The following is a 103,475-nucleotide window of genomic DNA, read 5'->3' as shown; positions in this document are numbered from 1 at the left end:
TGTGGAGTTCACCCTATCGGAAGTCGCACCGAGCGGACGCCCCTGTGTCTGTTTGGACCAGTGGAGCTGCCTTTTTTCATTAGAGTCATGGCTCGGGGCCTTGTGTCTTTGCCGGATTGAAATCTGAATTGGTTTGTCCACCTTTTCTTCTGGGTCCCCTCTCTGTGCTCCACTCCTGCAGCTGCTGTTTGTCATTTAAATAACAAATGCTGGTGGTTCCCTGATTTAGTGAGGGGTGCAGGCCTCTGATGTATATTAATATTGCCTCACAGTGCACTGTACCAGGGTCCATCATTCATTTGGATAAAAGAGGTGGAATTTAAAAACAGCCAATGCTTTACTTGGATACAGATTGCATCCATTTATTGCACTGAGTGATGGAACGGCCGGCAACTCTGTCCTTCACCTCCCCAGCGCTCAACCACTTCCCCATAAAAGTAAAAAAGGATTCACCCCTGGCCCTTAAGGACCCCTCATATTCAACATGCGGAACAAAGGGCATCCCTCAGGTTCTCGACAGTTAACAGACCCACAGTCTGTTGTAAGAGGTGCAAGAGGCAGAAATATATGTGTTAACATGAAAATGAAATCAAATATATCTGTCATTTGATTAAAATGTACAAATGACTAATCGGCATTTTCCACACCTCTAAATAATTGTAACATGTTTCTTTAAGTGGAGATACTGTCATGCACTGTGAGATGTTAATGTGTGTGTTATGTAGTAGGTGACGGATTATCTTTTCCCTAAATTGCATAGAAGGAGAGTCCCTGATTGGCACATCCCCCCTCAGCCCTGTTCAGAGTGTTTTCCTGCTTCTTGAGTCTAGTGCCCCCTGTCCACCATGATTTATCATGCATCCCATACTGTCCAATGTCAGTTTCTGCAGCTGCAACTGCTCTGTATAAATCTTTACTTTGGCAGCCTGCTGCACCATGTCTGTCCTCAGTAATCTCACCGCCGCCCGGAGATGCACATTCACTCTGACAAGCTTTCACACTCTCTGTGTACAAATCTTGGTTTGTTGCCATTCTGGCATAAATGTGTACAGAGGAGGGAAAAAAAAAATCAGATTCAGTGATTTGTTGAGTGGTTGTTTTCTGGTAAACATCTTGTTTGCATGGAAAGATTGTTTACTGCATTTAGTGGAAGGAACGACGTGGCTCCCTGTGTTGCTCTTAGTGAACACGACAGCCGAGTCTTTGTTTGAGTTGGCCGGAGGAAGTGGATTGTTGTATGTGTTAGTGGTTGATTTGAAACTCTGTAATCAGGAGTGAAAATGGTCTGCGGCTGGAGGTGTCTTCCAGGGCTCCATTGGGAATTACTGAGGCGGTACCCAGCTGTTGCTTTGTCTTCTTTCTTTACCCTTTTAGCACTTCCACGGCAGTGCTGAAGCTGGTTGTGAAAAAAAAAAAAAAAGAAACACAACAACTTATCAAGCCAGGTATCTGTTTGGATTAGATGACCACTCCATTTCTCAGCCGTAAATTGGCCATTTTCTACTTTTTGCAGCACCATCAATCCAACAATCCAACTCAATCCAACAAGTCCTTACTAGATATAGAGTTTTCTGTTATGTGTTATCGGGTTTTATTAAAAATGGAGATTTAAATTGTCATTTCTACTAGATTTATTTGAGTTTTATCCATCACTTGTGCAATTTCTCCAAATATTGATATTTGTCTTCTGCAGTAAGTGAATTACAGAAGAAGAGCACCATGTTAACAGCCCAGTGGTTCAGAATGAAAATAAATACACAAATTTGGAGAGTTATTCAGAGGCAAAGATGAATCCGTAAGTGTAAAGACCCACAGACTAATTCATTATTGCAATTTCACTCCTCCCCTGCTGTCTCCTATAATTCCCTGCATCTTTATCTTCTTAAAGGGATGATGGCAATAAACCGTAACTTATTTAGTGTGCAGCGTTTCAAGAAGAGTTGGTGCAAATAGGCAGAGTTGAAGTCTGATTGACCTCATCAGACGGTTAGCGGGTTATCTCTTCATGTTGGAAAGCGCCACATGTGGGTGTCCATGTGGCGTCCAGCCCCTCGGTCAGTCCTGCCGCCTCCCCTCTGTCTTCATGTGTCTCCTTGCCCGAGCGAGACGGCTGCGTGACAGATCACCTGCGTCGGAGGCCCGCCGTGTTCCTGCCCGGCGGTCCGGCCCCCTCTCATTAATGCCCAGGCTAGTGCGAGGGCCGTATGGCAGCACAAGACAAATAACGCTACCACTCAGCCATCACTTCTGCTGACAGAAATGCAGCCCACCGCACTATTTCGCCCTCTCCGGCTCCACTCTGCACCCTGCTCGCGTCCTTCAAAAGCCCCCCCCCCCCCCCCCATCTCCTCCGTCTCCACCTGCACCTGCCTGCGTTGCTTCACCAAACTTTGGTGGTGGGTTTTGCTGTTGCTGGAGGCTGAGCTCAAACGCTGAGGCCCACACAAGTTGATGTAGTGTAACCGTGAACCTGCTGCTTTTGTAACCACTCTCACTGTTTGTGGAGACACGTTTGTTTTTAGCAGCTCAGTCTGTCAGGTGCTTCTCGACTCATTTGTGTGCAAACCTTCTCACCGGGAGGTCTCATTTGAATGTCCTATTTTGTCAATTGTGAAGAGAATGTTATGTGTGTGTGTGTGTGTGTGTGTGTGTGTGTGCATGAGAGAGAGAGAAGGAGAGCGAGCAGGGGAGAGAAACACAAAGGCTAATCATTAAAGAGCTATTCAGCCCTGTTCATTTAAGTGTGGGAATCAGCAGGCCCATTACTGTCAATGTGTAATTAGCTGATTAATAAACAGGGGAAGGGGAGTGCTCCAGGAAGGCCTGTAATTATTGTTTTTAGAGAGCATCACATGAGAGCTTATTAAGATGGTAAGATGGTTCCATTCAACCTCCCATTACCACCCACAATAAGTACATGTACTGTAATTCTCCCATCGACAGAAAACCTTTGCGTCGTAATGTCTTTATTGACCTTGATGTAAAACCAGTTGAGTGAATCTTTCATGGAAGCAGTTGAATAAAATGATAGCTCATCATTTTTAAATCCTCTTTTACTGTACACGTAATGTACAGATCATTTTAGTTAGTTATTGCGTGTGATTTCTTCATGTTATTTACCTGCAACCTGCATGCAATCAGTGGTGGAAAGTAACTGAGCTCCCATACTCAGTTTTGAGGCGCTTGTGCTGGAGTATTTCCAATATTTCACAAAAAAGCAAAGATTCAAGAAAAAAAAGGAGAAATAATAATGATTTGTGAATCAGAGCTTTCTTTTTTTTCGTGCCCTTTAGATTTATCCTGTGACCCTTTGGAGAAGGCCCGACTAAACTACTGAACTGAAAAGAAACTACATCAATCTCAACTGTTAAAACAGTAAAATGCTACTTAAGCACTGATGCATCAGTATTAGCACTCTGATAAGGTAATATATATTAAATATGTCAGCTGGAGGCCTTTTTCTGCAGAATAGACTTCTGTGGAAGTGCTTTCACTTTTAATGCTTCCATGAAGTACATTTGGTTGATAAGTCCTCTATACTTTTACTGAAATAGGATTTTGAATGCAGGACTTTTAGTCGTAGCATTTTTAAATAGTTGTATTTGTACTTTTGCAGTATTATTTGTAGTATCCAGCTGACTGACTGGAATAATGTGTCACTTTGCTTAAATGAGTCCAGCCTGGATTTGTGTTGTAATATCTAAAATGTTTAGTGTAATGAAATAAGTGTTGTCTTGATCGCAGTGTAAAAATGTGAAGAAACAGCTAATCGTCGTTGTGACCTTGACCCAGAATAGAGGCTAGTATCTGGTATGCCCTCTGCATGTTAACACACTCACAAACCTAATGTTCCCAGCCATTTCTGTGTATCTGTCAGATATGGAAAGCCCTGAATTTTGATCCAGGCCTTTGACTGTGTTTCCCCTGAGTGTTTGGGTTGAACCTCAGCAACAGTTAGTCATCATTCCCTCAAGAAATATTAATCAATTATCTTGCCCGCCGGATCAGTTTGGGGAAGAAGTCATCTGGAAAGAGGCACAAGCAGATATAATGGGACCAAGCAAAAGCACATGCCAGTGAATGCTGTAATGCCTAATCCTTTGAGACAGCCCAGAGCCACAATGTCACTTCTAGTTCCCTTGTCCTCTGCTCTGGGACTGCCTCGCAAATGTCTTGTGTGACCGCCGCTAACTTTTTTGGGTGGATCGGGAAAGATTTATTTATCAAACATGTTAGGGAGAGCAATTGTTTTAGAGTTCCTCTGCCTTCTGCAAAAATTGGCCCCGGTTCTCTTTCAGATATTTCCCTTCACTCGCAGCGACAAAAAAGCTTTAAAGGTGAGTGAGATCAAGAGAAAGAGGATCTTTAAAAAGGAAGGTAGTCAGTGGGACAGGAACGTGTGATGAATGGAGTTAAAAACATGCAGCTTCTTACACAGCATAACCGGAGGGGGGAAGTTAAGCCATAGGAGCAGCGCAGATTGGCCTTTTAATAACCATGTCCACAAGTCATATGGGGCCAAATTGGATTTGGCTCACTTGACCAAAACCTCATTAATATTTAACCTATTAGAAGAGGATTGCTTCAAAGTTTTATTCTAATATACCTAAAAGAGCGAGCGATCCAGGAGGACTAAATTAAATTTTTGAGAGACTGTCCATTTTAACAGTTATGGAAAATGTGATTTAAGAAAGTATCTTTGACTGTTTGTTCTCAGTGTTGTGTTCCATGTCCAGAATATGAGACGTGCTTTCTTTTTCTCTGCAGCTAGCAACCCATTTCACAAGGATCACCAGAGAGAGGAGGCACAGGGAGCCAGTAACACCTCAACCCTAGAGGCTGTGGGAGCAGGTGCACCAGGTCCACGGTCCTCTACATCTGCTCAGCCTGAGAGTTTATCTCTCCTCCAGGGGCGACCATGAGGACACCTGGATGGAACTGGACCAGTGCGCCTAAGTGTGGAAGAACGTGCCAACAGAAAAAAAGCTATTGTGCCAGAGAACGAAAAGGCTCAAACTCCTCTTGCTGCACTAACTCAAAGACAAAGAAAAAAAAAAAAGCAAAGCACATCATTACTCCTCAAATCAGCATGTTACTGCTAAATCCAGTCTTTCCAGGTAGTATATTAAGCATGACAAATGTTAATGCAATCAAGCCTTGTTAAGCCTTCTGCCATCTTCTACAACTTCAAGAGGCTCCTCGTTTGACTCAAGACTCGGCGGCTCCTCCCGTTTCCACACACAGCCTCCAGGCCACCTGCTACCACACAATCCGCCAATTATGTCCACTCAAGTAGCGCAGTGTTTGTCAGTGGGAACACTGGGAGGATGGTCAGGTGAGGTTGGGTGGCAGTGTGAGGGGAGAGTCTGCTCTACATTAAGACAGTGGCAACAATGGCTGTGCAGCAGCACGTAGCTATCCCACAGACAGAGAGAGAGCATCAGAATGCTTAGCTACCACATGCTGCTACAAGGTTCAGAGAGGCGACCACCGGTAGAGAGCCACACAAAGTACAGGCCTCCTATTAGCATGGATTTGAAAAGCTACAGTTTGTACAAAGGTGCTCATTAGCACAACACAGGGGGAGTGTAGCTGCGGTCCTCGGAGGGCCGCCTCTGTTCTCTCCAGCTTACCTTCCATATTCAAATGTCCCCAAATATATTTAAGTTCAAGGCCAGCTGCAAATCTGTGTGAGCAGCCTGTTTTTCAGCAGTGGTGGATTAGTTGCTGTTGGGGCTGTGCTGTTGGGTTGGTTGACAGCCAGCAGAAAGGACTCGGAGGAGCTGTTGGAGACGGGAGAGGAGAGTCACGCTGTCTTTTCACCTACCCTTGGGGTATACATTTCCCCGACTCCCTCGGCATCAGATGCATTAAAAGATCAATGGCAGCATACAGTGAGATCAAACGCAACAGTCCTCGCCAAGCTGGTAAACAAGCAGCATTTTCAGAAAAATGCATTTTTATATAGGGGTCAAATCTGATGGCCTAATCCATGCAGGTGATAGTCTAATACAACAGAAACACATACTCCTATACATCATCAAATCCTCTCTGCTGGAGAGTGTCTTAAAAAGTATTTTCTCAGTGAAATGTTGGCGTGAAGAGAAGCAGCAGAGTGAATTTGTGTGCAAAAGTTTCATTTCTTTAAGGAAAAAAAACAGGCCTATGTGAAATCTTCCAGCAGCAAAAGGTACAGGTATGCACTTTCTGTAATGATCACAAGTTACCTTTTTAGTGAAATGAACAGCATATCATCAGCTACGTACCGCATGTCTTCTCAGACACTTAAAAGCCTTTTTTAAGAGAAGAGTCGTATTTAGTAGAATGAGATTTGCCAATTAACGTGAGTTATACGTCTGCAGTAATCCGTCTGAGAAGGCTTTATGTGATCATGTTGGCCAGGGATGACATTTATAAATGCTGTGTGTGCACACTCGTCCAAATGGATGCCTCACACGAGACATCCTGCCACGGGAATCAGTCAAAGTGTTGAGACAGAGAGCACCACACCCCACCCTGCCCTCCCACCCCTGGCTATGTCCGTTGCTGCAGCTTGACCAGCGCCGTGGGCTCTTCCAACACCAGGAACACACACCTGATTGATAGGATCAGCGCAATAGTTGAGCTTTGTAATTAGACACAAAGAAGCTTTTGATAAATACATTGGTGGCCTCCTCAAGACATATGCCCCTGAACACGCTGACAGGTATTGACTGTGTAGTGTTTTAAGGGGAGCTTCTCGCCGTCGCCTTATCCGTCAGCCCGTGTTTTGGTGCCAAGGCATTGACAGGGAAGGAAGACGCATCAGTTCAGATACAGTGCCATTAGTAGCAGGAGGGGAAACACCTCACCTGTCTCTCTGGTAATTAGCAGTCACCATAATGACACCTCAGCCAGACTGTATGCCCCAAAATGATTTTCCAATGGCCAGGAAGTGGAGGAATGGCTTCCGTGCAGCCAGTCAATTGCCCTGTTACAGTTAAGGAATCCAGCAGGCTGGTACCACTCATATTTCATCCCAGGTAAAGATTACCTGTCAGGCCCATGGGAGATGTATTGATCTGTTTTCCTTTTTCCGCCAGCAATCACCTGACAAAGGCACCTAGGAGGTGAGTGAATGAGTGATGCCTGGTCTGTCTGCTCCAGCGCACTGGCTTCTAGTGTCCACTGATGGGTGGAGAGGTGATGAGGAAGAGGACGAGATAATGCAGTCATAAACTCTGTTTGAACCTCCTCTGTATGCATGCAGGGCAGCCCCCTTGGTCCCCCAGGTCACAGGTCAGTGGGGAATTTGCTTTTTTCGTGGCTCCTTTCTTGTCAGTGGCGTTTGTTCTTGCTGTGTAGTGTGTCGTGATGATAGAAACACATGCAGAATAGGCTCTCTGGTTCCTGCTGACAAATGCATGTTGCGAGTCACCGTAGTTCAACTCACTTTGGGTTTCAAAAGTGATCCGGTTTGATCTGGGCACCCTTCTCTCAGTGAAATCCAACCTTGTGTGGTCAGGGTTTCCTGTGACTGTCAGTGCGGCGATGCTGCACTCGCAATGATCAATATATTTTACATTATCTCATGTTTTTGTGGCAGCTAAAAGTATTTCTATATTTGCCTCGTTCAATGGAATGTCAGACTTGATATTATCCATGAAGCCATGCATTTAAAGTGATTGCACTGTATAAAATATGTAGTATTTATGATGTGATGCATAATTATTCGTCCATTAATTGAGGATTTAGGTCTGAGGACATTAAATACATAAATTCAATTTCATGATAGATAGTAGAGTAGATATGTCTTTTTTTACTGTCGTATTTTTTAATTTCATTTACAAGGATTTAAATATATCTCCCTGATATCAGGGCTCTTAGGCAGCTATCCACATTTGATACGTAGTACAAATAGCATCTTATCTCATAGGCTGTTATCTTTGTATTTAATGGCAGTGGAGGCATGTCTAATTGCTTTGCAAATGATCTAAAGAGGATTACTCCTCCCTTAGAAAGCGTGCACGATGTCACTAGATGTTAAAAGAGACATTACAATGGTAGAATCCAATCAAACCTGCAGTGCAGCGTTTATGCAGTTGCTGTTTTTTATCACCTAATGTCAACGTTAACTGTCAGTATGAGGTGGATACTCTGCTTTTGAATAAACTCTGTATGAACATGATTATGTATTATTGTGAATAAGACGCTGTTTTAAGAACTTTTAGTTGTATTTAGGTCATTTGAGTGTTTTCAAAATGACGCAAACTCATTTTTTTTTAATGTAATGTCTGGCTTTCATGTCATAGGTAATATTATAATCATTCCTCTGTCATGAGTATTTATAGAAAAAAGCGTGCAGTATCTATTTATTTCAAATACTGAATTTGTGTGCAATAAATGAGTGATCATGATCGTGTCCAAGACTGACTTATGTGTGCATATTTGTCTTTTATTTGGCAGTATTACAGTATAGAGAGACAGGAAACACTGGCAGAGAGATGGAGTGACGACATGCGACAAAGGTTCCTGGTGTGGTCACATGCATCGTAAACCCTAAAGCACCAGGACATCTGCAAGTATTTTTAATCTAAATCCAGTTTTTGACACATGCTGTTGCCCTGGCATAGTTATGGAATACACCATGCTGTTGGTTTGGGTCTTAGGCGCAGGGGTGCTTTGAGCTAAACGCCAACCTCAGCATGCTCCCAACGACAATGCTAAAATGATGTTGTTAAAGGTATATGATGCGCGATTTTCTTAAAAACAGCTTTCAATTATAATTTATGACCCACTAGAAGTGTGTGGCGGTGTATTTATCAGATCTGCTCTCTGTTTGCATTTCTTATTTCCTTCTTATTCTGCTGTGGTCGGGATGTTTCTGGGCTGCAACCTTTGGGCAGTGGGTGTGTAGCCCCCAGCCAATAACTGCACACAGGTGAGGTCAGGTTTGACAGCGGTCCTGTTGAATACAAATGTTGGAGTGGCAGACAGAGAAAATACTCCCTCGGCCAATGGAGATTATCAGTAGATCCCCCACTGTTAATCTTGCGGCCGAATGCTGAAGACGGTGGTAGTCACTTTGCCACGTGTTGAGAGTCGGAGCAATTCTCTCCGCTCACCGGTGGTCCACGGTTACAAATCACATCATCAGCTGTCTGAGCACCCACAGCCACCTCTTCTCCACCAGATTGATGGTGAAATGGAGGAAAAATCAATGGCTTCCTCTCGTCAGAAAGAGCCAGCTCTGTCATGTTTGCGAGTTTGATGTTACTCTCTCTCTGCTATGGGAAATTGAAAGCTGAGTTTGAACAAGCTGACAGACGTGAACAGACTGGAGTCTCTCAAGTCGATATAATGACCGATTTCAATCTGCTGCTTTACTCGTGAGGTTATCAGTTCTGCCTTTTTAAAAGAACACTGCTAAACCAGGGGAGAAGATCACCATGATCGGGTTGAGTTGGTTGAGTTTCTGCTAAATGATAGTTAGCTTTCAAATTGACTCATGAGCCCCCGTGTAGGTGACCCTGTGAATAACAGCAGTCAGATTTCTTACTAGTCGCCCCCTCAGGAGTCCCCCCCTCCATCATTTCATCCTTATCACCTCTATGACACACTGCAACTGTGAAGCAAGGTTTCTATTCACTGCCTGCTCTGAAATGAGCAAGCATCACTGAGCTTTTTCACTCTGACACATATTCCCTCCGCCTAATGGGAAATTCAAATATCACATATCAGCTGAATGCAATATTCACTTAGTGAGAGATAACACTCTGCTCGATGTGTCTCATGTATCCAGTTCAGAGTAGGCACGGTTCAGTCTCCGACACCAGATCTGACTGAAAGTTGGTGTGTAAATCTGAAGCTTGTGCGCAGCCTGATCATTCACTCTGTGCTTTATTGGCGTGCGTGTGTTGGTCCTCTTGTGTATTTGAGCGAGAGCAGATTCCAGGGCATCTGTGCTTGTCCCGCTGCTCCTCCTGTGTCTTTACACCGGCACCATCCCTTTTCATTTCTGCTGGCATTCTAATCAGAGCGTTACGAGCTTCAGCGGGTGAAGTACGCAGAAAGTTGTGTTTCCTGACAGCCAATAAAAACCGTATAATCTCCCTGATTCAAGTGGCCCATTTAAAAAAAAATACTAACTAGTGCTATCACTCAGACCACCCCCTTCCCTTTTTCTTTAATGCCCTTTTTTATTTAATATATAGCCCATGAAAAATGAGAGACTCCCGCTTTGCCGTGTAGATATTTTGTTGCTGATGATGCGAGACGAATTTCCATCACAGCTTTGTTTCCAGCGGGTGAGCGGATAATCTTTTACAGCGCAGGGAGGGAGGGCACCACTCCCATCAATCTCCAGGGCTTATAGCCGCCGCATGGTTGCCTTACCTGACCAGAACGCCTGCACGGCACCACGCCGGTGGCCCACTCTGGGCCAAAAGATCGCTTGCGGAGCTGCCACCTACCAAACCCTCCTTAACCTGCAGAACAGTGCTTCACTTCTGTTCCATTATTTCTGTCATCGTTATCATGTCATTTTTCTAACAAGGCGGTCACGTCTGAGAGAGCAGCATTGCTTTCCTGCTGACAGCCCTGTGAAACTGTGTTTGCAGCGAGGGCCTCAGCTGCTCCTTTTGTCGACACAAAGCAGCTCCAGAGGTTTCACCCCTCCATGCTCCTTAGCCATGTGCATTATGTGTTGTAAAGAAAAGGATTCAGTTTTAGTTGTGGCATCCTGCCCAGGCAGCCTCTTGAGAGGGGCCCCTGGTGGCCCCGTGCTGGTGTAGTGGCTGGCAGGCGTGCAGCTCGCTGCTCTCTGCACCCCGCTGCCCTGGCAATTGCCTGCTGCACAGCTCCTCCCGTGGAGACGATGCTGCTCTGATTGACAATAATGGGAAGTGGCAGAATCGATGGGAGACAAGAGAAGGGTGTGCGTGAAATTCTCCTGGAGCTTCCAGTCACAGACCAGGGGCTCTGGCACCACTCACCTGTCATCCCCGCAGCACCAGGATAAGAGCCTGTGACAGCAGGAGCAGCCTGAAGAGAAAGATCCTGAGGTCGTCATCGCTGCAGACTCCCTAAAAATGGTGGCTCTCCTGCACGCTCATATACGTCTTGTATCCAGCTGGACATGAGCACCATGCTGCTCCATGGGATTTCTACCAGAGCATTACGCAAAGGTGGCTAACATTTCTATCTACAGATGCGAAAAATCATCCTTATATTCAAGATAAAATTACTTGACACAAGAGCATAAGACGTAGAATATCCTGAAAGGAGTGGATGGCATGGCCACTAATGAGCCATTTAAGTGAGTGCTTTCAAAAAGTATCTCATTTCAAGGATTAAAATAGAAGTTCACCTTGTGCTTGTGCATTGGATGTGTGTTTGTATGTGTGTGTGTGTGTGTGTGTGTGTGTGTGTGTGTGTGTGTGTGTGTGTGTGTGTGTGTGTGTGTATGTGTGTGTGTGTGTGTGTGCGCTGCAGTAGCGGATGGAGGGCATGTGTCGTGACAGAAGGGGCACTCCATTCTCTAATTGATCGGCAAAAGATGCACATGAAGAAGACGTTAAAGCAAAATGAAGTCATAACAGTGGATTGAGACATTTATTAAGTCAGACGAAAGGCCCTCAGAAATGTTGAGATTGTTTATTGATTTTTGTGTTTTGGCTGGCTGCACAGGAGTAATCGCTCGTGCTGCTGCCACGGAGGCTCCGGAGCTCGAGTACAGCCAAATGTTCAGGTGGAGGTGCTGACTTCCTCCTAAAGGAGGCAACTTTAAGCAGCAGAACACAGAGCCCTCATCATGAAAGCAGTTGCTCCATGGGGGCTGACCTGAAACGCCTTCTGTCAGTTCACTGAGAATGATGTGTGTTGCTGATATGTTTGCTGCTGCTAAAAGCAGTGTATTCCCAGTATACTGGACTGATAACATTCTCTCATGAGATGCATGTACAGATCTTTTGCCACTTAAATGTTTTGTACTGCATTTTGATATGAACTCTGCATTCATGGACAGGGACAATAGCTGCCTCATCAGCCGGGGGGATTTATTCTCTCAAAGGCTTTGTAAAACACTGTAATATCTGTACAGCATATTCACATGACTGGGTTTTCACATGCACACCTTTAAAAGAGAAAGGGAGAGCATGCCACATGTGAAAGCATCTCCGCCCGCTGCTTGTCTGGCTAGAGATCAGTAAACTAGCATGTTACACAAAAGTGCTGCACAGCAGGAAATACTTTACTTTGTACACACACAACTAAACAAAAACAAAACAGAGCATTTAGGACTGGCACAACTGGTACATTTTTACCATATTTTAACTTGCTATTGGCAGAAGCACTCACATGATTTTACCTGTCCTCAGCAGGGCCTGCAGCCAAAAAGCACAAATTTACAGGAAGTAACCTCGTAATGAAAAAAAAAAAGCTGACACAGAAATAAGTACATACAAGGGAAACAATGACAAAATGTGGACAGAAATGGATTAATGGCAACATACAAAGCCAGTCTGTGAATGCATCGGATACAGTTGTGTACATGTGTTATATGTTGTGTGTGCATGTGTGTGAGCATTCGTCTGGATGTATGATAGATGTGTCATGCACCAACCTCACCAAAGCAAATTCCTCGTATGTGTAAAAATCGTACTTGGCAATAAAGCTTTTTCTGATTCTGATTCTGATTCTGATTCATTTTAAATCCTAAAAAACATTTTATAGTTATTGTTGTTTATTTCTATTAATTTATCAGTACTTGAGTACAACATCTCGCAGTGGAGTGGAGTGGAGATACAGTGGAGATGCTAGAAAATAAAAGCATGCCTTTTGTCAAATGCCTTTTGGTGTTATGTTAGTGCTGGAACCATTAGTCCAGTAAGCGATTAGTCAATCAAAAGAAAATGAATCAACAACTTAGAAAATGTAGTAACCGTTTAAGTGATTTCTGCAGAAAAATGGAAAAATCACAATTTTCCAGATTTTTTTGTAACTAACCTGTTAGAAAAACTATTTGTCATGCCCCCCCCATTTTTTAAACATTATATGGACTAAATTAATAAGCTGATTGTCTAATAATTGACACATGAATTGATAATGACAATAATTGTTAGCTTGCAGCCTTAAATTCCATATTTCAGCATAACTGTAAACCACAGCTCCTCTCATTTTTTTCTCTGCCAGGAAAGGGAATAAAAATGATTTCACTGCTTCACAACTGTCCCACTGTAAATGTGTGCCTGTACATGTGTGCCTGTGTGTGTGTGTGTGTGTGTGTGTGTGTGCTGAGCGGTGCTGGTGAGTGTTAGGTAGAGTTCAACCATACTGATGACATCAATCTGCCTGTTCTTTATTAGACGGAGCAGTGAGGTGTAACTGACTGCATTGTCCACAGATGGACTGGGGCCCATAGCACACGGGACCCTGGTCAGCCACCCTGACAATACAATCAATAACCACACACTCATTATGGGAGCCCTGCCTGCCTTGTCCTGCCTTCCTGCCCCGTGGAGCCTCCCTCCATGCTTCATCCTATCTTTAACTCTGTCCTCCCTTTTCGCTCTCATTTCAAGCTTCCTGTCTTTGCAGTCTTTCCCTGTTTTTCCTCCACGTATCACATTTAAGTGTGTACAGCATATTTTCTCTTAAATTATATAAGGCCAAAACACGATCGGGTGAGGGGACACTTAGACGTCCCAGCTACTCACACTGCGATATTCAGCAGTCAGGCTGGACAGCAGTGGATGACAGTGATCCAGCATGGAGCCTGGGGCCTATAAATGGTAATGCCCTCCACTTGCCTTCCTCATAAAGCATAATAAAAGGAGGTTATAAATCCTACCAATTAGCTGCGTCCATCAGTCGCCTTAATTGGAGTGTCGTGACTGGCTAGGGGATGACCTTGTGTGCCAGAGAGCCAAGACAGACGAGGGGGCCAGTGGAGAGATCTATGTGGATGTGGAGGACTTGGGCTTCTTTAAATCAACTGTATCTAACAGGCCATACTGTAGTTAAGGGTTGAGCCATATGGTGATAAAACGTTTATGCTGACTGGCTGCGTTGGTGTTGTCAGTGTAAATGTGTAGGGTTTTTAAACATGTATGGATACGCTTCAGGCCAGTAGTTGGTCATATTTAGAAATCTATTATGAAAGCCGTGCTGTGTGTTTAAGACTAAGTGTTCCTTCTACCTGAGGAGCAGCAAGTTTGATTTGCAATGAAGAGCGGTGATGTAAAATGTCAGTACGACACCGAACATGCCCGTTTTTGAACAGAAGTGTCTCCAAAGCACGAAGGTAAAGACGCTGAAACTCGACAAGCTGAAATCATCGTAGCTGCATGCAGAGTAATTGTAATTAAAGACGGCAAAATCAGCCTTTTCAGCGGTGAATACAGTGAAAAACTCCAACTGTTGTTACCTTATCATCACGTACATCGCTGTCTCCATTCACTCCTCCCACTGATGCTTTTTCTACGCATGGAGTTTTATTCCACTGCCTCTGGACATGTAACACTGTAGACATTATGTAAGCGGACCAGTGTTTTTAAAAACATCTTTTGCATATTTGAAGTGATTTCAGGACTCATTTTCTGCACTATCGATTGGCTGCCTCCAGCTGTGCTTTCTCGCTCTCTCTTCTCTCCAGCAGTGAGCTGACTCACACGCCGCTGCAGTGCCCACATAGCCTCACCTCCTCTCACTCACATCTCCCCACTCCCGCCTTGCTCTGGTTGAGTGTGGCCTAATACTCTTAAGCAATAGCTCACGATAGGTTGTGAATATCTCAGATTTTGTGATGGGTGTTAGCTCATTACAAACTTTAAGTGTAGAAGGAGTGCTGTTTGGAAAGGCAAAAGATACAAGCCAGCCCATATGCAACAGAGTGGTGCTAATGAAAGTGCCTGAAGGGCCACAAAAATTCTATGTCCTCAGTGTTGAACCAGTTCTTCCCTGTTGTATCAAAAAAGAATGAAATTTCAGTATTTTTGTATCAAAGCTAGAAATTCCAGTCTTGTGACAACCCTAAAGTGTACCTCTAAGACTTGTATTTGATTAGAGGTACAAACTGTGAACCTCAGGGGAGACAATGACACGAGGGTGAAAGAATTTCTTGAACTGTTTGCTTGTTCGAGCTCAGAGCCTCTTGAGTTTCGGTGATTATGGAAAACCATAGGTCTGTACCCTGCGACGCACAGCACTGCCTTTGATCAGTGACCGCAGGTGTTCTTCAATACGATCCACTCATCCTGCAGCGCAGTGGCTTGTTCTTTCTTCTCCTCGGTGCAGCAGTTAAATCTACCCTCCTGTGGGCCTGGCCACCACACCTTTCCTCTCAACACCTCGGCCAAGCGCTCTCTGTGGCCACTCAAACCTGAGACCTCAGCTTCCGCTGTTGCTACAAGCATCCACTATCTCATGACACCGCTCTCCTCCGGAGGAAACACTGAACCCGTTTGTCTGCTGAGAGCTCCGTGTGCAGACGGCGATGTGTCCTTACACTGTGCTTTCTCTGCTCCCATCCCTCCAGCTCGGGATTAGGCGGTAAAGGCCAGTTAACCAAGCAGCTGTTGGAGAAGAGTTTCTCTCCGGCTGACTGAGGGCTGCTGACAGTTGTTTCCTTTCGCTCTTACCGTCCGGAGATAATTCAGTCAACAGGCTTTGAACTGCAGATAAGGAAGGAAGAGGATGATGCCAGGGATGGGCTGGCTGTATGTGGGGCAGGGGCAAAAGAGTAGAAGGGCAGTATGGGCGGAGGTACGCAGGGGCAGGTGCATGGGAACCGGAGAGGGCCAAGTAAGACAAGACTTTTAAACAGATGCAACTGTCCAATTTACAGCACACTCTTAGGTTTTTGTGGTTTAAAATACTTTTCTCTTCATGTATTATTACATCAGATTTGCACCGTCCCTCATAGTTAATGATCACATGGCACACAACCTTATTCAAACAGACAATCAAACAATCTGAAAAATGTTCACCATCTCAGTATGAGATACTCATCTAAAACATCACATGTTTTTCTGGTGAGTTTTGATTGCCTTAGTGACGTATTACCCATATACTGTGGCATCCCCGTGACTGCTCATGTTTGCCCATGCTGCCCTGCATCAGCCTGCTCCTTTCTGACCTGCGTTTTATGAATGCAAAAAGATGAGGGAGAGGAAATTGATTTCCAATAAACGCTTGACAGAGTGGCTTTTGTTTTGTCTTGGGCACGTGGTTTTGCATACCTGCCAGGTGTTGTGTGGTGCAAACCCCCCCCCCGCCGGGCCCCATGCTCCATGGCAAGGTGCACGATGAAAGGCCTCGGGTGGCCCATCAAAGGGCCCTTTGAGATCCAGCCACGGGCAGGACAGAGGGCCACAGTGTGGAGCGGTGAAATTTGACACCCTCTGACAGAAGCTCCATACAGCCCACTCTGGGCCACGCTGACAGCCTCGCAGGCAGGAGATCAGGCGCTCTCTCATTCACTTATACTGACTCCTTGCCTGCTGACCCCAGGCTAGAGAGATCATTAGACAGACAGAGAAAGAGATGTTTACAGTTGAGAAGAGGGTGACCGAACACAACCATGGTTACACAGATGATCTTATGTCTTAAAATGCTGTTTCGTGTTTTTGAAGAGAAGATCAGAACAGACACTATGACGACCCTTTCTTTGGAAATATATCCCAAAAAATATCAGTTCTATTAGAAAAACCGAAATAATGTCAATTTCAGCTCGCTGCCAGATGTTTTCACTCATTTAAAACTCTTAAAGACTTGATGACCTTGACATATGACATTACTCTTGTGACCTAAAATTCACTGTGTATCAGCTGCGTCACATCACAGCGGTTTGCTCCTACACAAAGGAGGATATCTGATGAGAGGCGTCTGATTTATGAATGATATAGATGATGATCTCGATGATGAAGTTGGTGTGTTCAATTCTTTTATCTGTAAAGTTCATCTTGATGTCACTTGACTCACTGACTCTGCAAATCTTTCACAGAGGCCTCGCTTTCACTTCCCGACTGGAAATACAGCGGTAGCAGCTACTGACTGCATGGCTGATCTGAATCAGAGGGACACTGGGAAAAAATGGAGCTGTGTTTTGCAGTGTGTGCTATACACTAATCTCCCTTCTACTGTGCAGTTAGTAACACTAATAACAGATGCAGAATGTCCAGATATCTAAAGCACCACGCACTCATTTCAAAGTAGAGGATCTTTCAGCAGAATGATCTTATTAACCAAGCAGCTCCTGAATGTCATTCCTACCCAGATAAAAAGAAGTGTGTTTTAATGAAGTGTAATATAATTTTAACTGTGAGTCTCTCGAATTAGCAGCGGCTGGGTCACGACTGGGCTGCTGCTCTCACCGATGCCCTCAAATAAGCCTCACCTGTCGGGCAGTAAAAGAGCACACATGGCCTTCAATCACCAGCGAGTGAGCAGTGGACAGGTCCCTGTCCCCCAGCCCACAACTACAGGTATTAATAGACACAGGCAGAGGCATGACAAACAGAGACGTACACTGATGGACTAATGCAGCACCTGTATGTGCTCATTCGCTTTTTAATCTGCTCCAGAGAAAGTTGCTTCGTACAGTATTCCTGTGGATAAAATACAGCACTGCTTCAGAATATATCAGTTGTTTGCTTTCTGGTTAATCTCGATTGATTCGAAGTGAGTAAAACAAATGAATACAATTTATCAACCCCCCAGTTCTCGTAAATAACGCCAACAGCATTCAGACCCCTGGCTTGATTGCACCATCCTCGCCATTCAAGCTCATCACCTTTAAAAGACACAGCCTTAAATAATAAGAGTTGTTCGTGTTGACACCCTGGCTGATGTTTGTTGCTCAGTAATATATTGCACCGGCAGAGCAGAGCAGTTGTCTGTGCTCTGCACCTGCACCAGCCATTCAGCCTGAAGTCTATAAATCGTGGCGCTGCGAGGAGTCGCGGAGCTGAAATGTTCCCGGCCTGCTCACTGGACCCTGTGGTTGCCTCCTCTGTCACCTTACACCATGTGAACCCTCAGATATGTGTTTTTCTTAGTGCATATACGTCTGCCTGTGTACTCTGGAACCTTTGCATGCGGCGGTGCTTTGATTAGCTGCCCTCGCCACACGAGTAGATTCCACCCGTGATCCCCCCCCCCCCCCTTCTACGCCGCCCCCAACGCCACGTGCCACCGGGCTGTGCATATACAAATCACTACGGCCTTGTTAGCATAGTTTAGTGAAGATGTCAGCTTTACGAGGGCCAGGATGCTTGCTATGCGTGTCAGGGACAGCAGGGGAGGGGCTGACCCACAAGGGGAGTACAGCGGGGCACACAAGCCCCACACTGTAAATTTAGGTCTGAGGTATGGGAGCTGTGAAATGACAGGCCCGGACCTCTGAGGAACAGAGTGAACCCACGCCGCACTGTGTGATTTAACAGGGACACAGCAGAGCAGGCAGGATTGAAACTGAGAGAATGGGATTCTCACATCAAATAAAAAAAAAGCTCCCTGTTTTCTGATATATCATAAATAATAATTTGATCATATATCACTGAAGATGCCTTTTCCAGTGCTCGTAATCAAAGCTACGATAAATGGACATTTGCTCATGAGTATTGTTCTGTGTGTGTGTGTGTGTGTGTGTGTGTGTGTGTGTGTGTGTGTGTGTGTGTGTGTGTGTGTGTGGATGGGGGGGGGCATCATTAGATTGTTAATCTCATTTCCTTTCTGATGATTGAAAATGGAGAGAGGCTCTGAGTTTATCAGGCAGATAAATGGACGGCCCATCCTCTGAGAAGATCTAATCTGTCATGCGTCAAGACTTGGGTTCACCTGCCGCCGGATAATAACCGTGTCGAAGGGCACTGATGATTTAGGAGAGCGCGGCTCTTTGTTTGCCTTTGCAAACACCTGATGGTTTCATTAATTAACCGGCCACAATTAGCAGCCCACGTCACGCCAGGTAGACTCCTTCAAGAGAAATATGAGATATTAAAAAAGAGGGAGGAACTCCATTAGAGCTGACCTTTTCTGTAAAATTACTGATATTTGAGATTTAATTCAGAATTCAATGAAAACTTCATCTTTATTCTTACGGCTGAGGCCTTTTCTGTCTCCAGTCTGAAATGGGGTCTCCTGCAGCCTGCAGGTCGTTAATTATGATCTTTATAAATTAAATTAAGAGGATGTCATTGCTTGATTTTTTTTATCTTCCTCTCCTACAGGTTAAAGGGTAGATAAGATATTTATCACCTCTTGACTGATCTCTTACATATTAATTATAAAATGCAGCAAATTCCCAGTTGGCTTTGTGTTATATTCTGCGTTCATTTATCAAGCAAACATTTATTACGCCTTACCAGAATGCATAGTCAATATCTCTGAGCTCGTTTGAACAAACGACCTTTCTTCCTCTGAGGCTAAAAACAATCTCAGCTACTCACCTGATAGTTTGCTAAAATATTCAGTGACTGGAGCTGCTCGTGACGAGTGACAGATATGGACCCTGGGACAGAAAAGACAATGTAATTCTGAGGTTATCCGTCCTGATAAAAACGCCGTTGGCAAGATGGAGCGTGGTGTATTGTTACGCAGTAATGTCTTAAGATGTGTAATACTCCAGATGATTTTATACTCGCTGCAGGGGAACTGAGAGTACTGTCCTTCTTCTATCCTCTGTCGATATCACATTTCTGTGTTTGACTCTCTTCTCTCTCTCGCTGTCTTTCACGTACTTTTAAACACAAACACGCTAAAGCACAGACAACCACCTCACTCATCTCTCCAAGTCTCGCTTTCCTTTGACTTAGGGCCACTGCTGCTGCCTGCTCTCATCTCATCTTATCTCTCTTTCTCTCACACACAGTCGCATACACAAAAACACACACACACACACACACACACACACACACACACACACACACACACACAGCCGCTGCCACCCACATGCATTTATTTATTCGTTATATTTCCTAATTCAGTTTGACGAATGAGTGACAGCTTGACACTTCATTCGGCAAGATTAATAGAACGACACAATATTTACGTGGCAGAGACAGCCAATTATCCCACCATCTATCATCCAGATTATCTTTCTGATTGAAAACTACTCGTCCATGTAATCGGAATTATTTGGAATTAGAAGGGAATTTATGGCTTCTTGTGTCACTTTTCCTGGACGGTGGTAAATTAGAAATATTAGATACATAAAGAGAATATAGGAAATGGGATAAATAGAGGCCAAGAATTAATGTCACACATTTCCATTTTATTTTTTGCCAGTCTGGGCGCCCCTGCATGAACCCCAGGTTTTATTAACACATGCAGTAGGTTATATATCCTGTTGATAACGCTGGATAATTCATACTCAGAAATAAGAGTTGTCACAATATTTGTGCTTTGACAACAGCATCGTCTTCGCCAAAGGATGCAGATGTGTTTGACTGAGCGGATTGAGTTATTTTAATCAGAAAGCAGAATTAAATGTTCAACTTTGAAGACAGTAATGGATAGATCTTATCAACTGAGATAGCCTTGTGTGTATTGATCTCTGGCTATGTTTTTAAATGTCCACCTCACTCAAGGCAGAACCGACATTAGTTTACTCCTTCAACCTCTGTCCTTCAGCCTCTGTTGATTAATTCTCCTGACTCTTTCTATCTCACCCTGCAATACTTTGTATTCTGTTTTCATACATCACCTTTCTGTACCATTCTCTTCCCAAACTTTCATCACTTGATTAATTTACCTAATCTCTTAGCTCTGCTTAATGTCTTTGAGTATCTACTTTTCATAGCCAAACCACATTGTCATTGCGCTGTTAATGAAAATCAAAAGCACAGAACAAATGAAGTGCACTGACAGACTGTGCAGGTATGTGACGTGGCTGTCAGGCCGTCCTCAGATCAGTTGTGACACCGCGGATGGACGGGGCTGACAGTAAAGCTCCAGCACGTCTGCACCTCACTGCATGAATCAATACGCTCCACTTCTGCTGAATTTTGTTGAAACTTGTTTTTAAACAGCTATATCGTAAATTAAAATAGACTCATAATGTAATCTGTTGCCAAAGTGGTCAATAGCTGGACCAAAAATAAACGTAGCTAATATTTGTTATGGTACATGAATTGACTGAGCATTTTTTGCTGTAGGTCTTTGGTAATGGAATTTGGAAAGTGACGTTTCATCCATTTAGTAAATGCTGGCAGTCTAAAAGCCTTGCACTCAGTCATTTCTTGTTTTAGAAATGGTGAAAATTGCCACATATAACAGTGTTGCTGGGGTTTGATTTTATTGGCCAGAGTGCGTTCAGACTTGTAAATGGGATTATGCCATCCCAATATAGTGCTTCAACAACTAGCTTGTTTATTTTTATCCTCTTATTAGGGGAGCTGAATCCTTAAAGGGTGCCAAAATTATCCTGCAAATTGCTGACAGGGAAAAATGAAAGGTCTCTAACGGTTATTATAAGCAATCTGTCTGCATTGAAGCACAATGTGACTGCTGCGCTTGCGATACCAACGAGGTGACCTCAGTGAGATGGGGAGGAGAGACATGTTGAAAGTCAGACACACCGTCTGGATGGGACCACCAGGAATATACACACACCCACGTTTACACCACATACACCCTCAAAAGGACACCGGGAATGGAAGTATTCATATAACTGCTTCACACAGATATCCTGTAAACTTTTGTGTGGTACATTGTATGAATATTTTACAGGTGTGCAGAACATGTTAATCACTACATCGTAGTCTTTCAACATTCAGAGTGAGATTGTGAGATTAAAGATAGCAAAGAATGACAAGTATAAGATGGACATATTGATGGCAGCGGAGAGAAGAAAAGAGCTGATACTCATCAAGCAAACGTGCCAGTCATAACGTAAATGTATCTAATCATGCTTTGCTATCAGTTTCAGCAGGGTCATGTATTTACTGTGCCTCAGTAACCCAGAGAAACATGAACTTCATGTTTCAGTTTACAACAGAGTGGGAGCCGTTTTCCTGGCTTTTCTGCTTCCAATTTTTTTCATCTTTTAGAATATTTTTATATTCAACCAGACATAGAAATTTGTTGCACTTGGCACATCCCTCCACAGTCTGACTGTCCATGTCCTGAAGATGCTCTTTGTCCAATTTCTTTATCATTGATGGCTGCAGGCTGCTGGAGGAGTTGATATTTTGGATATATCTCATGAGTTAGCGGAGCTAGATCACTCTGCTGGTGGACTCCGTGGGCCCCAGGGAGCAAATTAACTGTATCGAGCTCTTAGCTTCCCTGTAACCTTTCCCCATCCTGACTGACATTTGTGTTTTCCTTTGCCTTGGGCCTGGGCGTATGGCGGCCTGTGAGAGGATGCACAGAGACGCTGCATATGTTAAAACAACTGCCCGCATGTGTTGTGTCTGTGTGTGATGTGAGAAATGTCTATACATATGTGTGTGTTTGTGTGTGAGCCAGCTGTTGTGTGGGGGCTGCCTCTGCTGTGAAACCTATACTGTGTGCATGAGGCCGCTCCAGCGGAGAGGTCGCAACCTCAGAACATGGTACAGATTCGCAACTCTGACTGGGACACATCCAGAGACTCACGAGTTGAGAAATCTTAGTGTCACATCATCATCACACTGCAGCTGGTACTGTGCATCAGGGCTGTTATGCAATAGATTTCATCTAGACTTCCTGTGCTGTGACTGGATGATAAAGCTGCACTGAGACGAGTGCAACTGAACTTTTGAGGAGTGAAGGGGACGCCGTGGATTTTAGTTCCCGGGCCAGCTGAAGTGGTGTGGGAGAAGAGGGATGGAAATACGGTTGGGTATATGAACCTTGCAGTGGAGCTGTCATGGTGCTAATGGAGGAAGTGGAGCAGAGGGTCAGGAGTCCTCAGCACCTGTGTGGAAGATTAATGACCACAGAGCCACAGGAGGGAAAGACAGACAGAAACAGAGAGAAACTCTGAAACGGGCCTCGGCCTGTCTGACTAACTCAAAGGTCAGACCTGCTTGACCTTTGCCTGGGAGCTGCGATACTAACTATATCCGTGCGTAGCTGCCTCTGGTGTTAGTCTTAAAAAATTATATAAATCTAATTCTTTTCAACAGACATCAAAACTTGCCTTGCTGCATGTAAAGTCTATGATAGAGCAGTGAGATTCATATTCAGCACAAGCTGTTGTCCCTTTAGACCATAAAAGGTGCTCTCAGGCAGTGATGACAGTAGAGACCTTTATGATTACCTCAGTAGCATGTAGCGCCACAGAAAAGAGATATCATCATTATCTCGACACAAAGGCAGCCATCACATTGTTGAAACAATTTGCTGCTTGCTAATGCAGGCTGTCAGAGCGGCGCACAGGTCTACTTCCAAGAGTTAAGTTGTAGGATCCCCCCCCCCTCCCTGACTGCCTGCCTGGGGAATCACGGCGGGTACGAGGCTCATTTCCTCATCAAACACAGGACGAGTGATTTGGAATATTTATGAGGCTCCCAATTTAAGTTAAACATTTAACAAAAAAGCATCCGATTAAAATGAGACAGCAGAAAGGGTTAAAGTCCCTGTGGGCAGCCAAGGCTAAAAATTAAACATGGGAATGCTGGAGATGAATTAAAGTAGCAGGTCTAAGACAGATTTCAGCTCAGTGGCATTACTGTATAGAAGCAGCGGTGATATGGTATATGTTGAAACAAGCTTTTCATTGACTGTGACTGGAATTCTAATTAGGTATGAAGAGGTAACGCTTTAATAAAGTGACTGCGAGATCATTTTTGAATAATCTGCATACCAATGTGAGCATTTCATATAAATGAGCCATCATGCAAAATGTAAACCAAAATGAAAGTACTTAAAAACAAAAAACCTACATTTATCTTTTTAGAAATCCCACTGTGCAGGAAACCATTATGTGATATGGTGCAGTGCTAAGATAGTTAATAATTCTCAATCATTCCAACAGAACTTTTTTCAATGGGAAAAAAAAAAAAAAAAAAACGATAAGCGCACAACATCTAATCGAATGCAGATAAATTATGACGGTTTTCAACTAACGTCCTGCCCCAATAAGGATGTCAGGGCTAGCAACCCTGCTTAGGTCAGAGGGCATGTGTAACACAATGCCATGTTGATTTTATTGATAATCTATGGCCCCCTTTCATTCTTTCCCTCCTCTCTTGTAATGTCTGTAGCAGCAGATCAGTGAGCTGAGAGAAGGAGGGGTCAGCCAGCCCCTGCTCTGCTCAGTGACTCTCTCTACTTCCTGTTTAATCACCGCTCCCTCTGGGATACTCTGCCATCCATCTATCACACCCAGAAAAAGTTCAGGTGCTCTATATTGCTAAGAGATAAAGGACTTGGGTCAGGTACAAGTGTGTATGTGCTGTGTGTGCCGGAGCACTGGTTTCTCTGAGAAACCACATGGCTAACATGGACGTAGCCATATTAGTGTTGTGACATGTCACCTTGTTTAGACACCACAGGGATTTCAAATCAGCACAGAACTTAAACATCTGGCCTGGCTCCGTCCAAAGGTAAAAAAAAAAAAAAAAAAAAAGAAAATTCTGCTAGCAGCACCTCTAAAGTCCCCCAATTAACATTATATTTTGTTTGCTCAACATACAAAAAACAAAGTGTAAGAACAACAGGCTGCAGATTTACGGAGGCATGTGGGGCTTACATACCACAGTGTTGTTTGGCATGGCAGAGTGATTTATCCGATTACGCTGGTGCAGAGTCATAAGATAAGCAACTTCTGGCTGTCCCATCACATTTACATGAAAGCAAGATAAGCTTCTTCATTGTTCAGTTTTGATGTGCACATGATGAACAGCATTGCCTGTTGTTGTATGTTTGTTGTTCCCACATAAAGTAGCCATTTAACTTCACTAACAATATTATGTATGTATGTATGTATGTATGTATGTATGTATGTATGTATGTATGTATGTATGTATGTATGTATGTATGTATGTATGTATGTATGTATGTATGTATTTACCCCCACAATGCCATTGCAAGAGTTTGATAACTACTGCACTGCAGTACACAATGCATGCTAAATCAACACCTTTCAATATAAAATGTTCATTGTGAATGTTTTATATTGAAAGAGTTTTCTTGAATGCTTCCCAGTAGAGGCGGACTGCTGTTTGTTTGTTTTCACTGGCAGCCCTGAGGGAAGTGACTCGTGCCTCAACCACTGAGACACCGCCTCAGGCCATCATATGTTGCCCTCCAAGGTTCCCCAATGCAATCTTCATCCACTAGTGTGTGTGCGTGCCTGTACCCGTGCCTGTATATGTGTGTATTCATAAAAGATTTAGCACTCTTAGAGATGAGATGCAGAGCAGCAGTACATCTATCCATCTATACATCCATCCATCCATCCAGATGTGGCTATGACTGTTTTTGCAAGTTTTTTGTACAGAGGTACACAGAGCTGCATTAATCACTGATGCAATGGTCACAAATAGTAAAATTATACAAATTACAAGACACAGTTGTCAAACATAGACCTGATATTGACTTAAAAATGCAAGACTATATTTGTTTAACATGCCTGGCTCTCGCACAAAACCAAACAAAATGTAATTAATTCAATTACCATCAATACTATATTGCTGTATGAATTGTACAAGGTGTAAGGTGATTCTGTCATTTTTATTAAAATTGGTGTCTCAATTCAAAAATGGCGCATCTCTGGAGCAGTTATGAGTGTTCACTGATTTCCATTTTCGTAACAAAATACAGAAGCCTTCTTTCGCTCTGTAGCTGCTGGTAGATGACCACAAGTGAAAGTCAGTTAACACCTGTTAGTGCCAAGCATTAAGAGAATTTATCACGGTGTCTGATTTATTATAATGTCCCCTTGGTTGATGCAAATGGTTTTCTGCTATTATCTTGTAGCCTGGAATGAAGGTCTTCCAAAGGCAGCCCCCCTATTGTGGTGGTGTGATCTCATTTTCTCAGCGGTGAAGCAAACCACTAGCCTCCCTCTGATCCACCTGGCAGGAGGGGAGTTTGGACTGAGACAGGCTGGCCAGCCTACTGACCTCTGGGTAAAATCTCTAGCTGTGCTGGGCAGGCAGCCGGTGTGGGCCAACGATGGGGCACGAATGACTGAAGCAATAGGGCTGTGATTAGCTGACATGGCGGCTGGGTTTTGCAAGCTGTCCTATTCTTGGGCGTGGGTGGGCAAAGGGGCAGAGCAGCTAAAATGGGAATGAATGTATTGATCCTACTGCTGTTATAAGAATGACACGCACAAGCTAATTTTTACAGGAGGGGGAACACATTGCTGGCGAAGGCAATCTGTGACGTAGATAAGCCCGTAAAGCCAGGGTAGATGGACCCCAGTGGGTGGGAGAGACATGCAGCCATGATTTAAAGGAATAGTTTGCCATTTTGGGAAATACACTTATTTGCTTTCTTTCCAAGAGTTAAAGGAGATCAATACCACTCTCATGTCTGTACAGTAAATATGCAGCTCGAGCCAGCAGCCATGTAACTGAGCTTCACCTGAAGACAGGAAACCGGCTAACCTGTCTCTGTCCAAAGTTCACTAATTAACACATCATCTCATTATTGTTCCATTAAAATAACAAAATATAAAAATAATAACTTGTGGTTGTATGTGGGGTTGTGTGCTGTACTGTCTTGGCCAGTCATATCCTATAGTCTCCTCTAGTACTGCAATTTTAGATCTTATAGCCAAGAAATAGGTTGGCACTCAAACCCCTGTAAAATCATCACGTGGCGTTTTTAGAGGTGTTGTTAGCCAGATTTTGTTACCATTGGACTGAGCCAGGTTAGCGGTTTCCCTCAGTCTTTGTGCTAAACTAAGCTAGCTGGCTTCAGATACTTCAGAGTGCTATCAAGAGCAGATAAGCGTATGTCCCAAAATGGCCAATTCTTCTAAGTGAATAATATTTGCCAAATTTTCTCTCTAAATAATGCAAAGCTTGGATTGTTTTCCAGGGGGGTCACCATTCAGTATGAGCACAATAACAATGAATCTGTGTAATTATGTAATAACTTTACAGCAGAGAAATATGAGTGATGGCGATGTCACAACAAGATCCCTGCTACAGTGCTACAACGCTGTCCTCTGCCACCATTCCCTCCCTCCTCGCTGCCCTTTAGTGCCCAAGGGAAGTGAGCTGGTCCTATTGGAATGCTGCAGCCTGCCAACAGCCAGAGTTCAGAGGAGGCTTATTCTCACTCACGCCACTCACTGAACTCCTCCACTCTTTTTGCATAAAGTAATTGCTGTCAGGGAGTGTGCACTGCAGAGAGTTGCTTGGGCTCCACAAGCACAGAGGGTGAGATTAGGGAATAAAAGAGCTAAGTCAGTGCTACTTAGGCACTCCCAGATCCTGCGTCTGTCATTGTGCTGCTGTGGATGAGGGCTGACAGTGATGAATATTGGCCAAAAGTTGGTATTCCACATGATGATTTTACCTAATGAGAATTGATGAATGCGGGAGGGAGGGACTCAGGATTGTGTGATGAGAGGAGGGACCACTCATTAGAAGGCAGTCATGCTAAGTTGAGCGGCTTTAAGGTGGGCAGGACTGCTGGGCTGAGCTCTGCCACTCCAGCAGTTCTCCAGAAAACATCAGCTGGTATCAGTGATCAATACTGCGTCACGCACAAAAGCGTCAAATGAGAAACATCCATAAGAGGAAAAAAAATCAATGCACAAACCTCCTCCCTGTGCACAAATAACATTTAGCAATATTGTCCACATAGCAGAGCGTTTATTAGTTGTGTGTCAGCTTCCACATATGTTATCAGAGATCTATAGCAATCTCTGCATCCATATGCATGAAGCTGTTGTAAACACCTGGGTGTGGGGCAGTCACAGGTCTCTGCTGTCCCAGCTGCAGCCACATCAGCCGGGGAAGGGGAGCAGGGCCGCTGGTCTAGCAGATGGCAGGGTGGGCTTTGAAAAGCCATGGCCCTGAACAAGCCCCAGGCAGCCCCAGAGGCCAGTGCTCAGCCAAAGCTCCACATGTGGCAAGCCAGGAAGGACATTAAGTGGATAATAGTTAATAGTGAACCAGGTCATTTACTATCATGTGCATACTTTATGGAGCAAAACCACTAGTGTGTGCAGAAGGGGCCGTGGCTGAGAGAAGGTTTAACTTTTAGATGCAGATAAAAGCGCTAAATGATCATGCAGGGCCATTTGAACACTGTCACATTCTTGGATAAACATTGTGTAATACTTCAGGTGCTTTAACAGGTTGTTGTTGGGTTGATGAGAAAGTTAGAGGAACTGTTGTTCTTTCAGTCATATGACTGACCACAGAATATGGCCTCGCTCACTTTAGCATTTTCCACCCTTGATGTTATTGCCCCTCTCCTTTACAGGGCCCTGGGCCATGTGATGTGTCACTCCACTATGGTTAAGTATAGATGAAGAGATAGCCTCTTTAATATCCAGGAGCTCATTTCACAGTGGCTGGCAGGTCACAGCATGATGACAGCTAAACAAGCCAGTCTACAGGAGGGAACATAAGCCACACAGAGCATGTGGGCCGAGGCCTGAGTGTACAGAGGATACATTTAAGATGGATTGTTATTAAGATACAGTTAGTGGTGAAAGCATACATGCATTTGTAATTCACTGTGGTAAACATGTCTGAATTTAGATGCACCAAAAGTGCTCCACCGGCCACAGTATTTTGAGTTTCTCTGTGAGTAACTTCACTGTTGAGGACAGTCTGAATGGTTTCTCTCCCTGAGCCACAGTGATGGGCTTTGTCATTGACAGATGCAAAGCAGGGATATCTAGGGACACATAATAGGATTGCCTTGTCTACATTGTACTTTCTCTCAAAAGTGAATTAGGATATCTCTTTTCGTCATATGGTGAAATAATGTATCCAATAGGTGCATTCAAAACCATTTAACCACTTTGTGCTTATTCATAATTGGATTTTAACTGCAGGTTCCTTCAAACATCAAGCCATCACCTCATCTCCAATATTGGATTTTTCAAATACTTCTATTCATGAAGCCCTCTCTTTATTTCTCTTCCTGTTGTAACAATGTGGTTTTTAATCAGCCAATGCACAACATGTCTGACTGCACTGGACTCATTAAACCTGCCTCCACACAGACACATGCACACATCCCACTGGCTGCGGAGCCCATTAAAGAGATGGAAGATTATGGCCTAAATGAAGCCATTAGTTACGCAAACCTAATGATCATCTTATTTGTATGTATAACTCTGATCCGTTTCCCTTGCGCAAGTCAAATATTTCTTCCCTCAAATGATTTCGGAGGAATTGAGTAAAAACAACAGCAGCATCAACAACAAAAACAACATCAGGAGCCATAATGAAAGGAGCGGAGGCAAAGGCACTCAGGCGATTGCATCCATTACCCCTCTCCACTATATGGACCCCTTCATAGGGATTACCCCTGGTTCCAGAGAGGTTGATTATTAGACGCTCGCAAAGGTTTCGTTTGAATCGCCCCAGTTAAACGAGAAATTGCAGGCTGAGGAGAGAGGCTAATAACAGTTATTAACCCCGTGCGGGCGGCGGTGTAAAAGAGCGCCACAATAACGAGGTGCACCACCAAGGTTTGAGGCGCAGCGCAGCTAGCACACCCCCGAGGAGAAGCTAACTTATTAAAATAATGAATTAGCCGACCAGATTACTGCAGCCTGCGGCAAAGGCAATTATCCCCCTCCAAATCCCTGGACAGGGCTCCCTAGCGCCACCATAAAACAAGTGCTCAGAAAGCAGGAGCCCTCCGCTCCACACAAATGAATAGGCTGTTAATTAGGATCTCTCCCGCTGCGAGTAGCCTTCCCACTGCCATAACAGAAACCACTTCCATGACAGGGAGAGGAGGAGGGGAAACAGTAATGGGAGGATACTGAACGAGTGTGACTGCAAAAGATAGTGAAATATGTAAAGAGTGAAATGGAAGAAAAAGTGAGACTGCGAATAGTTTCAGTAGTGTGAAAAAACACGTGGAATGACAACGCAAGAGCCGGCTTGATTAATGGAGAGACAGCAGGAGCCGTTGGTGGCCCTGTCTGAGAGCTTTGTGTGAGGCCTCTCTGGAAACAAGCAGGGATCATTCAGTCCAGCCCAGTGCTGCGCTTTTTGCTAAACACTTGATGGCTTTATTGTACAAGGTCAGGTCCAGCGAGCTGGTGCGAGAATCAAAGCTTTCCTTCAGTAACTACACGTCTGCATTAGACATGTTCTACACAACAGCCATTCTAGGGCCAAGCAGTGCACTCCTAATCCCAAACATTTGAAATAAGTGTAGAAACTTATGCAGATCCCCTACAGCAGGTATCAGTCTGTTAAAGTTAAACTGTCCCTCCTGATGTAGGGGTTACTGGCCCCGGCACAAAGAAACAGTCGGACAAGGATGGAAGTGAAGTAGGCCAGTGGCCACCCTGAAAAAGAGCCCGCTGTACTTCTTGACATATATATAGCCCCTAATGGTTATAAATACTAAAGCATCACATGCTTGACATCATGAACCAAATATGGCCAGCTTCTGCTATCACCTTCCAACTCCACATCAGTAGAAATCACAAAGTTTTGAAGGCTGGACTCACCTTGTCCTGCATAGCCATACTTACACAGAGCGGGGAGATAACTGTCAAAGTGGAAACTGTGCCAAAGGGATAACTGCTGCGCATATTGTAGTTCAACAACCCATTTACTGTAGATGTTCCAATGTGCATTTCAGTTACAAAGTCTGTGTGAAAGAGTCATTTATGATCAAAAGTCTTTTTATGTTCGCTATGGGTAAAGATTAATGTACAGACACGTGGTCTCCTACATCTGAATGCTTTAAGCAATTTATGAAGTTTACTTCCAAGCAGCTCCTACTAATGTCTTTAATTGCAGGGGTAATACTGTTGACTCCCTGCGGATTTTATACGTTTTCATGGGGAATATTACATCCTGTTTTTGCATGAAACAAAACTGACTTGTTATGGAAACATTATCTTCCATAATGTCAGGGGGAATATTATGCCATTTTTAATTAGAAGACAGTTATATTTACATTACAGTGAAGTGAATTGCATTTCCTTGACATCATACAGCGCTGTATGTACTTTATATATATGTATAGTCGTTTGAAAAATGAAACATTATGTATTAATAGTTTGTAAAGCATACTCTTTATAGTGTGATTTGCTCTCAAGAGGACGATTATATAGTCACACAGATATGCAGGGCACGAAACAAGACATTATGCCAGTGTACTGTATGAATATGCCTGCAAGGCTTGACATGAATGCAATTTCATGTAATTTGAATGCCTTTCATGAGGCAAGGACTCTTTTGAACTGTCTTAAAAAGCTCATCCACCATGGTAGCTGCCAGTGGCCCTGGGTACAGAGGAGTCATGTCGACAGGCCCAATTAATGATGGGGCGTCTGAGAGTGAATGAATGAGGAGCTTTGAGAGGATTCCTCCACCTTAAATCCCCCTGTGCTGCTGCTCCCAGACTGCCTGTGAAGAACAATCAAACGGCAGCAACCCCCTCCTATTTATCACTTTAAGACATTAGCCAGACATGGGCCTGAATATTAACCAGCTCCTTTTCCAGGAGAGTTCCACACCAAAGGCTGCGTGTGGCAACATACATTTTTAATCACAGGGGAAAACGAAGCCTCTCAATCGCTCACATCTATTACTGTGTGCTTAACTCTGTGCATTTTTTCTCCGGGGCTCTCAAAACAGGAAACAAGCTATTATTGTTGCTGCTGCTTTCTGTGTGGTTTTTGATTAAATTTTTAACATTTCATCAACACTGCAACGATCATGATTTCATACTCGATTTCATTCTGTGAAGTCTTCATCTGGTACAAATTGTTTGTTAAGCAGAATCTAAGTCTCTCAGTGACTGCCTTGACTATGCTGACAGAGTTCATTTCCCTGGGTTGACTGCGTGTCTTCCTGCATAGGACAACTGGGCTGAAGCAGTGGAGCGTGAGCCATGCAGGCCTCCACAGCTTAATTGGAGTCATGTTCTCCAGAGCCTGGAGCTGCTCCTCTCCCTGCACCGGCCTCTCTGGTGCTGGGCCTGTGGTGGGAGCAGGAAGGGTAGGGCACGGGTACCAGGCATGCAGGGAGATGATCTGTTCACCCCACCTTCTCCCCCTGGGTCCCCCCACTGTGACACATGGCACCCTGGTGACAAGGTCACTCCACTGTTGTGGCACCACAGGGGGAGCTGGTCTTATTATCAGGAGAGGAGACACTCTTTAAGAAGAATCTAAAGGAGAATCTGATCTCCAATCACATTTATTCACACAAGACAAGGTTTTTAATATCCAGGAGGTTTCTTCCTAACTTTTCAAGGGTAGGAATTTACTGGAAATGTCTATCTTGAAATCTTGATTAAAAAAAAATGTCATCATGGATAATTTTTTAAAATGTGTATTTATGTTAGAGGTATCATGCAGGGGAACACAATTACAGCAACCGGTTAATATATATATATTTTTAAAGCTTATAATGTCCTGCATTTAAGCTGTACCTCCACAAATGGTCCTCATATTTTTCTTTTTGCACTGAAATACAAGACAGAAGACTTGTATCAACACACCATGGACACACCTTGCTCACTGTGTACCAAGTATGAGCAGGAATGACTATGTTATAAGACTTTTATTTTGAAAAGTTGTCTCCGCTTTTACAGTATGCACTGTGTAAGGATGACTTATGGAACAGTTTTGGTATTAAGCAACACAGAAATGAATGACATCACATACTGTAGTGCATGCTGAGATATTTTCATCATGTATGTGTTGTGTGGTTTGCCCTGATATAATACTAATATAAGGCTTAATACTGCCAGAACTCTTCAAGGCATGAATCATTACTCTATTAAATGAGATGTTTAGAAGACAAGCAATGCACCAGACTTTTTTTTTTTTTCATTAAAAAGTTAAAAAGCTTTCTTAGCAATATTTTTCCGGTCTCCCATTTGTTTAGGTAACCATTTATTAATCACTGTTTAGTGAGGAAATTACAGAAATCAGTTAAATGAGCTACTCCATGCATGGGCTGGCAATGCACTGCCAGCATTTATCAATCTCAATCTCTCTCCCAGTGGAAGAAAGTGAAAACTAAGGAAAGTCATTTTGTGCCCAATGAAAGTTTTCCTTTGGAAATTTTGCCTTCCATTAAGAATTGAATTAAGCACTGGACCAGTGCTTTCCAGAAAGTCCACCCCCCTCAAAATACACACACTCACACACTTCTAATTTGTGATTTATTATGTTCTTGATGTGTTGGGAGCAGTGGTGTGCTGGTGAGTGAGCGGTGGTTTATCCACTCTACAGTGGGTACAGTGTGTGTGTGTGCGTGTGTGTGTGTGTGTGTGTGTGTGTGTGTGTGTGTGTGTGTGTGTGCGTGTGCGTGTGCATGCTTGTGTATTTGCACAGAGGAGGGGGTGAAGCAGAGTACGCAGCCATCACTCACTGCTGAGGGTCAGCCCTCACACGTGACAGCAGGTGACCAGTGTCAGACAGGAAAGGTCACAGGCCTGCGGTCTGCTCTCTCCCCCAGTTTACACAGCTTAAAAAATCCTGCAGACAACCAGGCAAGATTTGACTCTAAAAGACAGATTATCCTCCTCTCACGCCGTCATGGTGCCATTCTGAGGTTTGGGTCGTGATCAGATATTCACTGGCTGGAGCTGCTAAGCGTGCACACTCACTTTGCTGGATGCCTCTTTGCCTGCTGTGTTCTCTCTGTCCCGCTCTCCTCTCTCACTGTTTCACTTTCTTTATTGTCCCTTTGTCTTCAGAACTTAGACAGCACGTAGCCTTTCTTCCTGGCTCGTCTGTCTGCATGGACGCTGATGACAGTGAAGTCTGGAGGCAGTGTTTTTGAACATCTTTCAGCTTGGCTACTCTCTGTGGGAGTCCTCTGACTTGAAGGTACTACCTTATTTGTCTAATGCGTGATGCACATTTGACATTCACCTGTGCGTGTGTGTGCCTGTGTGTATGTACGTGTGTTTGTCTGGACCTTATTCTTGTGTTCACAGGCCCATTAGTTAAATAGATAAAATGCGCTGTTCCTCTTTCATCTCTGTATCGCCTGAGGGTTGTTTTTCCTTGATTGCATTACAATACACGGTGAGCTTCTCCTCATTAGTGGTAAGCATGTTTTAATTTCTTACTTTAGACAGGGAATGGCACAAAAACACATGTTCACACATGCAAATGTTTTTATTGTTGGGAGTACACGTAGCCAGATTTTTGTTTACCTTGGTAAAATGTTGGTTGTTTTGGTTTTATTTTTCAGGGAGGATAAAATCTGCCGGATGAAGATTAGCTATGAAGTTTTACGTGGGAAACCTTTGTACTGGCCCCTCCATTGTGGGAAAAGGGCATTGATAGGAAGGCAGATAGAGCTGATCAATAGGTAGTGCAGTTTTCTCCCCAGGCCTTCTTTCATATCTCTCTCTTGTTTGTGTTTTGAAGGGGTCGGGGGTAGGGTCTGGTAAAGTGGTGGCGTGGGCGGGCTTCTGCCCCTTTATCAATCAGGATTTTAATTACACACGTCTAGGGCGACAGCTAGATTAGAAACCAATCGACGCTATCGGCCACAAAATCTAATTACTGTTTATTGACAGATAAGGGCAGGCCCCCTTCACTTTTCCAAATAAGATAAACCTCCCCCCTCATACACAATGAAGAGCAGCGCATACTGTCCATGAAAGACTCTATGATAAGTAAACCCCAGAGCAGAATTCCTCTGTGCTCATGGAGAGATGGTACCTCTGTGGACTTCTCTGTCATAGATGACACAGGATCACTGCGAGGGAGCCAAATTACACCTCTCCTTTAAACTGCGTAAGCTTTGTAACAGTAGAAGCCTTTTGTTAATACACCACATGTGTGCTGAGGATTTGTTTCTCCACTCTCATTCAGGGATATTTTAAAACTTGTCTGTGCAACCTTTAACCTCACGTTTCATAAACTCCAGTTACTCCCTTTTGTCTGTTACTCATAAATCAGTGGGGTCTTAATGATGAGTAATGAGCGACCCTTAACCCTGCCGAGCACACACAGGTGAACCATCCCGTCTCCTGTACACGCACATCTCCCCAGAGGACAGTCCATCCTTGCCCCCCCCCCCCCCCCCCCGATGTCCTCCTCTCTGTGAGCTGGAAAACACCCTCCAAGCCCTCACCCTCGCCCACATCAGCCGTAGTTTTACAGCCTCCGTCACCGCGCAATGCACTTTGTCTTTAAAGCCGAGAATCTGCCTCAGGTAAATATGGAGTAAATGATTGGATTATTGTTCTTTCATTTGGCTGTGTAGTAATGGCTGGATTATAAACATTGCAGAGTATAGATTTCCTGTCAGATCCTATGAATCAGACATCCTTATCTCATTTCCAGACTGCCGCTCCAGCGAGCGCTGCCATCTCCCAGCCAGGGAGTCTGGGAGAGCATGGGGAAGCCATGGACGTGCAGACGCACACACACACACACACACACACACACACACACACACACACACACACACACACACACACACACACACACACACACACACACACACACACACACACACGTACAGACATAAACATAAACAGACATAAACATAAACAGACAGACTACCAGACAAGCACACACAGGCATATGGGTTCGAGGGAGAGAGAGACTGTTGTCACCCAGCGCAGCACAGGCACTCCAAAGTCCATTCGAAGATTTCAAAAACCACTTAGGCCCCCTGTCCATATTTGTTAAGCAAGTAAATCTAAGGGCTGCAGCGCACTGAATTCAAAGAAAGAGAAGAGACAGCGACGTAGAGAGCATGAGAGAGAGGGGGAAAGGGAGAAAGATGTCTCTTAAATGAAATTTAGGCGAGGGTGGGATGGAGGGTGGCTGACAGCAGGTGGAGGGAGAGAGGCTTTGGACCCTCTGATTTGGTTTGAATCACGCGAAGAAAAATGTTTGGGTTTGAATTATGCAGCATTTTTGAGCAGGACTGGAGATTGATGCCTGATTCATCTGATGCTTGGACATCATATCTGTCCTTATGTCTGATATGTCTCATGTTTTTCTCTCTCTGCCTGCCTCGCTGCCTCTTCGCTGAATTTCTTTTCACTGGATTACCAACAGTGTAATTGGGTTAGGGAGCTGTGTGGACCAGTAAGCACTGCACAAGCGTGCTTTTGCAGGAATCCATCAAAACTCACCGCAGAACTATGGAAAGTAAACAAAACAACACCAACTGGCAGAACAAAAACAATGCCCGACGGGTGCGTATATACCCCTACGTAAGTGTTGACATTGATTTTAAATCTAAGAACAGCAAACAAAAATGTGAATGAAGGTGTGAGCGTTCAGTGTTCATAATTAAAAGTGCTTGACGTGGCTTGTGTCGTGGATCTGTCCCAGTTTAGCCATCAACATACAAATAGCAGACAGGAGAAACTGTGAGAGAAATTAGCTCTCATAGGCCGCAGTGATAGTGAATATAATTCATTTGATGGTGACATTCAGAAAACCACGAGAAATCTGATGGGGATAATCAGTTGATTTCAACACTCAAATATATGAACATTATTTGTTGAACAATGACTTTTATCATCGGTTCATCTGCAACTTATTTTCTAACACATTTTTAACACGTTAACACATTTTTTTAAGAAAAATGTAAGAAAAGTGAAAAAATGAAAGAGGTCCGTAACCATTTCCTGAAGTTCAAGGTGACGTCTTCAAATTGCTTGTTTTGCCCGACCAACGGTCCAAACCCCAAAGACGTTCATATTAGACATAAAGCAAAGAAAAACATCAAATCCTTTCATTTCAGAAGCTGGAATACTTGATTGATGATTAAACAATTGTTAAAACAGTCGCTGATTGATTTTCAGTTGATGAGCTCTTGTTTGAACTGCATTAAGCAAAAATCTTAAAGGATAATTCTGGTATTTCTAAACCTGGGCTCTATTTTAAAATATTTGTGGGTCTAAATGAAAGCAGGTATAAAAAGTTTTGGATCGGGTCCAGTAGATCACCTCAGCCGGCAGCTGTGAAACAGGCTGCAATATAATCCTCGGTGGCAAACGCGCCCGTCAAAGTGCATCCATTAAAATGCTTGTTTTTGCCACTAACAGACTCAGATTGTTATTTGAAGTGTCTGACAACATTATGGAAACAACCTCTGCAGGCATAGATTTTTTTGTTATAGAATAAGGTTATTTTTGTTTGACCAGAAACAGCTGTTGTATCGCTTTGTTCAAAGCCACCAGACTTCTTTCAAAAAACAATCATTTTAACTCTCAGAGCACAGGAGTTGCTAGTCTACCACTGCCTTGATCGGCTGGTTTGTTTGTGGTATTGTACGCCTTTGGTGTAAAGGGTTAAGGGGTTACTTACGATCCAGACTAACATATGAAAACACCACAGCCACACATAACACAAAGAATCTAACTAATCCAGGACAGCGGTTGTCCTGCAACTCCTGTGCACTGCAAGGTAAAATTTCTGTTTTTGTGAAATGAGACTTTGAACAGAGCGACAAAAAGGATCTTAGTCTTTAACAAAACATTAAAAACATCCTTTCCATGATGCTGTCAGATGCTTAGAATATCAATCTGAGAGTGTCAAAGGCACTCAAAGGCAAAAACAAGCAATACTTTGAAGCATTTGCCCCCAAAGATTACATTGCAGCCCATTTTGCGGGTGCCACACTTGACCAATTCCAAAACTTTTTGTACCTATTGGTCATTTAGGCCCTAAAATCTGTAAAAACTGGCCCCGGGTTTAAAAACACCTTTAATTACCCTTTAAGAAACTGAACAAAGATTCTACAATTTTCATAAAAACACGCTTTTCATTGGTTGTTCTCCATTAGCGCAATATTGCAGTACATTTTTAACCCTATTCTTTTTAAGTGTCTCAATGACATTACATATTACTGCCATACATTTCATGGTTCCTACTTTTAAGACAGGATTGTTTATGTTAGCCGACAAAAAGATCACATGTGAATTCATAAATTGGGTGATATTCTCCTGCACAGTGCGGATAATCTTTCTATGGGTTGTTGAGAGCCGCTCACTGGTAGTTAATACACCTAACAGAGGGAACTGAACAGGGCCGCTGTTGTCATTCCTTAGTGCTGAAGCGCTGTGCCATTACATTTATAGATTTTCTCTTTGATGGGATAATTTGGTCTTTTATATCTCTCACAAATGAAGTGATCCTCAGTGCTCCTTGTGCAGCTCAATGTGCAGGTCCCATTTTCAAATACAGTTAATTGCATTCGAAAAGAATCAATGATACTTTCACGGTGACAATATCATTCTTTTAATGTCACTTAATTTCCTCAGTGAAATGATTACATCAATAGCCTGGAACCCATTTCTATCTTTCAGCATGAATTAATCTATTAAGGACAATAATTACACGTTTGTAATGGATAGGTTTTTGTGCTCAGAAGTAAATGCAGTCGAGGGTCTATTGTGCGCTGGATTGTTGGCACTGTCCTGACTGTCATTCATTCAGTTTATGAATCACACTATCACCCTGGGAAAATAAATAAATAAGGGTACCTCTGTTGCAGCTCCTTGGTGGCCTTGTTGTGAGATAGCCCTCCCTCTAGTGGAGATGATAGAGTTGGTTTCTGCTGTCAGCTGGCTTTATGCTCTGGTCCACAGCTGAGGCAGTCAGTCAATGATGGAGACTGTAAAATGTGTGGAGGGAAACATTTCGTGAGACGGGATGAAAGCAGAAAATATAATCTCAGTTCTTTAAATCAAATGTCTTGAACGAGAAAGGCTTCAGAAGTTGTAAGGTTAGCTGCACTGCTGTGGAAGTGTACTTTAAATTTGCTTTTACATGTTGATGTCTGTGGCACATGAAATGTTTTGCCACAGCATTGACAGTGGATCCCAAAATAGGGTCCAGGGTCCTCCAGGGGCCATGCAGAGGGATGCTACAGGGATACAACAAGTTTTAATTTCACTCTTTTAACAATTGCTTTGATCATAGTTTATTTTCATATGGTGGCCTTTGCAGTGTCTAAGTTTCAAAAAACATATACCAAACTCTATAAAAGAATATATATTCATTTAGAAAATTAAATGACATTTGTGAACTCCTGGATTATGTGAAACAGCGACTGCACAGACAACACTGCTATCGTCCTGGTTTTTATTCATCAAACCAAACGACTGCTGTGGTGTTCAGCCTTTTCACGTCTGCTGTCATCTGCCGTTTCTCGGGTGAAAATGTACAGAAGCAAAATGAACTAAATTGGAGCCTCTGACAGACTCCACACACTTCAAACGGCTGTAGAGGTTGTGACGGAGAACACGCAGTCTAAAAGGAGCGTTTCCTTACGGCTGAGGCGCTTATAGACACGCACGGAGCAGTAAAAATTCAACACTCAAAATTCAGCGGTATTCCTACAACATAAGAAAAAGTGAAACTGTCACATTTCCAACTTATTTTCCCCTTTCTGTCACATTTGACCCCGCTCAACCGGGTCCCGCCGCCGGTGGAGGTGTTCGGTTTGGTCACAGGGCGCGCGCCGGAGGCGGAGTTGCTGGTGTGGCTCCGGTGTGTGCCAGTTAAACGGCGCGCTCAGACACGCAGAGCCACACCGCCACCGCCGCTACAACCTGGAGACACCACGTCTACTGTGCGCTGTGCTCAGCCGGGGATGTGACATGACTTGTCCGAGCAAGGTACACTGTGTTCATCAACCTATCCTCCTGTTCCACGCTGCAGACACGTTGTGTAGTTTTTCCCAGTTTTGTGTACTTTTTTGGGGGGATGAATTTTAACCTTTTTATGCGATTTGAAATGTTAGCTTCGACGCACCTGTAGCTACTGTAAATGACATCAGCGTGCACGCGGGTTAGCTCTAATTGAGGCGTGTGCAGTGCACGCGGACCTGCTGCCTCGTCCTCTGGGAATGGTGACTGAATTACCTTATCGATTTGACCATTACTGTATGCATGAAAAGGTTAAATATGGCGACTTATAAGGCCTGCCCGTCAGTTTATTTCCACATATACTCTGAGGGAAAATTGTCTCTTAAAAAAAAAAAATAAAATAAAAAATGTTGATTTATTTGCTAATTCATTGCAAAAATATAGACTGGGGGGTGCTAGGTTGTTTAAGAGCTGTTTTCCCAGGTCAAAATTGTTTACATTACTAGATTACAGAGATGCTTTGCATAAAATTGACAATTAATCAATTGGAAAGTTGATTAAAGAAACATCATGAGGCTTCGCGTTGGTTATGTTTAAGTTCTGCTGTATGAAAAACAAAATTAAGGTATTATTATTATTATTATTTTATACATATAGATGTATTAATATTAGCATTTAATTCACTTTAGGTGGCCAGTCTGCTTTAAGTTTCTTGAGTGTGCTTAAATGACCTCCTGTAACACAGCTCTTTATTTCCTGTAGGATGTTTTTTATTGCAGCACCCATACATACATGCACCACATGTAAACAAACAGCTGCATATGCATGTGGGAGCTGCACAGAGTGAACAGCTGATATGCCTGATGCTTTAGAAAAAAACAGAAAACTCAATCATTTTTTTTAAAAAAAGATAACTTAGATAATCAACACAGTCCCGCCCCGGTCATCATACTCCTCTAACTTTGTCATGTCATCTGTGATCAAGTGTTTGTCTAGAGCACCTCTATTCTTCATTTGTATCAGAGCCCTTCCTGTCAAATCAACTGTCACATGCGGTGACTTTTTTCATAACAGAGCTGATAAGAAGCGACGATAGCAGCGGCAGGACTTTCATAACTCACACTGCGTGACAAAAGTCTGTGTGGTGTCAGTCGGAAATCTCAGGAGGCCGAGGGAAAATATGCAGAAATGTGATTTGTCAAGTGAAGGCAGTTATCAACATGAAAGACAGTACACAGGTTAGATACCAGGATAATGCTGCAGTCTGTCATGAGGAAGTAGCCTGCCTCCTCCTGTGGGTCTCTGTTGAGTAGAATCAAAGTCTCTTGCCTTTAACCATGCTGGATCAGCTCACCCTATGACTAGAATATGTGTTTTGTGCAGTGATTTGACTCATAATGAAGGATTTATTGACAGTTTCTTTAGCTAAGGGATTGTTCTTGAAATATTTAAGACTTTTGCACCCAAATGAGAGAGATTGGAGTGCCACAACTTGAATGAATAGCTGAAAATTTGGAATTAAAATAGAATTATGATCAATAATGATGTAAAATATACAGCACACAGTGTGTCTTGTTTGAGCCTTGTGAGGTGTACAGATATGCTTTATTGTCTTTTTTCTGTCCCGTGTTGTGTTTGGCATCTTATTGAAGTCTGAGAACTGTGTTTGATAGCGAACTCATTCCTCTTTAAGGAATTAAGCTGTCGGTTATTTGATTTGGCATCAATCTTAATTGGATTTCCATTTATTTAGGCATTTGTTTTTGTCACAAAAAGAGAGCAGATGCTGTGTGATCTGTGGCACTGTGCAGGCGCTATTGCTGCACATCAATAGGCCTGTGATGATCAATAGGGATTGCGTGATGTTTTTGCATTGATTATAGAAACGTGAGCTGATGAATGGAACTGGACTCCTCTCCAAGGGTTATACTGCTCCTGTTCGGCAGAGAAAGCTGGAGAGCAGTGGAGCGACCCAACACACCTTTTTTTTTTTTTTTTTTGCTTGAATGTGCTGGTAGATCTGGACTCCTCCTCGCTCATTCCTGTTTTTACTAAAGTGGCTGAAGACCGATGTCAGGCGCCTTGTGAGTTTTAAAGAAGTGGGCAAGCCGCTGTTTCTTTTCTGCTTGACTCAGCCAAGTGTCAGCCATTGTCGGACTGCTCATTTCTCCAATAAGATGCCATGGTAAGCTCTGTCCTTATAATGTGGGGATACAGTAACATGGAGACCCTCACTGACTGTGAAATGGTATCTGCATTCTCGGCATTCTTACTGAGCTTGATCAACAGAGAAACACAGGCGGTTCTAAAGCTGGGGTTAAAGAAGACAGAGCTGGATTTTCCGCCGCTTTAGAAGCTGATGGGCTTCCAGAATATGAGTTATGGCTCGAGATCATCTCTCACAGGTGGTGAAAGGTTTCACAATGGTACCTCACATGTAACACCGGCAAATGGAGCTCGCGACACAGCTCAATAAATACATTTACTGTCCTTAGTGGTTTGAAAGCTATTGCTTTTTGAGAGTGAAGTGCTGCAGATGCACTCGACTGCTTGCTGGAGCTTCTATAGCGTGGCTCAGGCTGCTGTCAGGTCTTACTTTGTGTTATATCACAGCACATTTTGGTGTCTTAAACACAGAAAAAGTTTTTTCTGTTGCCATCGTCAAGTTCTGAACTGCGGGCTGCTCGGTGAAGTTCTCTGTGATTGCTTTGGCTTTGTTTGCAGTGCACGTTGGTGCACGCGTGCAGAGAGAAAATGTGTTTCTTTGTAAATTCATGAAATATAGAAATGTTGCATTTTCTGCACAAAAGAAACAAATCAAGCTTTTCTGAAATATCAGCCACTGGTACAACCTCCTATTATCTTCATTTATGCTTCACTTTGAGCTCTTTTTATTCCCCTCAGGCTGAAACTTTGCGTGTTGGCTCTTCTCCTAGTCGCATCCCTGTTGTTCATGTGATAGGTTGTTTGGTCTATGTGTGTGTGAGCCGTATGAGGCGTGTATATATGTGTGTGTGTGTTGTACTTGTGCACAGTGGAGGTTGCGAGCGAGCGTTTGGATCCCTCCTCCTCGGTGCTCCGTCGGCCCCTCTGTCGCTTTAAGTCCTGCCCCTCAGAGCCAGCCAACAGCAGCTGTTCCATATTCATCAAGCCCTTGAGTCTTAAAGAGCCCTATCCCGACCATGGAAAGAGTCATTCCTCTCGCTCGCGCTCTCATGCTCTCTCCATCTTAGCGCTCATCCCGCTGCTGCCTGCGCTTCTCTCTCTCTCTCTCTCTCTCTCTCTCTCTCACCCCCCTTTACCTCTCTTGTCTATCTGTCCCTCCCCCCTTCACTCTCACCCCTCTCTCTCTCTCTCTCTCTCTCTCTCTTATACACACACATTCACTTACATACACACAGACACTTTCTCTCTCCCACACATATAGACACAAACACACACACATACACAACACACACATGCTCACACACACACGCACCCAATCAGTCCATCAGAGTCCAACATACCTGTGCAGGCTGGGGGGAGCGGTGCTGGAGGGGTTTTTTCGCCAGCGTTGTCTCTGAGGGTGCTGTGCTGTCATTTGGGGAAGAAGCGGGTCTCAATTGTTTTCTCTTTCCTCTTCCTCTCATTCCTGGAATGCTAAAACTGGACTGATGGACATTTCAGAACTTTGTCTTCCAGACCCTCTCAGCTATCATAACCAGTAGGTGCACCTCCTTTCTTTATTTCCTCCTCTCACTTTTTCCTTTTAACCCCTTTGTTGTGATGCACTTTTATTTCTGTGCTGTCTTTTTTATTTTTATCCTTGCTTGCTCTTTTAACAGTGTCTGCTGTAGTCTGCCCTCCTTGTCTAGGAACTGAACTTTTTCTTGTTTTAGCAGTGATGTACTTTCCCCTCTCACATCTGCTCACACTCTTAAACATGCACTTACTCTTGTTCATTGTTTTAAGGGCTTTTAAATCATGTAAGACTTGACAGTGCAGAGCAACAGGGCAGGTGCAACTGCGTACGTGTGTGTAGTTTTATTGTGAGAGCACGTCATGTATGCCTGTCTTTCTAAATTTCATTCAGAGCATGGCTGATTGATTTAGATTAGCCCCCTCTGCAAAGGCTGTATTTTGCTCTTGTGAAGAATTTGGGGTACCTGTCCAGTAGGGTTAGGAGGTTGTTTGCTGATGGCTTTGTTCATACGTCGGGCCGCCCAGGGAGAGCGAGAATAACATTTTAAGGAGATGAGATTAATGTGAATCCGTGGAATTGGAGGGGATAAATTACACGCTGTAATATTTGTAGCTCGGGAAAGACGAATGAAAGGACCCTGTAACCTCGGGGAGCTGGCAGGTCCGTCCCAGCCAGCGGCACACGAGGCAGGCTGCTGTCTCAACAGCTCCTGGCTGCGAGGACAGTCTGAGCTCACAGTCCACAGCTCACCTCAACTCTGTAAATCCATCAGTGACTTACATTTGATGCAGAATAAACTATCTTAAGTTGTGACAAATATTTATTTTTTTAGTGGGAACAGCTTTATGTGCAATATTAATGTGTTTATCTCAACACATCTCTGTTATGTATGAAAAAACAGACTAAAAGATTTGGATTATTTTAAAGATTTGTTCCAATTTATCGATCATTTTTACCACAGGCTTTATTATATTTGTGTACTGTGTGATATTTCATTAGATGTTATTGCTAAAGAAGTATACATGCAAAAGTGTTGATTTGTGGAGGACCAATCAGATGTTTAAAGACAGTTCAAATACTTGTCACAGTGGTCTGATGCCTCCATGCATTTCCACATTTATGCATTTATATGAATTTTTATTTTCTTGAAAAACAGTCCACTTCAGACCGTGCTTTCTTATCATTTGTCCAAACTGCGTTTTCTTGTAACTTAATGTGCTTATTTAATGATAATATTATTCAGGAGTTCATATTTTTTTTATTCATTAGATTTTAAAGCAACACATAAACTAAAAATACTGAACAGAAAATAATTCAGTGTAAAGTTGGACAGCTGAATTCCAGTATTAGTGTTTATTGCTTCACTCAAACTATTTCTGTACACACATTCTTTACTTCTGCTAAGTCTTTCCAGAAAACATAGTAATATCTTAGACACACACGCAGTCGTCTTTGTTTTTCCTCTGAAATGGACTCTAAAATTTCACCCCTCTCTCAGATACACCTCCACACAAAAGGACACAAGCAGCAGTGACAGAGTGTCTTTTTCTGTAACATGTCAGGTATTATACATTCAGGTGTATTTCTGTTTTTCATTGTAGTATTACCTGAAAGCATACTCTAAATTCTAAGGTAAAACTACAATAATTAATATTTAGTTTTTGAGCAGATCTTTACACCACCCAACCGTATACGTCTATTTAAAAATGTGAATATTTGATTATTCCTAAATCATTCATTTTCAAATTTTTTTTCCTGCAAATGCACTTTCCAACACATGTTGAACCTTGTTTGTTATTAAAACATTATTAAACGTGAAAACATTTTCAGTTATTGTTTGAAATCATTTGTTTAAAATGTCTTCAGTCGACTTTATTTGACTTTGTCTCCTCTCAGGTAATCTGACAAAATTCAGAAATGTATTTTTAATTTAGCTTTTACACTCAAATATTGAATCCAGTCCATCAAATGTAAAATAATACGTTCTTAAATGTGTCCCTGCAAAATATGTCTCCCAAATATAATGCAATTAATGTTTACTGTTGTTAATTTGTTATTTTTTCCAAAACATTGCAGCGACATATTGACAATTTGCAATATTTTTCGAGATGTAGTGATGGTGTGCACTGACGGTGGATACAGTAAAAGAAAATACTGATTAATATTTAATGCTCCTCGACACAAGAAAGCAATTGCATTTTTGTGTCCATAATATAATGTCCATAATATTATGCAAACACATTTAAAATAACAGCATTTAGTCTTTCAGAGCTGAGTTGTAAACAGGTGTTTGATGTATTAATAACTTAAGTGACTGTAAATGTGTCAAGAAATTGCTTTTGTGGATGTAATGAGGATGATGATGATGATGGTGTAAAAATCTGTCACAGTGAGATGTAGAAATAATCACGATGGTAAATTAGCCTTTTCCTGATGCCTCGTCCACCAGCAGCAGTGAGTTGTGTGTGGGATCTCTCCAGCGTTGGCCTGAGTGTGCTGTTCTTTTGGTTCAGCAGTGGCTCTCTGCTGCTAATTGTGCAGCGGCATTTGCAGCCCCTCACTGTGGGCTGGATGTGGCCGTGATGCTTGGGTGAGAGGATTAGTGGGACGTATGTGCTCCATGTAATTAGCGCAGCACTGTTGTGGAATCACTGTAGTAATACACTCTATAGATTGACCCGAGGGCATCGCCGCTGCCTGGGAATTAGATGGAAACAGAGTTTTGCCTTCAGAATAGAGAGACACGCTCCTGTTGTCTCTGCACACTGGAGATATATAGAAATGTGTGCTTATGGGAGCTATTATCAAGTGTTCTGATAACACAGCTTTTACTGAAAGTTTTATTATCTAGGATGCGTATTTGCTCAAAATTGGCATTGCCACTGGGCTGCAGTCCAATAAACTCGACCTGTTATTTACTTTTGCTTGACTTGTTTGAGTCTAAGTATCCTTTGGCTCGTGCAGCGAGACGAGCCGTTTGCTGTATGAATCTGACAGGCTTTTTGTTGAGCTTGTGTTGCGGTAACAGTTTGCGCCACTCAGAAGTCAGCCAGTGCTGAGGATTGTCAGTTTGAGTTGCGAGGAAACACACACAGCCTGAGCGGCAGTGAATTGAGATGTGACTTCTCTCTGCTTCTAAATGTTCCTTCAACACCCTCGCTCTCCTTAAGCCCTGGCAGAGCCACTGCTGTAAAGTAACTAGGCTATCCAATTTCCCTTCATGAAATAAGAGCTTTTTAATGTATTTTTTTAGAGAAGCAGAAAGAAGTTAGCACACAATGATGAATTAGATTTCAATTTATTTGACTTCATTCCCAGCTTGCTGCATTAGAGCCTGCAAACACCCATCTCCAGCAGTCCGTCCGCCTCATTCTTATTAGGTTTCAGAAAACAAGGCGAGGGAATTGCATTAGTGTATCTTAAGTTAAAAGCTCTTTGCTCTTTGACCAAGTGTTTCATTGTTATTGGGTTAATCAGATTTTTGCTGTCTTCATGGAGATGCTATCGCAGGCTAGAGGCAGTGGTGGGTAACCAAAGCAGCCGTGCACAGACACTATCCAGATGGGATCAGCTTACGGTAATTTGGTTTCAGAATACATTACCAGAAGAGGCTCCTGGCCGAGAATGGCCACCCCGCTATGAGCCAGGAGCTGGTGGCCTGTGTAGCTGCGGCGTGCATCCCAGCTGACCAGCCGTCCCACCTGTCCCACTCCCACCCTCCTCAGCTCTGAGAGTTTTTAGGAGGTGCTGGGATATGTGTCTTTGAAAGAAAACCTAATGTTTTAAAATTCAGTTTGTCACCCGATTCTAAATACTTCTTCCTTGTACCAACAGGGCTTTGTTGTCCAATTCATTAGAGAGATTCCTGAGTCCACTGGCCACGCTGGAGCCCTCTCATTTCTGGTACCTAGTATCATTACTTTCACTGTAAATATGTCACTCAGCTCAGGCTGAGCGGGGGGAGGGTGGAGCATGTTGTCCCTCTCCAGGCCAAATGGGGATGCAGGTTAAACTGACACTATCTGGATTTTCACTCTTCTGTAGCTTCAGAGGTTTTCGGCTTCATACTTGCTGGGCTTGCTTTTAAGGAGCTGCTAGATTAAACTCACCCATTTATTTGTGGTGGCGCTTTATTTCCCAGGCAATTAATTGCAAAAATAAGAGTAAGAAAAACATGGAATAACCAGACTGAAACCTGACATTCTGTTTGATATTATGCATAAAAATCAGTGTAAAAATGTCAGATTGTAAAGGAAGTTTTTTTCTTTTCACACCAACCAACATGCAAGTGTTTCATTTTATTTTAGATATTATTGGTCAAATTTGGAAATTGTCACCATGCTATTATAACACACTGTCTCTTGAGACCCCAATTGATGTTTGGCCTTTACACCTCTCACTGATTGGCTATCGTGCCTCTTTTGGCTATTTCACAACATCCACCCGCACAGAGACCACCAACCATCACCGCACGCGTCCCTCCTGATTTCTCATCCATTGTAACCTTGGACACCTCCACCGCAGTGTGAGAATCTGTTTAAAAATAACCAGATCCATTAGTCTAGAAGGATAATGCTAGCCTACGTGGGCTCTCATGCCCTTGTGGCAGCAGAGTGCTATCACTGACACAGTGCGTCAGCACTTCTTCCTGTTGCTCCAACATTGAAGGGCTCCTCCTCATTTACACACACATGCGCGCACGCATGTACGTACACACACACACACACACCATCTGGAAAACGGATGCTGAGAAAAATAACTGAGTCACGAAAAGGGCTGTTATTGCAGTAACACACTTGAAAACATACTGAAAACAGTAAAGTGGTAAATTAGTTTCATGAAGTTTTCTGTGTCTGCCAAGTTTGCCATGTTTCATACGCTTCTCTCCATTAGTATTGTGTGACATGCTTCCCTGGTCTGGAGATGAAAATGCTCACTGCGGTGCTGCTGCTTTTCCACCACTCTGTCCTAAATGTAGTGGGGGGAAAATTCTAGGTCCACTAATTCACACTTAGTGAGAAAATGTGATGTAAGGTGGGTAACTATATGGGTGTTTATCAGTGAAGGCTATTGGTATTGAGCGGCCAGTTGTTTGAAGGTTATGTTTCGGAGCAGTAATTGAAATGCAAAATAACATTAGGATCGATGCTTAGCTTTGTTTATTTATGAAATCAATATTGAATCCGTCCGTCACGGTAGCCGCTCTGATTCCCACTGACAGCTTCACCAAGTCTTCTCTCCATGACCGGGGCGAGCCTTGCCCCCATTTCAGCTTTTAGACCAAGCACTTTTTTTTGGAAAGCTGTGATTAAATGTTTGAGGCTCATATGTTTAAACACACGCTCTTTCCCTTCTGTTTGAAAGGGAACGGTGGGGCAAGGCATCACCAACTGCTGAAAACTGTTAAATTACAAAGTTTGATGCAGTTTGCGCGCTTACCAGTAACTATGTCATGGATGTGTCTCCTCCAGAGAGAGAGTACGACTATCACTCATCCCTGATTTGCCCAAGGGAAGCAGATGTGACCAATAACCAGCCATTAACATGGCAGTGAGCAAAAAGGCAGCCAGTATAGGCCTAGTTTCTGTTTGCTGAACAGGAATTTCTATTGATGTATTTGTTTCTATTGAACCATGTCAACTATGCATTGTTCATAACAAAAACCCTTTGCTTGAATTTTGAAAGTTAAATTATGTTAGAAAACATTGCTGTTTCTGGAAATCAGAGCTGGATTCTGTACAAAACTAAATATAATGAATAAATGTGTGACAGTGTGAGGAAATACTTCATCAGTGTTGGAAAAGCCTTTGAATTTCCTTCCCAACTCACACAGAATCAACAATGCTCGTGCAGTATGGAAGTCTTATAACATAACACGAACAAGTTGATGATGCTTTTACCCTAGTTTAAGTCAAAATGACTGTCTTCCTGATGTGTCCTTGTTCCCTGACTCTAAATATTTTCAGTGATTCAAATATGAAAGTGAAAATGAAATGAGGGAAATTCAGTCTCATTATCAGGATAGGTTCTGACTCTCAATTGCACAAAATGTTATCTTGTAATACAATCATTTCATCTGATAACTGACACATTTGTTCTTGTAAAAGTGTGCGTGTGTGCGTGTCTGCTTCTCATCTGCCATCAAATCGCACAACTGTGAGCTCGTGTGTGTATTTGCCTGTTGGTCACAAAGCGTGCTCGCATTAAAACGCCTCCTTACGAGACCACCCCTACAGCGCTAAGTGCAATTGAATGGTCACATTGAGTGGCTGGTTGTTGAACCTGCCACTTGGAGAGTCCCTCCCTCGCAGTACGTCCGGTGACACCAGACGTGGCGAACGCTGAAATGTATGTTTAGATTGCCCCCTGAAGGAGGCGCATTAATTCAGGAAATATCCCCAAAGTTTAATTATTCCTGAATGGTGTGGTGGTGGACACTACCGTATAAATCAGTTAGGCCCACCCGCCTTTTTATTACCGGCACTATTTATGGGGAATGTGTGGCAGCTGGTAGAGATGAGCCTGTAAAAAGCTAGAGGCTATTGCTGTGACTGTGTCTGCTGCTGTGGCAGACAGTCGTAGCAGCGGCGTTTGGAGCAGCATCAGTTAGGTTTGGGGCTGTTTGAATTGTGCGCTACAAACGGCAATTTAAATGAGAAATCAAGTGAAATTACTGATGATCACGTTGTGTTATGCTTATTTAAATTATACCTATGTGCTGTGATTACACACTGACTGTGAACCTGGACAAACATTTACACATCTGATTGTGTTTAAATGATCCCGGATACCTGATAAACCTGCTAATTTTGGCCTCTTCATTCTGCATTGTGCATGTGTGCATGTGTGTATGTGTGTATTTGTATGTTTGTGTTTGGCTCTTCTTTTTATGAAGAGGGAAATTTATGACAGAGGCAGGCTGGGCTCTTTGTTTTAAGCAGGTAGAGTTCCCCCCTAAACAAGGACGGCCTATCAGAAGAAGATTAATGAAGTAATTTCATGCATGGCTCTATGCCTCCGTCCTCCTGTACGCACAGTCACTGTGTCTAAACCTGTGATTTACACTGGACTGTGTTAAATAGCCTTAACCCTTTATAATAATATTTCTTTCTGTTTGTGGTACACACACACACACACACACACACACACACACACACACACACACACACACACACACACACACACACACACACACACACTCACTGTGGAAAACATGCAACACAATCAGAAATGAAGAAGAAAATGAACCAGCCTCTTTAGTATCTTCTCTCTGACAGTTTGTTCCACAAATATTGAGACGGTGAACAGCGATGCATGACTCGCACTCATTTAAATTTTTTTTTTTGTTCAAGTTTCCATCATTCATATTTTATAATCCCCCCTCTTTATTTTACATAAGGAACCCCACTGAGAGTACGTGAGAGGTGTGCTGTGGTTGATATCCGCTGGCTTTCCACATAATTTATGGCAGTTAAACAAAAGCTAGCCTCTTGTAGCATAAAACCGAATTTTTATGACTTATTGCTACAAGATTAGTCTGTGCAGGTCAGTTTGAGATCAAGATTTTTTTTTTTCCTTTTTAAAAACGTATCTTTGAATCTTTTCCTCTGTTTTTTTTTATTCACTTTATTATCATGTTACGCACGTAAATTCAAGGAGAATCACGCCGTTTATGACGAGAATCACAGTGTAACTCACGACAGGCTGTCATGATAGGTTGATGGATTCATGACGCAGGAGAATCTGTGATAAACAATATCTTGCAAAACATTCATTTGCAATACATCACAGTGTCTGTGTAACTGAGGAGGAAACTGTTCCACTAAAATGTCAAGGACTTTTTTTTTTTTACAAAAAGCAGGAATCTAGCATGTAGCATGTTTTAGCTGAAAAAGAGGTGATGTGTAAAAAGTCTGTCTTTTTAGTAACGTGTTCACATGTTGAACAGAGCCGAGCTGTCATAAAGCAGAGCAGGTCAGAGTTCAAACATGTCACCTGTGCCTCAGTGATATTGATATTGGTGCCAGTGTATCAGTAACGTATCACACAGCAGCAGGTTGTGTCTGATGTCGTGAACCACACCAGTCTTCTTGTGGAGACTTCTAACATACAGAACGCTGCCGCTCACACACTGTTTTTAAGGGTGATTTTTTAGTGGACTATAATTACTTTTTCTAGTTATCATGAGCCATTGTAAATTGATGTTGTTAAATTATACCATGGCCATGCCACATAATGGGTGTAATGGAAACTAATCTTTTCTAATGAAAAGGCAGAATTAGAAATTTGATCCCAAATGTACGGCGCGGCAGGCTGGACTTATCACTGAACTTCTTTTTTACATACAGTATGATGAGCTGTTCAATTCTGCAGGGAGCTTCCCCGCTGCGTCCGCACAGGCAGTTGTTAACTCTTTGCTCTCCACAGTGGGAAGTTTAGACGGCCGACGGCTCTCCCACCCCACCCCACCCCACCCCCCCACCCCCTGACAGTAGCTCCATCATTAGCCATTGGCTCTCTCAACATCCTGAACTCAGCCCCTTATAAGAACTAGATCTGCCCAGTGCGGCCCAGACAGTTTACGTCAGACAAACAGCAGCGCCTGTATCACAAGAGGCCCCCTCTTTCCTGCCAGCAGCATCTCTGGAACAGGAAGAGGCACGAGGGGGGGATCAATAGATGTGATCTGCTTCTTGGCCAGCGCTATCTTGTGGTGCCGCTGGAGCATCATGTTGTCGTAGTGGAGTGAGCTCATGGCTTTATAAAGACTACAGTGACATCGCTGTGGAGCAGCTAAATATAATCCTCTGCTGGAGACTGAAAAACTTAATTGCCCAGGCCGCAGAGCAGCACGGTCCCCCCCAGTGGTAACCCTGCACGAGCCCCTAGCCCACTGATTATTGATCCGGGGCCCTCACTCTCCATTGGTACGATAAACACTCTCCGTCTCTTCTCTCCCTTCCCCTCATGTATCGCTTACTTTGTCTGTTCCTGTTTTTTCTGTCTCCTCGACTTCCCTTTTGTTTGCCTCCACAGATCTGTGCATCATAAATCTCTGTCAGCTTCTCCTGAGTGTCTGGCACATCCGTTAATAAAGAGGCCCCTCCCCTGCCTTCAGGTCCACCCCCTCCGCTCTCTCCTCTCGCTGCCAGAGCTGGACTAATGAATGAGAAACTCCAAAATTAGGGGCCTCTCCCTCCTAGATTAGAATGGGTCCCTATGGAGTGCCGGGCTTGCCTCCAACCAAACCACAGCCGTCAACCCCCCCGTCCCCCCACCACCCCGGCATGTTTCTATCTTTCATATTCTGTCTGCAACCCAAACACACACTCAGACCTATGAGCACATAAGACACACACAAACAGACACACACACTCATCGCCCCAAGAGTCTTTTGGCTTCTTATTCCCCTGATGGTCGTTAACCTGGAAGCAGTTAGATGGAAAGGCGTCCTCCATATTTCAACTAAGTGTGTTTTGGAATCTCCCCTCCTTTCTCCCAAGGGCCCCCCCAACCCCTCCCTGAGCCCCAGTCCTTTTTCATTTACATTTTCCCCTGTGAGAACACACACCGAGCACCCTTGGTGGGACACGTGCTACCACTGCATGTATTTCTGTGACTTTAGCTGGGCTGTGCAGCTTTGCAGCGTGGTGTCTGCTCTCCCAAAAATGAATCCCTGGCTGAGTGTTGGAGCGGTAAGAGGTGGCAGTGGCCCCTGGAGGAGAGGTCAGCGTGGCAGCTGCCAGTGGGTTCTGGCTGTGGCGGGGAGGCTGAGCCGGGCTGAGAGGAGGTCTGTCAGGAGCTAATTGAGTTCGTCCTACCAGCGCTGACTCTGGGGCCAATGGCTTATCAGGCCACATCGCCTGGGGCCGTCCAGACAGATCTGCCCCTGCTGGGGCATCTGATATCACCATCACCCTGCCTGCAGATGTCAGCCCCCACCTCCACTACCCACCCCTTCCTCTCCACTTACCCAGTCTGATCAGGTAGCAAGGATGTGACACTCTGGGATGAGGTTAGCAAATGTTCTAAAATTGTGTTTTTGGCATCTGGTGGCCTTGAGAGCGAAAGGGACATCAAGAATTTACCTACTGTTTGAGCTGAGCCCCCAGCACAGGTTTGTGTCGCGTGCTTGTGATTTACACATGAAACAGGAAGAAAGCTGTAGTCACCCAGAGAATGGTGGAGGATGTCAGTATCCTCCTGAAGTGAGCAGGAAGCTCTCAGCAGGGATACTTACAAATTGGCTCAATTAGAGCCCGAATGTAGTGCGTTCTTACGACAGTGTCATCCAATGCTCAGAGTTTCGCTTGCGGCCGAGGGAAGTGAGAGGACGTGCGCTCCTCGGTTCCCCTCTCGGAAGTCGAGGAACAGCGAGTGTGAGACGACCTGCCAGATCATTAGGCCGGCTAATCCTGGTCACAGCAGCACCAGTGGAATGATATTAGGGATCTGAAATGCTGTTAGGGGGGCCAGGTGGAATCAGATTAAAACCAAACTGCGCAGTGTGCGTTTGCGGGCCCATAACCCACTACTCAGCATGAATTTTGATCGGTACAAAGGGAACAAAAGGAGGAGGAACAGAGAGAGAAAAAGAGAGAGGGAGAGAGATACTGTATCTTAGACGAGCACAGTTCCTTTGGGCAGCCAGGCAGCAGAATTTGAAATGCTCTTACCTTGAGGAAGGAAGGAAGACAGAACTATAGATTTTATAGTTCAGCAGACCCTTTCCTGTCTGCTCTGTCTGTGTAGCACACAAGCTAATTAGCACCTGCCCCACACGCTGAATTATTTATTACAACTATTGCTGCTGTCAAACTATTTAATGTTCATAATTCATTTTTCCATACAATGGTATTTATAGATTTAAATTGGACCTGTCCCATTAGAGATTACTAATATTTATAGAAATATTTTAGACTGTTTGATTAATACGCCAGGTTCAAGTGGTTAGTATTCCCTCAGTATCATTAATCAATATATGCAGGCTTGTTAAAAACATAAGCATAGCAGTGGTATAATGTGTCATAGCAGAATGAGTTAAGGGGATTCTAGCCAGCACATTTATTATAAATGACCACATTGAGCTGGAGGGGAAACAGTTAAGACACTTATGCAATTATGCTAAGTGTCACCCTGAAGATGGCCTTTGAACCGGGGTTAAGCTTACTCTGAATTTGTGAAATAAAAGCTAAATGGAGCCATCTTGTGCTCCTGCGTTTTAATATATAGCCTTTAATAAGCCAAGTGCAGGTGCCCTAGCACACAGGTGCACATATCCATCTGAAACAGAGAACATAAAGCAGATGAACACAGAGCCGTGCGTTAATTTATGGGGATGCAATCTGCATTCATTATCAAGAGCGGCAAGTTCTATTTCAGAAAGGCATGAAGTGGATTCACTTGTTCAATTTCTGTCTGCAAGGACATTTAAGAGTACAAATGGATCATTTTTAAAACAGCAAATCTGAATAATCATCCCACACCCTAGCATCAGTTATATTAGATGTATTTTTTGCATTATTTGAATTAAAAGTCGGCTGGAGAATTACAGTAAATTGGACAGTATTTTCTCAAGCTAGTGTTAGTTGTGTATCAGTTTTATATAGCGAAGGCTTTATATTGCAAGGATTCCATGAGTGCTCAGGCAAAGGGCTTATTCCACAAGGTCAACGGTTTTAACAGGGGGCATTTTTTATTATTTATTTTAGCAGTTAACCTTTTTGTGAATTTCCAGAAGTGGTAGGCACCTGGAGCTCCGATGAATATACATGACAGCAGGGAGGGAAACCTGGGAATGAGATTTAATTTGACACGCTGACCCCCATCTCCACGGGCCCTGGAAGCCAGGGTGAGAAAATAAGGTTGACCCACTGACCTCTGGGCCTGAACCCCTCCGTCACCCACCCTCACAATTAAATCAGCCTCAGAGAACAGGAGGCGGTCCGGCCGACCGGTAGGGGACACGGTGGAGGCCTCTCATTTCCTGTTTCCTCTGAAGCGCTCTGAGACAGACAGCAGTCGTCCAATCAGGCAGATAGAGCCCAGTAGGGAATGCTCTCCATGCTGATGGTAAACTGACATGTCAAATATGTAAACATTACCATTAGTTGGCAATATGCTAATGGAACTAATGTGCTAAGGCACAACTTGGTCTGTCTAGCTGCCACTCACGAGGAGCCCTGTGTCTGCATTTGCATAAGCCATGCAAGGCTCAATTTTGTTAATGCAGGCAAGTGCAGGTGACCTTTCACCCCTTCCGTGGTACCTAATGCAAAGGGGTGTGTGTGTATGTAAGTGTGTGACCTCGCCTTGACCCTGAGAGGTCACTATGTCTACACTGCATCCCCTATACGCTGAGTTATCCATCTCCTCTACCGCTTCCGTTTACTCGTTTTTACAGACCAAAAAATGATTTGACTGTTTCCAGGCTAAGTTTTCTCCCCCGCTGTTCTCTCAGTGCAATTTCAAGTTAAAGGTTATAGAGCGGGACTGAAATAGATTTATATCAGCAAGGAAGGCTTCAGAGTGCATTTTGTGGCCACAGCCAAAAGGCTGCACTTCAGTCGGCACACGTTACAGCATCGCGTTGCATGTACTCCAAGATACAGTTATTAGGCAGACAGTGAAAAAGTCAATATCTTGCCATCATGTTTCCTTTGGTTGACTGCTGACTCAAGGAGACAAGCCAAGGTCCACTCTGCGCTCTAAACTATGGAGATGCTCCCGACTTGATGTGCTCTGTTTGTGTGTGTATGCGCTTGTGTGTTCAGTTATTTGAGTGCTCTCTCTCTCTCTCTCTCTCTCTCTCTCTCTCTCTCTCTCTCTCTCTCTCTCTGTTGTGTGTGCGTGCTGTGTGGACACATGTGCACCCCTGTGTGGACGTGCGTGTTGCAGTTGTGTGTATTTGCACGCTGAAGCGCTTTCTCAGCTGCCGTGGTGTGTGGCTAATGAAGCACTTAAGATCCTCCCTCTGGTTCACTGGTTTATAGGGAAGGTTAGGAAACATGGTGCTAGACAGAACAGGCAATTGGAAAGACTTAAACGCACTAGAATTTTCCCAAAAAACAATGAATAGACTCATAAAATACAGTAATCCCTCTCAGTCATTGCTTATGACCCACTGGAAGCACGCAGTGGTCTCTGCCCTCTGCCTGTGTTTTTTATTTTGCTGTGTTCAGGACGTTTGTGGGCATCAATCTTTGGGCAGTGGGTGTGAAGCCCCCAGCCAATAGCAGCTCAGTGGGTGTGAGGGTGGGACTCTATAAAAATGTATTAAACAGATGCCTTACCAAAAGCACAGTGACCACATGTCTCCCATCTTTGCTGCCTCCTGTCCCATATGTAGAAATTGCATGTTTTGTTTTTTTTTCACTTAGTGTTCATCATCTGAAGAAGAGCAGTTAAACTGTGTCCAACATAAGCTGTATTTTATTCAAACTGGAGACATTAAATTTTGTATTTAATTGAGTATTTCGCTGTTTAGACATTTATGTTACTCCACTGGTTGATGAGATGCATTTCTACTCTCTGAAGACCTCTGCTAATCATCTTCCTCTTCTCCTCCTCCTCCTCCTCCTCCTCCCTGTCCCACCAACCCTGTCCCCAGGCTGCTGAATAGAATGGCCGCTGATGACCGGCACCTACCTTCCAGTTGTGGGTCCTACATCAAGACGGAGCCATCCAGTCCCTCCTCGGTCATCGACACGGTCAGCCACCACAGCCCCAGTGGCAACTCAGACGCCAGTGGTGGCTATGTCAGCGCCATGAACAGCCACTCCAACGGCCTGGACTCTCCACCTATGTTCACCCCCAGCGGGCTCGGTGCCGGCACCTGCCGCAAGCGCTATGACGACTGCTCCAGCACCATCATGGAGGACTCGTCCATAAAGTGCGAATACATGTTGAACTCCCTCCCCAAGAGGCTGTGCCTGGTCTGTGGAGATATAGCCTCGGGGTATCACTATGGGGTGGCCTCTTGTGAGGCGTGCAAAGCCTTTTTTAAAAGGACAATACAAGGTATTTTTCTCCTCTCACCTCCCCCCGACAATCACCCGACACAAGTTATTTCATCCCATGACGCCGCATCACCAGACATAAAAACACCCTCCATACAAGATACCTTTGGCCTCACAACAACACTGAAACATCCGCAGTCCAAGCGATTTACTATGTAAAAAAAAAATCACTGGAGTGTGGAAGATGTTTTCTCTACCTCCTGAGACCAGCAACCTGCGTAAAAAAAAAAATCTCTGTTTTTGACATAAAAAAACATGTAGTCTTATTTACTGATTATCAAATAAATGTGCATTTTAAAAATGTTGATGGTGCAAGCTTTTCAAAAACACAAACTAGAAGAATATTTCCACCTTGGACAGATCAGTACTTTAGGTATGACTACATCATGTGTCATGGTTGGTGGTGTGTGGTGGACATGACATCATCACCCAGAGGTCAGATTTGGTGGAGTGGAGGGGCTGTTTGCCCGAATGCCTTGGGGGGCTCAGAGAACGTGCTTTATTTTTCCTGCCCTGTTTTGTGCGTGTGTGTGTGTGCACGCGTACTATCTGCAAGGCATGATGTATCACAGCTTCTCATTAGAGAGGCAATGAAAGGCCCCCCACTGTGAAACTGTGCGCTCTGCTCCAGATTAATCAGGAAGACGGAGATATTGTTGAGCCTGGAAAAAAAAGAATCTGCACAACAAGCACAGCTGCCCAGGTCTAAGCTCTGCCGGCTTAGTCGTGCAATACACGCGGTGGAAAAACTCAACAAAATAGGTAAAACGAGCCAAATGGTTGGAGTACGGTGAAACGAGAGGAGTAAGAGTTGCAGAAAAATATGAATTTGATACTTAAACTTAATGAGCCTGACATCTTTTATCCACTGCTTTCAATACGTTTTCATCAACTACTGATTGCGGGCTTTATATGGCGAGCAGGCCGTCTGTCTGGATGATAGGTGTTGATTTTGGACCTTACAGCCCTATCAGCTTTAGACAGTCTATGTACCTTTTGCAGGCAAACAAAAGCATTAGGCCAAATCCTCCTGTTTACCCATGCTGCCATCAGCAATCCTGTCTATTGACAAAAGATGAACATTTTCTCTCAAGTAACATAACTGGGCTTTTGTCCCCTGACTAAAAGTACACTGACGGCAACACAATGGAACAGAGAAGTAGGCATCGGGGAAGAAAGAGACGTCTTAAGTGGAGCAATGGCCCAAACAATTAAGAGAAAGGTACATGGAAAAAAATTGAAAGCCCCTCTTTTTCCACCCCTCACTTTGTATTGTCGATTTGAAATCCCTCTCTTTCTCTTCTTGGAAGGCTGCCTGTAATGGAGCTAATCTGCCGTCGTTTGTCCGAGCCACAGGAGTTTTGTCAATAACAATCAGCGTTTGGAAAGTGTAATTAAGGCCGAGGCTTTTCATTAGGAAGAAGGGAGGGGGCCGTCTCCAGGGACGGGCATGCCAATTAGAAACTCAGGCACGCGTCGCCGGGTAATTTCAGGGAAAGGAGGGGAAAAAAACCCAGGACTTCTTTAGATTGGAGAGGGACCCTGCTGCTCTTTCAGAGGAGAGGAGGAGAGGCTTAATGGCATAATAATCAGACAGGGGTCCCAGGCAGAGAAGGCAGGAGGACGCAGGGACATTTTTTGGGGGAGGTGAAATCCTTCTGAAATGATAAAAGAAAGGCATGCAGGGTGGCTGGAGGAAAATGGAGGCAGTAAATAGCGGGATGTAGAGCCCTTGAAAGAATGAGAGGGTGCCGTTGATGAGAACTGATTAATTAAAGGAATAATGAGGCAGTCAAGGGTGGAGTGTGAGACGGCCCTCTCTAATGAGAGGAAAACAAAGGAGCTGTCTTTTCCAGCCCTTTATCACATTGTTCTATAGCACTTAGGGCAAACAACATGCTAAGTTAATGTTAACCATGTACATGACAGTTTCTTTATCACCTTGTGCTCACCTTGTGTATTTTTTTTTTTTACGACACGGCCGCTATTACTTGATAGGAAATTTGTACTTGTTTTCAAATATATTAATATATAACCTTTAAATGTACTTAAATGGAAGATATTTTTGACTTTGTGTACAAATGTAGGCATTTGCTCACTGAGAAACGCGCTATCTTTGGTTCACTTCCCGCTCTGGCCCTCCCGTTCTTCAGCTGATGCCCTTACCTTTTCAACAAACGCGGATGGAAAATCCATCTTCTGTCACCTATTCATCCACTGAGAAGCCCCTTGAACTCCTTCGTGGAGATAGTTACATTAGTCAAGGCCAGGCCCAAATTAATGTCAACCTGGATCTCCATCCATCCCAGAAATACCCCTGTTCTCATTGCCTCCTAATCATCCCCCCATTCCTGCACCTCACGTGCCCCACCAATCAAAAACATAAATCTCTTATTGAACCGTGTTTTCTTCCCATTTTGAACCCAAGTGTAAAATTGCTTGAAAACCAACTGAACTCAGTGGCCCTCTTTTATATGAAGTAATAGACCTTGACAGTAAGCCTGTAAAAGTCAGTTTAGATTTTGATGAGAAATACCTGCCATTTTACTGTAATTTACTTACAAGACCTGACTTTCCCCTCTGTGCCCTGGCATGGGTCCTGAAAAGCCATAAAATAGATTGAGACAGATACTTATCAAGAGAAGAAGGAGGGAAATCTTTTTCTTCTCCCTTCACTCTGTAATGTTATTGGTAACCATACCATAACCTCTCCAAAGACAGATAAACCCGAGCATGGCCCTCGGGTTAAAGGGGTTCCCGCCAGTATGCTTCATTTCTCAAAGTGAAACTGGTCATACTGTTACTGCAGCAGCCAGGATTTCCAGGCATCATCTCTGAACGACAAGGTTACTTAAAACATTTAGTAAGTGCGCCTCTTTTGAGTCAATGTTTTTCTCTACTATAACCAGAAAGTCCAATTTAAATCAGTGCTTACGTGACTGTTTTGTTTGATTGCTGTTCAGGTGACTGACATGCTATGCTATTAGATGGCTCATTTAAACCACTCATCTGTTTTTTTATACCCACTTATCTTGTTACAAAGTCAGTTAAATTCATTTAATTTCAGTTTATTTTTTGTCAGACAGTTAAGTTGCATCAAGGTAGAGACAAGCTAACAGCTCCAATGTCATTCGTGCACATAAGGATAAGAAAGACATCATGGATATAAAGATAACAGGTATAGCCTATAGTTCAAATGCCTAACATTTTCAAGATAAAAAGGGAAATGCAGAAACATCTGCATGTGTAATTATGGTTTTATTTAACAAATACATTCAAAACTCTAATCTAATCTAATTAACCACATAAATTCCAGGTATATTTTGCATAGAGTATAAATGAAATCAATAGAAAATGTTATAATTACTTAAATTTAACTGTTTTCTAGTTTGTGTACGTGTTTTAAAAGACCTGAAATCAGTCATTTTTGGTGGTGGTTCCATTTGGATCATGGATTTTGCCTTTAATTTTAACATTTCTTGGATATTTTTCTACATCAGTTAGGTGGAGTTAGGGATGTTTTGAAGTGTGAGCTGCTGCACTGCACGTATACTGATACTGACATACCCCCCTATCCTAAATATAAACCAAATGTGGAGATGAAAAATTAGTTAATCCACCCCTCTCCCAGCATTGAACTATGGGAAGCCCCCTTTGACAGCACATCAGACGCACAGAGGGCTTGACAGGACAGGTGGGCGCAGCAGTGTGTCAGCGTATGTTTGTTTTTGTTTCTGGAGTGTGTGATATCAAAGGGCTACGTGTCTTAGTTAGCCACCAGGTGTGGTTTGTGCACGTGTCCCAGGCACCCCTGAGGAAGGGAAGGGAGGGGAGGATGAGGGAAAAATACCCCCGTAAACAGAGCGTCCTCAGGGACACACAGGGTCAACTTGGCCGGGTGGGGCCGTGAAAACAAACCTGCAGCATAGCACGCACAAGCCAATGAAGTGAGAGGATTTGATCAGATTTACAATCAAAGCCAATGTTTTTCTGTATTCAGTGCTTTCCCTCCCAAATTGCTGATTGGTTAGTGTATAACAGGAATGCAAACCAGAAAGACCTCCATGAATTGATTCCAGCGCAGGGTGGCACTGATTGCCTCCTCCCAGCATATGGGAAATGGATAGGATTATTATGGTCTGGTTCTGCTATGACAACAGAGAAAACAGACGGAGGAAAGACAATCAGAGCTCATCAGCCGCTTCCCTCACACCTTTATTTACCCCAATCCCAAAGAGATGAGGAGAATTAGCATAATGATTTCTAACCCAGATATAAGGAGGAATTTCTAATTATTTATAACATCTTGGGACCCTCCACTTGATCTGTCCAATAATGTTAACATAATTGCATAAGTTGTCAAAGGATGTAAGAGGGCTAGTGGAGGAACGCCAGTGGAATATTACACAGCTTTCTGTTTCTCTGTACAGAAATGTGGAGTGAGGGTCAGAGCTGTGGAGCAGCTACAGGGTGCTGGGATGCAATCCTAATGTGTCTGTGTGGATTTTTGTCTGCCAGTAAAAATGCTTCATCTGTTAAAGGGATTCTTTCAACCGAAAGCATATTTGCTGACATATTGTTCACTTGCGTGTATTTTAGTGGATGGGGCAAAGATATTGAGGTAATTCTAATGATTAAATTCGATTTTACCACTCAACGATTTATTTCACTACGCCGACAAAGGCATAAACCCCAGGTTAAAAGAAAAGTTTCGAAAAACAGCAATGTCAAAATCTTTAAAGCTGAAAGCTTCAAAACGAGGATGATTCAAATTCCCAGGCTGAGGTGACCATTATCTTGAAACCCTTTATTGAAAAGCCCTGAATACAGTAAAATGTAGGGAATCAGACAGAAGCGGAGGAGCTGCCTCACATATCCTGCCCTTTCTTTTGCTAATGCTAGAGTAGAGCACAACCAGCTCTTTTATTGTGCAGCAATGAAACTCTTTTTCATTGCTCTGTCCTGGAATCAGACGCTGCAGTTGAATAATGCATAAGGCCTCTTGCCTGTGCGCTATGTAAATAGTCAACAATGGCAACAGTGGTAACAACAGGTTTGGGTCTGCGGGAGTATTATGTAAAGTGGTCAGGGGCAGCATGTCTGACTCTCTAGCCTGCTATTGAGTCAGTGGCAGGCCCCTCTGAGCGCAGGGGGACACGGCCCTCGCCCAGGGCCCGGAGGGGACACGTGCAGAATTAATGAGGCCAATTTAGTGTTGGACCAGGGTGGCGTCTACTGATGGGTCCTCAAGGACCACTGTAGCTTTACCTCCACCCCCCACCCCCCACCCTCACCCTTTACCTCTTACCCCAGCTTCTCCTCCTGCCCTGGCGCTCAGTGCTGGAAGGTTCTGTACTCCTTGGGGAACACCTGAACCACCTGCACGCCACAGAAATGGATTCTATAGGAATCATGTGATTAACAAGTGGCCATGCCTGGATGGCAAAATATGATTTATTATAGAACGTCTGATAGCACAGAGAGTACACAACACATGAGAGGCAGCACCCAATTTACCATTATGTCCCTACCGACATGTCTGCACCTCATATTCGACCTAATAAGTGAATATCCACCAACATTTTGTTTTAAAGTATAATGTAGTTATAATTTTGTGTTGGGTAACCCTGGTCGTATTCTTCTTCTCCTCAGGTAACATAGAATACAGCTGTCCTGCCACAAATGAGTGTGAGATCACAAAACGGAGACGCAAATCATGTCAGGCTTGTCGCTTCATGAAATGCCTCAAAGTGGGGATGCTCAAAGAAGGTAAGAAGAGTAAGAACATTTTTTATTATTCTCGCACCAGCGCATACACATACTGTACGCATTTTGGTTCGTAACTTTCAAGTAACATTCACGCAAATAAAGAAAGCAGCACTGATCTGCCACAGGAGCTGTCAGTGGAATATAGCAGCATCGCACGCCAGTTCTCGTGAGTTGTTTTGTTAAGTCTCACACTGCTTCAGCAATGAGTCGCACTATTTTTCATCTAACAGCCCGTAGTGAGAGATGTATACAATACAAGTGGCTGGCCTAGACAAGGGTTCCCAGCCCCCCCGCCCCCCCAGCTACACAGCAGTAAATAATGTGCAGTTGAGCTGGGGACAGAAATATGCTGAATACGTTGATTCTGCTGTCTGAGTAATAGAAATGTAACAGTATTCCGCCTGGAAAGGCTCAGGCCGGGTCCCTGAGCACACACTCGGCACAGTCTCAGCTCTCCCAGGCATATTGATCCACTAAATGTTTTCCGAACATCTCAGCTCTCTTCCTGTGGATGGTTTTATAAAGTCATGCCAGCAGGGAATTCAGTGACAATTAAACATGCTTCCGATGGATTTGTCTGGCCGGGTTTCTCCCCCCCTCCCCACATCGCCACTGACTGAGTCCCCTGAGACCCCGGGGCTTGGCTGCTCTTCCGGGGGAGACACCTATCCCTTCTCCCTTACCCCAGTGCATTAGTGGATGAGTTGTCACCTGCCTCTCTCTTACTCACTTGTTGGGTGTTCCAAAAAGGCCAGATTAAATGAATAATGAAAGATATGTGGCTTGGGGGTGAAGAGGCGGTGTTATATTTATTCAAGCCTCCTCTGGGAGTAGCTCAGGGACTCTATGAGGAAACGTGTTTTCCTCAAGTGCTGATGAGTATGGGTCAGGTAGCACTTGTGTTGTGCAAAGTCCCTTTTGGTTATACAGCGGTATAAATATTCTGCTAGATAGAAGCTTTGATAAATGAAATTCTGTAAAAACTTCCACTCTTAAGTTCTCTGTCAAACTCTGCACAGTATAAATATATATCCCACCATTATTCCTCCCATTATTCATTGAAGAGTGGGATTTATGGATCCATACTGTATATATCCAGTTGCCACCTGAAGCCAGAGTCACAGCCAGTATGGATCCCCACACAGTAACAGAATCCCCTGAACTGCTTGCAGCCAGATAAAGCCTCAGTGCCAGAAAGACAGAGTAATCGCATTACTATCTGATGAAAAATTTATGCCAATATATCATCTTGGAGAATAAGAGACTACAAAAATATGTAGCCGTGGCTATAAATGAATGACCAGTGTCAGATCTGAGTAAAAAGAGTGTAAAACTCAAATATGCAGACTTCGGCTAAGCCCGAGGTTCTAATGCACGTTTCTGTGTATTCAGCACATTCCCAGAATAAGAATGACCCTCCTCTTTTACATAGCGGCTGTCATCGCCACACTGCAGCTATTGTCCCGAATGACTGATATCTGTCACAATAAAGATTATTAAACACCTTCATCCTGATTAACAGAGAGACACGAGGTGCGTTTTGCGCCCAGCACTTTAAAGTGTCACCAAGACCAAATGGAAAGAAGGGCACATGGTCTGTGTCCACTGTAAGCTCTATGAAGCCGTCGGCTCAACGCCACACTCAGGCCCGGGGTGTGGAGATGGCCACCGCTCATGTGACTGAGGTTGCTACTTACTTTCATTACTGCAGAAAGGTCACATTGTGTCTCAATGGAAAATCACCTAATTATAACTTTACAGCTCCTACGAAGTACGGTGCTGCCCCCCAATGAAACAGAAGATTAAAACTATCATTGCATCTGTAGGAATAACACTGTTGGACATCTTCTGAGGAAATTCAGGGTAGATACAGTATTTATTCTCTCAATAGTAAAATTCGTAGCACAAATGCTACAATCAGACCCTTCATATCTCAAAGTGTGGTAAGAGGTGAAAGGAAAACGGTCTTTGAAGATCAGCAGTCTGATTACAGGAGACCTGCCTAAACCCCATGTTGAGTCGCTGTACTTTCCCTTGACTGTATAAAGGAGGAAGTGATCAATAGAAGAATCAAATGTCAGGGGCAACAGGTTTTTCCTCTGATCAATGGAAACGGATCAGAGCTTAGAGCAGGAGAGAAGACAAGATACTATTGAGAGATTACATTGACATCATTCAGTGGCAGTTGCTCTCTGCACAGTCTTCCTCTCCCCCTTGCTCGCTGAGACACAGATTCCTCTTCCATGCACGCGCCAGTGCAGGAAAATGCTTTATTTCTGTGAAGCTACGTATATGTTTTTATCTGCACATCAGCAGCGATGACCAAAGACAATAGCTTTTGTCTTTTTCCAATGTCCTCACTGTGTAACAGTGCCATGTGTTAAGGTGGAAAGTAACCTGTCTTGCAGTAAGAGGACAGTGTGACGGTCATAAGTGTTGGCTGCACAAAGGAGCGACGTGTGTCTGCGCTGATATACAATACACCTCTCATTGTTCAGCACACTGGTATGCAAAGAACAACCACATCCCACAATAGCCCCATCACAGTCACATACAGAACATACACACAAACCACACGCCACTCACATGTACGGTCCCTGAAATCCTAGACATGCAAATGACCACGTGTGTTACAGGCCGATTGCACCAGTAAGTCAAATACAGTCAGCTCCTGAGATGCAGTGATGGCAGGAGTAATAAAGAAGCTTTTGCTGAGTCAAACCTAACTTAAAATGTTTTTACTGTACTTTAGGGCAATCCAAAGTGTAGTTTAAGTACCGTTTATTCTTTTCAATTAGCCGTACAAGTCGGAATGTCAGCTCACAAGGGACATTGTAGCTAACCTGAAAATGGACTATGTGACTAGAGTGTCAGCTCCTGGGGTCAGCAGATGAGGAGGGGGGGCAATGCGTGACAATTTTTCCGCTACCCTTGCTCATCACCACTCGCGATTAAAAATGCTGCAACGCACTTACAAGTATGCAAAGCTGGCAACAGGGGCGCTTTGAAATAGTGCTGACGGCAGTTTAGCAGGGCGGCTTCCTTGAAAGGCAAGGTTCACCATGCCTTGCCATGTGGCCTTCTGATTTTCCCAGCTAAAATAGGGTCCGCCTAAGCCCCCCTTGGCATTGCCAACCATCCCAGACATCCTGACACTTTCCCCAGGGAGAGACACCCAGAACAGGTGAGAGACTCAAAATAAGGGCCCCTACCACGGCCGGCTACACAAAGTGAGTGAAGACAGGCCCTTTTGTAGGAGTGTGCTCTGAAGGGGATTATTATTGTTTTTGGAGAGAAAGAAGAGCCCTAGGTCAGCTGGCCCCAGCCCCCACCCTGAGGCCTGTGCTAATCCGTGCACAAATGCCAGCCGCCTTGGCCAAAAGCCCTCTCCCCCTGCACCCCGCTTTGAAGAGATGATACCCGAGCTCACCCACTGCTACCCTCGCTGCACTGTGTAGTGGGCCATAAAACAGTGAGATGACTTTGGACGAGGTGGTGCTCGGCTCTCTTCACACAGTTATAACACACCTACTGTTTACTTTGGAGGGAGCACAACAGACCGATCAGAGTCAGGCCACTTAAAGCTTTGGGTGCCACCAAAGGGACATATGAACCTCTCAGAGGCCCCTATGAAGTCTTGGCCATAGTGCCCGACAGCATGAGTGAACGAATCCGTCTAGCTGCTCTTAATCACTCTCTCTTCCTCTCTGCCTGTATCTGGCCCTGTTGGACAGTAAAATGAGACAGGTTAGTGCCAAGCTTTAATTCCTGTCAGCATCTGTTAATTATGGTCAGGACTGTTCTAATTAAAAGAGGCACCCATCTACCTTCATCGCTGGCTTTATGCTGGCTGACACAGCCACATGACTCAACCGGCAGAGAGGATCACGGAGAGCGGAAACGCAGCCACCTGGCAGCGGCCGAGCTCATCGGGAGAGCCGGAAGAAACTGTAGAAAGGAGTGACATCACGTTTGACAATGAGAGGAATTTTCCATCCCTGCAGTCGCAACCGTACCGTCTGAGCTGAACTGGGAGAAAGTTTTTAAGCACTTCATCCCGAGCAGCAAGTGGATGGTGTTTGAAAACTATTCTCAAGACACCTTTGTAGAAAAAAAAAATCTTTCTTTATATGTTGCACATAAAAATGAAATTGTCATGGTGTGTGTGTATGTGTGTGTGTGTGTGTGTGTGTGTGTGTGTGTGTGTGTGTGTGTAAAGTACAGGTAGTTGCCATTGGATGATTCCCCGGTGCTTGCTGGGAAGGATGAGGCTCCGTTGGGAATTGGGGGTAATTAGGTTAGTGGGTTGTCAGTGTCAGGAAATTGAAAGACAATCCTAATCAGATTTGTGTTTCTAGGGAATCAAATCATTTATATAAGTAGAGGAAATCTCTATTCTACAGTTACATGATGATACAGTTTACTGGACCCCTCCTCCGTACACTTTGAGAGGGAGGGACTTTGGCCATGTAAGATAAGTGGAGAAAATCAAGAAGATATTTTGCATAAATCCACTGTTGGATTCCTCTTTGTTAAATGAAGGCCTCTATCTTACATCATCTGATTTTGTCCCACCCCCCACCTCCTCACCGTTCACCGAGCGACCTCCAATCACCATGCATGGGACACATCCAAACTCATCCCCTCCAAGAGCACTTGCTGATGGGCAAATTGTATTAGGCTCATTTGCAGTGGCCACACAATGCCCAGGTTTGACACCGTCCTCCCTGTTATAAAGTGATGAAATCATCAAGGAAGTGCTCTGGCTGCGGGTGTTGTTCGCTCAGAGGACGCGGCCGGCTGACAAATTAACTCCTCCTCTACCGCAAGCATTTCACTGAGCCTTCTCTCATCCGCCCTTTAGTATTAAATTTGTTGGGGGGGGGGGGGGGGGGGTTACATTATGCATACAAGGTAAATTGAAGGGATTCTCCCTCTTGACAGGATTAAGATATCAGAAATATTTAGGCTGCACGGTAACAGTGACACACAGGGCCAAATATGGGGATGCAGGATATAAATGTTTGCATACAATTGCATTAAATAACCAAGTACCTGCCCGGTGGTATCAAATAAATAGAACAGCATAGATGAAATATTTTAACTATGTTCAAAATTAATAGAATAGAAAAGACATCCAAATGGAAACATTCTTATCAAATAATGAGATAATAAATAACTTATGTTATGATGAAGCGGGCTTGACATTTACAGTATCAGTGTGCAACCTGGCCCCCTCGCTGTGGCTGGGGGTGATAAGGCCTCAGTGCTACTCCGGTGAAAGAGGGGTGAAATAAGGGTCTTTTATGGGAAAGCAATACCTATCTGCAGTATGACAGCGGATGTTTTGTACAGTGTGTGTGGGACTATGTCATTGCTTGTAGGTTGGTTAAGTGTCTTTTTCTGGATACCGAAGAGCACACACCTGAGCCCCCCCCCCCCCCCCACACACACACACACACACACACGCAAAGAGGCATGAAGCTTGCAGCTAATTAGTATGCAGTCTGCCTCACCCCAAAAGCTAAATAATTAGAGGGCCAGTCTGTGAGATCATTGACCCTGCGTTAAATATTCATATGTTTAGACCTGCTCTGGGCTCAGCTGTGTCACAGTAGACCAGCCAGGCATGGACCACATATGGGAAGGCAGCCGTGCCTCTGACACATCCACACACACATGCACACAGGAGTGCATGCTCACACACACACAAACGCACACACTTATGCCACTCTGCAGATAGACACCAGCACTGCTTTTACACATCATCTAATATGTTAGGGCGTAATTTCTGATCACCGTGCCACATTTTGGTTCTAATCTAATAGATGGAGGAGTTCTTTTGTGAATTTTTACAGCTGTTTTTTTTTGTTGTTGTTTTTTTTTGACCTAGTTGATTCTCATGTATTTGATATCCCTTAAAATCTAGTTTGGAAAAAATACACTCTTCATCTCATGTCCCTCCTGTCGTTTGTAACCCAGGGGTGCGTCTGGACCGCGTCCGAGGGGGCAGACAGAAGTACAAGCGGAGGTTGGACTCAGAAAACAACCCGTACCTGGGCTTGACGCTCCCCCCTCCCACCAAAAAGCCTCGTGAGTACTCCCCCGTCACTAACCCGTTGTCCTCCTTCGCCGCCCCTCCTCTGCCAGGCCAACAAGCAGGTAAAACTGGTAAAGCTGTCTCTCCCATATTTGGACAGCTGATAGTTCATTGGTCAGAAATATAGGGCAGGTGTTGTTCCGGTCAGAGCTGAAATGTGATAAGTCTTTGAGCAGATGAACGATATTAAACAATGTCAGAGTGCTCGAGGACACTCACAGTTTCGCACAAACATTTCGTTCCACTCGCATGCTTTCTGTAGGGATGAGAGCTTTCAGCGCCTTCATTTCACTCACACAAATTCAAGCTCCATCCATTAGTTTGCGTAGTGACAAAGAGAAAGAAACAAGCGACACCACCAGTCTGCCGTGTGATACAATTTCACCAATGTCCAATGTTTATCAGCGTGGTGCATCTCTGTGCCTCGCTGAGCTTTGCAGTGATATGAACTTTGACCTCTCTTTTGCTTTGACATCCCCCCTCCCCCCCTTCCTCCTCTATCCTCAGTCACAAAGATAGTGTCTCACCTGTTGGTGGCGGAGCCAGAGAAGATCTATGCCATGCCTGACCCCACCATGCCGGAGAGCGACATCAAGGCTCTCACCACGCTGTGTGACCTGGCCGACCGCGAGCTGGTGGTCATCATCGGCTGGGCCAAGCACATCCCAGGTATGAAACAAATTATCTTTTCATCTTTTTACCCTGTGTTCTCGGTCTTATTTTAAAGCCAGGTTTATTTTCCTCTGTCTCCCGTCTCTAACCCTAACCCGAACGCAGATAATTAATGACAGTAGCTCACACAGCCTCCGGGTGCGTGGAGGATGGAGGGCGTGCAAAATGGACGTAGCTGTGCAAGAAACAAATCAATAGAGTGCATCCAAAAACCCTGCGTTGAATGGAGAACAGGACGCAGACCCGGTGCCAATGTATGTTGTAATCACAAGGGAGATTTAGAACAAAGTTGGAGCCCTTCCCAATCAAACAAGACGTCAAATGACACACAGACACACACGTATATGCACGTAAGCACACATACATTGAATTATTGATGGACATAATCATGTTTTTTCCTTGCCCCATAGGCATTCTGATAGACGAGGTGTTAGGTTATAAGAGGCTGTTGAATTAAGGATACAACACCTCACGTCAGCAGAGATTTTGCTTCCTTCAAGAGTTTTCCTCTGATTTTGACAGAGAACACATTGTTTGGCCGCTCTTTTTTTGCAACCAAGGCAGATTCTCCTTGATCTTGAGCTTGACCCCCATAACTCTATAACATTACAGTGCTGTAGGCATGGCGGGGTAAGACACTAAATGAATGTGTCCCTCAGCGGCACCTCCATAACCTCTTCTTTTCATCAGCGTGACTGGGACAGGCACGGAGCTGTCAGCATGCAGGAAGCGGTGCGACATCACAACAGCGCTGACGTACACACACACACACAGTCTGCCTCGCACACACATGCGCACACACATACATACAAGTGTGTGCATGCTTTGTGTCATATCAGTTAATTCAGAAGATGAATTTCATTCCTAATTCATGGGCTAAAAAGGTTCATTTATTTTCAGTGAAGTGAAGTGGACTCCACCTGACCTCAGGCTGGTGCATTTTGTACTGAAAAGGTATTAGAGTACTTCTCAGAAGGAGGGGTATTAATCAGGTACAGATCTGATAGTAAGGAGATTAGAGATGGATATGCTCTCAGTCCCTGGCCTCAGCCCCGGCCCCTTACACGTCTAAACTGTTTGGATCACTCCCCACGGGCCCTGCATGGTCAGCACACTGAGAGTTTAACAAGGAGCTTAGTCAGGACTGGATCACAACTGACCCGATAACACACTCTCATCGTTGTGACCCAAAAATTACGCCGGCGTCGCAGACACGCACAAAAACGACAACATTCCTGCGCTGGCTGCTGAGTGAGGGCTGTGCAAGCATGGAGGCATCACTCACTAAGGCACACGCACCTACAGATACAGTAGAAAGAGTGTCTGTCGTATGTTTTATCTTTTACTGTGGGAAAAGAGAGATTATTTCAGGTCTTCTGTGTAGTCCGAGGCCTCTGAGTAACCTGAAGCAGGTGTAGTTAATACAGCCATCCACACTTAGATTTGTGATTTTTCTCCATAAATCAATCTCTTAGCCACCATTTAACGTAACCTAATTGTTAAAGGTTTTAACTTGTATCCTGGAGTGCATCATCATTTTAATGTGTACACTCCAACACGGATTTTGTGAGTCACAGTGTTGAAGCCCTGCTAATCAGATTACACTAACACGTATTGTACAGTGGATAGATTCATAATGTTAATGGGATTTGCCCCACAGATTGCGGCAGAGGACTTGTCTTTCCAAATGCGTCGATAATGATCATTTAACCCAAAACCTGAGGCAGTAAGCCTGAGAGTCTGTTCCAACTGTGAGCGAGTACCTGGAACTGAACGGATGCGCTAAACTATGTGCTGCACCTGCGAGAGGGTAGACTTTAAGTGGATTATTCTGATCTGCTTCTGTATGAATGCTCACAATCACGCTTGTGCCTGCGCTTTATGTTTGGTCATTTTTTAACTTCTATTTTAAAATCGCTCATTTTAGATTAAAAAAGACAGTTTGACAGGATAAAGACTTCCGCTTCAGCTGAGTGCTTGGTCTGTGTCTGTCCCTTTGGTGGTGTCTGTATTAGGACAGTGGTTGTCCTCTGGCCATGAAATGGCTGCATAATTGAGTTGTACATGGCTGAACCTGATCAGAGACGGTTCACTGGTTGAGCGAGACTCCATGCGCTAACACTCCACGCAACAACGGTACCCCAGGGCAGCCTACCATGCTCGGTTCCTACAATATTTCTCCCTCCATCCGCTCCGGGACAAGAAAGGAACAGGGGGGGGGGAACTGCTGATTGCATTCTGATAGATTTTTGCAGCCTTAGGCAATGGAATTAAAAAGATTAACAGTTCATTATGAAGTAGACCACATTGATTAGGCCATTGACAGATGGGCCAATAACTAAAGTCCAAATGTAACAATTTAAATGTCACGAAAATTGGCACTTACCTTCTCCCAATTGAATTTTAATTTCCCCTATTCTCAGCTAACATTTGAAAATGCCTTTCAAAAGTGGCATAATGTGGAATCGAGTGGCCCTATTGAGTTTTAATTGGAGGGCGATTGGAGGATATCAAAGCTCTGTCATTAGTGTCGATGGTATCTTTGCCTTACAGGGTGCAATGTCAACTTTGTCATCCCGGCTCTATTTAGCATAGCATGAAAGGTCAGTTTGCATGCATTAAGTACTTTTCGGGTTTTACAGTGTTTTTTTCTGTGATTTTAGATGAAATAAGAACACAGTTAATCAGTCAGAGCAGGTGCGCTCGTTACCTCAGTTTAATGAGGTAGATATTGAAGGCTGGTGTCACACATCTAAAGCCTTTTCACAGGTTTGCAGCCTTGCCCTCATTCTGAATCTCCCTTTGATTAATTGATCATAACTGTGGAGCTTTTGGACATGAGTGTCACTGCTCCAAATAGCACCATGAAGCAGAGTCTAACACGGCTGTTGCCTGAGGGGGGTAGGGTCATTAGGAGCAGTGTTAGGGGGATGCTGACAGATGGCTTGTTGCTCCTAAGGTGCTAACAACCTTTGACACACATAGCAGTCCACTGTCCACCCCTCTGGCCCCCTTCCATCCCGTAAAAAGCTGTGTTTCACTCTGTCCGGTTTGAAGAGGAAGTGAGTGCACTGACAGCTTCAGTACACAAGAACCTGTTTACCACCTTGGCATTCCTGCCTTCTTCGGGACTGGTGGGATACCAGCTTGACCCCTGTGGCCTCATGCCACCCCACATCCCTTCCCACCTGCGGTGGGAATGCCATGTGTTCATATGTAAAAAGAGCCGCGCATGCTGCTTATACAAGAGCTACTCGTTGTTTTGTGTTTATCAGCTCCCCTCCCAGCTTCCCAGGCCCGAGTGTTTTCAGCTGGGAATTCTCGTAAGGCTGAAGGGCCAAGCAAACATTGACTCTCTGCTGCTGCTGCTGCTTTGCTCCTACACAATAAAACATATTTTTGCTCTGGCATGTCGACCCTAGAATGTGAAATATTCAAACGACACTGGGAGCTTGTTTTTAGGTCTTAAATTCATTTAGATTTTTTAATATTACTTTAAAAAATAAACACCCCCTCATGTTGTTGTTGCATTTTTCATTATTGGATTCAGACCAGATTAATGTGATGAAATCATCTTATTTGCATTGTTCTGTTCATTACAGGCGTTTTGGGAATATTCATCATCTCTGCTTTATTGCAGCTCATCAGATCCGCATTTGACAGACAACCGCCTGGCGTGTTTGTTGTTAGCATGGAGGCAGCGATGTTAAAAAGAGATCGCGCCTCTTGTATGTTGTCGTGTTTGTGTCAGCTCAACCCTCCACCATAATCACCCACCCACCCACCCGTCAGCCCACCCTCCTCCAGCCCCCTGCGGGCTCCTGTTTTCTCTTTGCCATTAAATTGTGAAATCTACTTACTGTGTTGCCCGCCTGATCCCACTCAAGCTGCGTAATCTCCTTGTAATAGAGTGTGAATACTGCCCGGCAATAAATCAGCACCTCATCAGTGCACTTTATTAAATATAGACACCAACAGACAGCTCTTAGTATATTCAATTTACCCTCTGACGTAGGCTTCAACACAGGAGATAAAGATAGATTGAGCAATCAGGTGGATGCTGAGGCCTGAACCCAGGCAGGAGAGCGAGAGGAAGGCGGAAAAGCTGCAGGGAGATTGAGATGGGGGCGTATTGGAGGCCGACAGGCAGTCAGGAGTATGCAGGGCCAGGAAAGGGACATCTGCCAGGCAGGTGGGGGAGGGCTTTGTTTAGTTACTGTGACACATGAGCAGGTACATGCAGCATTACAATTATGCATGCGCACTGCTCCTATTGTCACCAAGTTGAAAATCCCACGACGGGATCAAGCAGCTGTGTAGAATTTTGCATCATATTTGACAGAAAATGTTCTGCAGGAAATTTTATACTCTGATGTGCCTTTAAGTGATCGTCAGCAGAGCGCCATCCCTCATTAAGCAATGTAGCGTGATGGCAGTGGAGATAAATTATGTGTAATTACGGCAATGATTAAAGCCTGATTCGTCCTGCTCTTTAGGGCTGTACAGATATATGTAACGTCAGTATTGGGCAGTGGGGCCCTGGGGAGGGCTAAAGACTCCTCTGCTCGGGTCAGGAGGTCATAGGGTGCAGATTAAAACAAGGGGATTACTGTATTTAACGTTCTTCAAGATCATAGCGTTCACAGGCTACTGGTCAAATCACCCATTCCCCAGCTACTTACCATGGGATAATGGGCTGGTTATCATGTTGAAAGAAGGCAGATAGCCGACTCTCTGGAAAGTGAGTGCCGAAGCTGAGAAAAACAAGATTAATTTTCAGCAACCTCGTTTAGTTTGTATTGACATGATTTGGTCCAATATGAAAGCAGGCTTTGTGTCATCAAATCAGTGTCAGGGGGGCAAACAGCAGACTGGGCTGTTTGTGTTGTACATGTCGCCGAACTTCAGGTCAGATTATTAATGTCAAGCACAGCAATTTATTACCAAGCTGCTATTGATTGGGCCCTCCTGACGCTGTCATGTAAATTCAAGAAGAATCATGGGCGGCAGCTGCACACACACACACGAAGCTGCTGAAAACTGCCCTTCATTCCTGTTTTGGTTATACATCTTACACAGTAACATGTCACTCTGCCAGATCAGAGGAATCTATACAAATCAGAGGTGCATAAATTTTCCTCTTGTCCTCTTTTTTTTAAACTCCCATCTAAAATAAAAAAAGCTTTGATATAGAATAAGCTTATGGCAGCATGATCATTCAGCTCAGTTTGAGGTTAGCGAAAAAAGACGTGCTGAACCCCTGGGGTCCTGTTAGGGGCAGTTTTACTCCAACTGGAGCCCGGAGAGCACTTGACTTGGCTGAGGTGAGATTGCCGCTGGGCAGAAGTCTTCAGGGCCTGCTTGTCCTTCTGATAGCTAGCCATGATAGATCAGCTGCTGTCCAGCCAGAATTACTCTCTTTCCTCTTTCTATCTCCTTCTTCCTTTCCCCCTCATGCTTCGGTCTCCTTTTCGCTCACTGCTGCTGCTCTCTTTCTTTCCTCCTTATCTCTCTCCTCTCTGGCCCATATCTTCTCCTCTCTTTTATCCACCATTTCTCTCCCTCTCTCTTGCCATTTTTTTCCCGTCCCTCTCCCTCCCTCTGTCTGCTCTGTTGTCTGATTGAGGGTGAGTTACGAGGGGGCTGCAGCTGGAGGGGGCCACCGTGCCTCGTAATTACATCTCTTTTTATTACCCGCGCTAATGGCCCTCGGGGAGAGGGAAACAATAATAAATTAATAGAATATGAACTCCAGCTCAACAGAAATCTCCAGCATTTCATTTTAGGACCGTCCTGTGCTCTGGCAGATGAAACGGCGCTCTGATTAATCTCTGCGAGGGGTTTGAAGCAGCCGTCTGTGGGTTTGGGCTGCCCCCTCCTGCCCGCAGCCCTGGGCTTTTGGGAGATAAAGGGAGAGAGATGGTTTTGGCTTCTGTTGTTGGTCTTTAGTGGTCTTGCTTTCACCCTTTGAGCTACGAATGATGGTGTGCTGATGAAGTTGGTGGTCACCGGTCTGCCGTGTCATTTTATTGTAACCTTTATTTACTTTTCTCCCTTTGTCTGCAGAACTGATTTGAAATTGAATTGAACGTGATTTACGTCTTGTAATTCTGAAAGAGAAAATCCCTTTGAGACATATGTTCGCTATATGAGCAGGGTGCTTAAGTCAAAGTGAACAAAGACAAACTCTGCATTGTTATTATCTCTGCATTCCTGCCACAAAGACTTTCAGGCAGAAATCTGCCGGTGCACTCAGCAGTGGAGTGGAAAAGGCCCTTCAAGCGCGCAGACAGGCCTCTCTGATTTTGGTCAATATTGTGTCATGTTTGGTCAAACCCCGCCAAGGCAGTGGGCTGGAAATGAAGATGTAAATATTGATATTTCATTAGAGGAAATCACCCACTCCGACGGCACTTAACCGGGCCACCTTCAGAGTGCGGCGGCCGGAGCGCAGTGTGACCTGCGGAGTCGGGAAGTCACTTCATTACTCGATTAAATTGAGTGGAAAAAGGCAAGGCAACGACACGAGATCCCATTTGGAGCGATAATTTAGGCCCTGAAGAGAGGGGATGGAGCAGGGGAAAAACACCACCTCTCCATCTCACAACACTGGATTAAATTCAAGGACTTTTAGCGTCAAAGGTAATTGTAGGCTGCTGGGCTGCATGTGTGCATATGGCTGAGAGGTGTCTGCTGTATCAGAACAACTCTAAAGCCTCTCCAACAAGCCCTGAACAAGGCCTTCACATGGGCTGTCACATTGGGAGCAGCGCTTTAGTTCCGCTTCAGTCCTCCTTGGCATTAAAAGGCTAGACAAAGCCTCGCCTGCGATTGCGATGCCAACCTGATGTGGCAATCAAGACCGCGTCCATGCTTGCATGACAATTTCCCTCCGGCCAGTCCACATTCTGTCCGACTTAATGGCCACGTATGCAGACAAGGAAATAACACAACAAAAGACTTGAAGATGCAGTCTGGATATGTGTAATGGCAGATGCCTTTACAAAATATGGCTTATTGCCTCCGCTGATAATAGTCAAGTGTTTTGAGTGCTTTCGGCAGTTTGCTTTGTTGGGTCTAATTTGGGCTCTTCAGACCTCTGACCGGTCCAGCCGGGTGCCAGCACCTTTCTGTTAGCACTCTATTCTACTGACTATTGATTCCCCTTCAAAATGTGAAGGCCCTCACATTCTGATCACAATCTGTTAATTAATGTATCCTGCAGCTCTTCCTCTGCAGTGGTCATCACCACGATAAGGGAAATTGAACACTCAGGTGCTACTCTCCCTGGCTCTTCTTCTCCTCTTTCTGTCTGTCTCTCTCTCTCTCTCTCTCTCTTCGTCCTGTTTCTTTTTCACTTTCTCTCACGCCTCCTCATCATGACTCTTGTTCTTCTCACATGTGTGTATGCGTGCGTGTGCGTTCGCGGTGTCCTGGCAGGTGGAGATAAACATCAGGCTGGTGGCTGCACCCCAGTGAGATCATTTATATTGAAGAGAAAACGTGGGGCATAGGTGCGGTGAGCGCCCTGGTCAATACTGTAATCTATCGCCTCTTAATCACGCGGTGGCAGCTGGCGTGGCAGCAGCAAACTTGTAAAAGCAATCATATTAATCAGGGGCGGAGCTGAAGAGCCTAATATGCTGTCAGAATGGGCTGCCTGCAGGCATGCTGTGCAGGAGGAGGGGAAGTAGGAGATGGAGGGGAGAGAGTCGGGGGGGGGGTTCACGCAGTTTATTGACAGCTGAAGGGTAGCACGAAGGGAAAAGGGATGAGATGGCTATCTGCTCCTCGCTCTCTCTTCCTTTCTCTTTTTGCCTTCACCCTCTTTAATTTGTTTGAGCTTCTCACAGCTCATCTTTTGGGGATCTGGCAGTTTGTTTTATTTAATGTTCTATTCTGAGCATATGTAGAGGTGCTGAAGGGGAAATGACAGCGGCGTGATGCGCCCGAGCTCATCAGTTCGTCCAGCTGCTGTTGGAGAATGAGGCCCTGGGTTTAAACAGGTCTTCAGGCCGGGCTTGAACCATGTGACCCGTGTCCTTTGTGTATGTGTGCATACGTATAGGTGTCATGATCTGCATGTGCACACGTATGTCTGTTTGTTTCCCCGGTTGACACATGTTTGGTGTGTCTCTGCATGTTGCTATGTGTGAGTATGCGAGTGTGTGTGTTTGTGTGTGTGTCCCCTTGTCACCTCCTCCTGCTACACAGTGCATGTCATGTCCTCCACCCCTCCAATGAGAATGTGTCTCAGTGCTAATCCCCCTCACACCAATAGAAGTGTGACAGGATACAAGGGGTAACCACATGGCTTTGTGTGTCCTGGACCTTTGCACCGATTTACTGTCCTCACTTACACTAAAGCCCACTCAAGTGCTCTGACACCGGCTTCAAAGAGCACCTTCCACCGTGCATTTAAAATTAAACACCACTCACTAACATGTGCCTTGGCATGTACTCGATCGGATTACTGATCAACTCAAAATGCTGTCTGTTCTTTAACTTCTCTTTACTTTCTTGTACTTCTTTAATGAAAAGTCTGGCTGAATCAAAAAGGCAGAAATTCCTAAACATGTTTCCACCGTCCTCCTGCCCTCATACAGTCTCCCTCTTTGTCCTTCCAGGCTTTTCCTCTCTCTCTCTGGGAGACCAGATGAGTTTACTGCAGAGCGCCTGGATGGAGATCCTCATCCTCAGCATTGTGTTCCGCTCGCTGCCGTACGAGGACGAGCTGGTGTACGCCGAGGACTACATCATGGACGAGGAGCACTCGCGGCTGACGGGCCTGCTCGACCTCTACGTCTCCATCCTGCAGCTGGTCCGCAAATGCAAGAAGCTCAAAGTGGAGAAGGAGGAGTTCGTCACCCTCAAGGCCATCGCACTCGCCAACTCAGGTGAGGTGTCGTCGGCACACTGACGCATCGCAAATAACACTCAGGTGTCACTATTTTTTTAAATAAAGCAAATTTTATGTGCATTTTAATGAAATTGTGTTTTAAAGAAGCAGTAGAAAAATTAGAGAATAGCCTCAAAAAAAATGGGAAATGATTCATTTGATCATTTAAAGTATTTTACATAGCATAGTGTATCATAAGAATAATAAAACAATTGTGTTGATATTATCAGAGAAGCAGAAATATCAATATTTATGATCATATTTATATTTTAGAGTTACATTCAGGGGAACAGAGCAGTCATTGGAATACATGCAGTAATTTTTTGTTGAGTCTTTGCTTGATATTACACTTATTATTATTATTATTATTGTTATTATTCCCCTCTCAGTTTTTCTAATTAATTATTTGAAAAAGTATTATTGTATTTGGAGAAATCTAACAAAAACTGCCAAAAAAAAAATAGATTTTGTAGATATTTCTTTTATACAGTAAATGCAGTCCTCAAATAAAATGCACTTTTGAATAATGATAAGGGAAGCCTTTACCTTTTCCATCTACTAAAATAACAAATAAATGAGAGCACAGTATATGAAAAAGTCTCCAGAAGACTTCACATGAAAATGTTAGAGACATTCTGCCGGCGTATTACTCAGAATATCTCGCTTTCTCCTGACCGGCCGTCTGAGTAATGCACACTGGACGGTATAATATCCAGAAACAGTAAGGTATTGCCGAACACAGTTTCAGAAATGACATTTCTTAGTTTTTCAGGAGTTTTTCAGCGTAACCTTTAGTTTGGAGCGTGAGATGGAGAGATGGAGAGAAGATAAGGGCAGAGAACGGCAAAGAGGGAGGAGGAGTGAGCTTTTTTAATTGAACACCTTCCGTGTTGTGGTATTTCTCCAGCGCTCCCTCTCCCCTCTCTTTCTCTATCTCCATAACAGTAGCTGCAGGGCACAGCAGCCACGGGAGATAAATTTAGCATTTCATTAGGAGCACAGGGGCTGTCAATAAAATGTGTTAAGTCGAATGGAATGAGTATCAGGGAGTGATAGGCCTCGTTTGTTCCAATGCCGAGACGGCACGCTGCTATTGACAGGCTCCTTTTGAGGAGGCAGGACCTGTCCCGCTCTGATCAATGCACGCCTGGGTCACTGGGCCGCTTTTCCCTTGTTTTGTCCGGGGCTGAAAAATGAAAATGCTGATGGTGGGCCTTTGCTTTCAGACGACGGAGCTTTGGGAGGGAGGTGGAGTGTGGGAGAGAGGAGAGATGGGGGTCGAGGAGAGGAGGAGGAGGAGGAGGAGGAGGAGGAGGGTGTCCGGAATGTTAGAACAAGGTCTCTGGGAGATCACTCTCCCGGGAGCCCCTCCGTCTGACAGCTGTGAAAATTCATAGCGATTGATTTTGTAATTAGCAGTTTATCAATCGGATCGACGTGGGCTCACTGATGGATTGCGAGGAAATTGTTTCTTCAAAGTTGTTTTTTTAAGTCGGCCCCTCCTCCAAGGACTGCGAGCCGTGAGCCGCGTGCTCTCCTGCCCTCTTTTCCTGCCCATCTGTTCTTCTGCTGTCTCTCTTTTAATTCTCTCCCCTCTTTTTTTTTCCCCCAAAACATTCAATTTGATTCACACCATGTTTACTGCCAAGGCGTGCGTGTGTTTGAGTGTGAAAAACAGAACAAAATATTGGTTTGATTTGTAAAGACGCAGCTTGTTAGCTTGTGAATTCAGCCTCTGTGAAGTGAACACAAGATAATTATGTCACACCACATCCTCATCTGAGATTTTTCTTCTCTTTTTTTTTGCCTTTTGTTCTTCCATTTCCCCCCCGCCTCACCTCCCTCCCTCCCACATTCGCTTTACAAAACGACCTACTTCATTTTACCACTGTGGATTTGAAAACCGTCAGGGTGAGAAATGTCTCAAGGTCTTGGGAATACAGTTGTTCCAGTCAATGAATTTGGGGCGAAGTCTGAAATCTGTTTTGCCTTTTATTGTCCCGTGTGGTAAAATATGCACCGCCAAGGTGAGACGAGTCAGGCAGCCAATGACGTGCCGCCTCCGGAGGGCCAGACACCGGTTAACCAGTGAGAGAAAGCGCGACCCCGGGCTGTCCCTGTGAGAGGCTGAGAGATAGAGACGGAGGCAGAAAAAGGCGAGAACGAGAGGGGAGTGCTGTAACATGATGTACAGTGGGATCAGTAAAAAACGGTGGCAGCATAGCGAAACGTTATAGGAGCGATGAACACCGGAGAGAAGCCAGACTGAAACTGTAGACTGATCTAAAACGGGCCAGGAGGGGGGAGAGATTTGGGCTGATTGAAGCTGAGAGAGCCATAGTTTTTGCAGTTCACAGTGCAGTACAGTAAGCAAGCCTTTTTTCAATATAGACAAATAATCCAAATAAATGCACCGGGAAATTTCCTGCTTCGATAACTGCCTTTGCTGTTGCATCTAGCAGTAAAATAAAGCCAGGATAAATTGTTTTTCCCCCAATCTGGTGGTCAGAACCCTCTTTGAGGGAAGGACATTAATTGAAAGGAAGTATTGTATTCATTCAGGCTTGTTTATGGTGTCCAATTCTCTAATGGAGCCCCCTCTTTTTTTCTTTGTTTTGTTGTTCGAAAGCAATCTGTCCTTTGGAAGTGTGAGGTGTTTAATGTGTACTCACTCAGCAGAGATTGCGTGCTATTCATGCCATTGTTACCGGAGGATAACATTGATTTTCAGTCTGGCTGGTCAAGGGCCATGTGAATGTCCCGCCCGGTCCACCAAAGAACAAATATATAAATAAATAAAATAAAGCAGATGTTGTTTTTTTCCGTTTTATGATCTATTCTTTATCTTGTCAGGGCTTGAGTTATACTGATAATGTGCTGCCTTACCTTACTGCTTCTGACAGAGCAGTAAAGATCAATCATGAGATTTAATTTTGTTTTCGGAAAATCCATTTCCCATCACCCCTGTTATATTACCAGTGTCTCAAAGAGCAAACTACATTTCTTACAAGTTACTTTTTTGTTCTTTTCAAATTTGAAAATCCACCGGTCGTCACACTCCTTTCTCTGCTCTCGTCCCGTCAGACTCCATGCACATAGAGGACATGGAGGCGGTCCAGAAGCTTCAGGACGCTCTCCACGAGGCCCTGCAGGACTACGAGAGCAGCCAGCACCAGGAGGACCCGCGGCGGGCGGGCAAGCTGCTCATGACCCTGCCTCTGCTGCGGCAGACGGCCACCAAGGCTGTGCAGCACTTTTACAGCATCAAGGTGCAGGGAAAGGTGCCCATGCACAAACTCTTCCTGGAGATGCTGGAGGCCAAGGTCTGATCAGAGGGTGGCTGACTGGCCACGGCGACGGCAGGGGGCTGCATTAGCAAAACAGAAAGTGACTTGAGCCAAGGCTGAGGGTCCTCAGGAGAAGGAGACCCTCACCCCTCACTGACTGTGCTAGGCAGGACAGAGACTGACCGCTCTCGCTCCCCCTCCTCCTGGAACCCTGGGACACTACATAAAAAAGAACAAATGCAAAACTTGGTAATTAGTATAAATATAAAAATGATGCAGATTAATTTAAAATATATAAGAAATACTATGTACAGTAATAATTTTTTGGTTTTTGTTAATTGTCAGTGGTCATGCTGTATATGATGAAGGACCCTTCTGCCCCTCAGCATCTTCAGAATAAGTACTCGCCAGATCTTGTTAACAAGATACAGAGGTTTCTTTTTTCATAAAACTAAAAGTTCCTTCGATTTGTTCTGAAGACAGCAGAGGTGTCAACAACATAAACAGACTCACTTGTCTCACAGTTGTGTTTTTGCCTGGACTTGACCAGGACATGTATATATTTATTATTGGAAGACTGAGTGTACAGTTCAAAGTCTGGTGACCTCGGTGGCCATTTTCTCTTGTTCTCCTCCTGGAAAAAAAAAGAACTAAAATTGTTACCTAAATGTGAACTCTTATCAGTTTAAATGTACTTGGATATACCTCTCCAGAGCAGTAAGCCGTGTGATCTTTGTGGATCTGTCTCAGACTGGAAGATTTGCTGGTCCCATGTTTAACCAAACTAGCATAGGCAGGTACAGTTAGTAAGTCGTCTTATTCTGTAGTAACTCAGCAATAAAGGGAGCTGTCGGGAAGCCAGGCTTAACCTCCTATCTGTCATGTGCTTTTCAATGCTGCTGTTGCTAGAAGACCATGTCTGTGTATCTCAGTCCCACCAAGTGGACACACCACTGCACACACAACTGTTGCACACTAATGTCCCTCCTCTCCTGTGGCGGTTTGTGGCGGTGCTGCTCATAGAACCCATTGAACCCCAAATTTGGTCATTGTTTAAGCCCATGGAAATTGCCTCTTGGCATGCAAATAGATGACCTGATTGGGGCTAGGTGAAAGATGATCAGCGGGTTTGCTGTGGCAGTATCAAAGGATTTATGCCGAGTGGCAGAAGTCCAGGAGATTCCATGTTCAAACAATCAGAGGCCTGTATGTCAGCCACTCTATTTTGGGCTCCTCTAAGCCTGTGGCAGAGTCATCCCACACACAGGGAGCAAGGTGCCCAGCATCTGCTCTCACCATTTTAGTCACCTCCCGTCTTTTAATAGCCGTGCCCGCATTTATAGAGCTTCAACCAAACGGAGGTAAATGGCAGGTGCAGAGCGGGAGTGGTGGCACTTCACACTGGGTTTATTTTTAACCCGGCAGGAGGTTGTTGTCTGCGCGGCCTCCCTCCAGGAGTACAGTAGACACGTGGAACACTTCTTCTTGACCTCATGTTGACACAGTGGCCAGTGCAGAGTAACACCCTTCCCACTGGCCAGGAGGCAGGCAGGCATCTGTGAGGAGAGCTCGGGATGCCCGAGCATGCAATAGCTATGCAAGAAACAAAGTGTCAGCATGCTCTAAAGGGTAACAGCAACCCAACGGTGTGTCAGTACAAGGTGTGATCTCTGGTGGGAGAAAGAGATCTTGTGCTCCCTTCTCCCTGTGTTTAGCTACATGTCCATTACGCAGGGTGTGAGTGATACTGTAGTCCAGTCCAAGCAGAGCCGTGCCACTCGTCTCCATGTGAGGGAGGACATGTTGGAGGTGAATGCTTATACTACTGAAGGATTTTATGTGATGTGATAAATTGTGGTGCTGTCACAACAATATGATACTGTGATCAAAGGAATCCCTGACATTGCAGTAGGGTAGAGTTGCCGCCATGCTTGCGATATCAATGGCTAGCACTGATCCAGCAGCCGGCATGCCTTTTTTACAGCGGCCTCAATGGCCGCGTAATGGAGGATGCCTCCCCACTCCAGCACCCAATCATCCCAACTTGAACTAGCCGCTGTCCAGTTAACAAGCTCCACTGTAGAGGGTGACAATATAACTTGAGTTATTTTACTGTTGTGCAATACAACAGGGACCAATTCTGACTGAAACCATGCTAAAAGCATGCTTTTACTTAGACTTGGGAGAATTTGTATGCTATTAGGTGACATATTCTAAATCCCTCTAATCAGAACCATGTATCCTGTATATCAGAAGAACTATATTTGATTTGCTCCACTGATAAAAGACTTTTGTGCTTGTTTCAATAAAAGTGCAGTATAAATGAAAACTTTTTGCAGAAAATCTTTACAACTAGAATTTTTTAGTGGCCCAAGATGATCAGCCATAAGAGTCATAATGATGGGAGTCCTCGCTTCTCATCTCCCTGTTTTTCTTTGCAGTATGGCACTGTGTTAAGTAAAAGAGAACATGTCTTACATTACGAGCTGTGTCTAAGTGTGTAAATATATTAGCATCAATACAGTAGGTTGCCGAAATACCATTGAAAATAAAGTATGCAGCACCCTGCTGACTACTACCTCATTATCATATTGTCAATATTTCTCTGATTCACCACTTTCTGCTCGTTATCATCCTCACATGTCTGTGACATACCTGAGCCATCCATGTTTTTATCAAAAACTGTTTCTCCCTCAGTGCTCCTGCCAAAATATTTGTAATTGTAGTTATTGATCTTCTCTTCCCATCCATTCTTCATAGATCTGTTTGTAAAGGTAAAGCATGCTTCACGTTGACCACGTGACTTGGCCATCAGTGGGTGTGACCCCCATTTTGGTCACGAAGCGGGTATGTGTTTTTATGAACATCAGTGTGTCAGAATTGGTCCCTCGATGAAAAATTGCAGACAGGGGCAGGTAACTGATTTCCTGCTTCTGTGCTATGAGTATTTATGGTGTGAAATATATCATTTGGCAATGGTGTACATTGATATCTCTGATCGTTAAATCACCAATATCTGTGTAACTTTTACGTTTTGATTTTCAAAAAGGTAAAGGATCAATGAATTAAATACTCCCTGAACTCTGTGATTCTTTTGTGGTCTAACTAAAAACTTGTTGTAAAGCAGACTTCCAACGGTCTCATACATCACATTCAACCAGCAACCAACAGCGTTTAAACACAAGTCCATGCTAGCTGCTCTGCGTCAGCGTGCTAACAGTGACAATGCTACCATGCTGATGTGGAGCATGTTTACCATATTCACCATCTTAATTTAGCGTGTCAGTATGCTAACATTTGCTAATTAGCACGAAACACAAATTAGAGCTGAGGCCAATGGGAATGCCATTAGTTTTGCATGCATGTGGCCGTAAAACAAAGCCCTGGTCAAATTAAAAGTTTGATCTAATCATCAGAGGTGCAAGAGGAACATTAAGGAATATGTGTACCAAAGTGTCAAACTCATGATGGCGGTAAAGGAAAAGTCAAGAGATCACTAAAGTCCTCATCTGGGAACTGTGAATTTGAATGATTTACGCAATTTTGCAACAATCCTCCCAGTAAATGTTGAGATATTTCACAGGATAAGTAAAAACTTTGATCTGGTGGTGGCGCTAGAGGAAAGGTTAGATGAAATCACGAGGATTCATCTTCTGGGAACCATGAACATTCAATAGTTGTTGAGATATTTCAGTCTGGACCACCAGATGTTGCCAGACCACGCTGCTAGCATGGACAAAAACTGATCGTAAAAACTACATAAAAGAAAGAAATGACTACTGTGCTACACACATTTGCTCTTTACTCTCTTTACGTAGTCATTCACCCACCCTGTCCTCTGCTCGCTGTATTTACCCATTCTTCTATGGTCAGTCACCCCGACGGGGAGTTCAGCAAAGGGACAGAACAAGAAACAGATCCCAGCGGATCACAGCTGGGTGGCAGCAAGCGAGCCAAGCCAGTCAGAGGCTCACGCAGGCCACCCAACCACCCAGCCATCAACCACAGCCACTGCAGGGCCAGGAGCTGTTGAAAATGGATCCGTCACAGGAAACAGGCAGACAGACACGCTAATGCTGATGGAAGTGGGGGAAGTGAGGGGCTGTAGCTCCATTATATCAGGAAGCTGATATTCCAGGGAGTTAAAGTATTCCCTTCTCTATATAATTATAAGAGCCAATTTCCCTTTTTGAAATAATGTCTTGCTAACCAATTAATTGTAATAATCCTCTTCGTGGCAACAATGGCATCACAAGACAAGATGACTTGAGGATGAAAGGAAAGAAAAAGGACATCTTACAAATAAAATGTGGAGCAAGTGCTGTATTTTTAAAAGCAATGTGCTCCTCATCTCTCATGCAAATCACCCAGTTGGACCAGATATTGCCATCAATACGTTTCCCACAGATACAGTAGCGAGGCAATCATTTACCTGCATTGACAGGTCAAAACACCTTTCATTAGAGTTACGAGGCATCTCATCAAGATGCGGCCGCGCTCGCAGCTGTATGACTGCTGTGTATTGCTTAAGTGTGTTTCATTATTCCCAAAGCAACGTTGATGATGGTGAGGGAAAGGATTACACGTCAGGGTGAGTGATTGGGTTTGAACAGAGCTGCTGCATACACTTTGTATCAACCCAGGGCTCAAATTACACTTAGGTTGAAAACGGAGCACGCAAATGCCCAGGAGAGCTTGTGGCACAGAAATGAAGAGTGGGCCACCATCTCTCTCTCTCTCTCTCTCTCTCTCTCTCTCTCTCTCTCTCTCTTTCACTGTTTCCCTCACACATACACACACATACACACTTTTCATCTCTTTCCTTTGTCAAATTTTCTTTTGACCCCCTCCGCCTTCCCTCTTCCTCCCCCTGCCCCGCTCTCTCCTCCTTGTTTTTGAGGCACAACCGTCCTTTATGGCCATTCTTATTGTTCCACTGATTCTGTTATGTGTATTTATTGCTCCATTTGTGAAATTGGAGGCACCGGCCGACAAGCCTATTACTATTCAATAACAGGAGCTGGGCATTTTCACAACCGTGGGCTATCAATGTCCCAGACAGAAACGTTACGTCACATCAATTTCAAACAACAGACCGATTGCTATATTGTTGTTATGTATTATATTGGAGAAGAAATCTCACCCGTCTTCACAGAGGAAACTGTAAGTGCCAGCACTCAACAACACATCTGATCTTCAACAAAAGGACAATGAGATTGGCTCAAATGTAGATCCTAGTTACTGCTGTCCTGTTACCTGTCCCACTAGCAGTATCTGAGCCTTGCATCCCCGCACCTCTGACCCTGCCCAAGACTCTCTTTGGCTGATCAATAGGCTGTCAAAGTGCCTAGCAGGCACACAGGCCGGGCCATCTGAGATTTCGCCCTCTCATTGTCCATCTTCACTGTTTTAAGTGCATTTATCAGGTTACACGCCCGCTCTCCTCGCCACTTAATGCATGGCTGAGCTGCAGTCCCAAAAAACCTAATGGCCATCAGCGGACCTTTGTCCCAGTTTGTCAAATGACTCTGGTTACATTTTTCATCAGACCATTGTGCAATCATACAATGAAAGGTGAGACGCTGGGCATAAGTACAGTTTAAATACCCATTTTCTGGTCTAATATCAATCTGCTGGAGGTGTCAGGCAAAGATTTGCTGGAAAAAAAAAGGAAATTAAACATCAGGTGCTGTATTCCATCAGTATGTTTCTGGGCCAAACTGTGGTTCTGCTCCTTCAGAAGCAGCTGCATGAACAAGCTTCACTATTTCAGCTGATAAGCACTATAGAAATTAAGCGAACCCACAAAATCCTCCGAGAGCAAGTCCCAAAGGACGCAGAGAGAAGCGTACCACCAGGGCGCCGCCACACAGGATGCCTGTTAGGATGGGACCACACTGACCTGCCAGCGCTGCAGTCTTATAGGTGAACCCAGTGACATCATTTGCAACACCTCCTCCACACACGCACACACACACGCACGCACGCACGCACGCACGCACGCACGCACGCACGAAGTGAACACACACACACACACACACACACACACACACACACACACACACACACACACACACACACACACACACACAAGATAACTGCATGTGAAGGGTTTTGTTGCTTCATTTGAGATTTATTTGCCCGACTGTATCTTTATCTGTGCTGCTCACTGATATGAAGCTGTGGGGGGAGCAGAAATATTTCCAACTATCTGCTGAATGTATCTCCCTCCATCCAAGGAAAACACTGTTGTGGGATGTGTGCGTGTGTGTGTGTGTGTGTGTGTGTGTGTGTGTGTGTGTGTGTGTGTGTGTGTGTCAGGGAGGGGGTTCCTCTCCCTACTGTTTTATTGCCTCTGCCATGTATTCACACGTTCTTATGGGCTTTTCCAATTTAACCACTGGTTTGGAAATAATGAAGGGAGATAAGGAACATTGATAAGCATGGATACGTCCATCAAATGGAGAAAAACTCACACAGGGTGCTGTGTGTGCTCACTTCACAGGCGTTTAACACAATTACCGTGTTATTACTGTGAGCCGGGCCTGTCTTTTGAATTATATTAAGACACTGGCTTCATCTGACTGTCCAGGTGTGATTGTTCCTATTTTCTGGGAAGGTTTTAGAAATTTCAAAATTGAGAACAGATAGAGTTGCTCATATTTAGAATTTGTCATTTTTTGGATTTTTTTTGTTACTATCAAATATACATGTTGTTTTTTGATTGGCCTAATTAATTATACATTTATAAGTTGCTTAATATCCTGATCAAGCATGTAAAATCATGAGCTGTGATTTGAGCAGAAACACAGATTTTGTCATGTGTAATCTGCACTGTGCTTATTGGTGGTGCTGGCTTCCCGGAGTCCAAAGGAGCAGGGAGGAAATGGTCAGGCTCAACTCCGGAGGGAAGCCATGGATGGGCCTGACCTTTTCGGCATGTCAAGCAAAGGTTAGAAATCTCCACTGGCCTTAAAGCAAATGCACTTGTTTGCCATAATGGAGGAGACCCCTGCCTTTTTTCAGCTAGAGACCACATCTGGTCCCAAGAGAGTTCCCTCTGATGGAATTCTCTCTGCGCACACACAGACACACACAGACGCACACACAGACACACACACACACACACACACACACACACACACACACACACACACACACACACACACACACACACACACACACACACACACACACAGAGGGAGAGTACTGTTTCCATTGCGGCCTGCTTTGCTATATAATTAAGTTCAGCTAATGTCAAGCCTTCTTGTATCAAGCAAACCAAAGTCAACACATTTTATAACAATAAATTACGTGCAGTCCTTCAGGTCATAAAACACACTGCATCATGTTCTTTATTGTGATCATCCTTGTTTCCATTTTCACATCATTTGCATTTCAGAAAGAAATGAACAGGGAGTCAAATATTCAACAGCATGACGAGACCGCACACGATGTGAGAAATAGATCCGTGATCAACCACCTAAGACCCCAGCAAGGAAATCACCCGTACCTTATCCTCTTATGAGATATACTGTAGAAATCTCATAAATATTGGCAAGACACTCCGTCTGGGGCCTATAGACATATTGTACATCATATAACACATATGACCGCTCGTAATTCACACATTTATATTCATAAATGTGATTTTGTATTTAAAATATGACTCATAAAGCATGATATATGGAAATTGACATATCATATGTGATTCCTGAATTAAATATCATATAGATCACATGTTTTATGTCCTTTTCTCTCCTCTCTCTTTGCCTGAGAAACAGCCTTGACCACGCGGGTAATTTACAGTGTTATGGGATGAGTGCAAAACATGCTGTAAATAAATAAGAGTCGACCCATTTCATTTTAGGACACGGGGGAGGTTAGCCAGCCCACCCCTCCTATATACCCCACCCTGCTGCCCCTTTGAAACGGTGATGTCCCTTCACTGGGTGCATCTGTATATCACCCAGAGAAGAGGGGACCGCAAATGGGGCAGCAAGCGACACTGTGCAGTCCATTTGCTAATTTCAATATGGTGTCCGTCTGTGTGGGTATGGCCTTGGGCACAGTAGCAACCCCCCTCTTAGTTCGCCACCGCTCTCCCCAGTCTCTCCCCTGTGTCCCTTTGACCTTGCACTCAATCACAAACAGACCTCATACACACACACACACACACACACACACACACACACACACACACACACACACACACACACACACACACAGAGATCGACTCTATAAGAAACTATACACAAATCACATCTGCTTTCCAGCCCTTGATATGCTTCTGTTTTCACACCACACGCACCAACGAGAACTCTCAGATAAATTTTGTCCAATGCAGAAATTTATTCACTTCTATATTCAGTCATTTCTCTTTGTCGTGTCACTCCAACGCAATAATGCAGCCACCCAACAAGCCTCTAACATTTCAGTCCATACCAGACACAAAGGTTGCCTCTGTCGATGCCTGACAGGCATCAATACCTTCAGTGTACAGCTGCAGGACTCCTCCTATTGTCTTTGTGCAGTAAAAGCTCACATATTGGCAGGCATTTTAGGACACTTTTCAGTGGAATTAACACTGTCAATGAGCACAGTCTGAGGATAGATTACTGTAGATGTGTGTGTGTGTGTGTGTGTGTGTGTGTGTGTGTGTGTGTGTGTGTGTGTGCGTGCGTGCGTGCGTGTGTGTGTATGTGTTCTATAGCCCCAGCAGCCCTGAGATACACTGCATACTGCCACATTTGAATTGCTGTGATTTGCTCAATAACTCTCTGCAGTGATATGGCTATGATCATTGCCCAGCTGTACAGTGTGATATCAAATGAGCAAATTAAGTGAGCTTTTGTTCTAATATGGCTGGCCTGCGTCACCTGCCCACCTTCAGCTGAACTGTTTTCTCTTACGCAGACCTGCTCTCACAAACTTTGAGGAACTATAAAAAAAATGTAATAATGTGAAAAAACAAGGAAGAAGCGACTTTATTCTGTCCCCATTCTGCACACTTTGATCATATAACGCTGTCATTGTTTTGTCCTCACTGCCCAGCAGATCTGACTGACTGCTGTTTAAAGGTTTACTGGCCCATGAATCGTGATTAAAACATCTCCCGTGAAATGTTTTACTGTTGTTGCAGTTCGTGACTATCCACAACCTCCTAACACATCCCTGTCTGTATGTCTTCCCTCACCCTCCCTCTCATTTCATCCGTGCGTGTGTGTATGAGCACGTGAGACAGAGTGCATGTGTGTGAGGGAGGGATAGGTGTTAGAGCAGAAGCAGAGGGAATATTACACAATCCTCTGTGCATTATTGTAATTAGATTTCCCAGGATAGCTCAATTAAGTCATACTGCTCCGGGGACCCGGTGGTTTGTGGTTTGACACTCGCTCACAAGGGGTCCGGTGTGTTAAGTAAGGCAGAGAAACACAACTATTAAAACGGTCACTATATCCTTTTAAGATAAAGTTAAGCATATCTCAACATTTCTCCGTCAATAAGGCCGCACGCTTGTTTTCAGGCTGCCCTTTTTTCCCTGCTTACACAGAGGACAGGTAAAGGTAGAGCCCGTTCTGCAGCTCAGCTCTGTTGCTGTGAGAGAATGAAGGACAGCACACAGTTACCCGAGGACAGCCTTGTAATGTAATGTAATGTATATTCTAATGAGAAGAGCTCCATCTATGGACCACCTGTTGAACTGCATTCATGATAAAAAAAAACCCCCTCACATCCAGATGAGATGAAGCTTGTTACTCCAGCGTGCTAAAGAAAAGGCTCCTGGGTGCTAAATAATATCAAAGCTCTATTTTTAGTAGCCACAGGATAAATCTGATGGACACTCAGTATTACTGTAGAGGTCAGCTTTAAAGGGCTGTCCTGGCTTTCTGTGATTATTTATTTGTATGAATGGCAACAAAACGTGAATATGTTTGGAGGAATTGCACGTCATGTGTGGTGACAAAGGGAGATTCAGCACTTTTGATGATATGTGGTTACATTACTGGTCTCAAGGCTGGCGCCGAGTTTAAATGCTCCAGTAACATTTCCTTTTATTTATATCCGCAGACCTTGGCTGAAATAAATGAGTTGAGACAAGTGTGAGGGGCCGATGTTACGAACAATTTCTTCCTGACATCGGGAAACGAGTATGCGCAAGACATTCAACTCTTTCACTGCCAGTGGCTGACAGGCCGTCCCGGCTCGGCAGCAGGAGGCCTCTTAAAAAGATTCAATGTCGGCATCAACGTGAAAGTCGTTGTGTCATTATCTTAAATCTTAACTATCCAGCAGGATTAAAGTGTGAGAGACAACCATATCTGTCAGGGGTCGGCAGGAGATGTTTTATTCTCTGTGTACAGTGAGTGCCCCTCTCACACGCTGAGATTAGCAGTCCCAACCAAGGAAGTCACTCCACGAGGGTCATTCTGCAGCCTGCCTTCAATTTACTGCCACTTTTAATATTCTGTCATAGTTAAATTTTTTATTGCCCTCTTTTATCACCATATCCTTATGTCCCATGCTTATGAACTTTTCTATGCAAATCACTCGCTTGAATCAAAAATGGAGTCCTGTGCTCTTTGTTTTCAGGCAGCTGAGACATCAAGAAAATCCCAAAATGCCTCAAACCGTTTTGTTCTGCTGCATTTTTGCTCATTTCTCAGCGTGCGTGTGTGTGGCCTGGTGGATGGAAGGGCGCAGCTGTCCAGACCAAACAACTGAAGAAACAGTCTCAGATATTTGGAATCCAAAATGACGTCAACCCGCCACTGTATTTTGTACCAAAAATGTCCAGAAGAGAAGAAGAAAGTGGGCAAGAGTGTGAGAACAAACCGCAAATCCAGAGCTGAGTGTGATGATTCTGTCTTGTTGTTTTTTCTCTTTTTTTTTTGTTGCTCTGCACGTGAACTCACAGGGGACTAGTTTCTCAGAGCTCAACATTTGTACTTGCTTCACCTCGCTGTATTTTCACACTCTTCTTCCTCCCTGACGACTGGCCCGTTCTTGTTTTCACTTCCTCTGAGGCTTGACAGGCCAGCGGGCGTTGCCAGAGCCGGGGGGGGGGAGCACGAGCTGGAGATTTACGACTGTGTGGATCTGCCACTTTGAGGATGAAGTTTATGAATACATTTAGATTTTGTCCCCTGATGCTGGAGTCCTGTGCGCTATAGGTTACAGAGCTCCATGCAAAGAGTCATGCCTTTTAATCTGCTGCAGTATGGATCGTCCAGCCAGCCAAGTGGGGGAGGAGAGAGGCCGCTGGGAGGCTGACCAGTGGCCTGCAGGACCGGACTATTGTCCTGGTGCCATGGTGACTGGGACCAATCAATATTACATTAGTATGACCACGCTATATGGATACAACTATCTTTGTGGTTGCCTCTCTTGGTCTCTGTCTGTCTCTTGTTCATACACAAACACACACACACACACACACACACACACACACACACACACACACACACACACACACACACACACACACACACACACACACACACACACACATACACACACACAGGGTTTTAATGATAGTTATTTGATTGGGAAAGGTGCATTGAGGAGAGGGCAGACCTGACCAGGGTGATGTGTGGATGTGCAGGGGGCCTCTAAGTGCTCCTGAATGGTCCTAATGAGGGTAGAAAATGGAGACATAAAGAGGGAATGGGTACACTTTTCACTTTAGTCTGACATACCGTTGCTGCCCCCCAAAGCCCTTGAGGGGGCATTTGGAGAGGGTGCGACCATGCTTCAAATCCTCCTCCTCCTCCTCGGACTAATTGTTGAGGATATTGACCTTGGGAAGGAGGAGAGAATGAGAGAGGGAGGGGAAATTGGGTGAGGGGTTGAGGTGGCTCACAGTTCATGCTGGCTGCTTGACCTACAGAGAATTTATTCCTTCCTCAAAGCGGCCCACACACGCAGTTTACAGTCTATACAGTATGTTGCATGTGGCCATTTTGGAAGTAAGAGGGATCGAAAGGAAGAGTAGTGCAAATCAAAAGGCATCAATGAACGTAGCATCATGAGTGCTGGAATCAATCACTCCAATTTCAGGCCTCTTTTTCACGCAATGTCATTGATTTGGAGCACACACAGCACTATTGGATCCATGCAGGAGAATGCGGGGGTCTCATACATACACACACAACCAAACAAACATCCCCATCCCCTGTCCCTTGCCCTGACCCTGATCTGTGTTAGACAAGTTCACCATCCTGTTCTTCCTCAAGTCCCAGTCAATGGGTGTCAATACGCTGGATTGGTCGGGCGACAGGGCCTAGAAGGGGAGTCGATGAGGGGCTGATAAGCAGCGAGAGGCTGCTTTGTTTTAGTAATGACGGCTTAAACGAACGCCCACCGGCCCTTCCGTTAACCCACGGCGTCACCTCAAACAACAAGCTTTCATCAATAAGGGGACAGACACAACCTGTGGACCCTCACTTAGCAGCATCCACACGCATCTCTCAGCTCCAAGGTTCAGGACGACGATTTCTTGGTTTTGGATGTTTGGCAACTCTTTGGTTTTAAGCACTTTGGGTGTTTGCTGTGGTGTCAGTCCTCTCAGCATTAGATGTTCACAACAGAACCTGCAGAGGTTTTGTTTCTCAACACTAGAAATCTATTAGTTTTGGAGCAATAGAACATTTTTTTTGTTTTTCAAGCTGATTAATTGCAAACTTAATGCCTTTTTATAAAGTTACATTAACACTTAAACAATTTAATACTCTTGGTTCTGCAAAATAATATCCAAATTTCATTAGAAGTTAAGCATATCTCATCACTGTGGCTATTGAAATTGCAATTCTGATTTATATTTAGCATAGTGGAAAATCAGGGATGCACCGAATGTTTTATGAAAGGACTCCCCATGAGGGTGAACATACAGCACTATATAGCTTATGTGTACGTATACACATGCTGTCCACACATTCTCAGTCACACGTACAGGGAAATGTTAGATTACACATGAGTAAGCACATGGCAAGCAGAAGTCAGAATATATGTTTTGGTCTCCTAAGTCATCGATTCAGACTCAGTGCTTGTTTTGCATCTGCTCCCTCATCCCCCTCGCTGCAGGCAGGCATGGTTGTATGTTAGTAAGGTCAGCAGAAACAGCTGAAATAGTCCACTTCTCAGGGCTCTGCATGCTCTCTTGTTTTTAACCAACAGTTTACAGGTTGGTCAGTGTGACAGCTCTGCTATAACAACCGATTTGATCTGAAACTACTGCTCTATTTCAAAAATCACACTCTTACACTACTGCTAATATGAAGGTTTCACATCACAGTAGAAATGTACTCCTTTAACTAACTTCTATGGTCCTGTTCACAGTGTTAATTTCACAATATGTAGACATGGTTTACAGACTTAAAAAAGACTAAGATGATGTAAATCACTGCAGTATAGCTGTGATATATTTCTTACATTAATATGTGAGCCGGCAGAAAATAAAAGAGTCGTGTTTTCAATGGATCATTGGCCCTGTTAACATTTAGCATAAAGGCTGTTCCACCATTGCTTTGACCACTTTCTGTACTGTATGACTGCAAACAATAGCCTTTTACTAGAAAGCTCTCCTCCTCTCCTATGACAGGCTTTTATGGCATGACAGTTGCACTATACCTCCGCAATTACTTTTCAATTAGTGCGATGAACATTTCCAACACTGCGGCGCAATTATTTTATAGCCCAGTGTCTTAGCCCATTAATGGTGCTACCAACAGCACAGGAAGTGATAAACCATCTGGCCAGGCTCCCAAAGAGATAGAGCACACTTAATGGAGTGAAAAAGTAAAAGCAATTAATGTCACATTAATATAATGATAATAATGCCTTCCCTTACAGCTCTGGCAGGCAGAGCAGGGGACTGGGACAGGGCTTTCATAAGCGCTGCTAAGCTGAGAGGAGAGGAGCTCTGCTGGGACTGCACAGCCCCCCAAACAGCCTGCAGGATGGGGAAAACAAGCTCACTGCTCCTGCAGCTGTAATGAGAATGGAAACATTGCTCCAGCTGGGGAGAAAAGAAGTCTGAATGGAGGGTCAATCAGAAAGGGGACAAGTTGTCAAAGCTGCCGGACAATTAGTGTGTGTTCATCTGAGTTTTGAAAATGGGTGGTGGGATACACAATATGTCTCTGTGAATATTCCTGCTGTCAATTTGACTGCTCATATCTGTCAAAGATGACACTGCCTTGTGGTGTCAAGGCAAAGTCTGCCATATATACGTAAATACATAGTTTGGTGCATGTCAGCACCTGTGCCTGCAGATGTATGTGTGTATAGATGGGCTATAGGTGCATAGCTAAGCGAGAAAGTGTGTGTGTGTGTGGGTATGCCTGCATGTGCACATGCTCAGAAACGTTGTTTGTTTCATTGTATTTGAGTCTGTGTGTGTGTGTGTGTGTGTGTGTGTGTGTGTGTGTGTGTGTGTGTGTGTGTGTGTGTGTGTGTGTGTGTGTGTGTGTGTGTGTGGCAGCGCCTGTCTCAGGAGTAGCTCCCCTGTCCTATCTCCTGACCCCTCTGTGTTCCCGCCGCCCTGCTCTGTTTGTGTTAATTCCTCTACATCTCCAGGGTGGCTTACATTAGAATATCTTAACCACTGGGCTGCATTAGCATAGTGTGATGGATGCCGCTGAATCTCCATGCCAGATAATGTCCACATTTTGCATTTTAAACTAAGCTACGCTATGGACGTGCTATCCATTTTCACAGGGGGAAATTAGGTCCTGGTGGGAGAGCGCCTGGCACTCTGTCATCCCAAGCAAAGCTCCCTGCCCAGGTTTTATGACACCTCTGGGGCACCATACAGAGACAGGTTGAGGGTCATTGTCTAGCACTGGTCAGCTGTGATGTCACATAAACACTTAGTAAACTTGGGTGTCAGTTTACTCCCCTTGTTTTTAAAAGCTCTCCAAAGTTGGGGATGGAGCGCTGGTGCAGGTTCCTCCTGCAATATTCATGTGTGCCTGTGTGTCCACCTGTCCGCCAGTCTTTCTGCAACACAAGCTGTATTTCCTCTCATGGAGTTACTTTCAAGTGAAGCGTGATAAATCATGCATAATTTCCATTTTAATCCGTATAGTCCAGCAGACGACTTGTGTGCATATGTCTCAGTGCAGCCAGACTCGGCTGTGAGAGAGTGTTGATTTCCGTTACAAGGCTGTCGCAGCCCCCGGCAGCTGATCAATAGGAATAAATCAGTGGGCTCCTTTATGTGACATGAGATAGTTGTACATTTATAAGCCTCTTTATGAGATAAGATCTCAACACTTGAGCTTGCGTCATACACAATGACACACAATTGCATGCAGAGTCGGGTCCGGGATGCTTATTGAGCAACTGAATAACAGCATGTCTGTATACTTTGCCTGAGGAGGGATGTTCCTCCATAGATATCCACATGCAGGTTATTATTTCTTATTCTTATTGAAAGTGATAACAGTACTCAGATGGGGTGTTACATTGTGCCAGCCTTTAAATCTGATAGTGTAGTAAAGAAACAAATAGAATAGGAATATTGCTGTGTATGTACCGTGTTACAGTAAAAGAAGTGAAAGGTATGCAGTACATAAACATATCTGGAGAATCATAGGCTCATTGATTAGTCGTCTCCTTGCTTTCGCTTCACACAAGCATGAAAGGCATTGCTGTGCAGCCTAGTAATTCTGTAATGTTCTGCTAATTACGTTTGACTAATTATGATTCTTTTATGTGGCAATATAAGCTGGGAGTTTCCCCCCTTATTACAATATAGGTCCCAGTTCTGCTTCATTGATCATGATTTGATACCAAGGCCTCCGTTTTCTGTTTATTTTCTAATTAAATATTAGCTTTAACCACTTTGGGGGGAGATAATTAAACTATTACACCTTCCCCACCCCCCCACCCATTGACCGCTCCAGAATGTGATCAAGTGAGACTCAAGCTTTAATTAGATGCTTGGACATTAGTGGGTTTTTTTTTTCTTTTTTTTTCAGGTTAGGAAAACCAGGCAGGATGCTTTCAACACCAAGCACATTGACTGAGCTCAAATTACATCCGCCTTTAAGTAGCGGATTGATTGGGGAAGGAGAGGCTGTCTTTACGAGCTAAGTGTTTCTGAATAGAGCGGCAGCACATACCTCCTCTTCTGTCCTTTCACATGGCCCATAAAGAGAGCTCCCCTGGAATGGAGTGTGGAGTATGTGAAAAACAGGAGGGATAATTTAACAACACACGTGTAGATGGAAAGGAGGGGGCCCGGGTGCACCGTGGCAAAGACAGGATGTCTCAACAGAGAGGAAGAGAGGAGTGCACGGGGAAAGGTGTGTGTGTGTGTGTGTGTGTGTGTGTGTGTGTGTGTGTGTGTGTGCGTGTGTGTGTGTGTGCATGCGCGAGGGGGGGGGGCTGGAGGTGGAAAGCAAAGTGCCACTGCGCTCTCTTTCTATTTCTCCACAGATGATGGATAGCAACAGTGGGGAGAACAAAACCAAGCATTCCTCATGCTGTCACCACAATGAAACAGGGACATAACAGGATTTGGTCACAATGCGAGCGGAGCACTTCAGAGAGATGCCAGGCCATCATGCCACTTCTACTGGAAGTCAAAGACTCCATCCATCACGTATAACGTCCCCTTAGCATTTGACTGGAGCTGGCGCTGCTGTCTTCCCTGGGACTTCCCAGTCTAACCCACGAGCTTGTGTGATGAATTTATTGCACTGGCCATTGTTTTGCTGTTGTTGTTGTTCTGTTGAGGAGAGGGCTGAGAGTGAGGGTGTGGAGCATTTAATGTAATAATGCATTCAAAGAGAAAGCATATTTTGTTATTTCTTTATGTTGGTATTAAGAAATTGTTTGACTTTTTCAGTGATGGAAAGTAACTAAGTACATTTACTTCAGTGCTGTACTTAAAGATTTTGAGGTACTTGACTATTTCTGTTTTATGCTACTCATACTTCCACTTCACAACATATTGCAGGCTGCTGTCTGCTTTTATTTGACAGTCAGTTTACTACACACCTTCTACATAATAATAATAATAATAATAATAATAATAATAATAATAATAATAATAATAATAATAATAATATGATAAGCTTTTACAATAAAACACATTGTTAAAGGTTAACCTTCCAACCTTCTTGGGTCACATTTAGGTTGTCTATGAGTTGTCTCACATTGTTTCATTTCAAATGACCAGTACTTTTACTTGAATAGTTTGACTACATTTTGCTGCTAATACTTATGTATTTGCACGACTGGACATTGTGGAAAATGCGCTTATTTGGTTTCTGGTGGAGAGTTAGATAAGAAGCTCAATACCAATTTTACGTCTGTCCATTAAATATGTGGCTGCAGCTAACAGCTGGTTAGCTTAGACTGGAAACAGGGGCTAGCCTGGATCTGCCCGAAGGGGAAACAATGCACCTACCAGCTCTACATTAAAGCTCACTTATTAAAGTGTTTTTCATTTATTTAATCTGCACAAAAACCAAGGTGTCGAGATATTTGCTATTTTATAAGAAGTTGCACATATGCTAAAGTGTATACAATAAAGTGTCCTCCTGCTTAATACTTTTTTTATTGATGTCCAAAATAGAAAGTATAAATGTGAGTTCTAAATGCAGCCTCTCCATTCAACTTATTCAGCTTATTTCATGTGTTGTATTTGTCCTCTTTATTGATGGGTTTAGTCTACATCCACGGAGCGCAGTGCTAGCAGGTGTTTCCATGTGTCCGCAGCTAACAGATCAGCTCTATCTATAGTTGTGGGCTGTGCTCCTGTCTGTAACGTGAAGCCCCCCAGTCACACTACACAAAACCAGGACTAAGGGGGAGGACAGCATTTACAATCAGGCTGAACATTTGGCACCAGGTGATAAACATGATTGTGTAATGCTCCTGTATGTGATAATGTGAATATTGTGCTGTGAGGAGCGGTGGGGGCGTTTGGAGGGGGGGTGACTAGAAAATGAGGGATTGGAGGAGGGGAGCGTTGAAGGGGGAGTTGCATTCTCAAAATTAAAAGTTGTAGCCTATTAGTCTGTGTTTGGTAGCTGAGCACGCGCCCATGCCTAACACGGCTGCTAATAGGAAAAGATGTGTGGAAGTGTATGATTTATGGTTGCACGCAGGCAGGGGTGGAATAATTTGGTGCAGAACGGGTACTTACTGAACGGCAACAACTCGGCTACTTATCCGTACTTTCTGGTGATAAATTAGCTCTTGTTTAAAGTAGCCGGAGACCCATTTTTCATTTTGATTACTACACTTGATATCTCTTTCTTTCTTACTCTCTCTTTGTCAGCAGCGGTTCTTAGCATTTTTTGTGTATGGTTTGGTGTATGGTTTATGTGTTTGTGTGTATTCAGCCCAGCCGCTGGTCCTTAACCCCTCAGTGACTGGACACCGCAGCACCCTTCCATGTAAAAACAAGGTAACGCTATTAATTGTGAGGAGACCCAATATGGCCAGAGTGACAAGGCTTTTCTCATTGACCGTGAGCTGTCCTGCTGCCAGCTGGATGCAGGGCTCCTGTCAATCAGCGACCGACCCCTGCCGGGACCTTTCCCTGCTCAGACAAGGTTCCCATTGATCCCTCCGTCGCCCCTCTGACAGGAAGCAGCCTCAGTGGGGGAAATAAGCAGGTGAAATATTAAGTTATAAGTCAGCTTCCAATCAATAAACAGAGCCAGGAGCTGGGAGGGGCAGGCTAAGTCCCCAAAGTGGGAGCTCCACTAGCCGGGGGGTAATGCGATTGAGGTCTGTGGATCACCCCAAAGACCTGCAGGCAGAGCCGAAATCATCTCTCCGCTCCCTGACTGAGGCCATCACACTGAGTCCTCTGCCAAGTCCTGCAGCGCTAGCTGGCACCCGCTCTTATTGTCCTCTGTTTGGCACTGCTGCCCATGCCAGTGCCCAGGCAGAGCTGGACACTCTACAGACGGCATAAATAAAACATATGAGAGCTGTAATGAGAAAAGAGCCGCAGGGCCAACAGAACCAGAGAGCAGTGTCCGTTGATATACACAGATAGACAGCTCAAAAGGAGTCCGCTGCAATCACAGTTGTGACAGAGGGTTGTGGAGCCAACAGCTCCACCTTTAGCTCTCTCTGAGAGCTGCAGTGTGACATTGATCACACGTCTGCATGTGTCTCAAGTCCATTGTCCTGAGTAGTTTGTTTGAATCGGTGAGTCTCTGGCCCTGAGGTTGGATAGTTTGGCAGGTGTCAGCGGTTATCTCGGCCTGTCTTCTGTGGACAGGACGACTGAGGAGGTGGTGCCGAGCCCCTGTCAGCCCCCTCCCTGTTAAGCCCAGAGGGGGCAGGGGCGTGGGGGCAGAAGGGCAACTCGGAGAGGGCCTTTTCTCCTGCAGGGCAGCATCTCCGGGGCCTGCTCCTCCAGCCCCCTCTTCACCCCCCCACATGCTCATGCTGCTGACTGACAGCTATCTTCCAGCTGCGGGACATGCACCCCAGCAACCCACCGCTGATAAAATGTTAATGTAATTAACAGATAATGGCTGTTGTTTTTAGCTGTCAATACTCGGACTGGGAAGGGATAAAGGATTGGAGCTGCACAAAGTCACATTCAGATATCTGCCAGCCATTGTAGAATTCAATTATTTCGGCAATACTACCCCCACCTGTCTTCAGCTTCTAACCTCCACACCACCATCACAGGCCGCCTCCACCTGCCTTTATTGCATAGAAGCACGCATCTGATGGTTTTCGTGTGATATTGACAGCGTTTCCTCCAGCCTGCTGTTTTCAGCCCGCTGTGGAGCTAAGACAGGCCTGCTCTCTGGCCGGCCATGGTGAACTTTTTCATATTCAGCCATTTCTTTTGCTGCTTGTGGCTTTTAGATCATAAATCATGTGACTGAGGCAGGCAGCCACAGGGCTCCTCTCACCTCGGACAGCGCGTCGGACACAGACGAACCCAGCCAGCCAGCCAGCCAGCCACAAGACAAATGTATTTATATTTGTAACCAAAAACATGACGCCTATCAGGACATGGCCAGCGCTGCTTTGGACATCGGCTGCCTGACTATTCTGGTATTTTAATAAGTATCAAGCCCAAACAAGATTAGGCACTTCCAGTTTACGAAATGTCAGTGAAGGCAGCACTATCACTCATAATAAATGGGCTTATGCAAACACTGGGGTTTTTGCCATGCATAAGAGCTTGTTTGGTGTGCACCACGGTGATGCTGTATGCTGATATGCAATTATTCTAAAGAGTATCAAAGTTCAGGTGTGAGTCTACCATCTTGTTGTAGCAGTGGGGGGAGGTTCTGAGCAGCTACAGATTACCACAGGAATATTCCATGAATAAAGAGAAAAAAACTTGGGATGATAAGGGGGAGCCTGAGAGTATGATAAAATACATTCCATAATGGATGATTCTCTGTGTATTCATATTTTGTTTTTGGTCCGGCTTCATAGCTGATATGAGTGATAATTCTGTAGCCCTACCCTCAGCTGCATTTAGTCTTAACGACGTCAGACTGGAACTTTGATCAGTCCATCTCAAGTGTTTGTGCTCCTGCTCCCTAATTAACCCAGTTTGTATGTGCTAATGACACCTAATTATCATTTGTGTAACAAGATTGCTCTCATTGCCATAATGAGAAAAACTCCTTCAAATGTTGCGCTGCTTACAAGCGGCTTTCTGCTGTTATTAGCAGAGTGTTTATGCAATCACATCTAATTGAAGTGTTAATTAAATCAGGAACACCATTTTGCTAAACAAAGACGCTAAGTAGTGGGAGTTGTGCTAAAGCTTAAACGCCCTCTTCCCCACCAACCGTCACTGTGAGTACCCTTCAAACCACAACACCCCCCACAGCACACACCACCCCGGCCAGCAGCATCCACACCAGAGGAAGAGGAGCCAATCAGAGCGGATTGGTGCTTTGACTGGCTGCTGAAGTCAGGCCCCTCACTCCAACTGCTTCAGTGTTAATTGCCAAGACCAAGAAGGTGGGAGGGCCGCTGGCTCTTGACCTTGTCCACCTGTCAATATCCACACAACTGTGGACGAGGGCGATCTCAGGTGACCAGATACACACAGGACAAAAGGAATTATCAGTAGTCAGCAGGCAGAGAGACGGCACACATCACAGGACTCTCTAGTATGTGTGTAGTAGGCAAAGATTGACAGGCTTGTTTTTTTTCTTGGATAATGTTTGTGCAGTATTTAATTTTATCATAAGACGTATTATGACTTTATTGCTCTGAGAGAAGCTGAACACACTTGTGTTTGTAGGCTGAGCAGGAACTTGAGTCTCACTTTGTTTCCAGTGTGGGATCCTCACATGAGAACACTGATGCCTGCTTCTGTCAAACGGTTGCTGAAGTCAGAGTGAGACAGATTATGGGTTATGAATTT

At 44.3% G+C, this 103,475-nt stretch overlaps 2 protein-coding genes across 6 annotated transcripts in view; both read left to right on the top strand.

The window, feature by feature from the left end:
* The window catches only part of LOC139342581 (G patch domain-containing protein 2-like), a 21,139-nt gene extending 15,804 nt beyond the window's left edge, over positions 1-5,335 (top strand). For both annotated transcript variants that reach the window (XM_070979774.1, XM_070979775.1), the window contains one exon: positions 4,768-5,335. In XM_070979774.1, coding sequence (XP_070835875.1) covers positions 4,768-4,922 — 155 coding nt within the window. In that variant the 3' untranslated portion in view covers positions 4,923-5,335. The remainder of the gene's footprint in view (positions 1-4,767) is intronic.
* A 34,294-nt stretch (positions 5,336-39,629) lies between these two features.
* esrrb (estrogen-related receptor beta) lies at positions 39,630-85,165 on the top strand. Of its 4 annotated transcripts, none has more exons than XM_070978521.1 (8): positions 42,969-43,369; positions 47,183-47,251; positions 56,958-57,367; positions 63,019-63,135; positions 69,118-69,228; positions 69,743-69,904; positions 78,535-78,804; positions 81,891-85,165. In XM_070978521.1, exons 1-8 carry the CDS (start codon positions 43,320-43,322, stop codon positions 82,133-82,135), a joined length of 1,434 nt encoding a protein of 477 aa, XP_070834622.1. In that variant the 5' UTR covers positions 42,969-43,319; the 3' UTR covers positions 82,136-85,165. The 4 variants fall into 4 exon arrangements, with proteins under 4 accessions (XP_070834624.1, XP_070834622.1, XP_070834621.1 ...); XM_070978520.1 differs by having other exon boundaries at positions 63,019-63,144; XM_070978523.1 differs by lacking the exons at positions 42,969-43,369; positions 47,183-47,251 and adding an exon at positions 39,630-39,696 and having other exon boundaries at positions 63,019-63,144.
* The last annotated feature ends 18,310 nt before the right edge of the window (positions 85,166-103,475 follow it).

This window comes from Chaetodon trifascialis, chromosome 14 (assembly GCF_039877785.1).
Source record: "Chaetodon trifascialis isolate fChaTrf1 chromosome 14, fChaTrf1.hap1, whole genome shotgun sequence".
NCBI lineage: Eukaryota > Metazoa > Chordata > Actinopteri > Chaetodontiformes > Chaetodontidae > Chaetodon > Chaetodon trifascialis.
Note: the sequence above shows the minus strand (reverse complement) of the source record. Positions and strands in the feature narration are given on the sequence as shown.

What these genes read in the sequence shown, in the direction of transcription:
- esrrb (XM_070978520.1), top strand. Translation starts at nt 43,320, where the DNA reads ATGGACATTTCAGAACTTTGTCTTCCAGACCCTCTCAGCTATCATAAC. An exon ending in GCTCAAAGAAGGTAAGAAGA is followed by an intron (nt 63,145 to 69,117) that starts GTAAGAACATTT and finishes TTTGTAACCCAG; the next exon opens with GGGTGCGTCTGGACCGCGTC. An exon ending in CATCGCACTCGCCAACTCAG is followed by an intron (nt 78,805 to 81,890) that starts GTGAGGTGTCGT and finishes TCGTCCCGTCAG; the next exon opens with ACTCCATGCACATAGAGGAC.